This window comes from Diadema setosum, chromosome 11, assembly GCF_964275005.1.
Source record: "Diadema setosum chromosome 11, eeDiaSeto1, whole genome shotgun sequence".
NCBI classification, from domain to species: domain Eukaryota; kingdom Metazoa; phylum Echinodermata; class Echinoidea; order Diadematoida; family Diadematidae; genus Diadema; species Diadema setosum.
The window spans coordinates 3,978,489-4,111,162 of record NC_092695.1 but is presented as its reverse complement, the minus strand read 5'-3'; the positions used below and the strand labels follow the sequence as shown (position 1 = coordinate 4,111,162).

Genomic DNA, 132,674 nt, shown 5'->3' with positions numbered 1-132,674 from the left:
GAACCCTAAAGCTTCCAGGGTCCCTCTTTAAGGGCTTTGGATCCAGCCTTCGCGCTCGTGGACACCCCCCCCCCCCCCCTGATATTTTCAGCTTCTGTTTGAAACCCCATGAAAATTATTCATCAGACTTGGCAGGTAGCATTCCATATAGGGTTTGATAGATGTCACTTTGTTTAATTTGGCACCACGCCCCCCCCCCCCCCGAAAATTCCCCGATTCGTTTGAGAGAGAGAGAGAGGAAAAAAAAAAACACTTCTTCTCTTGAATCAGAAGCGATGGGGCTTAGTTCGCACTATGAGCTAGTTCATTTGTGACTGTGGTATAGGTTGAAGTTTGTTCTCCCGCCCTTCCCCCCCCCCCCCCCCCGACCCGGGAAACCTAGTTGGGGCCCAAGTTTCACATCTTCACATTCTTGAAAATTCATGGCAAGATTTTCATCACATTCACTTGACAGAAATTTCACCATGACGATAGAATATAGGCACCATGCCCCATTTGAGATTTAATACGCATGGATGTTGAGTGTATCAAAATAATGTTACAGCGAAAACGTTTGAAGTCGGGTGTAATGCCAGGGTGATGTCGGGGTAATGTCGGGGTATTTATCCTAGCTGGCTAGGCCAGAATTTGGCAAAAGATACCGCGACAACGTCCGAGCAAAATTTTGCGGGGACCGTTGTAACAAGCAGGGTGAAAAAGATTGCCATTGTTGAAAAAAGAAACCTTTTTGAAACGGGACCTAAGTGAACGCAATCCCCTGGTCTTTCTTTTTTTTATGCATTCTTGTCTAACCTGCGGATAAATGTACCTCGATGATCTGATATTTCGGAATCAGCAATGCAACGTAAACGTAAACTTAATCAATATTGATATCAATTTATATATGGTAGTGAATGGTGCATTGTAATTAGTGGTAATAATATAGTAGTGCCATTCTCATTGGAAATATCGCGAAACAAAACTTCGCGAAGTTACAAGTACATTGTATCCATTCACACTGCCACAAAACTTTGCGAAATTTCGCACCTGGGAAGAGTAAGCGAAGTTTCGCATCGCATTGCACATGCTCGAGGATAATCCCAGCGTGCAGTTCGGGTTTGCAAATCGAGCAGGGTGATCACACTTATGTTATGCTCTAACTGCAGATCCCCTGTTTTCCTCATTCAAACTTTGCACTAGCACTGTTAAAGGGATGGTACAGTTTCGGTTGAGATGGGGCTTCAGGTTTCCAACGTTTTTTGTAATGATTTTTTTTTTTTTTTTTTTTTTTTTTTTTTTTTTTAGATAGTGAGAAACCTCTTGTGAATTGATATGAAAGAGCATATTACTTTAAGAGGAATTCACAGTTTATTTGATGAAAATTGGTTTTGAATAGCTGAGATATTTTAAAACAAAACGATCCTAATAAATGGTGGGATCCACCTTTTATTTATTCGCTTCATTTTGTCTTTGGATATCTCAGCCATTTCAAAACCAATTTTTACTAAACAAACTTTGTGTTTCCTTTATATAGAGTTATATCCTAGTGGTTTCTATCTCACAAAAAGTGAAAACTAAATTTTCACCTCAGCCACGTGCAACACTAAACTGCATTGTCAATACATAAAAACCAACTGTAACGATGACTATATACTCTAGTATTCTATTTTGATGGAAAACAGGAACCAATAAAATATCAAATGGCAGACTTGAGCCAGCATAGAAGAAAACAATCTTTTTGCGGCTTCTCTATAAGGGGGCGCTGTGACATAGTGGATACAATTCCCGACTCCCAATCGGAGCACCCGAGTTCGATTCCCACCTGCCAGTGCTTCGTCCTTGGGCAAGATGTTTTTACCCACAATGCTCTTCTCGACCCAGGTGTGTTAAATGGGTACCTGGCAACGCTATAGGGTAATAATAATGACAGGGCCCTCTGGTATACAGAGCAGTGCCAACACTGTAGAGGCTACCCTGGATAAAGAAGACATTATTATTATTATTCTCCGCGCTGTACTGCTCCTGAGCCGGCAGCGCGGCGTTGGATCATTATGTGTAGCTAGCATACGTTATGCGTTTCCAATGTCTAGAATGTAGATATCAATTTTTTCCAATCTGCCGTGCTTTATTTTTTCAAATTAATTTATGCCCTAATCACATCTATTTTATCTCTTTTAGGCGCAGAGACGTCCAGACAAGGTTCCGAAATTATATAACGAGGATATACCGTGTATTCAGTTTCGAAGTTTTTTTTTTTTTTTTTTTATGGTAACAAAGAGAGTGCAGGGAATAAACAAAAGAAAATGATAATAAAGGTGTGTATTTGAATTTTATCATTTACATATAGAGAATGATGGAGAGGTCTATGGATCAATTTCTTATTTGATACAGCTATTTTTATCGTACTTATGTATCTTTTTTTTTATTAAAAAAAAAAATATATATATACTACATAATAGAAACAGAGAGATTGCAAGAGTAAAAGGTGGGATGTGACAAGGCATGACAAAATTATGCATATCCCGTGTTGGCTCGCTGACAAATTGTTATTCAGGAGAAGTATCAGTCTTTAACATTGAAAGTCTTGTTAACATGACGATACAATTTCCCTCTACATATACATCCTGTGGATTAGATACATGCTATCAGCATGATCGGTTTCTTTCGAACTGTTCCAGTGTATATCGGGCCGGCCATCTTTTCAAGCAATGCTTATAATGGCGGCCCTCTGCATAATCGTTTCTTAACTATAAATGCTATTCTTATCACTGCTGCATAGACATGCATATTGTATATTATATTTCTTTCATATCGTTGTTTATGCAAGTCAAAAGACTGTGTTAAATTTATTTTATATATTTCCTACATGTTCATGATTATGTACTTATATGTATCGCGGTTTATGCAAGTCAAACGACTCTGCGTTGAATTTGCTTTGTATACTTCCTGCATCTTCATGATCATGTAACTTATGTATATTGATTTGCAGAAAATAAAGTATCTATCAAACAACATATGGTCATTCGTGAGTCCTTAAATGACAAGTTCACCTTCATAGACATGTGGATTGAGTGAACGCAGAAATATTAATAGAACACATAAGCTACAGTTATTTGTTGTTTTTTTAGTTTCAGCTCAGTCACTGCTGGATGAAAAGACTACTACAGCTTGTGATGTCATATGTGTTCAACGATATAAAGAAAATATAAAAAAAAAATCAACATGTTTTCACTTTACTCGCATAATAAGAGAATGCTTGACTTCCGTCTTTCAGAAGGCAGGGGGAATGATATGACCCTTAACATACATCAGTGACAAGTCGAGGAAATGTGCACTTTTTCAAAAAGTAACATTTTGTGAAATTCTCTTTATATTTTATACTGTTGTACGCATGTGACATCATCAGCTGTAGTAGTCTTCTCATCCAGCAGTGACTGAGCAGGCACTTCAAAAATTCATAACTTTTCAACAGATTGTCCGATTTTCCTCAAACTCTCACTGATGTGTTCTACTAATATTGCTGCATTCACTCAATCCACATGTCTATGAAGGTGAACTTGTCCTATAAAATGAAGTCATTGCATACAATTCAATTTACCCACTCTTCGGTCGTGACATCAGGAAGCCCGTTAAAGGGGAAATCCAGTCCAAATACACAAGTTAGTCTGATAAAAAAAAAGAGTAAAATCTTACGAGTTTAACAGTAAAAAATTGACTGATATTGGATGAAAATGGAAGAAAATGGATGAAAAGGAAGTTGTGAAACTCTGAAGTTTTGCTGATTTCTGCAAAACAGTTTTTGTACTGTGGAATATGCAAATGACTGAGCTAACATGTCATAACCTCACAATTTTCCATTGATCGTGTACAAAAAATTACGAAAATTCAATGTTTCTGCCATTGAAGTCTGAAACGTGATGTTATTCCTGGTTGAATAAATTCAGAATGGTGATCATTTAGATATACGAGGTCCGGATTTGAACCTCTCTGGCATAATTGCGTTTGAATGAAAACAACAACAACAACAACAACGGACCGGGACATTTATGTACAAACTATATTGTAAGTATGTTGTGAGCAGGGAGGTGGGAAGAGATGCTCACTTTGCCATTTGCATATTCATATTGACCGTTCAAGAACTCCCCCCCCCCAAAAAAAAAAAAAAAAAATAGGGAAACTTCAAAATGTCATAACTTCTTTATTGTTCATCTGATTTCGATCAAAATTATACCGTTGGACTCGTAATATTTTACTATTTCTTAATAGGCTAACATATATTTGGACTGGATTTCCCCTTTAAGGAAATTCGATGGCTGTGAATTACTAGTAATTTACCTTAAAGAGAAGATCCATCGCCCTATCATGGGGACTTTGATGACAGGGCAAATTAAGGTCAAACAGAACGGTTAAATCTTTAGCTTTCTGAATGTCTATCAAAACTATGGGAAGATTCTGGGATCGTATTCTCACATGATTTGAGAAAGAAATATTTAGTTTATAATACAAATTAGATAAGGTAATCGTGTCATTCATCATGCATCCTAATAACGCTTACTATAATATGACCAGTATACTATTCATCCAACAAACAAGGAAGATATCGTCACCTAGCTTGACCTCCAACCTAAACCATTCTAAAATTGGCTTGATTCAACCCATTGATCTCACATACGGGAGACGTTAAGTTGCGAAGTATTATAATCATAAAATGCCGTAATTTAATCATGGTCATTTCAATAACTTGTCAACAAGTTTCTGTTGACCATAGCAGAGAACCACCAGAGTTTTTTTTTCTTTTTCTTGGATCGAGTTGCAATGATTAAAATGAGGATCCGATAACCAAAGGCTAAGTTTATCGTGCTCTTCTCCGTTTGTAGCAAGGTAAAGCGCTCGCAGAATGTAAATAACTTTGTCTCTTCCTTTACAGCGTCGCGTCGGTGGTATTGTACACCATGGTGTGTACGTGCGAACAATAATACTTTTTTGCAATTTTCTCCCCTTTACCAAGTTTCACTTATTCACATTCATTACACAAAAGCGCCATTCAACCGAACATAATACTCAGTCCGTGGTGACATTCCAATCACCTTCTTTTCTTTTATTCTATTATGTCGCCCTTTCTTTCTCTCTCCTTCTCTCTAGCTCTTTCTATTTCGATTTTCCTGTGATTTCCATTATACTGTAAAGCAATGTTCAAGAACTACTAGTATAGTGAGTTTCATGCCACTGGCATTATGACTGTGTTTCATAAAGTCACGAATAACTGACTGGTGATCAGTTCTGATCACTTCTCAGTGATGTGCTATATACTTATCAGAATTTCAGTGATTCAGCACAAGAACTAATCACCAGTCGTTCCTATGTCGTTCATAACTTCCGAGCTTTATGAAACACACCGTGGGTGATACTATATAGTGTGGTCCTGTGTGGTTATATTTTTACCAAGACGAATAACCTGTATAGGCGTGATTCACGCCTACAGGTTATTCGTCATAGTAATATACCGTGATGGTGTGATTTTTTTTTTTTTTTTTTGCTCCCAAGGAATAATAATTGATAAACCTCAGCTTTAGAGATTGATTAAAGCACATAGAGCAGATCTCCCCTGTATAGGTGTATACAAAAGGTGTTACTGTATTTCTCTTATATACGTCCCCACGGAGATTGGCTCTCCACCTCCCTGGTGTGTCCAATCTGTGTTGAAATTCTCTGCATAGATGACTTTATACTTTCCCAAGTTTCTTGATTAGGAAAACCAGAGTGAGGGAGAGAGATCATGGGGATGGATGGAAGGGGGGGGGGGGGGGGAGAGATGGGCAGGGTGAGTGAGCAGGGGGGGGGGGGGTGGGAAAGAGGCCCGGGAGAGAGTAATGCAGTAATGTAACGTGAAGATGCTTTCCTAGTCGATGGTGGTACTTAGGTTCGTGTAAATTAATCCGCGTTGAATCGAGGGCATCTGCATGTATCGATTGTCGATTGGAGCAGGACAGAGAGGGACCAATAAAAGGGTGTTAGCGCGCCAGATGTAGCACACGCACACATACACACACGTACACACAACACGGCTGCTCCAGGGTATACTAGTCAGGACTGTTCTACGCCTAATTAGAAAACAGCTTTATGTTTGGAAAAGAAGATGCAGATGCGGAAATACGAGTATATCAAGGTCTGACACCATTTTTGGTGTCCTCGCGTGATCTAAAATAAGAAAAACAATGCAAAGTGAAAATTGATTTTATCTCATGGATACAGTCAGCATACACTGTAAGGTTGAACTCGTCTAACGACCGATGCCATTCTGTGTGTTCCTGCATTACTCGAATCATTACCCATGTCACGTAATAACGTGAGAAAATTCCCATCAGGTACAGCGCAGTGTATAGTCTGGCACAGCAATGGATTTGATTATAATCAAATATGACTAATTTCTTTTGTTATTTCGATTAGCTGCGTTCCATTAGAATCGAGTTATTTTGGATGCTATACAACGACTTACACTCTAAAAACACAAATGTTGAATTAGCATTTAAAAGGGCCGAGGAGTGACAGCATTTTCAAATTGTTGGTTTTCCTGCTAGATTCAACATTTAAAATGCTATCTTAAAAGTTGGATTCAACACTTCAAAAATGCTGTCACTCCTCGGTCCTTTTAAATGTTGATTCAACATGTGCGTTTTTAGAGTGTAATATTCCAGTTGCATTGATAGCAAGCAATACTTCTAGAAGGATAACGATTTTTTAAAGAAAAGAAATATGAAAACGAGGAGAGAAAAATATCTTAATAGCAGACTCGGAATCATGACAGTCATGTCGCAGTTTTGTTTATTGGCCTCAAACATTGTCAAATCAGTAAATTGATTGGACCAGAGGGTACCCGGAGCCCCGTCACTTTGCGGTATATTATGCATGATACCAATCCGGGACAATTTTTGTCCACAAATAAGGGATTTATGATAAAGTACCAGGCTGGAAAAACTAACAAAATGCAGTTGATTATTGTGAATACATTGTACACCTTTTTTTTTTTTTTTGTCCCCGCCGAACGAGTTCGAGCAGGGGACTATGAAACGGGCTCCGTACATGTGTGTGTCCGTGTGTGTGTGTGTGTGTGTGTCCGTGTGTATGTGTGTGTGTGTATTTGTGTGCGTCCGTGTGTGATCAAAATGTTCAATTTGCTACTTCTCTGTCATTTATGAGCCAATTTTGATTCTGTTTGCTTTATATGATAGCACTACATGGGAGCTTTGAAACTTCTACACAGAATTTCACTTGTGACCTTTGACCTTGACCTTTGACCTATATTGTACATTTTGCTACAAAATGCTACTCCTTCGCCATTTCTAACCCGATTTCGATTCCGTTTGCTTTATGTGATGGCACTAGGTGAGGGCTTCAAAACTACTACACGGAATTTTGACCTTTGACTTCTTTTACCTTTGACCTTGATTTTTGACCTATTATTGTACATTTTGCTACAAAACACCACTCCTTCGCCATTTCTAACCCTATTTCGATTCCGTTTGCTTTAAGTGATGGCACTAGGTGAGGGCTTCAAAACTTCTACACAGAATTTTGACCTTTCACCTTAATTTTTGACCGGTATTGTACATTTTGCTACAAAACACTACTCCTTCGCCATTTCTAACCTGATTTCGATTCCGTTTGCTTTATGTGATGGCACTAGGTTAGGGCTTCAAAACTTCTACACAGAATTTTGACCTTTGACTTCTTTGACCTATGACCTTGATTTTTGACCTATATTGTACATTGGCTACAAAATGCTACTCCTTCGCCATTTCTAACCCGATTTCGATTCCGTTTGCTTTATGTGATGGCACTAGGTGAGGGCTTCAAAACTTCTACACAGAATTTTGACCTTTGACTTCTTTGACCTTTGACCTTGATTTTTTACCTATATTGTACATTGGCTACAAAATGCTACTCCGCCATTTCTAACCCGATTTCGATTCCGTTTGCTTTATGTGATGGCACTAGGTGAGGGCTTTTAAACTTCTACACAGAATTATGACCTTTGACTTCTTTGACCTTTGACCTTGATTTTTGACCTATATTGTACATTTTGCTACAAAATGCTACTTCCGGTGGGGACATATATTACGCACCGCGTAATTTCTACTTTTCCTTGTTTTTTTTTTTGTTTGTTTTTTTTTTTTGGGGGGGGGGTTCTGATATATTTTTCATAATTCCGACTAGGTGTACATGACATGTGATTAAGCGTAGATTCTGGGGGGAAAATGCAGTTTTTCCAAGAGAGAAGCCGTGGATAAGTTTGGCCTGCGAATCCCCATTACAAAATCCAGGGCTGAAATAAAACAAGATAGTTTTGATACGAAGCACGAATTACATCTAATTTTCCGTATATATAATTTTTTTTTATATACTTTTTTTTTAATTTATAGACTTTTTTATAGACTCTTTTTATTTATTAACTTTTTAAACGAATCCATAGGGAGAATCTTTTCAGATGATGTGATAACTTTATGAGCAGAACTTTCGAAGGCTTATGTTCAGTGTTAGCTGCTTTATGCATGACCCCTTAGTCACATATCCGGTGATCAATATTGACCAGGAGTCACAGGACATTGCGTGCCGTTCACGGCCTACCTAAACCTCGGGTTCACATTATGTTCCTCCCGTCAAGTTTCGTCTTCCGTACAACGTCGAGAACAAAGCGGCGTGACGCCATTCTGTAGTCTGCACTTCGCGTACTTCATTCTATTTTTATACTCCATATGCAATCAATTTTGCTTCGTGTATATGCATAATGCTTCCAGTCATATAATTACAATACAAGGAACAATACGAAAAAAAAGAATAATTCACAGATACATTCATTGAGTGGTCAAAGTATTGTATTACTCAGCTTTATTGAAAGCGATCTATTATAATTATTCACAAGACCCTTCACAAGATTTGAACTTGAGATCATCATTCTGTGTATGATCATCAGGCATTAAAATATTATAATCCGGGGTGCAAATCATCCACCAGACAGTAGGTTTCGGTACCATTAGAGAAAACAGAGAAAGGAGCAATACTAATTCCTTCGTTCTGCTCATTTATAAAGTTTTCCCACAAATTGTATTCGTGACGAGTAATATCTGTCATACCAATCAATCAAACAATGAGAAATATAGTAACGAAAATTTGCCCCCACTTTATATGCCCAAATACATAGGGCAAGTAGGGTATATCCACTTTGGCGCCTCCAAACTTTTTTTTTTTTACCCAGTAAGTGGCACCAGAAATATAACTGCCCCCCCCCCCTTTAAAAACGTGGCGCCACCCGTGATATAGAACAATGAAAGAACATTTTCAAGATATTGGCGTCAATGCAAACTGTATATGAGCCGCCAATTAATATGTTGTATATGAAATTACAACAGAAGGAGCTTTCTTCAGCTTTGAATCAAGATTCTAATCAATCTCGCTTATACAGCTATATGCAAGTTTGCTTGGGGCAGATCACTTCATGTGGCAGTCTTTACACTTCGATATCCCTTTTGAAATCCTTAGTGTTGATAATATGATATGGACTGGTCGTTAGGGGGATATACATGTTTTATTGCCTGAAGTAGAATCGTTTTGTCAAAGACAATCGCAAGTCGGGAGGGCAATAATGACATATCCCCCAACAGTGAGCAATAAACATCATTACTTTTAAGAAAATCAGATATCGGGCGAATATTAAAATATTTACAAGTAAAGTAATCACATCTTAAATTGCCCTTCAAAGGACAAAACAAAAAGACTACCATATTTCTGCTTGTACTTGAAGCAAGAGTTTATACTTTCTTGTAGCCACAGTTCGCGCACGTATATAAATATATAAAGAAATACTATAAAAATAATACCACGCACCCCGCTATCCTACACGTAAGATACCATTGACTTTCGTCCGCGGGCAATAACCAATTTTCGGCATGCAATTTTGTTTCCTTGTGGATGACTGGTAGTGATATGTGAAAAATGCATTGCTCAGATGTCTGATATAAAATCGAATATATAAAATCGAATTGCAATGTATATATCTTTTAATTGATTTATCGGAATAACCCGTGTTTTGCAGTTTTGTTTTATAATGAATTGAATACTTTAATAAATATAGGTCCAGTCAGGTGAAGCAGTGTACATGTACAAACAAATCCGATCCTACTAGACATTTTGTAACGAATTTATTACCGGTACTCTTTTTCAAACGTGAAAACGTTGGTACTGGCTTGGTGCCTTCAGAAAAATGCTTGAAACTCGACCAATCCTCACATCCAATGGAAATTAAAAGATGATTGCAGTAACAATATTCAAAACAATAAAAGCACGCACAACACATGCAGCAGAGTTGGTCAGATTATTATTTTGGTTACTTTTAGTCAGAAAGTCCTTGGGGCAAAGCTAATTGAAGTATTGTGTACGTACGTTTTATAACGTCTACAAAATTAATGGAGATACAACGTATAATGTATTATGGTTACATGCAGTGAAGTGCAACTGCAAATACTATATCTTTTCGTGTTCATCACCTTTTGTCCTTCCTTTCTGTTATCCAAGGTGGGAGATCATTGTGATGCATGATTGTGTGATGGAGCGTGACCTCTCAAATTTTTCAGATTTTCTTTCCCCAAAAAGTGCGATTCAGTATTTGCCTCTTTTTTTTTCATCTGTTCAAGAAGAAATTAATCGTGCGCATCAGTGTTTCATAATATACGTGCACGAAGGAATTCCTCTTTGCGAACAAACGAGCTGAAGTACCGAGTGTAGGACGTAAAGACTAACCGATTTGAGTTGATGTCGCTCCACCGACGAGCAGAACCTGTTGATTCGCCGCCAGGGATCGGCAGCATTCACATTATTGTGAGTGAACGTGGGCGTCAAGCTGTATAGGACCCTTTTCTGGCCCCGTGCAGAGCAGAAAGCAAAGTGTACAGAATTCGACTTCAATTTATTCAGCTCTGGTGCAGCCAAAGCGGAGAGCGGGAGCAAAGTGTTTCTCTACGTTGGCCAAGGCGAAATTTTTAATTTACATTCTTTAACTGATCGTACTCGTTATACAGTATATCTTCCAATCAGGCTGTCTGAAGACGGATGCATCATTCTTTTACTTTGATTTGTCGCATCTTGGCGGAGTCATTCAACACTCCCAAGTGACTCGGTGTTGATAGCAGATTCCGTACGTGCACGGTAACACATTGCACTTTCGTCTTCTTTACAACCTTTTCCACGATCGATGTTGCTTTTTATTGTAGTTACAGGCTTATGAAATTGGTACTTGTAACATGTAGACATTTTAATGTCAATTTAGGGAGCCTGCAGTGATGTTACACAGAGTACAGTATATGCACTGCTTCTCAATTTATTTCTCCGTAAATTTGTGTGTGTTTGTGTGTGTGTGTGTAATTTCCATTTCTATTTATATTATATTCTCTTTGTGCTGCCATATACGTATTGAAGTTAATCCGCAGTACATATTGAGCAAAATTGAAGCTTCTAATTATGATTGCGTCTGTAAAAACTGATTGGCTGAATGTACCTATATATTATATATATACCTATATATACCTAATAGTACCTATATACATGTCGAGAGGTAATTTCGCCTGGTTGAAACGCATTCGAATGGAATGATAACAAACAACGTAAAATTGTTTTGTATTCTTGATTTGATTTTGATATGACAAGTGATAGAAAATACTGTTCAGCCCGTTCTGAGGATGGTTCAAATGTCTGTGCAGTTTTGCCGTATAGGCCAAACAAATTGATTCTGTGTAGAAATTATTCCAAAATTCATATTCTGTTCTCCTTGCATTGATTCGAACCTCTTTTCAAGTCTGTCGCTTAAGAACATAAGTTTAGATCTCTCCAAATTTATTCAACTTGTTGATTGCGTCATACACATATTCCTTGAATCGAAGATAAACGAGTCTCTATATATTGGAAGATGTTGCTATATAGTTATCGGGAGTGATGAGAATAGGAATTATAATGATGCTAATGCTATTGTGATAGAAGTAATTATTAAGTGAAAATAAAAATGTGATAAATGATAGCGATAATGATTATAATGAAAATTATGCTTGTATTGATAATCTCTTGGGTGACACTTAGTATAACATCATATAGCAATTGTCTATGGTGGCTTCTCCACTGTATATTTCTTCAAGAAACCTGCGTTTTTATCATGATCCAAGCAACGACTTGAACCCATTTCTTCTTGTAAGAAACAAGAGTTACGATCGAATTCTGCCTGTCAATTAAGAGCTAAGATTGTGTGCTACTGTTATACATCAAGTACCCTAACTTAATTGGAATTACCTGGTCTTACAGGTGAGACTGAAGTATTTGTTCTTCATAACATTATGCAGAAAGTATTTTGACGTCCTAAAAATTATGAAAACATACCAAAATTGACAGAAAAGGCTACATAGTCGCCATCCATCTACAGATAGGTATTTGAAAGGGAGGTTTCTGCCCCGACTATAGAATCGTTTTAAAAGGAACCGGAGTAATGTGAAAAGTTCGAGTCAGCTGTGTAACGTCAATCTCCTTTGGAATCTATAGGCCTGCAACCGGCAACTGTTAAGTCTGACCTGCCGACCTCACAGCCGTGGCCATGTTCTTCTCTGCACTCATGTTTTTGTCACTATGGTCGACATCTCTTCTTATTTATCTTTCTTTTAGATGTAAGGCTGCCCCATTCAAAATTGTTTGTTTGTGTGTGTGTTTGTTTGTTTGTTTTTGTGATTTTTTTTAAAGGTCCAGTTTACTTTTGGGAGCAGTGATTTCAAAAATGTTCAAGATATCACATTTGATGCATATGTGTAGGTCTGTTGTATCACAAAACATCCTGCCATATAAAATTTTTGCAATAAAGCCTAAAATATGAGGAGATATCAGCATTTTTCTCAATAAACCGTAACTGTATACGGTTTAGTCTGAAAGCATTCTTATTATAACTATTGTTCACATTTTGTGTATTTAACAATACTTAACATCGATTATACGGATTCAGATTTTTACAGTGGTTGTTTCTATCCCTAACTCACATTTTAGAACTATTCTAAAGCACTAATGTTGGGTTTTTGTTTCATCTGCAAATGGTAAATTATGCCTTTAACTCTAATTGGTAAAGTTCGACAGCTGCTCGTCCGAATGAGCACGCTAAAAGATCGTTTGTGGTGACGACTAGACCCCTGTCCATGGAAATCCATTGAGTACCACTTGTTAGACAGGTTCGTCACCCTCCTGTCCGAACGAGTAAAAGATCAAGCCTCTTTCCATCCGCATCAAGAACATCGAACCTTTTTTTTTATCCCACAACTTCTATACTGTCACGTTAATTTGTTGCTTCTTGATGTATAATTTATCACAGGTTGTAGTAAACAATAGTACTAACGTAGAAACATGCACATGTCGGGAAGAAAAAAGAATGTATGAGGGGAGTAGAATGCTGTTGTGAATGCACCTCCATGAAGAAGGTTGTTGTACATGGGTATTTTTTAGGGAAACTTAACACGTCGAATTGATCGGTCATCAAACAGCTGACGACCGATATCTGCTTAGAACTTTTAGACCTCTTTGGTCGATAAACTTCAGCAGGTGTTCGGCAACCAATCGATGCATAAAACATGATTGGTTTCTGAACGGTGGCCAAAGATTCGCCGTAGCCAATATCTCAGTGTAACATTCTCAAAGGGAAAAATAATATATCGTCTGCTTGTCCAAATCCAGAAGGTGACCAGGGCAGCTTAAGCCAATATCATACCAATTTTATATAATAATGAAGGTTTATACAGCTATTAAACCATCCTTATTTAGAATCCTATTTTGTAACGATGGACTGCTAACCAGTTTAGCTCAGCAAAGATAAAGGTATTCAAAAGTCATGAAATGCCCGATGACATCAATATTTGTGGGCTGGTTGTAGCATGGAGACATACAACACATTTAATTTCACGCTTGTAGGGAGAAAGTATGGGTGACTTTAAAAATAACAACATGTAGTCTTGCTGTAGTGAAGAATATGCTAGTGTTAAATATGTAGATATGTTTTATGTTTCATTATTCTGACTTTATACTCGGTATTCCCCAGTTCCCGTCTGTAGCATATTTCTCTCCGACATCGTAAAACCTCTTCTGACGATTTGTCATGGCACTTTAGTTATATCTCAGAAGAGAGTCTCCAGTATATTCAGATGCCATACTAATGTGCGTTGCACTGTGCTGAGAATCGTTGTGACCCATGCAATCGTACTTGTTCTGTAACCATTTGATTCTATGGATATATTATCACCTGATTATGATGACTTGCAGACTCATTATAGTATGTCATGTAGGCCCTATGCACTCTAGGGGCCTGCTTCAAAGAGAGTTTTGATAAATCTGAACTCTCGATTTATTGAGTGTAACTCTGCGAATTGAGGGTAAATCAATCCTGATCGTAAGTCTGTGTCATAAAGATACTTACGCTTGATGTAAAGCACAGATTTGATAGGAGATAGAGCGTGACCTTTTGAATCGCATCAATCGTAAGATCAATCTTACAATCTATCTTTATGAAACAGGCCATCGGGCTTCTAAAGAAAGAGGAATAGATTCGGGATACTTATCACTCTGGTGATGATCTACTGGCATTCAGTCACTCTCGAGAGTATGTTGATTACTGTACGCATATCACAATCTATATGGGCCATTCTCCGATAAAGCGTGCAAAACTGCGATTTTCGTGTCGCCAGCATGTTTATACAGTTAAAATCGATATTTTGTCCCTCAGAAATCAATTTTTTTTTTGCTTAAATTCATCTGAGAGGTCGGACCTGTAAAATGAATACCAATAAAGCTATTGGGACGTCCGGGATAATATTAGAAATACGATCTGAATTTTGATGTAACTCTAAAAACCCCATGTCGCCAGGACAGGAAGTGTTCATATAACAAGTTGTTACTTGTTCATTCAGATCAAATCTTTTGTACCTCATTACATTGCCCCTCGAGTGCCTGAATGAAAAATGATATTACATAACAATATGATGTTTCGATATTTTTCTAAGAGATAATTTATATCATGTCGCCAAATCGCAGTCAGATACGTTACCCTTTTTTCAGACTCTTGAGAGAAGATCAAAGAAATGCCGCATGGCAGTGTAATTTCATGTGTTAAACAAAGTCAACCTAACGCATACATGGAACCATGATTTATTCATTGAATCTCTTGTTACAAAATAAATATACTGATCCGAAGCCGCGGAAGCCTCATGTTACGATAAGCTGACATCAGATACGTTACTTAAACTTTGATTCATTCAGAAAAAAAGTATGCTGTAAATAAAAACGAAGCTCAGATACTTTTGAATACTTAAGGCAATGATTAATCACACAACAATTTTTTTTTTTTTTAGAAAATGAATATTTTAGTAAATAATAGTATGAGAACCGTAACGGCACGTCAGATACGTTACCATCAAAAGTGTCAGATACGTTACCAACAAAATAAAAGGTTATCCGCGCCGCGCTTTTGCGCGCTGATTTAACCGGTTTACAACGGGCTCTCTTGTTATGACTTGCTAAAAGGATAGTTCTAAGAGGAATTAGGAGTTTATTTGAAGAAAATCGGTTTTGAAGTGGCCGATATGTCCAATATAAAGTAAAAGAATAAGTTTCAAACAAAATGCGGTGGCTCATCTCCTTTTGTTTGGACATCTTTCTTGTACTTTATTTGGATATCTCAGTCACTTCGGGGCCGTTTTCATGAAGTAAATACTTCATTCTTCAGAGTTATATGCTGTAAAGTATTTTGTGTAAGTGGATTTCGATTATCTTGCAAAAGGTTAAAAGCTATGCTCATCAAAACCAGAAATGTACTATCACTTATTGTGGCATTTACAAAAAGTGCCGTTAGACATGTTACAAATTCATTTTCTTTCTGCTTTGTTGTGTTTGTGTGTGTGCCTGTGTGCGTGTTATGTTCCACAATAACATAGAAAGACTTTAGAGGCTGAGTTTTGGTACCCACCTTTTTTTTTCAACTTCACAGCAAACGCAACTACATGAACGGTCTACCTTTCATTATTACCTTTCATTATAATGTTGCATCTTATTTACATAAAATGGGGTTAGTATTATGGTTAAAGTCAAGATTACTCCCTTCGTTGCAGGTTTATGTTCTGAAAATATCGATAGGATTTGATGTCTAACAATTTCTAACGTTTTGCATCAGGTTTTTGAATAATATGTTTGAGTGATTGGGGTTTGATGTAAATTGGTAGTTTATTATGTCAATAAACATAAATACTTTGTCAGATACGTTATCATCGCTTATTGGTTCTTCAGACCTAATTTATTACAGACAGGAACAAAGGAATTTGAATTTATATTTATCACTTGCTTATATATCTTTTCCAATTTCATTCTTACCGTCTGCCGTGTATCATAATAACAAAATTTCGGAACTATATCAGAAAAGAAGCATTGTGGAATTGTGCCTGCTTGACTCGTATTTTACGTATACATCTCAAAGTTTTATTGAAGAATGATCTAATATTCTATCGATGACGAGAACATTTTTTTTTTTACGTTTAGAAGTGCGGTGTTTTAACGAAAATAATCATATTGTGATGTTCTTACAAGTTAAAATGAATATATTGGCATGATTGGTGTTGGGTTTAAAATTGTATACTAACGGAACGTCTGATGCGTCAGATACGTTACCATACACCGTTCTTCTTTCGATCCGAAATGCATTTAATCTGACAGAGATGTTACCTGGCATTTGCTATTTATGAGAGGTATGATACTCGTTCATAAAGTTGCATACATAATCAATTAGATTATTGTTGTAATTCACATGCAGGTAAAAAGTTAGATTAGGGAAACATATTTCAAGCCAAAGTATGTACATATTCTTGATTTTTATTTAGCCTTCATTTTATAGATTACGATCATTCTTATTACAGATTAGATCAAAGCTGACTCCAAAATGTTTCCATGATGCTTGTAGATGTTTAAGCTTATAGTTTTACATTATCATTGCCATTTTAAAGCAAGAAATAAGCAGACAATCAACAGTTTTGTGATGCTACCTCTGGTAACGTATCTGATATTTGGTTTTAATAATAGTGATTATGCAAAAAATAAAGGACTTTACGTTTGGAAATGTTTATAGGAAAAGTATGGGCTCTCAAAAATCACCCATTGATTGTTTTGTATTCCTAAGGGATTGAAGTTTCTGAAATGATGAAAACTAAATGAAATCTCTTATGTTGATTTTTTGTCATTTCTACAACGGTAATTGCACGCTTTATCGGAGAATGGCCCATATAACTTGTAGCTAATACTCAATGTGTGAGTGTTAATCAATTATATGAAATCATTTTCAGGCAAAAATACACTCATTGTTCTGACTGTTCTGACCTCAAAGATTACCATGCTTGTCTCTTGGTTCTCTTCTTATATTCCCCCACAGCCATAGATAATCCACAGAACCTAAGGATGGACTCCAAAAGGACCTGTGAGGAAGTCCTTCAGGAGATAAAAGAGCAGGATATTCTGGCGGTGCGGTTTGAGCAGACCGACATGAACGGAATCGCCAGGTCGAAGACCATACCTAGCTGCCACTTCAGGGAGAAGGCGACAGGTGGACTTAACTTCTATCTGGGCCATGTCGCTCTTGGCGTGCAGGCAGAGCTGATAGAGGGCGCTGGGTACAACGAGGAGACAGGTTATGCAGATGCGGTAATGTTTCCCGATTACGACACTTTCCAGGTCTTGCCATGGGTAAAGAGGACCGGACGCATTCTTACCGAGCCAACGTACAAAGGCAAGTTCGTTGGGGCTCACCCTCGAGTGGTGGCGCGAAAACAGTTGGAACAATTAAAGACGCTTGGGCTGTCTCTTTTTTCTGCCCACGAGCACGAGTTTTATCTGCTGGATAAGGAAACTCTACAACCGTTCAATAATGACGTCAATGCACACAGCACTATCCGAGGCGCTCCCGTCAGCGACTTCCTCAACAGTCTGATTGAATATCTTCCTAAGGTTGGCGTCAACGTCGAATGTGTGGAGAACGAGTACGGCCCTGGCCAAGTGGAGATATCATACAAACCAGCCTTTGGTATTCGTGCCGCGGACAACGCCCACACATACAAAACATCCATCAAGGAGATTGCTCTGCTCAATGGCTACGTTGCCACCTTCATGAGCAAGCCCTACCTCGATAAAGATGGCAGTTCATGTCATTTTTGCCACTCTCTCTGGGATCTTGAAGGGAAGACCCCTCTCCTGTACGATTCCAGTGATCCTCAGGGACTGTCGCAAATTGCAAAGTGGTGGATTGCTGGCCTTCTTGCCCACTCGCCTGCCATTCACATACTCATGGAGCCAACCGTTAACTGTCTCAAGCGTACTCAACCCTTCAAATTCTGCCCGGTCAACGCTACGTGGGGAATGGACAATCGCTCTTGCGCTATAAGGGTGAAAGTGAACGGCGGGAAAGGAACCTACATCGAGAATCGCATGGGTGCCTCGGGCTGCAATCCCTACCTGGTACTGGCAGCAACGGTTGCGGCTGGAATGGACGGCATCACCAACAGGCTGCCACTCCCACCCGAATGCACCGGCAACGCCTATATGGAGGAAGACTTGCCTCCCAAAACTCCGGCACTCCCCAACAACACGGAAGACGCCCTTCAGGCGTTACTTAGCGACGAGGTGATCAGGGAGGCTCTGGGAGAAGACTTCATCAAGTGTTTCTCCGCTATCAGGATCAATGAAGCTAAAGTAGAGAAAGAAGCTCTGGAGAAGGGTGAAGAGGATTGGGATTTCAATTACTTCTATGAATACCTGTAAGATGTAAGCCAGCAAACGATAAAAACAAATATGAAAACGAGATTCTTTTGAGATGATAAGTCACATACTCAAAGAAAATGATTCAAAATATCTTTCCGATGGCAAAATATTGCTGTAAGATAGTCATTATTAACGATAGAGGTGCACTCATATCAGTGTTGCAGTGTCGACCGTCGACACTGTCAGGTATTGTGCAGTGACATGGTACACTTCGCATCGCTAAATTAACATGAACAGACGACTTCTATAAGAAGAGTGGCGTCCTATTTTTGTTTTTTAGTACTGTAAAGTGAGTCCGAAACATTTAAATGTTATATTCTGTAACATTATGCCATGGTGGAAGGTCGTGGTCTATTTGAAATACCGGGTAGGACAATATATGTGATGTTGCGCACAACTATCCTATCTACATGTAATACCTCGATAATTTTGCCATGCTTACATTAATTGTGATGCTTGACTGTATTCTGTTCTGCTTTTTGTCGAGCCCATCGGAGATGTGGGGAGACTAAGGGATCGCCTGCGGCGTCTGTCCGTCCGTCGTCCGTCGTCCGTCCGTAACGCTACAAAAACTTAAATAACTCTCTACTGAGGACTTCAATTTCAATCGAACTTGGAGGGAAGAGTGGCTATACAAAGTTACACATTTCATTAAACATGAAGGTCACCTCAAGATCAAAGGTCACAGGCAGAAGTCAATGAACGTTAGGGCCCAATGTTAAGTTTTTACAGCATGTTTCGATTATGACTACTAAATTTTGATGTATATGTCCGTTTGTGACCAAACTTGGATGGTAGAATGTCCCTTGGGGAGTTGAAAGTCACCACAAGGTCAAAGGTCACAGACGGGTCAACGAACTTTTAGGGCCCAATGTTAAGTTTTTACGGCGCGTTTACTCATAACTTTTTATGTATATGTCCGTTTGTGACCAAACTTAGATGGTAGATGTCCCTTGGGGAGTTGAAAGTCACCACCAGGTCAAAGGTCACAGACAGGGGTCAACGAACTTTTAGGGCCCAATGTTAAGCTTTTACGGCGCGTTTCGATTATGGCTCGTAACTTTTGATCCCTTTGTCCGTTTGTGACCAAACTTGGATGGTAAATGTCCCTTGGGGAGTTTAAGGTCATGACAAGGTCAAAGGTCATAGGCGGGTCAATGAACTTCCGGGAGTTAGAAAAACATTAATTTCTTCTATGCGAATGGGCGAGACACAATTTGGCACTTGCCTTGTATAAAATGAAAAGAGTTACCTGAATGGCATACCTGTATTAAGGGTTGACAGGTACCTACATATACACGTTTACAGGGTTGATAGGTATACCTACAGGGTATAGTTATGCTGCAAATCATGCGCTACTTTTCTGAAGGTCCAAATGCACAATTATGTTAACTGGTATGTTTAATGTAGTAATGACGATATAATATCTAACTTCTGGGTGCGTTTTGGGAAAGTGTAGAGACATTGTTTCCGAATTCATCAGTATACGTATAGATGCTGTACAATAATCGTCATGCTAAAGATGTGCGAAATCATGATTTACATTCTCAGTAAATGCATGCAGAGACTGTGTATACAAGGTAACTAGTGGACCAAATTCAGCATTCATAGTCTGCCCAGTCAAAACGATGAAAAATACTATATCACATGGATATCTAGACAAAGGCCAAACTGGTTCAAATCTCGAGAAAATAAATGGTCTGATTGAGCAACATCACGGTAGCACTCATGATGATGTGAGTTGGTTGTGGTGTAGCTGATAAGATACCAAACCCTCATTCTTTACTTCTTCCGCACACATCCCTATACATGATGCTGCCACCAAAGATTGGCAGAGTGCAGACATTCCTTTCATTCTGTATACAGTATATGTTGTCATGGAGCCGTTGAAAAAAAGGGAGGGGGGGGGGGCTTTTGATGGCCATAACGTTTTCTCGCTGTGAGTCCTTTCGTACAAACACGCTATCTGATCTACAAAGTGTTGGGTCGCGTGATCCAACATTATTTCGGTCTTTGGCGAAAATTCCTCTTCGATTCGTATAGACATATTGCTCTTCGAAACTCGTGTTTCAGTGTAACGATAGTTTGTCACGTGTTATAGTATAGTAGTCTCTTGTCTGGAGTATGTGACTGCGGGTATGCTAATGTGCTGTGCTATGTTTGTTTTCATCAACTCTAAGTAAACCATGATAAATTGTTGTTGTTTTTTAATGAAGGCATTGCCAAAATTGATGTGTATCAAATGCCATCATTTAACTTTTTGAAAGTCATCACGAATGAAGCACAACAATGATTGTATACATGTTCATATTGCATTGGAGAACTGGTATCATAATTGTTTTGTATAGTACTGTGTTGTTTCTATACCTAAGAATTGCTGCTTTGAAAGTACAGATACGAGCTTAATCTCTCTGATGTATTTCAAGTACTGAATACGACTCTCAGGCTGTCATTATATTATGGCCATAACGCAATTTCTGTACAGGTCTACTGTAAAACTTTGTGAATTTGTGTCGTGATCCTAATCCTGACTGCGATCCGCGATAAAGTCCGCGTTTTAAAAATAACGCGTTAATTTGAATGCAGTGACATCGGTACTTATAGTCTCAATTGTATTTTGTAGTGCATGATAAATAGAAAGATACAAAAACTACAGATGTAGAGAGAAATCAGGAAACAATGGGGAAAAATATCTATTCTGTGATGCACGCAGGTGTTTGTATTAGGCTATTGTAAATTGACGGAATTATTATGCGTGAGTGTTTATGTTTGTTTTTGTATGTGCGTGTGTGTGTGTCTGTTAGTCTGTCTGTCTGTTTGGGTGCATGTGCGTGTGTTCGATGATATAGGCTTTGATATTCCTTCATTTGTGCCACAGCACACATTGCAATTATTCGGGTCCGTGTCCTTGTTCGTGTCCGCGCAAAACGGTCGGCAGTATCTTACACGGGACCCAAGAGGAAAAGGTCTTGTTAAAATACGACGCTTTTTAATATTATTGAATTATTATTACATATCGCATTACATCAACATTAAAAAGGAATTACATGAAATCATTAACAAAAGTTAAATCCAAACAAAATGTTTGGTGGAACGTAGAATAAATTCTGTAATGAAATGTCTTTGTCTTATACCTTGCTTCAAAGTGCTTTTAAATGCCATTATGCTCTCTTGTTTCATGCCAGTTTTTTGTTTTTGTTAAACCTCTTATACATTCTGTTTGTTTCAATTTACGATATCCATTAAGGGTGATGTTCTTTTAGTCCGAAAGTTCGATATTCCGAGACTATTTCCTATAATTATATAGGTGGATGATGGTCGATTATCCGAAAATGACAAAGAACTCCTTAATACGAACATTATATGGCGTAATTCCGAAGGTTCGCTATTCCGAATGTTCGTTAATCCGAGAAAAGAAAAGAAAAGAAAAGAAGATTAAGGTGCGCGCTATGAGGACACCTTGGAAAACACGAACCTTATCAAATCGATTTTGGATAAACAAACATTCCGAATAACGAACCCTATTACATTTTCAGGTTAAGCTGACCTTCGGAATAATGGACCTTATTTCATTTGGGGATTAACGAAATTTTGGAATAACGAAGTAAAAATGGCTGACTAACCTTATCTCATTCTCGGGTAAACGAATTTTTGGAATAACGAACATAACTTTTAAAGCATCCTGATTAATGTGGAGTGGAACTGAACTTCAAGATGATCTTTTCGTTCGGACTTTTGTGTCAAGAGACAGGAAGGAAGGAAGAACGGAAAATGAAATTGAGCGGGATAGTCCACCAGAGGAAACAGAGAAGAAGTAAGAGCTGGGTAAAAATCCATCACGAGCACTCAGTCTGACCTCACTTGACGGGCTTAAACATTATGGCCCGAATTCACGAAGGTGGTAACCACGGTAAAAACCATGGAGCGCCAAGTGTCGCATGGAATATTTTGTTACGAAATCAGTAATTTCGTCGATGAAATTATTATTTTGTGACAAAATGACAACATTTTGTAACTAAATGAACATTTCGTCCACGAAATGATGATTTCGTTAACGAAACGGTCATTTTGTCGACAAAATGACCAATTTCGTAACGAAATATTCCGTGCGACACTTGGCGCTCCATGGTTTTTGTCCATGGTTTAAACCATGGTTTCATTTTTACCACCTTCGTGAATTCGGGCCTATGAATCCATTTCAAGGGGGATAAAAAAGTAGGTATTTTGTATTAACGTGTCCGTGAATTTATGTGTGCGTGTAAAATCTCGGTCTCAATTTCAAGAAATCCCATAATATACATGTACCATAATTCAGTCACGATATTGTCGGTCCATTACCCTGAATAGCTCCAAATCGACGTGCTTTTTTTTTTCTTCTTCTTCTTTTTTCTTCAATCTTCGAACTGTTCAAAGTGCACGTACATTTCAATATGTTCGAATGTAGAGAACGGTATATTCATAGGCCTTATTGTGTTCGAAAAAAAAAAACACCTGTATATCGTTTGTATTCAATACAGAGAATCCTGAATGAATTGAATTGAAATGAAAGAAAAAAAAATGAGCATCACAGACAGTCCTTCCCACGCACTTGGTATTGGTAAGGACTAATTGGTAAGAACTTAAACTTAATGACCCGTGCCATCTATAAATCTGTCCCGTAAGTGGTGCTTCAGGGCTTCAGAGATGGTATAGTTTCGGTTGAGATAGGGCTTCAGGTTTTCAACGCTTTTGATGATAATATTTTGAGATAATGAGAAACTTCTTATTAAGTATGTAAGAGCATTAAGGTGGGACCCACATTTTGCAGGATCGCTTTGTTTTACTTTGGTATTGGATATCTCAGCCATTCCAAAATCGATTTTCATCAAATGAATTTCGAATCACTTTTAGAATTGTGATATCTTTTTAACATTCCATGAAGTGATTTCTTGAAGTATCTTGCAAAATGTTAAGAATCCTCACTCCAACCAATACTATGTCATCCCTTTAAGCTGATGGCAAGCTAGAGGCAGTGTAGACTGCTGATGGATTTTTACTCACACCCTCAGAGATATTTGATTTTATGCAACTGCACATTCACACAAGCACGGCAAAGACAGCATGGATCACGCCTGTAAATGTTCATAATCATTCTCGAAGGACGCTGGACTACAAAAAGAAGAAGAAGAGGAAGAAGAAGAAGAAAAGTAGGACTACAACAGAGGAAGAAAGGGATCGGGAGAGATGAGATAAAGGATCCCTAATGTGTGAATGAGCGCGCAGTTCTGTGTGTACGTGTGTGTGTGTGTGTGTGTATGTATGCGTGTGTGTGTGTGTGTGTGTGGGAACAGGGAGGGTTTTTTTTTTTGGTACATGTCAATACTTTCTCGTGAAGAAATGGTCAGTAGGACTGATTTATAATCGAGTTGTTATGTTTGAAGAGAGATGATCGGCAGTATAAGTTGACAAATGGATTTGTATTTTTGAATGGCATTTGTACTGTTGTATGTTCATGTTACACCCAAAATGGGTTGATTTATGAATGATCTGAATGAAATCAATAAAATATCATTGAAAAAAAAAAGAGATCTCTCCCACCTCCCTGGTCGGAAGTAGCACAATAGGGGAGAGGGAGAAAAATGAAAGATGAGCAGACAGGTGGACAGAGAAAAGAGAGGGAGAGACGGATGGAGAAAGAATAGGAGGGAGGAGATACGAGAGAGAGGGGGAAAGAGATGGAGAGATTGAAAAAGAGGAACAAACAACGTACTGTTTGTTCACATGTGAGATTATTAATGTTATCACATCTTGCTGCGGGTTGGGTGACGATCTATATAGCTCTAACGCTATAGAATTCAATCAAATCAATTTAATGGTCAACATCAAAAATAGGCCACTGTACATTCAATACACGATGGATGCATGACTCCCAACAAGAACCTCAAACATAACTCTCAAATGAGAAAGTCATTCCTGACAGCCTCAGCGTTTTGTGCCTGTTTTTCTTTCCGATTGAATCAAGATGGTAGATTATCAAAGGAAAGATAGATCATAACAGATGATAAAACCGAAGAGAAAACAGAAGAAAGGCATTTCTATATTGTTTGATGTCTTTCTCTACAACCGCTGTGGTAAGCATTGCCCGTGTGTAATTGCTGTATTGTTCATCAGTCTGTAGGACGCGCCACTATAATATAGCCACCAGAAACCGTAGTAGGCCTACATGCACCCGTATCATGCCAGAAATTTGAAAATGGACACGGCCAAGGCGTTATGAATTTTCATATCCGCAAGACACAACACTGATAATTCATGTAATATGACATCGTGACATATAGGCCTATATAAAAAAAAAATGACTGGACAGCGTGTATGTCATGTAAGCTTCATTCTGTATACATGAGATTTTTATTTCTGTTCTTACATTAGATTTTGTTTGAAGTGTATAGATGTATCATGTCACCATAATTTTGAAATGATAAGGAATGAACGAACGAGTGAATGAATGACTGAATCAATCAATCAATCAATCAATCAATCAATCAATCAATCAATAAATCAATCAATCAATCATTCATTCAATCAATCAATCAATCAATCAAACTATTTATCAATTTTCTTCAATAAATTTATGATAAATAAAAATAACGTATAAGACAAGTGATGATGTGCCTAGAAAGTTCCGATACTATGCACATGATTATGATCAATTATTCACCATAAGCACCATGGAAAGATTGATCAATTCATTTATTTGTTTGTATTTCTGGATTTTAATGATCAGGGCATAATATTGTCCTTTTTCATAAGTCATAATATTATGACATATACATTTTGACATCACAAAAACAAACATTTTTCACAGCAAGCAATGACAGTAAATCAACCAGGCGTCTGATCTTCTTTTGGACTATACTCTCTAACACACGTTAACATCAATACACTCTATCTCATATACACAGAAAACGAGGGAAAGAAAGAAAAAAAAAAGATGAAAAATAGCGTTTATAGTGGAAACACTAAATATTACCCAAAACAAGAGAAAAAAAAAACCAAAGGCAGAAGAACACACACTACAATCTAAAAAAACACATACACACACAAAAAAAAAACCCAACCCCAAACCAAAGGTATTATTCACCTAGCGCATTATTATTTATGCACTCTCCGTAACTTTCTCTCTACAATAATGTATATACAACCCAGCCCCGGGGCCCGTTTCGTAAAACTTGTCATCAGTGACAAGTTGTCATAGATGTGACAAGCTACTGAAATCCTGTCCCGGGCCTCCCGATCGGGCCGGGGCGGGGGGGGGGGGGGGGGGGGTGGCTGGTATTCAACGCTCCAGTCCTTGGGATAGTTCATTTATTCATTCATCAGTACTCAGATGCCACTGGCAGAATACCAGAAATTGTTACATCAATTGTCTTTGTAAAATCTATCGGACAGGTTCTTGCGTATGAAAAGCTACCGTGGTCTCCTGACATAATATTATTTTGATGATACCAAAACAGACCGATCAAGAGTCACTGTATATGCCTACATAAGGAGTGCAGCGAAAAGAAATCCGAGGTACCATAAACATAATAGGGCCTACTCTGTATCAGGAATGCCTCGCGAAACAGTTGACTCTTCACCCCGTTCAGCAGATGATGACAGCTATTAATACTTTAAAACAACAAAATGCATACACATACACATTTTATGTGATATGCACCAAACATCTGTGTAGACATGACCTATTGTGTGTGTGGTGGTGGGGGGGGGGGGGGATTATGGAGAAAGAAGATGAAGATGCAAATGAAATCACAAAAGCAGCAAACCCACTTGGAAGTGAGAAAACACTTTTTTCAGAGGGGGCTGTAGAGCCAGTGTAAAATGACTTGCCAGAATAAGTCATGTTCTCCTTATAACCTCTCCATATTCTGTATAAGAACGGGGCTTCATTAGCTCAAGGTAAGAAATATATGCAGTCTCTTGTTTAAGAAATTCCATCGTAATTTTGCTTCTTTGTATACACACTGCATATCCTTCACTTCTCTCATCTTGTTCTTGATAAGTTATTTCGTCACTTATGAAGGGGATGCATGCAGCATGGATTTAAATAAAGAAATAAAGATTGCATTCATATTTTCAAGAGGTTTATAGTTTCTCGTAATTGATATACACTACAGGATAAAAAACAAACAAACTGCATTTCATCAACTAACTGGAAAATTATCTTAAAGAATACGATTATGGTATACAGGCTAACACAAGATCACTAGTACTTAATGTTTATGTGTGGTTATGATTACAATAACCAAGGACATTCAAGCTCCTTGCAATAACAGAACTTGCAATCAACACTCTGCTTTAATGTTACAGTTAGTGGACAAAAGATGGCGGACTCCACAAACTTGACACAGACTCTGACGTGACAGCGGCGTACCATAACCATGATAACGACAAAGTATTGCTTGAGTGTTCGTCATGAAACGGACGTGCTGAGATTGCGGAGGCGCGATACATCATGATACAAGGCCTTATTTTGGTTTATCGACCTCGACGCTTAGCACCACACTTGTCCTTGCCATGGCGGATGCTCAGGATAACGCAGCGGCCGAGAATGCCATCGGTGCATACTTTGGGGTACGTAAATGGATTCAAACTGCCGACAACTTTGTATCATTCCGTACAAGTAACATTCTAGGCAATTTGCCATGTGGATATAGGAGAGTAGAAACTGAACAAAACATGCGTGCACTTTGCTTGACTGCCGATGAGACTTAATGATTGGTAGAACCTATTATACTAACAGTTCAAAGTCCTTGAAGATTTCAAAAGCTCGTGGAAAATGGATTGATCAAATTACAGAATTATACTATGCTGACAAGTGGAATAACTCAATATTCATTTCGTTATGTTATGTACCTGTAGGATTACAAAGTAGGGAAATATTTTTGTGTGTATTTTTATTTTAATATCAAAATTTTGTTTGTCCTACATTACAGTAACTATAAAGCCTTGTAATATCGAGCACTACGTCGATCGGAGGGCTGCCCAGTTTATCCAGATTTCAGTTTAATATCATATATTTCATATTAGCGTTAAAAAGAAATCATGCGAACATACTGGAAAGAACGTGCTGTGTGCACACACAGGGGTGTATCCAGGATTTTTTCTGGGGGGGGGGGTCGTAATCACAATTTTTTGACCTTTACCTTTGCAAGGGAGCGAAGCGACCGAGCCGGGGGGGGGGGGGGAGGGTGTGGGAGGGGGGTGTCCCCCCTCCCACGGTAGGGAGTTTTTGAATTTTATGTCTTAAAATGGGGCCATTTGGTGCATACAAAGGTGCATGTCTTTTACAAAAAGTGGACCTTTTGAAAATTTGGGGGGGGGGGTCGTACGACCCTCCCGACCCCCCCTTGCATACACCCATGACACAAAAAGGAAAACATGCACTAATGATGTTTCTTCCTCCAAGGTACCATTTGTTTGTTTGTTTCTTTCTTTATGTCCCTCTTTTCTACCAGTAATAAGCAAGCCCGTAGAGGCTCTGGGTATATAATTGTCAACAGTGCCTACACCCTGTGTGCATAAAGTACGTATCACGTATAGGAATAATATTCCCTCCTTTTCATTATTATATATCCATCATCATCTCGCATTGTTCTTATTCTGTGAGGAAGAGTTGACAATTTAGAACCTACAGTGTTTAGAAATGTTATCGTTCTGATAGGATTTTAATATCTGTTACCTAACTTTATTTGTTTTCGCTACTCGTTTCTTTGTATGCTTCTTCTTCTCTCTCTCTTTATCTCCCTCTCTCTCTGTCCCTAATACATACATGTGTTATGATATAATGTATGATGATGAAATATATCGTAGAATTGGTTTATTGAACATAGTTGGGCAATTATGCAAGGGCGACGGTCTATCTTTGCAAAAGCAGACGACCCTGAATCTCTACGGGCGGACGGTAAACATTGTGAATTTGTGAAGTGAAGTTTCCGTCTTGCCCCAATTACTTCTGCTATTTAACAACATACAATATTTTATATAAATATATATATATATATATATATATATATATATATATATATATATATAATATCGCATTTTATTATGACGTGTTCTACATGCGACTGCTTTAAAAAAGCAAAAAAAGCAAGAGCAATCCAGGGACTGACAGCTTTATGTCGCCTCCGAAGGACTGGGTAAACTTTGAGGTTAAAGTTCACCTCTTTGAACTGCCTGCCGTATAATAATATTATACTCTATAGTCGGGTAACTTGAGGAACGAACCTAAAATTGGATCGAATGTCTTAGCTACTGAGCCTCAACAGCTACTCCTGCAAACTCTTTAATATCCAGGCCATCATGCTTTCCATTACAATCGCCCCGAAATTCGATCATCAGAAATTTTGCGGAGTTTCAGGGCTCGGTTGTTACTTGTGAAAATCACGGAGAGTACTCTCCGACAGTGAATTTCACAAGTAAGTCCAGTCAAACATATCTAATTACGCATTTTTGTTACTACTTAACTGGATGAATCAAAATCTACCTCGTGGTATAGGATTTAGTATTATTGTTTATCATGTTGGATTGATGCTGGACGCTGTTTCCTGATTTCTCACATGACCAGTATGAACAGTTAATTCAGTGTTCTTTATACTTCCGTGGTAATGCGTGTGCCAGGGTAACATGACTGCAAAATCCGCCCACGTTGGTGATGGGCTTATTTTTGCCTGATTATGGTTAGTCCTTTATGTGCTTTAAGTGTTAATTTGCTCATAAAACTTCGTGGGTTTGTATAGCCGTCCAAAGCGTCTGTCACTAATATGACTAAACATCTTTTTATTTTTTATGCCTCCGCCACGAAGTGGTGCCGGAGGCATTATGTTTTCGGGTTGTCCGTCAGTCCGTACGTACGTCCGTACGTCCGTACGTCCGTACGTCCGTACGTCCGTCCGCATTCGTTTACGCGATAACTTGAGAAATATTGACTGGAATTTTACCAAACTTGGTCCAAGTATAAAGTATGATGGGGCAATTACTTGATTAGATTTTGGGTGAAATCGGCCAAAGGTCAAAGGTCAAAGGTCAAGGTCAAATCAAGAAATTGTATCCGTTTACGCGATAACTCAAGACTGGATCGAGCAAATTTCACCAAACTTTGTCCGAGGATGATGTATGATGGGACAATTACATGATTAGTTTTTTTAGTGAAATCGGACAGAGGTCAAAGGTCAAAGATCAAGGTCAAATCCTAAAATTTATCTGTCTACGTGATAACTCAAAACTGGATTAAGTAGCTTTCACCAAACTTGGTCCAAGGATGATGTATGATGGGGCAATTAGTTGAGGAGATTTTAGTGACGTTGGCAAGAGGTCAAAGGTCAAAAGGTCAAGGTCAAATGCAAAAAATGTTGCTATTTCCCCCATATCTATGCAATGCCCGAAGGTATTTTATTGAAACTTAGTGTAGACATGTACTACTGCGTAAAGATTCTCCAGAGAGAGTTTCATGTCATAAGGTCAAAGGTCAAAAGGTCAAAGGTTAGGTGAAAATGTTGCAATTTCACTTTTCTGGCAAATGGTTTAATGTATCTTCATAGAACTTGGTCCATACGCATGTACTGACTGGCAGGCATTATCTAGGGAATTTAGGGGTCATGGGTCAGTAGTCAGGGGTCAAAGGTCAAGGTCAACTCCTCAAAATTTTACTGTTTCCCTCATATACTAGTGTATATTCAATGCTTGCATTATAAGTTTTAAAACTTAATATATACATGTTGTATTACCTAATGGAGATTCTCTGGAAATTTCCAGCCAGAAGGTCAAAGGTCAAAGGTTAAGGATCAAAGGTCAGGTTTAAATGAAAAAAAAAATCTATTTTGTACTGTAATTACACTCTTTCTTCATACCTTGAAAATTACTCAATGCATAAACTTATTACAGGGTCGGTCAGAAGTCAAGTAAAAATCCTCAATTCCTCAAATATGTGTACCTGCACTCTTAGACAATTATAGCAAACCCAGTTTGAGGAAAGTGAACATTCAATACATTTCTGACAAACCTATCATATCAGTATTTTGCTAGTTATGTGAAACTGTCATCACACATTGTGAAGACATTGTACTATACACCTATTGGGAGAATCATGCATTATGGCGGAGGCATCAGTCGCCATAGCGACATTTCTAGTTATTTATATTGTGTCAATAAATGCACATCTAAAAAATAAAATACAGTGTACGCACTGTAATATGTATATATTATTTTCCCTCGTAGCACAGACACGTCAGAATGACGTCAATTTCACGTGAGCGGTGTCGTCAGAAAAACTATTTTTTTTTTAATGGAAGACGTAAAAAAGGCGTCGTATGTAGTGTCTTTTTGACGGGAATAAACAAAGAAAACAGACGTCATTTAGACGTCTTAGACCATAGACAGACGGCAAAATGTCGTATTTTTGCTCAAATGGAAGACATCAAAAAGATGTTATATTTGTGACGTTAAGTATACTCTGTCTGACGTCTAAGTGGTCATACAAAGACGTCTTCATGACGTTTGAATTACTACCTTAAAGACAAAATGTCACATCGGAGTAACGTCATAAACATGTCGTTATTCAACATGTCAATTTACGACCTTTCACGTATATTGGTACAAAAAAGAAGACGTCTTTATAATAATGACGTCTTGTTGACGAAAAAAACAAAGAGAATGGACGTCATTTTGACGTCGTTTTAACGCTGAGTCAGTTTAATTAGTATAACATTACAAGACCGAATGAAGCTGCGATGAGCATCATCAGGTACTATCTAATACGAATCTATTCTAACCTGCTCCTAAAGTCCTAAATCCTAATACCTATGCCTACGCCTATACCACCTAATTTACTGGACTGTTGTATCGTGTTTATCATAACGGGCAAAACGTTGTATACTTCATGACATGGTTGCTAAACTAGAGCGCAATTTTGTGATAAGCCCGATCAAAATATGAAAATATGTCTTCATAACCAAAGTTGGGATTAGTTTGAATAAGATAAGAATAACATGTACAATTCCTGACACAGTTTAATTTCAAGCCCAGCATGAATACTGTACTTATTTATGTTTTCCTTATATTTCCACTAGTTTTTGCATAAATTAGATTCAATCTTATCAATATTCATGATCAATATATAGAAACCAAACATATTATGACTTCGTTATGACGTCTTTACGACCAGTCACAAGCACTAAGACTGGTGGAAAATCATATCATATTAATATATGAAAGGAACTAACTACTCTAACATGTTTAAGTTTAACTTTCAAATATTTTGACATCTTTTATCTATTTACACTATAGTTTCCAAATTATAGATTCTCTCTTGCGTTGTTTCAAAAATAAATCCATCATTCATGCTTGATTACAAATTGAGCATGTCGTTATCGTTTGCTAGCTGTGTGATATTTCAAACATCTTAAAAATAGTACAAAATAAATATTGCGATTATAATGTGTCTAATTCCTACCTAATATACACTACAAGAAATATAACACACGATAATTGTATTCATATATACTCGTCCCTTTTAATGACATTTCATTTTAGATATAGAAACCAACAGAAGCCAAGTTCCAACTGGTCTATACAGTCAGTTAGGTTCATGAGTTTAAATGTGTACAAACCATTTGTTGTTGATTGTCACCCAAGGAAGGAACTCATATGTGATTTTATTTTTTTTTAATAGTAAATAACCAAAAGAAAATTAATTTACCCGATATTAGTCAAATTTAAGATCGTTTCATTAAGTTGGAGCATCGACCATCACATCGGAGTCACAAACGCTACTGACGAGTTTTTATAATATGCATTCATAGGAAACTGACATATCGCTGCTCGTTTGAATGATGATATTATAGCCATATGGTGTTCTCGCTCCATACCAAGCCTGGACAAAGAAACGGAATCTATCATGAGCAATGTTGCAGCTTTTTTTTTATTATTATCATTTTCTTTGTACCGAAAACTCGACGGCGGGCGCCTGCCAGCGCAAGTGATAGCACCTTCCACGCCTTTTATGTGTGTGTGTGTGTGTGTGTGTGTGCGTGCGTGTGAGTGTGTGTGTAAGTGTGTGGGTGTTGTGTGTTTGTGTGTTTATGTGTTTATGCGTATAGGTGTGGTATAGGTGTGCAAAAGTCTTATACACGCTAGATAAAAAACCTAATCAAGATTTTTTTTTTCTTAAAGAAAATGAAAGCGAGGTCACAGCTGTTCGTTGTTCACGTCTGAAAATTTAACCTTTCTGGTCATAATCACAAACTTGTCGGAAATTGTACATTCTTGTTATGTTATTCAAACTTCCAGCTTGCGTTATGAACACATATTTTTGTATTTCAATTGAGCCCGCTGTGACCTAGTTTAGTATAACCGTGTCATAATGCATTACAACTTTTTGCCCGTATTAGGTATATAAAAACGTGATACAACAGTCTAGCAACTATAGGAATACGTGGTAGACGTATAAGATAAAGGATTTTGGACATTAGGGGTAGGGTAGGCTCAGTGGCGTAACTACGGGGGGGCATGGGGGGCACGTGCCCCCCCCCCCCCAATCCGCTGGTTAAAAAAAAAAGAAAAAAAAAGAAGAAAAAAGAAAAAAAAAACCCCTACCAAAATGGTAATTCAAGGGTTAGTAAACTACTTTTGAAATCGACATAAAAGGATGATCAAGAAAAAAGATATTTTTCTAAGATTTCTTTTAACCATATAATTAAAGAGGTATTATAGTGAAACATTGTTCAAAAAGCCCGGAGACGACAAAAGATTGTGATTCAGTGTGATTCCTGGTTGGCATTTTGAATACAAGCAGGATGTGCGCAGTGTGCTCAGAACATCGGAATGGCAAAAAGAGTCGCTGCAATGTTGCGCAATGTGATGTTTGATAGGTTGTACACATTTGCTATCAAAGCTTGATCATGGGTTTTGCAGTGTTGCTTTACATACTAGTCTATATTAAAATGCCTTGCATTGCCAATAATAAGACTTGACCTTGGCTATTTCCTAACTTTTCCATCTATATGAAACACACACGCTCACAAACACAAACATATTAGGGGATGCTCTATATAAAGTGCAGATTTTGGACATCCTTCTCCCGCTTGGTCACTTCGACGCCCCCTCGCTGGTCATACCTCCCCCAATCATGAACATAAACCGACACCTTGACTACCAGTGGCGGATCCAGGGGGTGCAAAAGCACCGGGCGCCCCCTCCCTCCAAAGCGAAAAAATATATATGTAGCTACAAACGACAGCTTTTGGACTGTAAAATGTCAAAATTTTCAAGCTCGCTCGCTTCGCTCGCTCGCATTTAATCGTTATGCAATTCTCCTGATGTTGCTGTCAGTGATTGCCAGCAGTTGTGCCCGGTGCGCCCAGGCCCTCTCCTTAATTTCCAAAGCGAAAAAATATAGCTCAAAACGGCAGTTTTGGAACTGTAAAATGTCCAAATTTTCAAGCTCGCTCGCTTCGCTCGCTCGCATTTAATCGCTATGCAATTCTCCTGATGTTGCTGTCAGTAATTGCCAGCAGTTGCGCCCGGTGCGCCCCCTCTCCTTAATTTCCAAAGCGAAAAAATATAGCTACAAACCGCAGTTTGGGGACTGTAATGTCAAAATTTTCAAGCTCGCTCGCTTCGCTCGCTCGCATTTAATCGCTATGCAGTTCTCCTGATGTTGCTGTCAGTAATTGCCAGCAGTTGTGGCGCCCGGTGCGCCCCCTCTCCTTAATTTCCAAATCGAAAAAATATAGCTACAAACGGCAGTTTTGGGACTGTAAAATATCAAAATTTTCAAGCTCGCTCGCTCCGCTCGCTCGCATTTAATCGCTATGCAGTTCTCCTAATGTTGCTGTCAGTAATTGAGAGCAGTTGCGCCCGATGCGCCCCATCCCCTTAATTTCCAAAGCGAAAAAATATACCTAAAAACGGCAGTTTTGGGAACATAAAATGTCAAAATTTTCAAGCTCGCTCGCTTCGCTCGCTCGCATTTAACCGTTATATGCCATTTTTCTTATATTACTGCCAGTAATTGCCAGCAGTTGCACCCGGTGCGCCCCCCCCCCCTGAATTTCCAAAGCGAAAAAATATAGCTACAAACGGCAGTTGGGGACTGTAAAATGTCAAAATTTTCAAGCTCGCTCGCTTCGCTCGCTCGCATTTAATCGTTATGCCATTCTGGTGATGTTACTGCCAGCAACTGCCAGCAGTTGCGCCCGGTGCAACCCCCTTAATTTCCAAAGCAAATATATATGTATATTTGTATATATATATATATATATATATATATATACATACATATATTATTATATATAGCTATAAACGGCAGTTTGGGGACTGTAAAATGTCAAAATTTTCAAGCTCGCTCGCTCCGCTCGCTCACATTTAATTGTTACGTTATGCAATTCTGATGTTGCTGCCATGAGGTGCCCCCCCCCCCCAATGTCTTGACCCACGGTACGCCACTGGGTAGGCTAGATTCGTATCATGCCCCTTGAGTTACTCACAGCTTTAGATCTTGTAATAAAATACTAGTACAATACTAATTAACCTAGCAGTCACGACTTAAAAATGATGTCAAAACCACGTCCATTTTCTCTTTTTTTTTTGTTTTCGTCAAAAAGGAGTCTTTCAGACGTCCGTCTTGTTTTCTTTACCAATATACGTTAAAAAGTCATGACGTGTAAACGACTTGCTTATGACTTTGTTCTGATGTGACATTTTATCTTTAAAATGGTAATTTTCACGTCTATGACCACCAAATATGACGTCTTTTGGACAAGTTCCATTCGAGCAAAAATAAGACATTCTAACGTCAATCTAAAACGTTTTATATGACGTCCATTTTCTTTGTTTATTTTCGTCAAGAAACGTTTTTTTTTTTTTTACGTCAGATCTTATCTTTGTCAGTATTTTACACGTCTTTATGAAATCTTCGTAAGACCACCAAGACGTCAGAAAGACGTCGCAAATATTATGACATATTTTAGATGTCTTCCACTTGAGCAGAGATACGACATTTTGACGTCAGTTTGAGACTTCGAAATGGCGTCTATTTTCTTTATACTTGCTAACACAAAAAAAGACGACATAACAATGACGTGAAATTGACGTCATTCTGACGTGTCTCGAGTGTCAGAGAATACGTTGCTAATGACGTGATAAACACCTCAAAAAGCAACATAAATTTCACGTCATTTATACATCGCTGTATTATGAAGTGATAAATATGTTGCAAAGCAACGTATACGTCATGACGTGAATACTATAGCCTATACGTCGCAAAACTGACGTAAATCTCAATACATCGCTCATACGACGTCATGAATACGTCGCAAAACAAAGTAAATTTTGCATCATTAACACATCACCAATATTAGCTAACACTAGAAAATATGTCAGAAAACTGACGCAAAGTTTCCGTCATTAGAAAATCCGTATGACGTGTATGGTAAATGCGTTTCAAAAAGACGTTAAAATCACATCCTTTTCTGGTCATTATAATAACGTGCGACCAGTTTGACCAGTTGCGACCAATCAATTAAGACTTTTTTGACGTCAGTCCGCTAGCTTGGATATTATGATAAATATGATACAGGTGAAATAAAAATGTAGAGTATTGTATACACATTTGACACAATACAGTTTACTTCATATTATATCATATATTTTCCTTCTTCAAATGAAGAATAAAGACTCAGTTATACAAGAATGGAAAACGAGTAAAATGTACAACATTAAAACATTTATATGTCACAAAACTATCAAAAAAGGGAAAACTGCACATCTCGAGAATTTAATTTTTGGGAAATCTTTTGTCCAACATAATTATTATCATTAATCGTCACCATTGAATATCGTTGTGCTCTCCAGTCAGTTGGACTGTCTCGTTGAGCCAATAATTTCACGCTCGTCTTCGCTATAAATAAATAACATTCAAATTGAAAGACATAGAAAGGCATAGAATATATGTCACGAAAACCACCTATTTTCCCTTTAAAGTCGCATGAAAGCAAAACACGCTCAAAGGTTGACTAATTTCTTTTACACACGCGCTGATCGTCAGCCAGGGGGACATCGTTCAAGGACATTCATGAATTCACCACAACAATTGGAATCCTGCGATGTGCTTCTCAAAAATCCGGAATTATACTACATCCGATCATAACTTTGTATAAGCAGGTGCCTGTGCGATTGTGGTCAATTTGTGAGCGTCATCCATCTGTTGCGAAGAATACTTGAAAAAGAGACAAACAGCCCCTTTATGTTTGTATGTAACAATATTCATATAGAACACTTTTCTTTTTTTTAATGATTTTTCGACACCTATTTTACAGGCCTACATACCGGCCAATATCCTTTCCAACGCAGTCATCTTTTCTGCACCATTACAACTCTCCTGAGTTAATGATGTTAAGTATGTAAGCCATTCCTTCAACTCTTTCGTCTTAAAAAAAAAAGACAAAGTCTTACATGATTATTTAGTGAAGATTTCAGTCAAAGGAACTATATGCAATGCAAAATGTTGACTTGTGATGACTGATGATATACCCTCAACATCACTTATGCGGTCAAATGAATATCACAGTAAACATAAATTATACATAATTTTTATGATAAAATTTTCATACTGTTTTTTATTTCGATAGATATGCCCATTAAAAAAATACACAAACCAAACCAAGATACTGCCAGTGACATCAATCTGTCAGTCATTATAATACTATATGATTGACAGATTTGATATTAACAAATATGTTACAGTCAAGACGTTAGTGGGTGACACATTCCTTTAGACAGACCATTGCATGTTTTCATATTAAACAAAAGATGTATTGCAGGGAAACATGCAAGTTATTCTCGGTCTATGAAAAACAGAAATTCTAATGTCTTTTGTTAGTAATAAATACTGTAGTACTAGTACTTTACCAACGATTAGGTGTTGATAGAATCACAATGTCACGTGTAGAGTGTTGGCTTGGAAAGTATATTTTGTGTATCCCAGTATAATCTGGAAAAAAATATAGTAGAAATATTATCATAAAATATATGACACACTATAATTCAGATATATTCTTTTGGCCATCATAAGTGATGATCAGGCTATAGTATGAATCAATAAAATTAAGTCATCATGCATTTTGCACTGCATAGTCCCTTTAAAGCTTACTGGAGAGTTTTGACAATCGAAACATCTTATATGATATTGGCGCGTATAATGATTGTAATACTATGGCTGATGTCAAAACACGAGAAATTGACGGAAATTTTTCTACGTTGAGAGGCATAACTTCGATGATTTCTGGTCCACCTTCCGCAAGCACCGAATTTCTTCCGGAGTAAGAAAATAGACCTTTCTGCACTCGAGAAAGAATTCGGCGCATCCATGGTGGACCGGATGTCACCAAAGTAATGAAAATTTTCAGCTTCCTGACATTTTTTTTTTTTACAATATCGATTTTGATGAAACCTTCACTCTTTAACTTATGATTTCGTTTACGTTCATTGCTCGAGTCAACTGGACCGTTGCATAAAATGTCTCTTTGATGCACTATCAATTCAATTCATTGTCTTTTCATCTCTCAACTTTTCTCTAAAATAGGTTTTCTTTATCCCATAAATGCGTTTCTGCATTTTATTTTGTTTGTGTTGTCCGCCTCGGCTTAATTAGTATTTTTCTAGTATTTTCAGTGATATTGAAAATAGTAGAAGTTCAAGTTGTTCATTATTGTGTGCATATGTTTTGTTCATTTCGTTACGAATAAGGAAGAATTCGTAATAAGATTCGTAGGCCTATCGAGCTGGGCTGTTGACCAAGTTAAGTAAACCATGCTTACCGATAATGGTCTCCTCCATCGCCATGCATGATGATAATGTAACGTACGCAAATTGTGTATGATAATAATAATGATGATTTATCAATGATGAGGATGATGATGATGATGATAATAATAATAATAATAATAATAATAATAATAATAATAATAATGATAATAATATAATAATAATAATAATAATAATAATGATAATAATAATAATAATAATAATAATAATAATAATAATAATAATAATAATGATAATAATAATAATAATAATAATAATAATGATATAACAATAGCACTAATAATATTAAATGATGATGATGATAATAATAATAATAATAATAATAATAATAATGATAATAAATAATGATAGAGAGGCTCTTATTATGTAATAAGTATTAGGGGCCTACTTAAATTTCTTTTGGGTAATATTCGTTTATATTTTGATGTGAATATCACTGATTTTGTCACAACGATTTCATTATTTCGTACAAGTGGAGAAACAAAGCAAACTTATTAAACTGATATTTCGCGCTTTCTCAGATAATGCTCGTAAATAGGCCTATAAAATGTTGATGGCTGATTGATACCATCTGTTCAAGGGGCGGTAACTTGTCCGCATTTATACTCGCGACCTGCCCTCACAATCGATAGAAATGGAAGAATTTAAGAAAATGTTTTTATTCTTTCTTCTTTTAACTGACAACAGTTGTACAATTTCCTTTTGCGTGCTTGTTTTTTTTTTAAATCCATACGAAGCGTAAGTGTATACAATGGGGTCTGTATACGGTGTTATTTGAAACCTATAATGTCTATAGAAACCACATCGTGTTTTTCCATTGATTATAGCCTATGGATTATGGGCCTAATAAGGTGCGGAGGCCTGTATAGTGTATCTAATGCCACTGAGCTGTCATTATCTCAAAAGTTATTTCTCTCCTTCCCCCTCTCTCCCTTTCTCTCTCTCTCTCTCTCTCTATCTCTTAGTCGCTGTTAAAGATTTTTAAAGTATGTCTTTCAATTGAATTACCTCCGCCTGATTGGATCAACTCTCCGTTTATATAATGATACCGGAATCCTTTATTCAGTCAATTCAATTCAATTCAATTCAATTCAATTCGATTCAATTCAATTCAATTCAATTCAATTCAATTCAATTCAATTCAATTCAATTCAGTTCAATTCAATTCAATCCAATTGAATTCATTTCATGTCATTTCAATCCAAATCAAATGATTTTTTTTTTTTAAATTTCCAATAACGCATTTTTTTTTTCTGTTACTGAAATAGATTCAAAGAAATCAACGTAGGCCCTATTATTACAACCATAAATGGACATGTATGCTTTATACTTAGGGAACTGTTCAAAACAATTGCGTCATTGGAAAAGAGGGACCCATGTATAAAAAGATTAAGCTTAGGGTGATAGAGGGAGATAATATTTTAAGGAGAGCTTTATTTAGGGAATGTGGCCACTACATCGAACTTACAACAGAATAAATGTTTATTGATAAGTGAATTCCAATTCTAGGCCTATGTGACATTTATCCTTGATCTTTTTTTTTTTTGTCGACATCCAAAATAGAAAAGTCCAAGACTTAAATAATAATTCAGTTATTCTGTGTATTATAACGTTGTATCATAATGCCATTTGTTTTTTCCCCTCCGATCTCCTCATTCACCAGTGCAGAAAGTCTCGTGCGATAAAGTGAAACACAGTGATTCGTGTTCAAGTCGTGACTAAAATAAAATAATATATGCTTATATAGAAATATATAGGCCTACAAACAGAGAGATGCATATCAGGCCTATGTTTGAAATGAAGACTGGGTCAGTATAGGCCTACAGGCCTAATTTTGGTGTCTTCACATCACAAATTTGAATTTTCAGTAGCCTTCATAATAACACTTTCATGTTAAAAACTCATCTTTTTTCCTTAAATTATGGGTCTATCCTATTCAGCTTTGCTATAATAACTGCAAATCGAATGGTAACCTAAATTTGCGACTGGTTTTAATCTTTCTAGCGAAATGCAATCAATTGCAACTTTGACAGATTTGCGATTGGGCAATTCAGTCGGAAAAGTTGCGATTGGAAAGGCCTATCAATCACAAAGTTTTTGGTTGTTGTTGGGTTTTTTTTAATACAAAAAATAACATGGATTTGAACGTACGTTTTAACTGATGCTAGTGATGAAGGATAGGCCTACGATCATTTCGAATCAATCGTAAACTCTTCTGGGACCACGTTCGCTGCACTCGTGACCAATGTAAACATTGAAACAACCACTGATGACGGTACCCTGCCGTTCTTGTCACGATCGTCGAATGGTGATTACCGGGCATTCGCTGCGCTAGCGCCGCGCTGGGGTATGGTGAGTGTGGACCGGAGGATCGGACACCTGCGCCTATTTGCTGGCGCCTACGCCTTTTGTGGTAGTATATAGTGCAGTGCGGTGCCAGTGGTGCAGTGCAGTGCGAATCGAATCAGTGGTCACTTCGACTTTGGATGCCGCGGGAATGACTAAGAAAAAGGATGAGTTTCCATGTCAGAAAGTGATGAAGAGATAATGACTTCCATGGGTAGATAAATCATCATTTTATCAAAGTTCAGAGGTAGGTACCAAATGCTGTCATCCTTGTCGGTTTGAAACATTTGTATTCAAGAGTCGAGTAGAACTTTACTAAATGTGTAGGGGTTGTCACGACTGTAGTCCCATACATATACACCGGTATTTGTGTTTCAGTATGATACCAACCCACCCACTACATATCTACATATGCAGATGTAGTAGAATTTATAGAAACTAGCTGGCTCGATGTTGTCATACTCATATTGCATATGATTATTCTCGTAACTAGTTTTGCTCCGCCAATGAAGCAAAGTCAGTTTTCTTTGGTGATATTTTAATCCCACTATCTCATCTTTCACTCTATAAATTGATTCATAAATTTACTCTAACGTTAGACATTAGATAGATGTCTAGTTAAAAAATCTAACGTTAGATTTCTAGTCTCTTGACTCTACACGACACTCTACTTACAAAGTTACAGTCTACTGTACTGATTGAATGTAATAAACTAATATTGTGCCTCATGCGGCGTACTGAAAATAATGGTACAGTCCGGGCCGACCTCTCCTATCTGGACATGCCGAGACCAGTGCTAATCCGGATAAGGGATTTGGTGGGATATGGGACTCTGGAGACTCGACGTTTAGATACATGCTCTACCAAAGAACGATTGCCTGTACCATGCATGCCTTGATTTAAAGAAAAGTTTTCTGTCCATGTTTCTGCAGTGATTTGGGAATAGTAAATGTCAAAATGCATGTTATTTGGATGAAAATTAGATGTGGAATGTATGCAAGTTCAATATGTTTTGAATGATATGTTGATCATGTGAGTTTGTGTAGGAATTCTGTTTGAATTTGAAATCCCCCTTTTCCCTGTAAAGTATCAGATTGAAAAAAAAATAATGTTGAAATCGCATCCCAATAATAATTAATATTGAGATCCACTGTAAGGGAGGCTGGAGGAGAGGTCGGACTGTACTATTAAAGGTGCATGGTCCCGGTGTTTTAGTCAAATGCGTACGCGGATGCACGGCGCAAGTTTCCTATAGAGACCTACGCTATCGATTCCTCTTTAGTGCTTACGCTTTGGCCCACTTCCCCGAGTCCGAAGAAGTCCGATTCACTGTAGTCAAGAAGTCCGATTCACTGTAGTCAGTGGTCGGATCACAGTTCGGCTCATGATTCGGCTGAGGGGGATGACAGCTTTAGCAAACTTCTTTTGTGATGTCATAATAACAAGCACATATGCACACACCCTGGCATTACTACAGATTGCGCGATGCGCAGAGAAGACAACAAAGGCAACGTTACTTAGCAACACCTACACACTTTACTCTTGATGACAGCTCAACTTCGGTAATCTTTGTATCAATGCTAACGGTGATCGGCAGTATCATCAACAGCGCCCTCTACACTACCGGGACTATGCACCTTTAATCCGTTCCTTCCGCAATTCTCAAGTGTCTTTAATGCCCCCAAACGAGATTCTTTTCGCCCGTCGACAGAGAAGCACACAGGTTGGTAATCCAGCTGTGTGAAGGCAGTCAAGCGGTTCATTGTGTCCCCCTTTCTACGGTCAACTACATGTGCCCGTGAACAATGGAAATATCGATCGGGTGCGAGGTATGAATAGAGCGTGAGCTGGTGAGCTCTCAGAATCTTTTGTTCTACATAAAACCAGGTACCTGAATGAGGTGACTAGGTTCAGCAAACCCACATTTCTAACTGATCTCAGCCTTGATCATTATGTACATGTTCGTACGAGTTTACAGCAGAACAAGCAAAAAACTTAATCAGGAAAAGGTACATAGTACTGTAAACTCCCTTTTTTTTAAACAGGAGAACAAATCCTGATAGAATAAACTCTGATCTTTTTATCAAACCCACTTTTCTAAACATTTTAACACAAAGAAACATGAATTTAGGCCACTGAAGCAGGCACCCATGTCTTCATTTTGGGAACCTGGTAAACCAGGTTCCCGTATATCAGTTGCTCCCACGGGAACCTGGTAAACCAGGTTCCCGTAAGGAACGGGTTAACTGATGCTTTTCATCCCCAGGCTGTGGGGATGGCCATGTTGTTCATGTTAAGTAGGCAGTCAGTCTTTCTCCTACTCTACATTCTGAATTCTATTTGGAGTACTAACATGAAATCATCATTATTGTACCAAGTAAAACTGTGTTTTGTGGTCATGTGGTCTAGTCTACCAATTACCATTTTCATTGACATGCGAGTGAGAATTGAGAAGTCGAACTTGACTGACTGGAGTAAATATCTTTTTCTGCTGTTTTGATTTTATGTCTTTTGAGTCTACATTTTAACAATTGCCATGGAACAAAGTAAATATATTAGCTACTGATGCACCAGCTTGTTGCAGTAGAGTGCACCACCGGTGGCACGTTTCCAAACGTGTATGTGTGTGTGTGTGGGGGGGGGGGGGCACTTCCGGCTTTCATGAGCTAAAACATAAAGCCTTACCGCCCTCACACTTCAAGGTTTCTATATTTCTTTCAGGTGCCACTTACGCATTTCCAGTGTTAAAAAAAAAAATTGGGGGGGGGGCCCCAAAGTGGTGACACCGTATGTATTCCTTTGTATGGTGCAAAAAAAAAAAAAGTGAAGATTTGAAGAAGATGGATTTTTATTGCTCAATGGATCATATGACTGTAGATGAAAAGAATATCATCAACCTGTAAAATAGCATCTTGACAACTTTTGTGTGCATGTTAATAATTTGTCTGGATTCATCATTGTTTATTTGTTTGTTGGAATATTACCAGTACTTTCTTTTTTTTTTCAGAGAGATTTGATCTCATTTCAAGCAATTTTGCTAGAAAATTATTTGTTTGAGAGATCATACTATTACATGTACATATCTTCTAATTGTTGATGTTATTTTTATTGCAGTATCATGACATTGAAAGACCACAAAGTACCAAATGAATAACTCATAAAAATGTCTGATGAACTTACCTACATTGTTTTTGCAAAAATATCTGTAGAGAAGTGTATGAATCATCAATACAGGATGCAATGTACAAGCTTTTCTTACAAGATCTCCCCCTTTCTTCATGATGCATAAAAAATCAAAAAGTCTGTGTCGGTACTAATGGTGCTACTTTTACATAAAGAGCAGTAACCCCAGACAGGGAGGTTGATACTTGCAAGGTATCACATGATACAAGTGAGAGATCAACATTAATTTTTTTATTTGTGACCCTGCATCACAAAACCAACAAAAAAGTCACCAGACATGGATTTTTAGTTAGGAGCAGATTCTGAAAGAGCATACCTTTAAAATGATGTATAAGTCCATTCAAATGGACTCTCCTAACCTATCTAAACTTTTGAAAAGTGTATACTGAGAAATGAATGGGACAAAAAATGGGGTGTACTCAGCAACAATGAAGGGATTATTGGATTAACCCTAAAAGGGGTGGAGAGGGGGGAATCTGCCCCCTTGACATTTCGCATAATAATTTGGCAACATGAGAAGGCCTCATGAGGCTTTGCCACTCTTTTTTCCAAGTCTCGCGCAACTTTTGAGATGCAATTTGCAATGTCTAAACACGAACCATTAAGAAGTCACGCTCCTTTTTGTAAACGCATGTCACCACAAAATGGGCGCAATTTTGCGTTTCTGTTTACATTTCCTACATGTACGTGGAAAATAGTGCCCTATCATGAAACTAATAAAACCTGAATATTTTTACTATCATTTTGACTGATTATCAAATTGTGAGCAGTATTTATGGTAGAAAAGCAGTCAGTGACAATTTCCAATTGAAGAACAAAGAGAAACAAAGAAATACATAACAAATCCCCAACACAAAATACATAAGAATTGAAATGACTTATGGAATTTTTTGTTATAAACTATGTACACTGATGAATACCAGATCCGTACTTGTCTAAAATTGGACTCTCAGTGCGTGTTCAATAGGCAATATTATCTTTGGCTTTATCTGCTTCTTAATCTTGATTTTTTACATTTAGACATTGACAAATTAAAAAAAGTTTTATGACGCAGTCTTGTTGATTACAATACGGATGTCGTGATGCCAAATTTCGTTTTGATCGTGCCACTAATGGCTGAGATCTGGGCAGGGGGCGGAATCTGCAAAAAAAAAGCTCGGCCTGATTTAGAAGGTAAACTGACCATATTCTTTTAACACATTCTATTCGTTGCTAACACTAACTTTCAAAGCAGGTTGTATCCTTTCAGAAGTTATTATTATTAGAGTTGAAAGTGAAAAATGTGAAAAGGATTTTTAAGAAATAAAAAGGGACCTCTAAGACACACCTAATCACACTATTCTCCAAAAAAAAAGTGTTCTAGAGAAACTGCTAAAAACTAAATTTCTAGTTTAATGATTTAAAACTTTACCATAATGTAGAAGAAGACTTGCTCTTTCAGAAAATATGAAAAACTTTAAACTGACTAGGTTGACATATTGTTTCACCCATTTTGAGTCCTCACACAAAATCAGTGTGTCAAGATTTTGTTTTTCTTACTCATGCAGACAGTTAACAGGCAATGCATGACTTATCTAGATGAATCTCAAAGAATATTTGTCTTATATGTAAACAAGTAATCTTACATTCAATCTGTATGAAGCATGAAGAATTGTGGTCGTAAATACAATCTCTGTAGAGCATTGGTACATTTTGTACATTGTACTTTCCTGAGCTACAATGTATGTGGCTTTTATTTCTCTTCCTTTTTTTTTCTTTCATTGTGTTTCACCTTTGTTGATGGTGCAGAAACAGAAACTATATTGTGTATATTTATAAATTTACTTGATGACACCATGAGCAAGTTATTGGTTACTCTTGAATATCATAGGCATCAGATTTTACTCTATATCCATTATCAAATTATTAGCGTTGGAAAGGGAAGACAAAAAGACTGCTAGTATGTTACTCAGTGTTGTGGAGAAGGGATAATGTACACACTAGCTAGGTCAGGTGATCATCAAAATCCTGCTCTTATTTGCGTTCTTGTGTCCTTGTGTTGTTCGTAGTCGAGATACTCGAGAGAATTTTGGGCACTATACTGTATACTGTATAGAGCGACTTTACTGCATACATGTACCAGGGCAGTAATGATGTCACAGCCCAGAGAGCTCATTTCTGTGCTTAAAATTACCTTTTTTTAAAATCAAATTTTATCCCTCTTTGCTCATGTTTCTGAAAGATTTAATTACGTCTCCTCCATTTGAGCCCTATGTTCATTGTTTTTAGTTGCAGAATTTAATTAAAGACCCTGCAAATGGCTACATAAATTTATAGCCAAGTCATAAATTTTCACCACACTTTAGATGATTAAGTCTGTGTCTATCTCATATTGGAATATCTACTTATTAAATTTCTTTTTATTTTGTGCCAGCAGCAAAATTAAGACTTGCCAAGTTTATAAGGACAAGATAACTATTCTGCAGTCAAATTATCCAGGACATAATGGCCCAAATTCACGAAGGTGGTTTAAATCTAAGCCATAGTTTATACAAATTTCTTCTGCATATTTACAAACAATTGGCAGACGTCCAGTAACATACTGCATACACTGTTATTTTCGCGTGTAACAGATATTTTTGCGAATGACGAGGTTATAGACATTTTCGCAAGATCTTTTCGCGAATTGACGCCAGCGCTTATGTTAATGCATGAATGCACTATTAACTGGGCGCATGGAGACATTTTTGCGTGTTGTTAAATTCGCGATCCAACTGTGATTCGCGAAATTTGCGAAAATTAAACCCTCGCAAAAATAACAGCTTATACAGTAGATGCGCATGTCAAAGGTATGCATTTCATGCTTATTTTAGATCGTGGTCTAAGTTTAAACTACATGTACCTTTGTGAATTCGGGCTACTGAGTGAAAACTAACTCAGAAACTGTAATGCTCAGTGACAAAGCCTGTAAGACAGAGAGTTCAAAGTAGGAATTTTTCCTCAGCTCATTGTGTAATGGTCGTATGTTACTTGTGCTCCCAAACAAAACAGAAAGTTGATGCGATAGTGTCAGGTCATATTGTAGGTTTTTGTTGTTGTTGTTTTTCTTTTTGTTTTTCAATTTTTCTTAGATTTGGGGCAGAAACCTAGAAAGTAGTTTTCCAGTGCACTGTTTAACCCCTTGAGGATGGGCTGATTTTGCTGTATAACATGCATTTCCTTTGACACCTGCCTAAATTCTGGACTACAAACTGTAGTCTTCAATGGGTTAATTTGGCCTGCTTCAGCATGTTGCTTCAATCATACAATTAGGTGGTAACACCTTCAAACCCTCATGGAACCCGTGCACATGCCATTACCAGTGGGATTTTAAGAAGACGATACTGTAAGGATTAAACAAACGTATCACAACCTTCAGCACCAGTCACAGTCACCCACGGTGGTCTGTGGAGTTCCTGTTTGGAAGAGTAATTGAAGTTGAGGTTTCAGAAACGATCGGTCAAACCTTCAAGTTCATGTGACTTGTGGTTTGTTTCAGTCAGTGGTGAAAAGAGTGCCATACATTGTACACACGTATAACACTTTAAGCCTGCAAGTGACTTGACTGATCAAGACTGATTCCTTCTGTTTTGAGAGGCAGCAGATACAAGTACATACATACAATAAACCTGCTTTAGTGACTACCTTTCTATAGCCACCCTCCTGCTTTTGGTGACTGTGTGAAAATCCCCTGTGCAGAGAAAAAATATGTAACTTTCGTCAGTATAGCGACCTCCTGCCCTTACATGACCTGCAGCCAGATTTATTTTTTGCTGGATGACCCAAAAGTGTGTGCAAACGCCGACTGTTGAGTGTCAGACTGCAGCACAGCAACCTGCGTACAATTAGACGGGAAGGTGAGGCGAGAGATGCTGTACAACTGTAGCTTCATTGGCTGTTACCACAGACATACTATGCCACTTGAACTTGTCTAGATGGCTCTTTTTGAAAGGCAACCTGGGTAATTCACCAACACAAATTACTTGACACAGTATATGTACACATACTATTATTTTGATTTACATTTTTAACCATGTGGGACATTGAAAATATTCAGCACACTTGCTATCGGCCACATTTATGTTTCCCTTCCACTGCAAACAGGTGTGACTTTAATTAAATGACTGAGCTTCAACCAACCTCGAAATTGTAGAGGGCAAGCTTTCGTCCTCTCCTGAGGACTTTCTCAAGCCTTATGCAGTGTTGTCTTGCTGCCGTTGCCTGTCTTTATTAATCACTGGACCATATATTGGTGAAAGGGTATAGCCCGAGTCTCTGTTGAGAGCTGGATTGACCCTTCTGATCCAAAGTGCTTCCTTTATTTTTCTTTTTAACCAGTTGCTTTCAAAGTCAATGATACGTGCCTCATCCCATTCAGTGAGGGACGTACATGAGGGACGTACATGAGGCATAGTAGCAGAGTAATAGTCAGCAAACGGTTTCAACCAGGCATGTTGTGTCATACGAATATGAATGCAAGTGATTGGTGCCTCCTTTGTCTTTTTTCCCCATTCCTGATTGATTGAGTTCTCAATCAGTAGATTTGTAATATGGATCAGTCAAAGGGATGGTATAGTATTGATTGAGATGAGAAATCAGCTTTTAACTTTTTGACAGATACTTACAAACCACTTATGAAATGTTAGAAAGCAATTCTAAGAGGAATTTAAAGTTTATTTGATGAAAATTGGATTTGAAATGGCTGAGATATCCAAAAACAAAGTAAAACAAAGCAATCCTAATAAAAGGTGGGTTCCATCTTTTAGTAGGATTTTTTTTTTTTTGGTTTCTGGATATAACTAAGTTGGTTTAAACCCATTTTTCATTGAAACAATACTTTGAATTCCTCCTCTTGAATTGTATGCTCTCTAACATTTCATAAAGTGGTTTCTAAGTACATCTCTCAAATAGTGAAAAAATCTGAATCCCTAACTAATCTCAACTAAAACTACTGTATACCATCCATTTAACCCGATGAGGATGGGCTGATTTTGCTACAACAAGCATTTCCCATAGACACATGCCCTAGTACACTCGGGACTCATCCTCTACGAGTTAACCGAACTGAATTGCTTGTTTCGTAGGAGAAGTCAGGCGACTGGCGGGAGGAAGGCAGCATGGACGACTTGAGTGAGGAGACCAAGCTGCTTTCGGGCGAGCATGAAAAGACTGACTACGGCAACGGCTGGACAGTCGAGAATGGCCATGCCCTAACACACAGCCAGAGGGGAATGGACTCAGGGCAAGGTGATATATGGTGGGTACCGTGTGGTATTTCATCCACTCTAATTTATCACTTCCCATTACGAACAAGAAAGACTAATTTATTGAGAATTAATACTGTACTTCAGGAACCATTTAATATCCAGCAGTTGGTATTAAAGTCAATCAAGTTTAATATGAGTTCACTACAAAAGGCCCTTTGCTTAACCCGTTGAGGATGGACTAATTTTGCTACAACACGCATTTCCCACAGACACTTGCCCGAGTATACTCTGGACTCGTCGTCAATGGGTTAAAATGTAACTGTTCTCATTTGCAGTCTTTTGAAGTCTTTGTACTCACTGGTTTGGCTATTAAAGTCAGTATTCTTCTTATTCCAGGAAAATCCTTGTGCCTGGATTTTCTTTTTAAAGCCCTTTTGTCACTTGTAGTCTTCCTCTTGTACTAAAGTCAATAATCTCACATGTGAATTCTTAACTATATCAGATGGAGGAGAATTAAAATCCACAAGACAAGCTGTTTGTGAACAGAAGAGATGATGCAGATTTTTTGTTTTTTTTTTTGTTTGTTTTTTTGTTTTTTGTTTTTTTTAGTTAAAGAACCAAGCATTTTGTCACCTTATTGGTTGGGTGGGAAAGAAAATGGGTACGGTGTCATATAAGAACATCTTCATCTCTCGCACTTCAAAACTGCTGTAAGGTTTTTTTTTGTTTTTGCTTTTGTTTGTTTTTTTCTATGCTCACTAGTCTTATTGTCAGATTCTTTCACTGCAATTATAATGATAACCCCACCAAATTTACAGTGCTGTGATAGTCCTGAATAGTATACTAATGAGTGTTAGGTAAAGCTAGTATTCAAGAAACAACAATGAATATTTCCAGTGTAACTCTTTCAAGTAGGTGGAACTGAAATGGCCTTAAATATCCCCAACAACAGGTAGAAGGATAGGTATACAGTTGTAATTGTGCAAGTGAGAAACCCTTTGGGGTTGAAGGTTTGTTCAGTTTTGTTGGAAGGAAATGACACAGTTCATCTAAAATCATAGCATGTGTGCATCTACTATACATGTGTATATGTTTGTGAAAAGGAAGTAAAATCTGTTGATAATTACCTCTGCTAAGGAAGGAGGTAATGTTTTCATCGGCATTGCTCTGTTTGTTTGTCTGTGTGCAAGGTAACTCAAAAAATTGTGAATGGATTTGAATGAAACTTGCAGGAAAAGTTGATAATGACACAGGAAACAGATCATTAAAATTTTGGTAGTGATCTGGGAATTTTTTATGGATTATTAAAAGTTTTCTAATCATTCCCATATAGGGTCAATGAACTTGGGAGTTCTAGCTGTGTGTATTTGAGGTTTGCATGTTACTCGTTCTATTGAAAAGATTGTGCTCTGCTTAGGCGATGTGTAGCGTAGCTGGAAGCTGATGACATTTATAAACAAAAGGCTTCTATATTGAGAAATTGGGTGATTTTCAACATGTTTATATTGGAGGTCTGTGCTCTCTGAGATTTCTTTCCTAGTTTATCAAGTTCAGTTCAAATTTTATGCCTTTGTATCATGATGCTTTGAAGGAATTGTTCTTTTATCCTTTATTTAAATTTTGTTTGCTGTCCTTTGATACATCTGTCAGTCACAGTCAAAAATTTTCAGTGGCAAATACTTTGGAAAGTCTTGCAGAGTATGTCCCGAGGAATGAAAAGAAATGTATGAAACAGATCAAATAAGACATGTAAATGGATTAGTATTAAAGGATTGCTCCATATCGTGTACAATATGTAATTGGAAAAAGAAACTTAGAGACAAAGAGTAAAGTTAAGGTACTGTTTACCATTGGAGTAGTGATTTAAAAATGCTTAAGATATCACATTCGATGCATATGTGTAGATCAGTTCTATCACAAAACATCCTACCGTAAAGTTGTTGTTTTGTTGTTGTTGTTGTTTTTTGCAATAAAGCCTAAACTGTAATGAGATATCACAACTTTTCTCAATAATCCATGACTGTAGATGGTTTAGTCTAGAAGCATTTTCATTATAACTGTTGTTCACATTTTGTACATGTAACAGTATCTAGCATTGATTATACTGATTTAAATTTGTAAATTTTATTGTTTCTATCCCAAACTCACATTTTTGAACTATTTTGAAGCACTAATGCTGGGTTTTTGTTTCATCTGCAAATGGTAAATGATGCTTTTAAGTCGAGAAAGGTAACCACATTCTGTGAATTTTAGGTATGAAAGTTCTTTGTGGTGTTTTTCTTTTTCTAAACAAATGTCATTAACAGTCCAGAATCTGTGTTGACGAAATCGTACACGTGGGAGAAGATGCTCCTGGATGACATTGACTTCGATGGGAATGAGTCCAGACCACCGGGCAGAATCAAGAGAGTTTTCTCATGGTGCAGCTGCAAGGTGTCAGGAAAAACCAAGTAAGAAAATACTTTATAGTATAAATATTGTGCAAGGTTTTTATTTGTGCAAATTTTACAAGTCAGGTGCTGTAGTAACAAAGTTAAAAACATGTACAAATATTAACTCTGATCCCAACATGAATGTGGCATGCACACAAATACTTCTCCGTTCATTACCGCACTCCCACAATGGCAAATTTAACCACTGGCAAAATGAGTTATCAAGATAATAAATCCCGATGGAATCCCATTTTTTCTTTGCTCAATTTTCCAAAGATAATAAATCAGCAGAAGTGCAAAGGTAAGGTGAGAAGCATTTCGCTGTTTCATAGAACATAATAGGGTGATGAAAGTCATATTATGTTACTGCCCAGTTTAAAACCCACGAATGCAAAAAGTAAGCTGAAATGAATGTCAAATTTTCTACATCAGTTTAGTTTGAAAGAGTAAGCTGTAAGCTTTAGAATGATACTTGTTAAAATTGGACCATCTTAACTCATTCAAAAAGTGATTGAAAGACAGTTAGGAAGTGCAGTTTCACAAAAGTGTGAAAAGGGGATTTTAAAGATAAGGGTCACCCGGGCATGCTGTGCAGTGGTATCACCTGTTGAAATTTATTCTCTTTTTCGAGTGAAAGCAGCACCTGTCGCACTATATACGGAGATGATTTGGCTATCAACATTCGTTTGTTTCTCGTTTTGTTATGTCTTGTCTGTTTGTTTGCTTCTTTGCTTTTGTTTGGTTTTGTTTTTGCTCGTACAAGACATGACGATTTCTTCGTATCGAATGTAAACTGTTACCGCAATCAAGCCATAAAGCGCAGCTGCGGCGCATTCGATTCATTGAACTTGAAGTAGCCTCAAACAAGGCAAGAGCACATGGCACGTGTTTCGCACATCGGCACATCGACACACAGCGAGACATTTAGCAATCATCGTTATGGCAGACAATCTGATTTCAATCATGGGAAAAGAAACTGGAATACTTGGAAAAATGAAGATGTTTAAAATCAAATCAAATAAAAAAAAGCCTATATATAAAAACGCATGGCTTATTCTGAGTTCTAAGATTCAACATAGGTTTATAGATTGTTGTAAAAGTTGATGCCTATTTAGGTGGTCAAAACTTACGTTTGGAATGAGAAAGTGGGAGCATTATTTTGTAGACATTAAAATGTAAACATCCGACATTTGTTTTAGCATTGTAAATAGCCGAAAGTTACCGTTATTCATTTCTGATTGTAAAAGCAATCATCCAACATTTACAAGTATTTTAGCACCTTACAGAGCCGAATGTTATACCGTTAATCATTTTCAAATGTAAAAGCAAACAACCGACATTCATTTTAGCATCTTACAGAGCAGAATGTTATCCTTATTCAGTTCCAAACGTGAAAGGAAACATCCGTTATTTATTTTAGCGTCTAACTGAGCCGATTGCTACCGTTAAACATTTCCAAATGTAAAAGCAACAATCTGTTATTTATCTTAGCATGTACGGAGCAGAATATTTCCGTTATATTCATTTCCAAATTTAAAAGCAAACATCCGACATTATCTTATTTCATCATCGTACGGAGCCGAATGTTACTGTTGCCCGCATCCGAAAGTGAAATGAATCATCTGACAATTATTTCAGCATCCTACAGAGCCAAATGTTACTGCTATTCACTTCCAAACGTAAAAGCAGTCATCTGACATTTATTTTGGCATCTTCCGGATCCGAATGTTATTGCTATTTACTTTCGAAAGTAAAAGCAAACATCCGACATTTATTTAATCATCATACGGAGTTAAATATTATTGCTGTTCATTTCCGAACGTCAAAGGGATCATTCGACATTTATTTTGGCATCTTCCGGATCCGAATGTTATTGCTATTTACTTTCGAAAGTAAAAGCAAACATCCGACATTTATTTAATCATCATACGGAGTTAAATATTATTGCTATTCATTTCCGAACGTCAAAGGGATCATTCGACATTTATTTTAGCATCTTCCGGAGCTGAATGTTATTGCTATTTACTTTCGAACGTAAAAGCAAACATCCGGCATTTATTTAATCATCTTCCGGAGCTGAATGTTATTGCTATCTACTTTCGAACATGAGAGCAAACATCATACATGTGTTTTATTATCGTACGGAGTTGAATATTATTGTTATTCATTTCTGAACGACAAAGAGGTCATCCGACATTGATTTTAGCATCTTACGGAGCCGATTGTTTGATAACGCTGTTCATTTCCAAAAGTAAATGCAAATAACGGAAATAACGGAAAAAAGGAGGTTGAAACGTATGACATTAAAAAAAATACGAATTTTAGAGCTGCTGAGTACAATACTAGTTTGTGCTTCCAAACATTGGCAGCTTTGCTTGCTGGATCACTCGCACATGGCTCGGTCTGCGAGCTGCTGCTCCGGGGATTGCGCGCGTACACGTGTAGTAACAGTGGCATGCAACTCACAGTGATCGGAGAGAAGCGCCCGTAAATCTGCACCGGAATCTCGGTGAACGTGGTGCGCTCAAGTGTGCACCTGCGTATGCTGGCAAGCAAAGTGGAATCGGTAATAGGTCGACCGCGTGCGATGCGGGTACATCGCATACGATCGACGATCTTGCCGCTAAAGTGAGCGCCGAGCAAGTAACTGTCGAGCATGCGTTCGAAGGAAACTGCAAAAGATTTATTTATTTTTTTTTAATGGGAAACATGAAAAAATGGGGAAGGAAGATAACAAAAACTCTGAAGATTACGCGTGGTAGTCCAAATTTACGCGTGGCGCAAAATTGGTCGCCACAATTCACGCGTGGCGCAAAATTGGCTGCCACAATTCACGCGTGGCGCGCCCGCCACGCGTAAAACGCCTGGCGAGGACGTTGCCTGTCCAAAAACAACAACAAACAAGCAAAACAGAAAGACAGATTCTAGTGTTTTGATTTTGGTTTTGTTTTAAGCTGCCAAATTTAAACATTAGGTAGAGAACAGATTACTTTCCAAGGCAAAAGAAACTTTTACAAAATGAGTCAGTCAACCTGAACTTGTTTTTGTCCATTATAGATATTATGGTTAAATCCTAATCTGCAACTTTTCTGTGGGTTTGAGCTGGTTGGGCACTATTGAAACTGAAATTCACTGAGATTGACTGTTTGATTCAAGAATGATACCTCGTTTTGTGAAACTCTGTATTTGACTGCAATTTACTATAATTGAATTATAGATTGGCATAATTCCATGAAACTCTGCATTTGAAAGAAAAAATATGACTGCAATTTCGGTGACAAGATATTAATTACAAATCTGAGCAAACTGCAAATGTAGGCAATTAGTCAAAGTAAAAAAATTCTGTCTCGGTCTCCTGGCTAGCATAACAGACATTGTATCGTATATCATCACAAAACCTGTGCTATAGTCAATCAAATGATAATACAATGTAACTCGGGCAAACAGAGCCAAAGGGTAGAGATTAGAGTACAATGTATATTTACTTTAATGTGAGTGTTTATCCTTGGTATTAGTAAAAGAAGTGATCAGATAGAATTTGTCAGAGGATCAATTAACTGATGTTTTTTGTTGTTATTGTTGTGGGGGGGGGGGAGAGGGGTAGGCATACCTTGAATCTTAATTTTGTGCATATTGTGTCTAAACATATTGGTGAACATTATGATGCCATATCATCTGGTATCTTATTCTTAGTCGTATTCTCCTCAGATATTCTTATGTCTTATCTTTATGCTTCATATCATTTCATTGTTTTTCTCATTCTTCTTCTTGTTTTTGCTCATGTTCTCATGTTATTAGTGTCATCATCATTTAAACTCTTTTCAAGGACAAGTTCACCTTCATAGACATGTGGATTGAGTGAATGCAGCAATATTAGTGGAACATATCAATGAGAGTTTGAGGAAAATCGGACAATCCGTTCAAAAGTTATGAATTTTTGAAGTTTCTGCTCAGTCACGTCTGGATGAGAAGACTTCTATAGCTTGTGATGTCACATGTGTACAACAATATAAAGAAAGTATAAAGAAAATTCAACATATTTTCACTTTTCTCGCATCATATAGAAGAGCACATGACCTGCCTCTTTCAGAAGGCAGGGGGAGTAATATTACCTTCAACATTTATCAGTTACAAGTTGAGGGAATGTGTACTTTTTTTCAAAATATGAAATTTTGTGAAATTCTCTTTATGTTTTCCTTATATCATTGTACGCATGTGACATCATCAACTGCAGTAGTCTTCTCACCCAGCAGTGACTGCACAGAAACTTTAAAAATTCACAACTTTTGAACGGATTGTCCAATTTTCCTCAAACTTTCACTGATGTGTTCCAGTTATATTGCTACATTATCTCAATCCAAATGTCTATGAAGGTGGACTTGTCCTTTCATTTCAATGTGTGTCAACAATATTTCAGTGGTAAAAGCATTTATCTATATTTAAGACCCCTTCAGACAAACCCTGGATCTGTGCCCAACCTCAGTGCAGTCATGTACAAGCTGTACTGCAATTCAAAAAACAAGACTCGAGGCATTTATAAAGAAATGGAATGCAATAACCTTTTGATTTTGCATGGAATTTTTCAAGAACTGAATGATGTTAAATAGAGTGCATTTTCTACAGAGGAAGGTCATGCATGGCACTCTGGCAGGAGAACACAATGAGTTATTGTATGAATTCAGATGCATACTATGAGTGCTGATTATTTTTCCCCTTCAACGTGGAGCCTAGTTTTGAATTGAAATACAGAAATATGTAGCTTAAACAAAGGCAGTTTCGTAGTCCCAGTGTGAAATCAGAACTTGATATGGTTCTATTGTCATGTGCTTGTGTACACATAGTGTGTGTGTGCAGCTCAGTATTCTGTTCATACAGTATCATGTCATTTGTCATTTGAATACCAAAGTAATTCGAGTGGAGCCTACAGATTTATTACCACAAATCTCGTCACGTAAGGCATGTTTTGCCTTCTTATGTGAGCCGGCACTATTGTATGAAAGCACTTGAAAGCAAATTCTGTTGATGAGCCAACCCCTTAAATAGTTTATAGTCTACGTTTACAATTTAATCATCATTGTACTTTAATATGTCTACTGTTAAAGTTTGTAATGCCACAATGTCACTTGTAAAAGCCCAGAGTGCCAGCCCTACGTTCGCAAACAGTTGAGGGCAGATTAAATCTGATAGCTGTGCACCCTTCAGTAACCTTTGTACCTGCATAGAATTTGCAGTCAGCTTGTAAATACATACCAGTGATGGCACAACATTCAATAGGGCAAATCAGTGTTGGTTATTAACACAGCTTTGATGCCTTCATTCATTTCATTTCATTTCACACATGCATGTTCACATGCATGTTTTTCTATTTTCATTTCCAATCAAACACAGGTAATACACTTTGACATGATTACATATATTGGAACATAATAATACACACAGAGACTCCAACTCTCCCGTTTTCGACGGGAGATCTCCCGCCGAAAACCCATTTTTGCAAAATCTCCCGTTCTCCTGTTTGAGATTTAATTTCTCCCGCCCTGGCTCTTTGTCTCCCATTGGAAAGGATTTCTTTCATATTTCTATCGTATGTTAAAAAAATAAGCCTTAGATAGCACCAGAGAGCATCTGGAACCCTGCGAATTTCGTGCTTCGCACACATCAACTTTGAGTCTCCCGTTTGCAAGGGGTTTCAGGCGGGAGAATCTCCAGATCAGAAGGTACTCTGGGTTGGAGTCTCTGTACACATTGGTTCTTAAAAGAACTTCATGGAAATGAAAATTGAGGGGCTGCTGAAAAGCGAACTTGTAGATTGCAGTCCCCTCACTTACGTTACATTACTACAATACCTTAATTATATATGACTTTATAACACAATACAACGATACATGTACCGTACAAGCTAATCATTGAAAGTGTATACAGTTTTCAATCAATCGAATCGGATGGTTACATGAAGTATACGCTTTCACATGTATATACATACACATACACATACACTTACGTGTACACATAGACATACACATAGACATAGACATAGACATGCTTGATTATCGTACTACACTGTATGACTAATGAATCTAGACTGTTGAATTAGAATATTTTGTATGTTTTGTCAAAATTAGGCGTCTTGTGTTGGCAGTTTTGAGAATGATTTTGACTTGGAAAAGTAAGGGGGAGGGGCAGTGAATAATTGGTGTTTTAAAGGAATCATAGGTGAATGTGCACAGCTCTGTGCAGAGATAGTACTTAGTCAAAAGCCCAAAGCAAACTGTGTAGGGTATTAAATGATACTTGGAAGGGGTGTAATATGCAACTTCATTTTTCTTCACTGTCTTGCATTCTGTGTTGTCCTGTATAGCTATCCTAGTGTGTGTCTGTGAATGTTCTCAGTCATCCAGGTAAAGTATCACATGAACAATCTCGGTAAATCTAGTCAACTGGACTTACTTGTAATTTGGAGTAGCAACGTTTCGCGTCCGCTCCGGGACGCTTCATCCTAGTGTGTATTTCTCTGTTTGTTTGTAATGTGTTTGTGTATGTTTTTGTGTGTATGTTTGTTTGTTTGTTTTAATGTGTGACGCTCCGGGACGCTTCATCCTAGTGTGTATTTCTCTGTTTGTTTGTAATGTGTTTGTGTATGTTTTTGTGTGTATGTTTGTTTGTTTGTTTTAATGTGTGACATGGTCTGTTTGCAGTGGAACTTAATTGGCTGTGTTCCAAAAAAAACTAAAGCCTTCTTGATTTTCACAACATAACAACATGCATTGACAGAGTGTACCTTGTAAGTAGGTTGCTATGGTATAACAGACAGTAAAAGAGATATGATGGCCCGAGTTGCTTCAGAGTTGTAAAGATGAAATACACACAGTGAATCATATAGTATCACTTTACCTCCCCCCCCCAAAAAAAAAAAAAAGAAGAAATCACCTTTTTTTTTACTGTTTTTCTCTTCTTTTAAAAGTACTTAAATTTAAACTTTAAACACCATTTTAATGACTAAAATGGAGAACATGAAAGTTCTTTTTTTTCTTAAATTCATGTCTTTCTAAATTGAATGCCTAGAAAGTGAAGCATTTTAATGGTTTAGGCAGGCTATAAAGTATCATTTATCTTTCTGCCCTTACATTAGGAGTAGATTTTTCACTGTGCTTGTCTGTTGATGCAGTTGGTATGTGACCAATTCTTTACTTCTTTTTTTTTTTCAGAGACAACCTTCGGATCTTCAAGATTGCTGTCATGTTCGCTATCATGTTTGTGTGCTCGGTAAGTCCCAAATTCCCATACCTCTCTGTACTAGATTATTCTACTTGATGGCTAAGGCTGCCACTAATGGGAATACTGAACACAGACAACAAAAGGAGTGCAATCACCACATTGGTTCATCAAAGAGAGACTATATGAATCAACGAGTTGTGATGATGCGCTGATGGTCTGCAAATTGGCTTCGATATCCGGTCTTGACAATGGTTACTTGAGGAAAGCACTTCCTTGAGAGTAAACACATCCTTGAGAGTTTGCATCATTGGTTTCTGTTCTTACATTGCACATTAAAGGCATAATTTACCATTTGCAGATGAAAGCATTAGTGCTTTAAAATAGTTCTAAAATGTGAGTTAGGGATAGAAACAACCACTGTCAAAATTTGAATCCGTATAATCGATGTTAAGTGTTGTTAAATACACGAAATGTGAACAATAGTTATAATAAAAATGTTTCCAGGCTAAACCGTATACAGTTACGGTTTATTGAGAAAAACCCTGATATTTCCTTATATTTTAGGTTTTATTGCAAATATTTCATGTGGTAGGATGTTTTATGATACAACAGACCTACACATATGCATCAAATGTGATATCTTGAACATTTTTGAAATCACTGCTCCCAAAGGTAAACTGGACCTTTAAAGGAGATCTCTGGATGATTTTCAGACTTTTGGCATTTGAACCTGTATATTTTAATTTGGTTATGTTGGATACATAATTTCAGAATTTATAGTGACTGGCTGAAGGAATGAGAATGTTTTTAAAATTCGTAACAAATCACAGTGAACAAGGATGATGACATAGCAACTTTACATGGTATTAGAACTCCTACATTGTAAGAGTGCACAATTGGGTGTTCAAGGAAGCAGAATAAGAGTAAAGGGTATGCATTCAATTCTACATGAGTAAAACCTTTTCAATTTTAATAAGCAAGTGTATTGCAATGGAATTACATTGCTACATTACTGGAATAATAATGTGAGCCTCCTACGCGATCATCCTTGTTCAGTGTATTGTGTTTGTGTTTTGAGTATTGGGTCATCTGCTCCAGGACCACAATATTCCACAAATCTGTACGTGGCACTATTGATTTACAAAAATGTACAACTGCGCTACATGATCTGAAAACTCATAAATCATCTGGACTGCCCCTTTAAGCCTTGTACAGGTTTTGCAAGTCTATGTTTGTTTAAAAATATCATTACTGCCGCATTATGGACAGTATCACAATTTAATGTAGAAGTACTCTTTGTGATAGATAATCTGGAAACAATCGAGGGACTACAGCACTGAGAAGCACTTTGGTTTCATTAAGCTATGAAATAATGGTTTGCAGTGAATTTGCGAGCACTAGAATTACTGTTGCTGGGGGGGGGGGGGGGGGTGGGGGTGGAGGTATCTGCCAGAAATGTTGTCCAAACTTTAATTTGATTTTACAGGAGAGATCTAATTCTAGATTCATTGAAAGCATGTGACCGAGCTCTCCTTATAATCTCAGAGGACATTATGTCAAAAAAATAAAAATAAAAATGGGTCTAGTGTAAAGGGAAAGTCCATTCTAATATCAATTGCATCGTGTGAAGACAGAAAAAATCAGAGAAGTGGATAGATCTGTAAAAATATGGGAAAAGATTTAATAGGTTAGAGAGTAACACAAATTGACATCCCTGTGTGATCTGGATACATGTTGGTGTTTGTTGTTGTTTTTATTTTTCTCTCGAGAAGAGTTTTCTTCAAATCTTCAAATGCTTTGGATGTAAAATGTAAAATGCTGCTTCTTGGTCGAGATGACTCTGATTAATAATAGGGTCTTTAAAATCAAATAAACTGCATGGTTTGGAGGTTATTAAAATCTAACATAAGAGATGGAAGCTGTGTCGCTAAAGTTCTGCATGTTAATTTTCACAAACCTGGGATGTTGTTGGTTGCAAACATGTATACATGTATTAATAAAATCAGATAAACTTTAAAGACCCAGAAGGGTGGGGATACCGTGGAATGGAAAGGCTGGCCCAGCTGAGATAAAATCCTATACTTGAGAATCCCAGGATTCTGTGTACAGCTTTATCAGTGATCTCTACATTGTATGTATAAAGTACTGTTTACACACAAAGCCAATCTCAAGTGGTGTCAACAATTACTGATGAGCATAGTGTAGAACGAGGTATGTTTGCATGCATTTTAATTTTGTGAATTCCGCGAGAGCCGAGTTTCTTGAAATTCAAATGCACGCTAAGGATCTTGTCTACAGTAAAAGTGCACTCCCGTTATAGCGAACACGGTTATAACAAAATTCCACTTGCGATGAAGTAAAATTTAGGACCACAACATTATCAACTCAATGTATTTGATTGTTTATTCATTCGGTTATAACAAAATTTTGATATAACGAAAGAAAATTGCCGGTCCTGAGGACTTCGTTATAACAGGAGTCCACTGTATATGCATTGAATATTAGAGGCAACTTGAGAAAATTTTATGCTGTGAATAAGGCCGTGGGCTCTCATTCGCAAAAATTTCATGCTGTGGAAATGTTGTGTTTTACAGTGTGCTCCGATGCACATACTTTGTTGATGAGAGCTCGTTTTCGAATGTACCCCAGTGGGCAGTAAATGAAGATCAATTCAGTCAGACCACCCATAATTCCCCATGCTACTGCTTCTTTAAAGTGATGACTTCATTACACTACATTGCTCTCACTAAAAACTGAGTAAAAATAGAAGAGAACTTGATACAAAAGCCATTCCAGTAGCGTTTTAGCTCTTTGTGCCACGGTGTAAACCCCGTATGCCACGTTATTCTGAGACACCAACATTGTCAAATCTACATGTATGTATCTTCTATCTTAGGTTTCTGTCAAGCTGGACATGTAGTGAGCAAAGTTGTAGAGAAAATGCCAAGCTTTGCTTTGATAAAAATTGTAAGACAAATCGATAAAAGATTGTTTTTCTTTGAAATGACCAGTAGCTACATTCATTGTATTAAAGGCATGACTTTTGCACACAAAACAGTGACAGAAACTTAGAATTTACATGCAGATCTATTTATAGGGAACACCACTTGATAGTCAATCACCACATAAAATGCAAGCTACTATGAGAGACGAACAGAAGCGCGAGAAAAGCTTTCATTGTAATGCGGCATTTGGCGATTTATCGATCAGTCTGGGCGGGTTTGTGGGTTTGAGCAGAATATGCAAAGTCGACTGAGTCAGACATGTGAACGTGGCACATAAAGAGTTAGATAATGTCAGCAACCACAGTTATTCCCACGTGAAGCTCATTATTTACAGATGAAGTGATTTGTACAAAGGCTTCGACAGTTGTATGCCATGTTAAAGTCAATTCATCCTGACATAGTTGTTTTTTTTTTTGTTTTTTTTTAAGAGTATGACAGTGTAAGTTAGTGACAGTGAGTGTGCAGGTCGCTAGGACTCATGGTCTGTGACATCATCACTTTCTGTAGTTTGTTTCTAGTTTAGTTTGTATAAATAGATATGTGCTGCTTACATCACAGGAGTTTCACTTTCACTATGCCACTGCGTCTTTGTTCAAATTGAGAAAGTCTTGTGTCAAGTTGTTTCCTTTACAACTAATTGACATATTGTCCTGTATAGATCTGAATACAGTGTATGTGCCAAATAAATCAGTGTTTTAGTAGTAGCCATAATAAAAGAGGATATCATTGGGTTCAAATTGTGCCTAAGTGTGTATGCCCGTGATTTTTTTTTTTTTTTTAAATCATGGCTACTACTACTAAACACTGATTAATTTGGTGCATGTTTATGTTGATGTAGGGCAGTTTGCCAATCCGTTGCTACAAAACTGTGTCTTGTCTGCCTGCCACCCATGTCTAGGTGTTCTTCACTCTCAAAGATGAGGTTGAGAAGGTGCCAGAGATTTTCCCACTTTCATCGGACTTGCCCTACTGTATCCTTGAAATCAAATCAAATCAAATCAAATCATATTTCTTCCAATATCCCAATTGTTGGTTGTTGTTTTTATCAGATTCAATAATTACTACAGTTCTATGAAATGCAATGGTATTTACATTTTATATATGAAACTTTTTGTTCCAAATCATTGTTATATTGGAAAAGAGAGGCCTGCATAAATTGAATCAGCCACAAAATAAATCATGACTCTGCATCACAGACCTTCAAAAAGTCAGCAAATAATTATCTTTTGTTAATATAGCATATTCTGATAGAGGATATTTATGGCTTTAAAATCATTCATGCATCACGAGTTATGGAAATGTGAATGTGTGGGCATGCTATTGGTATGAAAAAGTAGTTTGAAAGTTGAATATCTCTTTTAACCCTTTGAGGACGGGCTGATTTGTTACAACATCTATTTCCCATAACACCAGCCTGAGTATACTCGGGGCTCGACTTCAAGGGGTTAATTCACTGAGTTATCCTTCATGATGTTGGGTAAAAGGAGAAAAAAAAAGGGTTTTCAAAAACCATGGCAACTACTGAGAATGGATTGTCGACACAGATAAGTACGTGGTACAATAATTGCCAACATTCTTTTTCATGATTATGTCAAAGCATTACATTTACAGTGTACAAAATTTGCAGGGTTTCCATACACAATTTCTCAATTTCTAAAGGAGAATGACATAGACTAAACCAACTTGAGACATAGCAATTGTTCTATAAACACAGTTATTGGAAATTGCATGTTTTAAAACTTCAAATCTAGATAAAAAGCAGGTTCCAAAGAACCAGATCCAAACTGCTATTTTCATGCAAATTACAAAATCAGTCCAGCATTTTTATTCATTTGTTGATTTTTTTTTTTTTTTTTTTTTTTTTGTGGATTTTGGGATCTCAATACCGGGTGACTGGGTCATATTTGATGAGTGGGATGCCGGGGATGATACCAGCAGAACTGAGTGATTTATTCTTGAGTAGCTGCATTGATGAATGGCTGCTTTCATGATCTGACATTGTGGAAAATTATTGTATTGTTAGCGACTTGCCTAAGTGAGCACATGGACACATAGAATGCTTTAAAATGTTTGTAACTACAGTAGTTGTGGGTGGAGGTAAATATAAAAAAAATTCAGCTTGTATGGTTGTATGGTTAAGTATGGATTTTATGATGAAATGTGTAATTGATTTGCTGGGTTCCGGGTGAATGGAAATGGTGTCGTTAATTATGAGCCAAGTATATTTTTTAAACAGTAAATTCTGCATTTTATTAGTCAATGATGACATGACTTTAGGACAACGCACTGACTCAAAGTGATAGGCAACTTTGGCATGCACAGAAGAATAACATGCCTAAAAAGACTATGAATGTAAATGGGAATTTCTAGATTTTCATTAACTTTGTCATTTATTCAGCATACAAATGCTGTAAACACCATAGGCTTATGTGGAGTTGACTGTATAGTAAACTCAGCATTTGTGAAAGTCGCATTTGCCAAAAACTGGCTTACTCAAAGCCCCATGAATTCATGTATAATATATATGCACACTTGTACTGTGACATCTCCTTATACAAAAGAAAAAAAAAATTGCTGACATTTAATTTTCTTTAGTCTAAACTGTATCTTGAAATACATATAATACCCCCTTGATTTGTAAACTTCCCATTTATTAAAATACATGGCTCACCCAATTTCTGTTGGCGATGGTTTCAATGGTTTCCCTTGACTCCAATTTGTGTATTCAGTCACAAATGTCTCAGAGCTTGGGAAAAATACTTTTATCAATGTGCGATTCACCGGTCCTCTTCTTGATGTTGCCGACGTCAACACGACGGAGAACGTATCCATGTCGCTGTTAGTCAGAAATCCATCGGCATGCGACCGCCTCACCTCGCTGATGGGCTCCGTGATATACACCCTCAATAGGGAACACCCCTTCTCGGAATCCAATTACTGGTTTCCGGTTGAGGGGAGATTTGATGTGGAGAGGTAAGAAGATTTCTGCTGCTTCTGTCACAAATAGTCATATCTTTGTAAGATTTTTCCCTTCATACTTTCTATGACTTTGCATATTCTCTATCAAGATCGTTTGTGCATGTCTATTTGATGTTGCTTTGTTTGATGTTTTTTGTTCATTTGTTCAGTATATGATATTTTTATATCAACCTCTTCCAGATGATGTGCATGACACTTCGTAGTTTTCACGTGACATTTTGCTCCTTTATAATTGTACATTGTATGTCGTTAATATTAATTCTCTTGTATGACTTTGAATTGTATGATAGTGATGATAGTTTGCAGGCATTTTCTTTCACATGTAATAAGCACAATATACATGCAGGTAGATTTTAGTGCCCTTTCATGGAAAGTAAAGAACTTTACAAAGGTTCAAATCAAAGAAAGCCAGATTCATGTGAGAGATCTTAAGAATTTCCAAAAACAAACAGAAAAACTTTCTGTTGATATTTCAGAGAATCAGAAAATTATGCTTCCCTTTTTCACAAACATATAAGGAAGTTATTTTTATGGTTTGAATGCTGCTTATATCATACGCATTGTAGATTAAACTCCTTTCTGCCCCAAAAACAAACCCAAAGAGAAGACAGGAAATCCTTGACTTGTGATGAAATGGAGATCATTGTTTTAGCCAATGTTGTCAAAAGTAATCACAATGTGTTGAAAACGTAAAGTCTTTTAGACATTCCACTTGGATAAGAAATCCGGTTGAACTTGAAAATTAAACAAATAAATACTTTTGTTGATAAAACTGTTACACTTGTATAGCCCTTTTTACACTTGTGTTTCTTAACCCCGGACTTTCTCTGACCCAGGACTATCGTTAGTCCCGTACCAATATTTTCAGCTTTTTACACTGGCCAATTAGTCCCGTACTATCTCTTGTCCAGGGCTAAGGAGAAAACTGACCTGTTTACACTCGTATTTCTTAGCCCCGGACTTTCCAAACCACATGAATATTCATGATTACACTGTGCACTGTACGCGTACATGCATGCATCGGCAGCGCTTGATTACCTCGTTTCTGATTGGTCAGTGGGGGTCGAACTTCGTCTCCGTCGCTTAGCCCCGGATCATTTTTTCGTTCTGTTTACACTCACTTGCTTGGCACCGCAATTGCGGTGCTAACCCTGCTATTTTGCAGGGCCAGATAGTACGGGATTATCGGTGGGGCTAGCCCACTTTGGCAAAAACGAGTGTAAACAGAAAGTGGGCTAAGGATAGTCCCGTACCAACAGTGGGGCTAAGCCCCCCCCCCCCCCCCCCCTTAGCCCCACCGTTGGTACGGGACTAAGCAAAAATTTACAAGTGTAAAAAGCCCGTAAGTCAGTTATTGTAGTGAAACATGGGATCTCTTTCAATATTTTCAGTGACTGACTGAAACAATCAATTCCCGAATACACTTGGGACTAGTCTTCAGTGGGTTATGATAACAGCATGATTAGATATGAGCCAAGTAATATAAAAACTAATGCGGCATATTAGAATAGAATTTCATCTGTCTGGTGATTTGTATGATTTGAAGTCAAACATTTGATCTCAATACTAAATATTCACTTGAGTGTAGAAATATCAACTGTTGATAGTCTCTAATCTGCTAATGGACTGCTATGAGATCAAAGTCCAGGCGGATCAGTCCTCTGATGAAAGCTACAGAGTCAACAGTTTAAAATGTCAGACAGGAATATTTTGTATTGAGATGAAAAGTCTAACTTCAAATCACATACTAATGTGGCTGTGTAATCCTTTCCTTTCCATAGCTGCCGCAACAATGCAGAATTTATGCTTCAGTGTGAGACCAACATGGTAGATGTAGTGACCCTGACTTCCACGTACACCCTCACACCTATTTGAAGTCGAACTTCAAATCACACACTAATATGGCTGTTTAATCCTTTCCTTTCTATAGCTGCAGCGACGATGCGGAGTTCTTGCTGCAGTACGAGACCAATGTGGATGATATAATAACCCTGACTTCCACATACACCCTTACCCCTCCATCATCTAATGAGGAGGTCGTCTGGGCTGCCATTGTCTTAGTTGGTGTCTATGTTTTGATTGGTTTTGAGGTGAGTGGCAGTGGAAACGACTGCTGAAAAAGTCGGTGCCCATGGTTCTAATACTGTAAATCCTGGGATTGTGGTGGTGCATTAACTTTCAAATTTTTCGGCCACTTTTGGCTAGCGCGAATTCTAAAACCCATCAAAGATATCTTCGCAGTTTTCTCTGCGTATTCTGAATGGGTTAACCATTGCACAGTGAGAATTCAAAAACCCGCCTGCATGTTTTTTGAGTCACTCAGTGTGAAAAATTAATTGCGTGAAAATATCGACGTTTACAATATCATAGGCTCTTTCTCTCACAATTTTAATGTCGAGTTGCGCCTTTCGACAAATTCAACATCAATAACTTATGTAATAATAGTTAATTTGTCCTGCTTGGTCTGGAAGTGGGGAGTAAAAGTTTGGGTCAAAAGCTCATCCTCTAGCTTATGTCGAATGCATTGCCATTGCATTCTCTATGATAATACTGTTACTTCTGCTGATGTGATAATTATAATGATAGTATTAGTATTACAGGGTATTTGTAATCCCTCTTTCCTCACTAACTTTGTCCGAGTGCTCAAAGGGCATGAGGAATTCCTCACATGGCATAAACAGAAAAGGGATAAAGGATAGAAAGAAAGAGATGCGATGTGATATCTTGTGCTGTGATGAATAGGATGATGATGATGATGATGATGATGATGATGACAACGATGATGATGATGATGATGATGATGATGATGATGATGATGATGAATGTTGCTGCTGTTAATGAAGATAGAATGGATGATGACAATGATTATAGTGATGATGATGCCGATGATGATATAGATGATTAGATGATGGTATGATGATGATGATGATTAGATGGTGGTATGATGCTGCTGCTAACGAAGATGAAGCCAATGCTGACGATGATAACGGAGTTGTGATGATGTTTATGATGTAGATGGATACTGGTGTGATGGTAACTTGATGATGATGACAATGACAATAGTGTGGATATTGTTGCTGATGATGTCATCAATGATAATGTCTATGAGCTTAATTATGATTTCATTCTACAGCTGGTGCACAGAACGACAGCCGCCATGCTGGGTTCTTTTGCTGTCCTCGCCATCTTGACCAGTTACAACCAGAGGCCCACCCTGGAGGTGGTCATGGAGTGGCTAGACTATGACACTCTGGCCCTCCTCTGGGGCATGGTAAGAAAATGACCGGGATGGAGTGGTCAAGAAAACTCAGGCAATTCTTTCCTTTCCATCCTTTTCACACTCATGTACTCAGGCATGAGGTGACACCTAACTGTAAAACCAGGAATTTTTGCGTGTAAGAAAATTTAGCTTATTTCACAAGGAGCCAAGATTCACGAAAGTAAAATGCGTATGAAAGTGTTTGTCTGCACAATGCATTGAATGCCAGTGACGATTTTGAATCAACAAAAATTTTGTCAACATTCGCTTTCCCTCCCATGCTACAGCAAGTTTGGTGGAAGCCACGCATTCAATTTTGTTTCCCCTTGCAGCAATAACAACACTTGACTGCTTTGTGTGTTTGTACTGTGTTTGATGGCTTAAAACAAACAGAACCAGAAATCCGAGGCACCAAAGTTCCTGTTAGAACTTTTGCCAAACTCTCATTTATGGACAACATTATCCTGCGTAGTTGACAAAATGTCATATTGTACAAGACATTAGTGTTCTCATCCCTTTAGACATATATCAGGATAAAATGGTGGATATCTATGCAGTAATCCATAATTTTTATCCGTTATTTCTATATATTTTCTAAAGTTTGTTTGATTATGAAGCAGTCATTCAAGCCTTCAAACTACCCTAGATTAGCCATTCTTGTGCTTTGAGTGCCAGTTGGCACAGACAACCCGTAGCATTGTACACACTGTCCAAAGTCCCAGGTACACAAACGCCTAAACGTCCTTCAATGGCCATCCGTATAGGCAGCATGAGACCGGGGAGGTGCTAGAGAAGGAGAGACAACTACTGCTCTCCTTTGAAGTCATGCGCGGCACCGCTGAGAAGTTATGCGTTCAACTACAGGTGTTACCCATGTGCTTTGACAAAAGAGAGCATCAATCAGGACCAGCCCTCTCACATCTAGAAATACTTGCCCCTACTGCAATTCGCTCTCTCTTTCAATGTGATGGCAACAATGAATTTGTGTACCTTGAATTGGAGCAGCGAATCAAAATGCAGTGTAAAACTGACAATTTTAACAGCAAATAGTATAAAAGCACGCTGGAACACGCTTTAGCAGAGTACTTTATTTGAAAAATCAAAATATACCCGATTAAAAGATAGAAAACTAATGTGCCGAAATGTGCGCATTATAGAAAAAGAAGGCCTAATTTTCATTTCATTTCGATTTGCGCATAACAAAGAAACTAGAAATGCATGTTTATGATATTGAATTCTTTCCTAAACTATTCTAAATCAATTCGAGTATTTCATTTAAAATTTTACGGTGAAATAAAGCTTGTAATTCAACGAAAGATGAAAAGATGAAATGCGCTCTTCGTCTTGCAACTAGAGCGGTGCCGAGCATGACTTAAAAGCGTAGTGGAATGCTAGACATCCCATTGTAACACCTTGAACCTAAACATGTGTTTGCATGAATTACGAAGAGTTGCCACTCCATCTCTGTAACACCTCCCTGATGTGACATTTGTATTTGTGCTTAGATGTCATGACTGTCCAAACGATCACACTGAGCTTCTGTCTGCTACATGTATGTACAGAATGTCTCTGTGTCATGTCAACAAATTGCAAATTGTTAAGGCGAACCAGTGGCCACCATATGTCCTATACTTGTAAGTGCAGAATACTCTCTGGTGTGGAAATTTTTGCACATGAGCACCCCAATTATCTCGCAGAAATCCATTGGCAGCCGAGCCTCATTTGCATAAAGTAAACAACATGTACTCGCGTAGTTGAGAAAAAGTAAACAACTTCTCAAGCTAATAACAATTTAAGAAAACCTATTTTCGGATTAAAATTGAGTTAGTTTGAATTTGAAAACATGTCCGAATATGCACATATAACATATTAAAGGATTTGACAATGATGAAATTTTAGCGAAAACCTAGCGAGCAAAATTACCAAAAATATGCCTCGAAAATCATCCTAAAATTCACGAAGTGCGATTGCGGAACCAAAGCGCCATTCGAACAAAGTACACCGAAATTTATTTGTCTGCTTGCATTTTGAATTTCATACCGTAATATTCCCGGCCATGGTTGTGTCGGAAAAAAACAGAAGGTGTTCTGTGAAAAATGACACGAACGCAAAGCGTACAGGTCGGTCCCATGTATATATAATCGCGTCACTGTAGCGTTGCATGTCACAGCACACACAACGCATTGCTGCATGCAGCGTGCGCGGCAGCAGCTCAGCAGTCACCGCCGTGCGACACTCAGCAAAATTGACTGCGTCACATGCAAACCAACAATGAGCACGAAATCCCGAATATCACGTACCACGCATGCCCAATATTACGGGAAAAGAAATGACGTCATTTTCAATTGTTTCGCTGACTACAATTTTCTATTCCAAACCCTGTAGAAACAAGTTGATTTCTCAAAAAGTACAGGTGGAACCAAGCGAAAACGTTCACCATATATGGATTGAGGCCTGATGAACTTATGTTGCCAATTTCGGACACATTGGAGCCCGGCCATAGTCCAGTTGGAAAAAAACAGCATGTTTTGCGAGAGGTTATTTTCAAAACGCTTTGATATCTCAAGTTCTAGTGAAGCAAATTTCATAATTTTTTCATCAAAAGGAAGGTTTTTAAAAACTTAGATAGTGTGGGAAGTTTGAGTTTACTAGCGGCACGCATAGCTGCACAAAGAGAAGGTAAAGATTTGACTTTTTCATGCACACAGTTTCGGGCAGCCGTGGATGCCCGTTGGAAATTCAAATAGAACGGGGCGATGATGAGATGCAAATTGGGGTGCTCCACCGCGCCTGATGATGCATGTGCTAAAACAAAAACATGCAAATGCATCAATGACTAAACTTTGTCCAGGTGAATTTACAGTTAGTAGCATGTTGACATTTAAGAAGTTCTTAACATGTGAGTTCATCTTACAGTGTAATCACTGGAAAAAAAAAAGGGGGGGGGGTCAGTGATGCAAAAAATTTTGGCCTGCAGAACTCATTAAGTTGCCTCAGTATGCCACCAATGAAACCTAACCTTATTGGTTCCCTGTGTGTTTGCCTTGCTATTGAAAGATGACCATAGTGGCCATATTTTCGGAGACAGGCTTCTTCGACTACTGCGCCCTGGTCTCGTACAAGCTGGCCAAGGGGAGGATCTGGACGCTGGTCACTATCCTCTGCTTCTTTTCCGGCATCGTGTCAGCCTTCCTGGACAATGTCACCACCATCCTCCTCCTGACACCAGTCACCATCAGGTCAGCTTGACCCCTCTGATTTAGACCAGTACTTCTCCTCTCGCAGAACCCTCAATGGCCCAAATTCATAAAGGTGGTGCAATTTTAAACCATGGTTTATGTATATTTCTTCTGCGTAAATATGATTGAAAGATTGCGTATATTGATATGCGCGTGTCTAAGGTACGCTTATTTTAGACCATGGTCTATGTTTAAACCAAGTTTAAACCACCTTTGGGAATTCAGGCCTGTGTGTGTGGATTCAACACATCTCAGGGAAACTTACTTGAATTCTATATTTTCTCAAATGTTTGCATACCCCTTGACTCCCATGTTTCCTTTTTATTTGTTGCTCATCTGTGTGCCACACCATTTGCATGACACTCTGCATGAAACTGTCAAATGGTGTCAGCATTTCTTAAGCTTTGTCGCACAGCCAAGGGTAGTACTGACATAATAGTCAAGATGATGATAATGATGATGGTGATAATGCTAATGATGCTAATAATACTAATAATACTAATTGCTATTTTAAGGGCTCTTGTAGTACAATGTTGAAATTTATCACTGAACCTTTCAGGACATTATTCAGAGGAAAGAAATATTCCAAAGTATAGATGTATGTGACTTCATAGAACTGTAACTTATGGTGGCCATAACTGGGGGACTTCCAAAGTGGAACAAAAACACTTTCAATGGGTTATGCAATGAGCTAGGTGCGTTGTTATGTCAGTGCATAAATTATCTTTCATTGAGCATACTTGAAGCCCCCTCACCCCAGTTTAGAAATTACCATAAAAAAACAGTACCAAAACAGAATTGGTCTATATGTACCACCCCACCCATTCAATGACAAGGGCTTTGAACTCTAACAAGCAAGTTCATTTATTTATGATCTATTCATCATAGAGTGGTCATAGGAGTGAAAGTGTTTTGAGGTAGCATTAACTCATTTTCCCCACCAATCTTCTCCTTCCCCAGCTTGTGCGAAGTGCTGGAGATTGACCCCCGCTATGTCCTGATTGCCGAAGTCGTCTTCTCCAACATCGGCGGGACGGCAACCGCCATCGGCGACCCGCCCAATGTCATCATCGTTTCCAACTCGGAGATACAGGATGCGGTAAGTTTGACATTGACATCTAGGGTTCATGCAGCGAGTCATGAAAAACCTCAACACGATTCTATCATCATGAACATAATTCATGCCTCACTTATAAAAAAATTCAGTAGTACATTGTATTATATTGTATTGTAAAAGTGGAAATTTTCGCGCATTTCGGGCAGCCATGAGCTGGCGCAAAAATGAATGCATGCAAATATTTTTTGCATGTCTTATGTTATGGTAATTAAAATCCTGATTCCACTGAATTCAAAACAAACAAAATGCATCTTTCCCAGCTGAGCACGAAAAATCAATAATGCAAAAATATCCACTTTTACAGTACTTGTTTGATTTCAGCATGATGTTGTAAATCAAGAGATTGAAATATTTATTCATTTGTTATTTCTTCAGCTTATGAAACCCCATTCTCGACATTTTTATAAGCATGAGCTATTTGGTAATGAAAACCTACTGTGCTTCGAATGCATGCACAAAAACCCATAGGGAGCATTTAATACTCCAACTTTATTGCATGCATACATTGCCCATGTCACCAAAGTAACCAACATGTTGAAGGTATGCGTGCCACATTGTAAAAGACAATGGAATGTCAGTAAATGGAACAATGTGAAGTTCAATTGAGCCATTTTTGTATTGTAGGAATGATTTCTGTAATAGTGTATGTTATTGGGCAACACTAATACCACATTTTGATTTTCACATCAGACTTTGTCATTTTCATATCTGAAAGCAAGAATGTGTTTCCATGTTTCTTCATTTATAGTGAGGCTGGAGACTGCATGTGTGGTGTAATAGTATATGATTGAATAGAATTTTGTCTTTCACGTACATTGTACAAAGCTATATCTGTCAAGTGATGTCATGGAAGCGGACAATTACAAGTCTTGACCGTTATAGCTGTTAATCATGATCGTCACATTTCATACTTGTACTCTCCTATCCTCCACCAACCTACTAGATCAGAAAGAAAACTAAAACAATCTGAATGACTTCATAAAAGCATGCATTATTCATGAAATGATGTCACGCATACGTTTGAATATATTTACATTCCTCATTCGGCCGTGGAATTTGTCATGATATACCATGTATCAGCATGGTGAGATACAAATATATTTCATCCCATTGCAAAGACAGTTGGCATCAGTGTCGTGGAACCGGTATAAGACTCTTCAAATGGGGGTCGTCATCTTAAAGCTGTTCTAACTTTGTAATATCACAGACTGCAGACTCTGCAAGTGTGCTTTGCATTTTTGGTTCATTTTTATGTTTTAACGCTCTTGAAATCACTGAATTGATTCAAATCGGCAGCACCTCAGATATCCAAGTTTGGCGGTAAGTACCCCTCCTTCTCTCAGGCATGGGTATGATGAGCTTCCTCTCATTTTAATACTTCATCTCAGTCTGCTTTTAACAGTTGGTGTTTGCTGTCCATATCAAACTAATTCTTTTTCCTCCTCAGATGCAAATCTTTTGATGGACTTTACCTGCATAACCTTCCTTCTTCCTCAGATATGATTAGTTTTCATACCTCTCATGCATGTACACTGTATGGTGCACGTTTTTTCTTTTTAATTATTGTATTGAAGTTATGAGAATTGACATCCTATTTTTAGTACTTACAGCACTGCCATAGATTATTGTGACCGACATTTTCTTCTTATCAGTTCTCAATAACATCATTCCTCCATGGAAATTGGCAAAGGACCTGCCATGTGGTTTTTATCAGATGCAGTACATGATGGGATGCTGTTTAAATAAGATTGAATACCACATGGAATCAGACAAAAAACAAAAATAAACACAAAAACGACACAAGCCAAACAAAAAGTAACCAGTAAAGATGATGATAAAGATGATAAGAAGTGTGTTGAGTTGTGACATTTAAGTGATACCACTTGAAGCAGACTAAAGTGTTGTTGTTGTTGTTTTTTTTCCAAATCCGGTTCAGTGCAATCAAATCTTTCTTTGAATAAAATTTGGAAGACAGCATCTTGCGTGCATGGTGACATTTTATGAGAAAAATATGACTGATACAAAGGTGATGATAATAAAGGTGATAAAAAGACTTGATTTTTTTTTTTTTTAATGAAGCAATTCATCCTATGAAAATGACTGTGCCATCCTCACACCTTCTATGAATTACAGTCAGCTAAAATGTTGTGATTATCAAAATCTTTCACAAGGAAATACTTGCTTTTGACAGCGATATTTTGTTTATTCATGAAACTGCAAAGAAAAATGATAATGCAAGGTTTACATTCGCATATTATTTTTACTCTGACAAGTTTAATAATGACATACTTTTGGAATCCATGTTGGTTTGCCTGGAAGAATAACCCAGTAAAGCTTGCTTTCTGTGATAGTACCATCTGTAAATCTAGAAAATACACATGATAGTTTTGTCTTAACTGCCATAGATAAGATACGTGTTTTTCCTAAAATGTTCATGGCAGAAATATCCTTCTTCACAGTAGATATTTTTTGATCGATTTCACTCGTGTGTTGCATTCCGAATTTCGATTTAAATAAGATTATCGTGGTCATTTCAGAATTGAGAAACTGAGTGGAAAAAAGTAAGAATGCATAAAAACAAAGTATGGTTAGGTGGAGATGCTTGTGTAGAACTCTTATGAAAACTTGTAGAGTGATATATCTAGTGCCAAGATAGGTACAAATGTATATTAGAACTTTTAGGTGACAGCATGTGTATGTTTAGTAATTTTTTAAAGCCTGTTGCTCAGTATTTTGTACATGACTTTATTGCTTGGTGTAATTTTGTCTCCATTTGGTCCCCCTTATAATAATTTGTAACTGACTAATGTGGTAATTATTATTCTGGTACCTATTGAACCCTAGATTTTATTCACCTTAGACCAAAGTAGGGAAAATGGATTAACAGTGATTAAAATATTTTTAAAAATGAATGAATCGGAAATTTTGTTTAATATTGGGAGTGCATGTTGGTTGTGAATTGAGAAGAAAAATGCTCCTATTTTTCAAATTCATTAAATTCTTCCGTCGAGATGTTTTCAGTGCAACTGATTGACAAATTGCCCTATGTACATTGACGTAAATAAGCACTGAATTGATCAATGTTTTAGTAGTAGCCATGATATTTTGTTTTGACATTTTTGTTGACAAAAACATTTGTTAGAAATAATCCAAACCTATTTAGATTAAAATCATGCCTGTTTATTTGTATTAATGTTTGGTTATTTTTGTGAAATTCAAAAAGGAAATGAACAAGAAATTGAATTGGATTTTAACCTGTTTGTATGTTTGTATGAAATAATAACTAACAGACTGTTATCACATATAACATATTCAGTATTCCTATTTGCTGTGAATGGTAGACAATAAGTAAAATTTATCTGGAGTTCAATTTGATAATTTGTGATTATTGTACATGTCTTGTGCATATATTTCTAACCCTATATTTCTTCCTATCTGTGGACTCTCTAATTGGTATTGTGTATGCTGTGTTCTGTAAAATTTACAGAGGTACACTGTATCCTAAAAATCCATTTATTTTTACTGCACTTTGTTACTATTTGACATTTCTATTTGGTGATCAAAGCAGGTGCTGTGGAACTAACTTCTATTTGTGGAGATTGGATATTACTCTTCACCCCAAATATGTCCAGGCACTTTACAAGTGTGACTGTAACTTGCAAAGCTTTTTTGTCATCATTAAATTCTATTAAACTACATGACTGTAATTGTAAGTTAGCAAGCTCACTCTGGTATAGCAGTATGCCTCAGCGCAACTCCAGTTTACGGGCCATTATGACGAAATAAGGATTGTTTTTTTCTTATCTCTGCCTTCATTGGCAATTTATATAGTTTCCAGCTATCTGCAGCATCTTGCGATTAAAGCAGAGTAAGGGTTTATCATATGATGGTGGCTTTTTTAAGGGAGTGTTACTTTCTGTCGCCTTGACTGGGTGTTTCTAACTTACATTTCTTCAAGCTTTTTTTTTTTACCCCCTTCAGAATGCAGAAAACACAAGTAATGGTTTGGTTTATTAGATAAAATCTTCTTGCAGCCAAAAGGCTGAATTGCAACATTTGCTCACAAAGACATACTACTGAAATACAAATTTGATTAAAAAAAAACCAAAGTATTTACGAATTCAAATTATTCATCACTATTTAAAAAAAATAACAGTTAATATCATTTACAACATTCATTATAGAATCTATTACATTCACTACATTCAACACACTGTATGTGACAAATAAACACAAACTGAATAAAAGACACCCAGTTACTTCTTTCCTCACATTCTATCCACATCATCCCCTTCCCTCCCTCACAAACATACACACTTACATGCGCATGCAAACACAGGTACTACATGTAGTACACTCACAAACACATACAGACACGTACAAATTCTCATTCTCTCACCACATGGTATTACTGGAGATTATAACTGTACATTGGTCATACCTAAACTGCATTTGATCATATATAATGTTTAGAAACAGTCAAATGCACAATGTAGTGAATGTTTCCAAATATTGATTGGAGTACAACAAAAAATATAAATACTGTATCATCAAATAATCTGATGTGGTGTGATACTATGGAATATGCCTCATGAACATATTATACTCTCCCGGGAATTTAAAACGGCATCAAATAAGCAAATTTAAGTTATCAACAGTTACCAATGAAAAAAGAAAAAAAAAAAAAAACATTGGGTGCACAAACCTTTTACAGGTTGTGTGTTTTCCAAATAAACTGATGTTCATAGACTACTATTACTAAAATTATGTAAAAAAAAAAAAAATGATAAAAAAGTAGGTCAGGAATGAAGAAAGTACAAGTAATGTAGGTTAGCAAGTTGGGTTGAAGTGCTTTGGTCAATAAAGGATCAAAATTATCCCAATAAAGTAGAATTCCCCTTATTTACCCATCTGGCTTTGGTGACTATATAGGAAAATTTGTCATACATCACAGCAAGTGACTGAATGTTGCCATTTCATAAAGTCAGATCACACTCAGAGTTTACAGTGTGTATTCACTTGTCATGTACTGTAGCAAAAAAATGTGTATGAAATACAAGTCTACAAAGTTGCCTTGAAACTATTAGTTGCTTTTGAGATGTTATCCAATAAAGTAGAAATTAGTTCTCAAGAGTGATGAGATGTAAATGAGGTTACTCCTAAATGCATGTGCTGTTTTTAGAGAACTGTGTATTGGACAGGTCTAATTCACAATAATTGGAGGTAGATAGTAACATCTCCGTACCCCCTCCCCCCCCCCCCCCCACCATACTGACAGAAAATATGAAAAAGGGAAAGCCAAAGACAAGTATTAAAACAAAATGAAAAAAAAAAATTACCTCTTGAGCCACTCAGGGTCCAGCTGTCCCCCCCCCCCCCAACACTTAAACATTCTACGGCCCCTGATACATATACATTTTAGATTGCAGTAACATTGCCATTTTATGTCAAAGCATACTCAACAGATTTCCTGCATGGGGTATGTGCTCAATGCCGGCGTCAAATGTAATTTGTGTATTTAATACTAGTCTGTGTGTCTTAACTAGTGCGTGTGTATCTACACGTATCTTGACAGGGCATAGGTTTTGCAGACTTCACCCTGCACCTTAGTCTAGGAATCATCTTCTGCATGGTGATTGGCTACTTTGTGCTGAGGCTTCTCTATCGTGGTATCAACCTACACTCACAGGACACAGAAGTGCGAGGTTAGCATACTCGTTAAATTCTGTTTGTTATCTTATACTGCAATGGCAAGAATACTTAAATTTCAAAAGAGTACACTTTGTATTTGCTATTAAACTGAAGTTATTTTATTTCAATCTCGTCTGCATACTTTGTTCGTATGCGTTCTGTTGAAAAACAACATAAATTTAGAATTCAATTCAAGTTGAATTGAGTTGAAATTAGATTGAATTTAAGTTTTGTAATGAGACTAATATGTCATACAAACCAATTGTGACCTCACAAATGGAGAAGATGTGTATGAATGTGTGTATATGTGGGTATTGGCATCTACCTGCAGTCACAAAGCTGCTCAAGGATATAACTCTGGAACATTTTCGAATGTACAAAATTGTAGCATATTTTACAAAGAGGCAATAAATAATTTACTCTTAACTGCTATGATGAAATTTGCCTTATGTCATTTTGTGCTGTTTTCCATGGTGTATTTACCATTTTGTGTTTCATTTGTGGATTCTTTTTCTTCCAAGCAAGAGCAAGCATGCATGAATGTCAAGTATGGTTAGATTTTTAAACCACATCCGTGAAAAAAATGTATGTTGACTCGTGAGAATTCAGGCATGTGAGCCTCCAGACTTGTGGTGGAATATATTTTTTGTTCATAAGAATGATTCTGCAGTGTTGTTGTTGTTGTCCTATAACTCTGTTGTTTGTATCTTTGTATCTTTGGTGTTGTTGTAGTTTTGCTTTTTTCCATGGAGAACAAGAAGAAAAAAAATGAGAGTGAAAGAATGAAAAAGCAATAAACAAATACAGCCCCTGAAAATTTCCTGAATATCAAATCTTAAAGTTTCTACACACCCTGCAGGGGGTAAAATAATGGTGGTCCTTGTAGCTACAGATTAAACAGACCTTTCAAGCAACATTCATAATTGTCCACAATTGACAGTCTCCTCTACTGCATGAGTTCAGAGTACTTTTTGTCAAGTGGTGAGCGGCATGAAAAGAAAGTGAAACGTGGAGGTGTAACAAATTTCATGTGACTTTTCTCACCCCCAGAGCTGAAACATGAGATAGAGGTGTGGCGTCAGGCAGCCACCAGGATCATGGTCGCTTCCAAGGAGGAGAGTACGGTGAAGGCGCTCCTCTTGCAGAAAGTCTACCAGCTCGAGACGCAGCTCCGCAACCGGATCTACCAGTCAAGGTGGGCCCGGAGAGGGGGGCTTGATGTGGGAAGGGGGCACTAGAGCAATCAGTTCAAAACTTTCTGATGTGATACATACAATGTATGTATGTGTAACATGTGCACTTGTTCCTCTGCGTACCAGCTTCTTTAGTTTATCAAATAAGATACTCTTTTTATTTTCCTTCCAAGTTTTTGGAGACCAGCATAACATTTAATGTCCAGGGCCCCGTTTTATCAAAAGATATCATCGATTTTAAATTCCCTTACCACACAGGCTGTCATAGACTTATGATTGAAATCAAGTATGTAATCATTTTTAACCCTTCATAAAACAGGGCCCAGATGTGCATGGACTCCATTCTACATGTATATTAATGCATGGTTTCTATACAGATATAGAAGGGGCAGACAGTAGATAGGAATGAGCTTTAGCAGATAGGCTTTACATTTAAGTTGTGCTGAGATATGCATTGCTTTCATTTCACAAAATGGATATTTAAAAACATACTGTAAAAGTGGATATTTTCGCGCAACTAATTTCTCGCGCTTGGCCAGGTAAGAAGAGTTTCGCATATATTTTTAATTCTGCAGAATCAAGACATCACGCATGGGAGCATATGGCAAGCAAAAATATTTGCATGCTTTTATTTTCGCACTAGTTTGTGGTTGCGCGAAATGCGCGAATATTTCAACACCGAGAAAATTTCGACTTCGCGAAAATTTCCACTTTTACAGTATCGAAAATGTGTGATGTGTTGTCAACTTGTAATATGGATTTGCTTTGAATGAGCAGTCATTTGTATAACTTCCTAAATGTGTTTGGATATGTAAGTGTCTGCTTCCTCTGTAGGCCCTACAGAGATTGTTATACAAAATGCCTTTTGTCATTATAGTGCAATACCACACAAGACTATAAACTGTCACATACCAATATTGTTTGCCGAACATATTTCAGTTTACCTTTTTCTATGCTATACTCTACTATAATGTTTTTTTGCTATACCATACTTTTTTGTGTGAGGTATTTTGATAATATTTTTATGCCTCCGCCAACGAAGTGGCCGGAGGCATTATGTTTTTGGGTCGTCCGTCCGTCCGTCCCGTTTTGTTTTTGTCGATATCTCAAGAACCGTGTGGTGGTTTTGCATCAAACTTGGTATGAGGGTATATCCTTGGGGGATGATACTTTGTGTGGATTTTAGGGTCACAGGGTCAAAGGTCAAAGGTCACAGGTTATTTTGTGAAAAAAAAAATTGAAATTTCATGTTTTTCTCCATATCTCGCAAATGGTTCAAGGTATCTTCATGGAACTTAGTATATATGCTTGTACCGATGGGCAGTGATTATCTAGGGAAGTTGGGGGTCATGGGTCAAAGGTCAGGGGGGTCAAAGGTCAAGGTCAACTCCTCAAAATATCACTACTTTCCTTATATTTATGCAATGCCTGAAAGATTTTTTATTTTTTTTTTAATTGATGTATGCATGTATAACCCAATATATATTCTGTGGGAAGTTTCTTGCCAAAAGGTCAAAGGTCAAAAGGTCAAAGGTCAAGTGAAAGTGCTAAATTGCACTTTTTCCTCCATATCTCAAAAATAACTCAAGGTATTGTCATGAAACTTACATATTTATGCATGTTCTACCTAACAGTGATTCTCTTTGGAACTGTGGGGTCAAAGGCCAGGTTTAGATAATACTATTTTACCATTTAATACTGAAATTATACTTTTTCTCAATACCTTGAAAATTACTCAATGCATAAACTTGTAAAAGGGTCAAAAGTCAAGTGAAAATCATCAGTTCCCCCAAATGCCTGCACTCTGACGTTTTAATCATTCATCCAATTGAACCTATAGTAGTTCTAGGAAGGTGAACATTCAGCACATTTGTGGCAAACCTGTCATTTTAATATTTTGCCAATTGTGTGAAACTGTCATCACACATTTTCAAGACATTGTACTATAGACCTATTAGGAGAACCATGTATTATGGCGGAGGCATACACCAGTCGCCGTAGCGACATTTCTAGTTCTAAATGTCATATTTATGTGAATATATTGGCACAAGGATGTAAACCAACCATATACAGTCACACTCTATGCTGTGCTTTCTTTTGATTTAAATTCATATTCGGGCAATATGATCCTCACAAATTCAAAGAGAATATACGAGTAGAAATTGTGCAGAATGATGGCAAAAATTTTAGTGCTTGCCCACTTGACAAATTATAATTGTAAAGCTCTTTGTCCATCAAAACTACTCCTGTCCTTAAGAAAAAAAAAAAAAAGAAGAAATGTACAATGTAGAAATGACAATGTACTTTAAGACCATTATTCGGGAATAGACAAGTCAACTGAGTTTTGTTCATAAGAATCCAAATGCATATTTTTTTTTATTGTTTTACATTTATGTTCCCATAATCTTCCACGTTGTCCAGGCAATCTGCAGGCAGGACTCGAAACTGGCAGGAAAAGTTAGCAGAGCTTGAAGTACGGGTAAGTATCTGTAACTACAATTTTTAACAATATACAGTTTAGCTATTTTATATTTAGGAGGGGGCAACCATTGTCCCCCTTTCCCCTCCCCCACCCCCGACATGTTTGGCAATGTTTTGTAAAATCTACAGATTATTCCCTTCATATACTGAAAAAGATGATATATTCGCAACGTGAAATTTTCCCAAGTTGCCTTTAACATTCAGTGCGTATAGTGCAGACAAAAACTTTCATGTACATTTTGATTTCGCAAATCTTGGCTCTCGTGAAATTCGTGAAATTAAAATGCACGCGACATTCCTCACTTTACAGTAGCAATTGTTGAGATTTGTCCATGTTTTGATTACAAATGTCATTCATTCACTCTGACTCCTCCCCCTAACCCATCCACCCCATTTTAAGCAAGATTACAATCTATAAATATGATAACATTTCCCAAGTAAAGACAGGTTTTACATTTGTTGTTTTAGCTTAGCATAGTGTAACTGGCAGTGTTTTGTCTTGTAATATATTCAGACTTCCATGGGTACACATGAAAACATTTGAAACAGTATAATCAAGTCTAAGACCCCGTTTACAGTGCGAACGCAAACTGGGCCAAATGCGCGGCCAATTGCGCGGCCAATTTTAGTCTGGCTGCCCAGCCCCGCTTCAGTGTAAACGCGCAAAAGGCCAAATGCGAGGCCAAAATTGGCCTCGCATTTGGCCTCGCTCTGGAGGTGGTCTCGGCCGCGGCCGAGCCCGGCCTTTTCTTGGTGTAAACGCAAACTGGGCCAAATGCGCGGCCAATTGCGCGGCCAATTTTAGTCTGGCTGCCAAACCCTCTGCCTGTATCTTTCGCTATTCAGGATATTAACCCCCTCAACGTCGAAAACTAGTATAGTTTAAAGTGGTTTTGTCCTGCAAAGGATTCTTTCCTCTGGCAAAGGCCTTTGCCGAAGGGCGACTTTGTCGCCACGGAATTCATTTGGCAAAGGGTCTGAAAACCAGACAATACCAAATTGCATTTGTTTACAAGCAGAGCACCACCTATACGACAAAATATTGAAAGGTTTGAATCAAAAGCGCGGCCGAGCCCGGCAGTGTAAACGGACAAAATTGCGGGGCCCGGCCTCGCAATTGAGGCTGGGCTCGGCCGCGGCTCGGCCCAGCCCCGCACTGTAAACGGGGTCATAGTCCAACACTCTTATTGAGATGTCTGTCATCATCCAGTGTGAGATACTAAAGGAGACCTGCGGATGATTTTTAGACTTTTATGTTTGAACAACTATAAATTAGTTATACTTAGTACAGAATTTCAGGATTTATAGTGATTGGGGCGACGAATAAGAATGTTTTCAAAATTTACAACAAACTGCAATGAACAAGGATGATGACATGGCAGCCTCACCATAAGAATGCATGAGTTAGGGCTCAAGGACACAGAACAAAAGAAGATGGCATGCATACATTCTACACAGATGAACTTGTTCAGCAAGTGGTATTGTAATGGAATTACCTTGCTACATTTCTGAAATATGTGAGGCTCCTATTATACACTGAACAATGTTGATGACAAAGGAGCCTCACATATTTCAGAAATGTAGCAAGGTAATTCCATTACAATACCACTTGCTGAACAAGTTCATCTGTGTAGAATGTATGCATGCCATCTTCTTTTGTTCTGTTTCCTTGATCCCCAACTCCTGCATTCTTATGGTGAGGCTGCCATGTCATCATCCTTGTTCATTGCAGTTTGTTGTAAATTTTCAGAGTATTGTTTCTCTGCTCAAGGACCACGATAAATTCCACATATTTATACATGGAGCTAACAATTTATGTACTACATGATGTGAAATTATGAAAATTGTCTGGAATGCCCCTTTAACAATGGAACATTTTTTGGTCACATGATATTGTCTTTTTCTCACCAGTACTGCATCACAGACAAAGTGCTGCTGGCAAAATGCAGCTTTGTTCTCATCGCTGTGATCATCCTCTTCTTCTCTCACTCACTGGTAGTAGGGATCTACCTCAATTTGGGTAAGCCAGCCGTTGCGGACACCAGAACATCATTTTGCTTAATTTATATTGCCAATGGGGTGACAAAGGCCTGTTTCTCACATTTTGATGAAAATCACGCTTTGAGATTAATCGTCAGATAATCAATCAAGTGATTGTGATGTCTATCCAAAGCATACACTGTAGCTGCCTTTATACCACAAAAATGAAGCCACCATGGTATGTCAAGGGAATGACAATTCCATTTGTTATAGTGCCTTGGCAGCCATGTTTTGTGTTTTGTTTTGATTTGTTTTCTGATCTCCTGAACATTTGACATATTTGTGATACAAGGTTTTGTCCTTCCAACAGCAATGTAAAGTCGTCCTTGCCCAAGTCCATGTACAATGTACAAGTAAAAAAATTGGCTAATTCAAAGAAAATTTCTAGCTCAGGTACATGGAGATATAATCACATATTAATTCTCTTGTGTAAGTCAAAATTCCTGTAAGTCAGAGGACATTTGTATTTGACTTCACCAAGCTGTAGCTTCAAATGCTTGCTGTGGATTCATATGATTTGATGACAGCTCCTGCGTATGACAGTGTGGCCTGTCTGCATGTTGCAGATTACTTCAGACATGCATGTATTTGATGTGAACATCTCATATGATTTAATGAGATGCTTTAAACATGCACTGCCTAGATGTTTGCAGTGTGTCCTATCAGTAAAAAAAAAAAAAAAAAAAAAAAATTGCTGCTGAGCATGGTTATTGAATGACCTTCCACCTCTGACCTTAGTTCATTTGCATGCCTTTTTTTTTTTTGACCATTGATGTGTTGCATGTGTTTGCAATGTATCACAGGCTGGATTGCAGTAATTGGTGCCGTGGCTTTGCTGCTATTGGCCGATGTGCATGACATCGAGAATGTGATGCATCGTGTGGAGTGGGCCACCCTCCTCTTCTTTGCTGCCCTCTTTGTTCTAATGGAGGTAAGTTGCACACCACTTATCTCTGTAGGAGGTATCTGGATATCTCATGGGCCCATTCATGCTGTACAAACAGGTGAAGCCACTGCGCCGCCATGTTATGAGGCACACATTTTCCAGCAGAGACTGTCACCAAGATCACGTGATGTCGTGAGCTCTGTACACAAACGTATGGGCGATGTGCATGGTAAGATGGCGTCATGGTGTCTTAAAAGCGATTGGCCCATGAGATATCCAGAAACCTCCTATACAGATCAGTGGGTCACACTCCCATACACAGCAGAAACCTGTTGATTTGCACATTCACATATACAATACACACCACATCTTTAGCGAGTCTAAATTTTCGCAAATCAGGATGTCCTGACGATTTCGCAAGTGGCTGAATTCATAATTGTGAAGTACAGTACTGTATGGAGAAATGTATTATGTGCATGTCACATTCATATCGGGATCGAGTCAATATTTGAGCGTCTCTTTAAACTTGCCAATAGCACCAGACTCAAGAAATTTGAGAAAATAAAAGCCTTGCAAAATATTGGGTGTACACAGTAGATTAAGCATGTACTGTAGCTCTGAAGTGAAAATGTTACCACACAGTAGATTAAGCATGTACTGTAGCTCTGAAGTGAAAATGTTACCACACAGTAGATTAAGCATGTACTGTAGCTCTGAAGTGAAAATGTTACCACACAGTAGATTAAGCATGTACTGTAGCTCTGAAGTGAAATGTTACGACACAGTAGATTAAGCATGTACTGTAGCTCTGAAGTGAAAATGTTACGAGACAGTAGATTAAGCATGTACTGTAGCTGTGAAGTGAAAATGTTACCACACAGTAGATTAAGCATGTTCTGTAGCTGTGAAGTGAAAATGTTACAGATTATTGCAGCTGTGCTAAAATTTCCATACAGTGAAGGTTTCACTTACATGAAGAACTTGAAGAGCTTTTGTCTTGATCCCATAAAGTCATACTGCTGTGGAAGAGTGTAGTAGTTTTGTCATCGTGTTTGTATGATCTAATTTGTTGTGATGTCATGTGATATCATATGATTTCAACATGGTTTGGTCTGCAGGGACTTACAGAACTTGGATTAATCAAGTACATTGGAGATCTGGTAGCAGACCTTATTGAGGTGAGAAAATAGTGTTGTTATTCAAAAATATTTATTTCTATCTGTATGGAGTCATTAATGTGGTGCCATAGGTTCCAAAATTGCTGCAAAATATGATATAATAAAACTAATAATAATACAGATTACTTATTGTTGCTGGGGTGACAAGATCTTGTATCTACAATTTTGGTGAAAATGACTTTTTTTTTATATTAATGATCAAATAATGGGTTTAATAAGTGATCTCCTGTCCAAATTCCAACTGTCTTGCTCCAAAAATGAAGCCACCACGGTATGTCAAAGGAAAGGCTTTCCCATTCGCCACGGTGCTTTGGCTGCCATGTTTTTTGGCTCTCTTGAACAATTGACATTTTGTAGATACGAGGTCTTGTCGCCCCAGCGACGTCATAATACACCAATTATTCCACATGACTAATGTGCAATATCACAACCCTTTTTGTAGATATCTACTGGAAAAAAAACAAAAACACAATTGAAGTAGATTGGAAACAGAATTGATAGGAATAAGTTCTGTTTAAACTTGTTATACCCCCGCCAAACAAAGTTTGAAGGGGGTATATAGGAATCAGCGGACAGTCGGTCGGGCGGTCGGTCGGGCGGTCGGTCGGTCGGGCGGTCGGTCCGTTGCAAATCTTGCGTCGCGAACTACTTCCTCAGTTTTCAACCGATTCCCATAAAACTTGGCACAGATGTGTGCCTTGGGTTGTAGATGTGCAAGACGTATTTTTTGACAGTACCCAAAAGTACGTTGCCATGGTAACGGCATATTATGGGCAAAAATGGGTACAAATCTTGCGTCGCGAACTACTTCCTCAGTTTTCAACCGATTCCCATAAAACTTGGCACAGATGTGTGCCTTGGGTTGTAGATGTGCAAGACGTATTTTTTGACAGTACCCAAAAGTACATTGCCATGGTAACAGCATATTATGGGCAAAAATGGGTACAAATCTTGCGTCGCGAACTCCTCCCACAGTTTTTGATTAATTTTTATGAAATTAGGTACAGATGTTCATCTGAATATGTTAATGTGCAAGACACATATTTCCGCAGTGGCAAAAAGTGCGTTGCCATGGTAACGGCATGTTATTGGTAAAATATAGGGCAAAATGCTTCATGGCAAAACTGCTTCATCAGTGTTCTTCCAATTCTCATGGAATTCATATTGAATGTTTGTCTTAGGATATAGGTCAGCATGACACATTTCTTGACAGTTACAAAAAGTATATTGCCATGGTAACACGCTCACATATTATGAGCCAAAATGATGGAAAATTTTGTGTTGCAAACTACTTCCTCAGTTTTTGCCCAATTTACATGAAACTTGGTACAGATGTGTGCCTTTGGTTGTAGATGTGCAAGACGCATTTTTCGACAGTACCCGAAAGTACGTTGCCATGGTAACGGCATATTAATGGCAGAAGATCAAGGAAAGATCTTGCGGATTTAACTACTTCCTCAGTTTTTTGACCAAAGCTTATGAAATGTTGTTTTGACCAAAGCTTATGAAATGTTGTTTGGCGGGGGTATAACCAAGCGACATTTCTAGTTAAATATTGTTAACGCATTGAAGACGAGTCCTAAAAATTCAGTGAATCACATATGTATGACAGCTGTCATGTTTTAGTACACTTTACCAAGAATGTCATCACAACATAGCACATTTTCCTCCATGAGCATTTTGTTTCAACATATTCAACAACATAGTAATGGTAAATTTGGTCCAGTGACTTGTATGTGGACCAATCGTTGAACGGAATTTCATTAATGAAGGATAATAGCAATGATACAATTTAATCTTCTGCCTGCAAGAACCTGGTGGCTCCCTTGCAAAGGCCATGGAAATTTAAAAACCTTGTAGAATCTTGGGTTTACTCTGAACATTGTGACTGATGGTGGTTAACTGTTTATATGCAGATGGATTTAGATTAGAGCCTCGAGAATACTCGGTCAGGTGTCTATGGGAAATGTGTGTTAAAGCAAAATTAGTCCGTCCTCATGGGTTAATACACATGTGACCATTTGACCTGGTTGTTGCTTGTCACTTTAATCCATGCAGGACATACTGGAGGATGGTCATTGAATGACCTTTCACCTTTGACCTTTGATCACATTTACATGCATGTTTTGTTTTTGTTTTTTGACTCCTGATGTGTCAGTTAAAATGCGTGAGGGATAATCTGACCTGGCTGTTGATGTCATGTTAATCCATGCAGGACGTACCAGAGGAGTCCAGACTGACCGTGGCCCTAATCCTCATCTTGTGGGTGTCGGCCCTCGCCTCATCCTTCATCGACAACATCCCGTTCACCACGGCGATGGTATGTACCACCCCTGGGAGAGTCACACCCAGATCACCAAACTTGTGTCCATGTTTGCTCCTTTAAAGATGACCATGTCTGTAATGTCTATGAAAGCTTAATTGTCATATTGAGGGAACTCCCAAGTAAAGCTGGTTTTTCCCATAGAGTGGTAATCGTAGCTCAGTGGATAAAACATGGTCTGCCAATTTTGAGGTCCCCAGTTTCAAGTCTGCAAGCAGCAGAGACCTAGTGCTCTGCTCTTTAGTGCTTAGTCCTGTGGAGGAAACTTTCATCTCATCTGTCTCTCCTGTAGTTTCCTATTTATAATCATTTTTGTTTCTTTTCAAATTCGTTTTTTTTTTTCAAGCCAACATTGCTCACAGACTGTTAGTCATGGTTATAGAACTGCATGGCTTTTTGACAGTAGTCTTTGCATTCAAAATGTAGAGTATTTGTAGAGTATAAACTTATGCTACTATTTGTTTTAGAAACTGAAGTATAGCTAATTCAAAGTAGAATAATCTTCTTTGTATCTCTCATAGATAGCAAGATAATACTGTAGTGAGGTTGTCAAACAGGAATTTAAATATGTCCAAGATATCAAAGCAGTACCAGCATTTTGTGACTGCCATTAGATATCAATGAGGCATGGTACAATGTATGTGCCATATTGTAAAAGGAAAAAGGATTTGATGAAGATCACCATACTCCATTCTCATCGATTTCTGGACCAGATTCCTATCGTCCTGGACCTTGGTGAGAGGGAAGAACTGGGGCTTCCCCTAAAGCCCATGGTGTGGGCATTGGCCTTTGGGGCGTGTCTTGGGGGCAATGGAACACTCATTGGGGCGTCGGCCAATGTGGTGTGTGCGGGGATCGCAGACCAACACGGTTACGGATTCTCCTTTGTTGACTTCCTGAAGTAAGTGATGATGGATGCTTGTTTTATTGATACCGTACCTATCCACCATCTAGTGGTAAGCAAATAACGAACGTTGGTGAAGGTGATGGGACAAACTGTCACTTCCGAGGCGATCTGGATATAGCTATCTTTCCGAAGCGCAGCTGAGGTAAGATAGCGTACACATTCAGCTCACCGAGGAAGTGATAGTTTGTCTCATTGCCTGACATTAAAAGTTGATTATTTGCTTTATATTCCACATCTAGGGTCCTAGAAATTCCCATTTTATTTCACATCTGAAACCGTTTTAGCTATCTTTGGGTATCCTTAGGGCTTAGGCTACATAGTTTACTTTAGACGTGTGCGCGTACTTATGACAAAACAATGAATTTGCTGCGCGCACCGCATGGCACCGAAGTGAAAGTGCGTTGCACTGTGGACTATCAAGTGACCTAGTTAAATGATAGTCCACAGTGCAACGCACTTTTATTTCGCGCGTACTCATCTCGCGTTAGGACTGTATGGACAGAAGAGATCAGCGAAACAAAAGGGACTATCAACATAGAGTGTAACGAACTTTTCTTCTCATGTGATGTGATGGGCAAAACTATGCTTTATCACATGATCAGCTCTTGACCAATCCTATAGCAAGATTCTCAGTATGTGGAATATGATACTGAACATCCTTTCAAGCATATTATTTCTCCAGTCACTTACGCTTGCACCTACAGTACCCCCACTCCAATACCTTTGGGGCATTCTGGCCAGAATGGCACATGCCAGATTCTCCTACACCAATATTCAGCTCCCTCCTGTGTACTCAAGAGTAGAGAGGAGCAAGGTGTATGTTAATACAGGTGAACGTTGTTATTACAAGATATTCAGAGACTGCAAGAATTTTCTCATTATAACAACTATGAATTGTTAAAAATGGACATACACAAAAAAAAATAAAAAAGAATTAGGAAACTTGAGTACAGTTTCATGGGACAGATCCTCTTGCTGTAACCAAATTTGGCTATCTCTGTGATCATTATAATGAGGCAGCCTGAAGTTGTGTGATGTGCTCAAGGACACAAGTGCTGTGGGAGGCTTTGAACCCTTGGCCTCCTGAATAAAAGTCCACTGGACCACAACTCATTCCAGTCATATTTCCAATCTGTCGTGTACATATCTATGAATTTCAAAGTATGCAAACTGTTTATTCAAATTCATCTTGATGTTTTCTCTTGTGAAGGTGTGTCAGTTATTCCAGCGTTTGTCAAAAAGACAAAAACCCATCATATCAGGACTCTTTAATATCCAAGATCATGTTATGCATGAGTAAATGTGAAATACCTTGTGCATACGTATGTACAGTTCACTTTAATAATACCATGCCTTGGACAGGACAAGGTGCATTGCTTCTACAATTGTATGAATCAACTTAGTTTCTACATACACTTGCAATATTTGACCCTTAAGAGGAATATTTTTCAATTTCATTATTTACAACAGCAGGTGAAACGTTCTTTGGAGACACTTTCAGATTCAGTGAATTGCCAGCTATTTTTGAATGCAGTTTGCATTTTCCTGATAATTCTTGGAAATTGATCATCCATTCTCTGAAATAGAAATATGAAATCGCATCTCATCTGGGTAATTTCCTCTTAATAATCTTCCTTGTATCTCCGCAGGGTCGGTTTTCCCATGATGCTCAGCACAACGTTTGTGGCCATGATCTACCTGCTGGTTTGCCACAGCTGGCTTGGATGGAATGACTAAGGGTGCAGTGGAATGATTAATGGTGCTGTGGGGGAATCTAAGGATTCCAGTGGAGCAACTAATGGTATTTGGGAAATTTAAGAATTCGAGTGGTGCAACCAATGGTGTTTTGGGGAATTTAAGGATCCCAGTAAAGCAGCCAGTGGTGTTTTAGGATGTTTAAGCATTCCAGTGGAGCAACCGACGGTGTTTAGGGGAATTCAAAGTTCCCAGTGGAGGAACTGTTGGTGCCTGAGGAAATCCCAGGGTGAGAATGTAGCATCAAGTGGTTTCATGGGGATTCCAATAGATTTCATCGGAAAGACTAGCGGTGCCTTTGGGAATCACAGAATCCCATTGGAACATCTAGCTGTGCCATGGAGAATCTCAGCATTCCATCGGTGTCAAGAGTGGTGCCTGAGGAAATCCAAGGGTTCCACTTGATCCACTAGTGGTACCTGAGGAAATACCAGGGTTCCACTTGATCCACTAGTGGTACCTGAGGAAATACCAGGGTTCCACTGGATCTGCTAGCTGTGCCTTGGAAATCCCAAGATTCCAGTGGAATATTTCAATAAACAGTGGTGCCATGGGTAATCCCAGGATTCAATTTGTTCAGCTACCAATGCCTTGAGGAATCTCTTCAAACTCGTCCCAGAGTGTGTGCAGCAATTCCTTCAAGCGATACTCTCTTCAACTATAGTACTACAGTGTGTATAGAAAGTTTATGCCTCATCATTAGAGACAAGAAGATGAATCCATGATGAATAGTTATATATTGCAGTGCATTGTAACCACCATATTTATTCTTCAATGGTGATTTGTTCAAATTCACAGAGATACTGAAATGATGATTTGTGTTGTTTCTCTCAGTTCAACTGCATGAACTTTAATACACCTACTATTAATCATTTGCATGAAATTTTTTTTTAGATATTTTCGTATACTCTATCATGATGTTCCAAGAACATAATTATTCATTGTAGGTTGTAGGTGTTTTTAGGCATTTTTATTCTGTTACTTCTTGGTCAAATCATGGAGCTAACTGTTAGTAGCTCCATGGTCAAATATACCTTTCCCAAAGTCTGCAAAATTCTTATTGTGTTGAAGCATTCTCTCTTTGAAAAGGTATGATGCTGATATAATGCATCTTCCTTTTCTGCATTTTTCATGCCGAGTTTGTGTTTGTTGCTTCACTCAAAATTCATGCCAAATATATACAGCATATTCAAGCCAAATATATACAGCATATTCATGCCAAATATATGCAGCATATGATCCTACTCTGTATATATCCACTCTTATTCAGGCCAAATTTGTGCTGCAATAATGAAGACTTTGGGGAGGGGGGGGGGGGCGATGTTAAACTTAAAAAGTACACGAGACATGAGCTCTGGCATTAAAGTGTCTTTTCATGTCATACTGATTCCTAGTAAAGAATGAAAGATTTCAGTACTGTCAAAGATCTTGCACAAATTTCCTTAGCAGTTGAATACATTTTTGGGTCAGGATATCTTCATTTAGGGGTTTCTCAGTATGTTGATGTGTTTTTACCATATGGCTGCAAATATCCAGATTGATCTGCTTGGCTCTAATATCGTAGCTGTGAAACTTCAATTGCTAGTGAAAATACATTATGCAAACACTAATGTTACAAAAGGTCATGTTTGTACACTTTAGAAACAAAGGCTTCATCGTGTTCTGAATGGATATGATAAAAATGCTTGAATGCTCTAATTTTGAAATCATCTTACAGCAGACCTTTTTGCCCGTTTACACCCTATCTGAATCATACTCTGTTATTGTTTTTACCATGACAAAAGTAGGATCTCATCATATACATGTAGTCAGAAACAATGCATTTGTATATTCACTACACAGTACGATATACAATTGTGATATAGACAGTGGGATGTGTGTTTGCTGTATGAAATTGGCTTGTAATCTCACTCAGGTTTGCCATTAATTTCCAAGATTTATCAACTCTCTCACAGAAATTCTTATATGAATGTACTCTGAAAGCTGTACTTTTTAGCTGTCTGTAGAAATGTATAACCGTGTGTGGCAATATTCTATAGTAACTCTGGACATTGTAGCAGCTGTCCTGTTTGCAATGCATGCACAGATTGAGTCTCATGTTGAGAATGACGCGAGATTTTAATGTCTCGAGTCAATTATCATTAAATTGTACCCTTCGGGTAATAGGTAAGCACCACAATGAACCCGATCCCCAAAACTGAAATACTTGCTTCGTATGAAAGTACACTTCTGTGCTCTCCTCTTGGCATCTCTCAAGATTCAATAAAACCCTTTGTGTGCTTTTAGAGCCGTTTGCCAAGAGAGAGAGAGAGAGAGAGAGAGAGAGAGAGAGAGAGAGATTGAGTGAGCAAGAGAGAGAGAGAGAGAGAAAAAAAACAACAAAACTAAACATAGCATTTACACACAGTCCTATGTCAGTGGCACAAAATGGGTTAATGAAGAAAAGGTGCATATGATTCAAAACTAATACTGTATACGCCAAATATTTCGCGAGGTTCTTATTTTTGCGAATTTCGCGAGGCAGGTGCTGTTCGCAAAATTAAAGACACGCGAAAATATTGACTCTGATCCCGATGTGAATGTAACGTACAAGTGTTCAGTTCTCCGTTCCAGTGCAGGACTCCACGATCGCGAATTTAACGACTCGCGAAATTGTCGGGAGTTCCCGATTCGCGAAATTTTAGACTCGCGAAATATATGGCGTACTTCAGATGTTTCTGAGTGCCCTGCATGTTAGCAAAGTTTTCTACTTTGTCTTTGTTTTTCAATGTGTGTGCTTGCCTTCTAAATCATTAGCAATGGTCATTAGCTGCATTGCATGATACAAATACATGTGGAGTGCAGTTGTATGTGTTTGAAAATAGTGTGTATTCATTCTTGCAAAGTGTGTTAAGATTACCTCTATCTGCATGTTCCCATGATCCCTTGTTCCACCCTCTGTATAGTCATATACAATGTGTAGCCTCTCATGCCTAAACAGGAAATTTCAATTTGATGCATACAGTATCTTTGCTGTCAGGATTGACACTGAACAGATGCACTATATCATTTGAAACAAATAAGAGGAATGTATGAAGGTACTATCAGAAAGAGTAGATAAAAAGTTAACTACAATGTATGTATTCTCCTATCAGCGCAGGAAAAACAAAATCCGTAGATCTCAATTGCAGGGTATTTAAAAATATTTGAGCATTTTGTACGAGGGGAAAAATGTACTCTGTAATATCGTGCAGTGAAGAGGGAATATTTTGTGTTGTGGAAAGTTTAAGTTTTGCATGTTTTATAGTTTGAGATTCCAGCATGAAAACAGAAATATGCCAATGATTTGTGTACCTTGTATTTTCCATGTTGATTAACAGTATAAAGTAACTATATAAGCTGTTATTTTCGCGAGGGTTTAATTTTCACGAATTTTGCGAATCACAGTTGGACCGCGAATTTAACAACATGCAAAAATGTTACCATGCGCTGAGGTATTATTACGCTTATGAAGGCCTCTGTGTCGATTTGCGCAAACTACATTGCGTGAAAATGTCTGTGAACTCCGCATTCGCGAAAATATCTGTACGCGAAAATAACAACATATAGAGTAAATGTTACCTACCACTCATGTCAAATACAGAAGTGTTGCTGAATGGGTGAAAAATAGATGCAATAATGTAATTTCAAGCAACAAATAACCATTTTAATCTCATATGACACGTGGACTAGTGAAATTTGTATCTACACAGAACTTTTATTTGTCTTTATATATCTTTTTTAGGAACTTAGCAATTTTTATTGTCTGCATACAATGTAGTATACAGATGTAGTAGTATGCAATGGGATTTGTTTGCATTTTAATTAGTGGTTCCGTTTCTGTCGGGATAATGATGAAGAAAATTTTGTGCAAATATCACTGTTCACATATTTAACCAACTCTGCACAAAATTGTGCATGTTTCTTCAAAGTGATATGTTGAAGTAGATTATGTCTGTGTAAAAATGCAAAATTGATCATTGGATTTTGACAAATTTGGCCATGTATCAAACTTTTGGCACTGTGTGTTCAATAGAATCACAACTCTTATAATTCCATTTGCACATAAGTTCTTCTTCCTTATTGTTCATGTTCTTCCTTATTGTTCATGGACACCTTTTATCAGTCATTCCAAATGACCAAGAATCATCACAAAGTTCTGTTAATGCACCCAAATATGACATCAAAGTAAACATAAAGATCAGCAAAATATATAAAAAGTGCAATTTCATTTATTGCTGGAGATTGACATTAATGTTGCGGAGTACACTGGAACCTTATTATAACAAGGAATTTTTAAAAAAGAAGCATGTCAATTATCATATTACATCAGATTTTTCGCTATAAAAAAAAATAAGGAAATATCAAGAGTTGGAGACCTGCAGATATCACCTTGATGTAAAAGGATTTTGATATATCTGACTTCTTTATATGATGAAGTTTAATTGTAAAATAATATGTACAGAATGGTACATGTAAAGTGTACAACTGTGATCAAAATGAGGATGGACTAAGAGTATGATGAGATAGCAAGATTTAATATTTGAAGAGTTTGTTCGCAAAAACCGATAAGTCCATTTTTTGAAGATTTTGAAGTACGGTCTCTGTCATAAAGTACAAATTAATACCTTTTAAATGATATATTGGTCACTACATATAAAGGTACATTTTTGAAGTTATGGTCAAAAGAAACAAATTTTTCCTTATTTTTCTCTGTATTTTTCTCGACCTTTAATCGCAAATATCTCCATTTGGCAAATATGGACTTACCAGTTTTTGCAAACAAACTCTTCATTTCAATCTTTTAATCTGTTCATTAAAGGGAACCCAAACCCAAAGAGCAATGTGGATTGAGTGAAAGCACCTACATTAGTAGAACACATCAGTGAAAGTTTGAGGAAAATCGGGACAATCAATACAAAAGTTATGAATTTTAGAAATTTTTGTGTTGGAACTGCTGTATGAGGAGACTACTAGAGGTTATGACATATGAGTGGACAACAATATAAAGAAAATATAAAAGGAATTCTATAAAAATTAATTGTTCATGAAAATTACACATTCCATTAACATGACTCTGACATATGTTAAGGGTAGCGATTATTCCCCCTGCTTTCCGAAAGCGGAGAGTCAAGTGCTCTTTCATTATGCTAGAAAAAAGGATGTGCATCGATTGTCTTATTTTCCTCAATTTTGTTGGGCTTTGGGTCATATAATGTCGTGCAGTGGGGCCAGTATTGCATGTTACAGTAATCACAGTTTCCATGACAACGGATCTGATGTTTGCAGCTGATTGACTGCTGCATAACTGCTTCCATGGCAACTGTAAGAATATGCTAGTCACAGTTGTTGTAAACTGTGGTACAGTATAAAAAAAAAGCCCCATCTTCTGTGTGTCTGTCATGCAGTCTGTTAATATGGGAACAAAATTCTCAATAATACTGCGTACTATATAGTACAGTGTATATTCCACAGGTTTATGGCAGTAATTGCTATGGTGATAATTACTGAATTGGACATGTATGTGTTGTGGGTTTTTTAAAGCAAATCAAATGTTATCCAATCTATTTTTATATGGCAATAGATTATAACTATTCACTAATTTATTTGTACATGATATATATTTACTATGTATGTTGATTCATATTGTTTGTTTTTTTTACTGAGTATGTAAGTATTGCCATCTTAAGCAAAGTGACTCCTGCACAAGCTTGTAATATTTTTTACATAATTCACCCAATGTTGAATTTTTGATGATGTATCACTTCAGAATCTATTAAAGCACGCAATATTGACATCAAATGCTACATGTCCCTTTTTGACCTCTTATTTTGCTGCATCTGCTAAGGTTTGAAATATGATGAATTTGGCATGAAAAAAAAACCATTATTTCTCAAAGTCTATTCCATCACATTTATAGAAATCATCTTAGATTCAACTTTGCAATAAGAGAAACTCCACTCATTGTTAATAGAATGGGTCAAATTTCATCAAAATCTGAACAACTCTGAAGAAAGAGGAATATGGTGGACTCCTGGTGTAACAAAGTCCTCGGAACCAGCAGTTTTCTTTCATTATACCAAAATTTTGTTACAACCCAACAATAAAGTAATGTAAATTTATATAGATGATAATTTTGAGACCTGAAGTTTTACTTCGTTGTAACTGGAATTGCGTTGTAACCCAGTTTGCTATAATGGGAGAACATTGTATGTAAAATAGCAACAGTGACTTGCGAGCAGGAGCAAATTGACTGATTTGTTTTCATTTTCCTCCTTCGAGGGACTTTATTTCATTTCATAATACATGTATCTAAAAAAATTCACAAAAAAAGTACAGAGCGAAACATGTAAGAACATAAAAAATAAGGGTATTAACAATTATTTGTCAAAATAATATGACATGAATTTTGACTCCTCTGTTAGTGAAAGTATACTTCAAATATTTTCAAATACTTCATGAGTGTGACATCACCACTTTATAACACCTCAACATATTAATTTCTGCATCCACAGTTAATCAAATATAGTTCTTATGATTCAACTTCTGCTCTAATTCATAAAGTTGTCTTTTTGTAAAATCAAATAACCTTTTTTTAAACTAAAAATTTCAAATTTATAATGAGCTCTTGTCTAAAATCTATCAATAATGCGTATACATTCATTGCTTTTGTTGTATAATAAATTGCTAAGTATATACAAACGAAAAATCGTATATTGGGCAAAAACTAACATCAAATTCACCAGCACCAAAGATTTATCTCTTACATTAAATCCTTTTAACATCATTAGCTCATCCACAAAAAGGAGCAAATTGACTTATAACCCCCACCCACCCACCCCCACCCAAAAAAGATAGAAATTGATAAAAGGAGAGGGGTATTCAATGTTTACAAACCAGTCGAGCTGTGAAGCCATTTCGCGGTGACCTATTTTTCCATTTTTTGTGCGTGTGTGTTGTTTTTCAAAAAGAGATTAACAGTGCAATTTCTCATGAAAAAAAAAAAAATGCACCTGTAGTTCACACTGACAGCGTGGCAATTTTATGACATCTTGGCTCGATTATTATCTCGATACGATGAGGGTTTCAGCTCAAACGTTGGCATCAAAATATAAACCTGTATTTTTAATTTCGAAAAAAATTTATGACCTACAATTAAGATGTGTTATTAGCATTCATTTCCAAAATAGGAAACTAGGTCAGTATTGTATTATTGCGACCTAATATTAATAGTACTCTTTTGCAAAACCATGCAGAACTATAAATAGGATTTCATTACTCTTTGGTAGTTCATTTGAATGGGACTTTTAGCATATTTCTTGAGTTGTAATTTTCAGGTGTATATTACATGAAAATGTCATCGCCTTGCAAGATTCCAAATGATGTACAGCTAGACATGAATTTTCCCCATAAAAATCATTTCCTGAAATGGCATGAAAAAAAAAGAATTTCAAAAAGTCCTTTGCATGAAGGTGACCATTGCAGAGTTGTAATGTGTAATGTAACGGCTTAAAATGAGTTGTACTTTTTCCAGTATGGACAAGACGTGTTTGTTTTTTATGCACTCCTAAGTCAGGGACAGTGGAAAGTATTGCTTTGTTGTTGTTGTTGTCGTTGTTATTATTATTATTTGTTTGTTGTTGTTTTGTTTTGTTTTGTGTTGCCTGTTTGTTTGTTTTTTTTTGGGGGGGGGGTTGGGGGTTTTGGGGTTTTTTGTTTGTTTGTTTGTTGTTGTTGTCGTTTGTTTGTTTGTTTGTTTGTTTGTTTGTTTGTTTGTTTGTTTGTGTTTTTTGTTTTTTTTTTGGGGGGGGGGGGGGGGGCTTAATTCATTGGCGTGGCCGGCGTCTTACTGCTCCTGCCAATGCCCACCCCCACACCCGTAGTCATTGTATTTTGTTATCAATGTATATTTTTAACAAAATACCGCTGGTAACAAGCGCGCCGGAACACTTCTGGTTTTGGGGGGGCAAAATGTCAACGGGGGCACATTTATGTGCGATGTGAGATCCTCGGCGCGGGAGCGGAGCGAGCAAGCGGGGGGGGGGGGGTGTGGAAAGGGGGATTTCCCCCCCCCCCCCCCCCCCCACTGTAGGGAGCTTTTGTAAAACAGGGTACAAAAGTCGCGTTTATAGACCATTAAAAAGCAAATTTCTAAGGAATTAAACATAGTGAAAAATAATCAATGCGAAGGACTATGATTCATACGGGAGTACATAATAATGTGATGGTGTGAGATCCTCGGCGAGGGAGCGAAGCGACCGAGCGGGGGGAGGGTGTGGGAGGGGGGATACCCCCTCCCACGGTAGGGACTTTTTGTAAAAACAGAGTATAAAAGTCGCGTTTATAGAGAATTTAAAGTAAATTTCTAGGGAATTGACATATTGAAAAAATCAGTTGGAAGGACTATGATCATAACATACGGGAGTACATTAATAATGTGATGGTGCGAGATCCTCGGCGAGAGAGCGAAGCGACCGAGCGGGGGGAGGGTGTGGGAGGGGGGATACCCCCTCCCACGGTAGGGACTTTTTGTGAAAACAGAGTACACTTGTATAAAAGTCGCGTTTGTAGAACATTTAAAAGCAAATTTCTAGGGAATTAACATATTGAAAAAAAATCAGTTGGAAGGACTATGATCTTAACATACGGGGGTATATTATGTGATGGTGTGAGATCCTCGTCGAGGGAGCGAAGCGACCGAGCGGGGGAGGGTGTGGGAGGAGGATACCCCCTCCCACGGTAGGGACTTTTTGTAAAAACAGAGTATAAAAGTCGCTTTTATAGAGCATTTTAAATCAAATTTCTGAGGAATTAAACATAGTAAAAGAAATCACTGCGAAGGACTATGATAATAACTTATGAAAACTTTTCATTTTACTATAAGTACGGGCAGAACGAGCGAGCCACTTTCACTTTGCAATTTATCTGAAATGTACTCATTAAAAGCTTAAACGTGATCGCATCGTTCGAACAATGAAAAATATTCTTATACTGCTAGAAAACAAAGAAGAAAATGAAAAATGTAAGGTTTACTAAAGGTATGTTTCAGCGGGCACACTCGAGGACACGAGGCTACCATCTATGCACTAAATTTACTCATATGTTCCTATTAGTGTATATAGATACAATACTGTATGTTGTTAGTGTATTATAATTTTCGCCCCGTTAGGGGCGAAAATTTTTGCATTTTCAGTTATGAAATTACTACATTTAGACAAGAAATATGCCTTTATTGTTCATTTTGGTCTTTAAATCAGTGATTAATTATTTGTTACAGGGGGCACTTTGGGGGGGCAAAAACTCGTTTTGCCCCCCCAACATTTTGTTTGGGGGGGCAAGTGCCACCCCTGCCCCCCCGCTTCCGGCGCCCTTGGCTGGTAATCTATGTTTGACCAACAACAACTGAACAAGAACAGAAAAAATCAATCAATCACAGCAATCCATTCATCCTGGCAGCCAATGAACATTATAATCATTCATCCTCATGCCGTATAGGGTGCTTTCCATCGTCTTACAAACTCGCATAATACATCTTTTTTATTTATTTCTTAAATTTGTTATTCTCCACTTACATGAAGAATTGCCCTTTCAGCCATAGCTTTGCAGATGAAGGACGCAGAAATTCGATCAATTTTTATATTCTTATGTAGTTCTGCAACTAGGTCGCTCTCTATACCCCAGAGAAACCTCATTCAGTGTAAACATGCCGAGTTCTTGACAAAATAAGTAGATGAGAAAATAAAAGCAGGGAATGGTCTGGCAAGAGAGAAAGAATAATACACCATGAAATATAAAGAAAGAAAGAGGAACATTAGAGTAATACTATAAGAGTGCAATAGAGAAAAAAAGGAAATAAAGGAGGAGGGGGAGATGGGCGGAGGGGGTAATGAAGGATTATAGATCAAAGATAGACCGACGCTATCATGACTATTGGGCATACATGATACGAATCAATGCGTATACAATTTTATATATGTTACGAAGACAGATAAGTCGGATCTCGCGTTGAGATGACGTGAATGTCTTGCATTATTCACGAAAATTTGGCTCCAGTTGCATTATCGCTTCCGAGCAAATTTGCAGAATGCGCGGATGCACGTACCAGGAACTTATTACTAGTAGCTTGACCAGTGCGAACAACACACAAAAGATTCATGGTAATCTGCCCTTCGCTATGCATTGGTTCACTAGGGATCGTGGATAATTCATAACTATACTGCATTAATGATGAATCGCCACTGTGACTTCACCTTTCTGTGATTAACACAGAATTATGATTCTCAATTCTTTAGAGGGTAATGAATCAGGAACAGCGCGAGACCAAATCGGTAACTCACCCTTCTTTACAAAACAAAAAAAGAAAGAACTGAAAGTATAACCCCCTCCACACACACACACACACACACACCCACACACACACACACACACACACGCACACACACACACACACACACACACGCACACACGCACACACGCACACACACGCACGCATCATAACGCACTCTGCACACAATTAGCCATGATATGATACTACAGTCTGGGTAGTGCGTTTCTGTATTCCTGGATGTAAGAATCTTACCCCCCCCCCCCCAAAAAAAAATAAATAAAAAAAATAAAAAAATAAAAAAAAATAAACAAATAAAAAAAAATAATAAATAAATAAATAAAATAAGATAAAATGAAAAATATAATAAAACAAACAAATAAATAAGTAAATAAATAAATAAATAAATAAATAAATAAAATAGATAAATGAAAAATAGAAATAGAAATAAAGATAAAAATGAAAATAAAATAAGGGCCCTTTTTTTGCTGGTTTTTTAAATCAATCACATGAAGTTCATTGACAGTTCTGAATATAAAATCCGTCTCCATGTACGCTTTGGAGATAGGGATATACAAGCGAATCTATGATATGCCTTGTTTTGAACTTCATGTTCTCAGAACATCAGAACAAACAAAAACTGCGTAAAAGGAAAGTGAGTCTTGATTTTAGGTGACGTGTCAGTGTAAGAATAGGCAAAAGACAACATAATACGGAAATTGTAAGATACTATCACTTCCTTTATTGTTTCCGTTTAACATACACAAGGTACACGCACATGCACGCGCATAAGCACACACGCTGTAATGGGTTGTATTCTCTGTCCGAATTTCGTCAAAATAGTATAGAAAATGTAATAATGTTCGAAATGAAAAAAAAAATGGCACACACACATACACACACGCACGCGGACACAGTGGCGGATCCAGTTGGGCGCAACCCCTTTATTCTTTTTTAATAAAAGAAATAAAAAGGGGAAACGTGTAATACATAAAATCAAATTAATGAGATAAATGAAAAAGTATAGACTGTAAGAAAGATAATAAATACATATGTAGACGGGATGCACAGATAGTCGACCAGCGGGCTACTGGTGTTTTTCAGACCATCCTGTCAGGTTTTGGCACGGAGGGCTTCCTCTCACAATTCACGACTCCGGTGAGGCGAGGTGGTGATGTGTGTTTATTAAACACGGACACGGAGCATCGCAAGTTCACAGTTTTAGTATTTGCGCATGAGCAGATAGGGTCTTGAACGCCACAGGTACTGCTAGTAGTCATCAATGTCCAAAATACCGTTCCTTGCGTATAATTCTTTGCGCTGTTATTATAGAAGGTACGAAGATCGTTTTACTTTTCCGCCTCCAAGCACGTCTGCTACTTATAGTAATAATATAAAATTCAAAGTGATGATTGTGAGAGCAACATCAGTTTTGCTGATAATTGTAAAGTAATGCTATAAGCCTATACTGATGATAACTTCACCAACACAATAGTGATGAAAATGACTTAAATCATAGTAAGAGTTATGATAATTGATATCTTTTCTCCCGTTATTGTTATAATATGATTATCATCTCTATTTTCGATAAGTCGTATTTATATTGTTGATAAGCCTCTAGCTTGTGGTATCAATTACCCTTTTAAGCCTTTTCGATACTAGAACTGCTGTTCCAGAAAACCCTGTCATACCTATTCTTGGTATTGTACCTGGTAGGCCTGCCATTTCTTTTCCACCACAGTTTTCAGAGGCTTGTAGTAAAAAAAAAACAAAACAAAACAAAACAAAACTAAACTAAACTAAACTAAACTAAAAACGTAACAAAACAAAACAAAACTAAACTAAAAACGTAACAAAACAAAGCAAAACAAGAAAAAAGAAAAACGGAAACGTATTCTGTTCAAGTTTGTTTGAATTTCACATTTTGTTCTGAACGAAATTCGTGATTACTCATTTCCAGATTGATCAAATAGAATTATAAGTAAAGTAGTCAAAACTTATCGGATCTCACTGTTTTGGGAGTTTAGATTTTGAGAGCTAAGTTATTCATTTTTTATTAAGTGCTGCCACTCGTCGTCCGTGTTATCTGACAATATTCATAGCGCCCCGGCTCGGTCCGCTGTGGGCCTAATCTGTAGTATGCTGCATCGCGGCTTTTAAGGCTTTATTTGAGAGCTAAGTGGAAGGTTGTCCATTCATTTTGTTCAGTACATGCCACTCGTTGTCCGTATTATCTGAATTATTTATAGCTCCGCCTCCACTGTGGGCCTAATCTTAAAGTGATTGTATAGCATTTTGTTATCAGAAGTCTGTCCCATCGTATATATATCTATCGATATACTGTAAACATTTTTTTTTTTCATTTACTCTCATTCACGCCGTCATCCATGTCAAAAATGATAGATCGCGACCCTGCGTTCAGCTTCGAAATCAGTCCCGACGGGGGATATTTGACCTGAGTTTTAACAGCAAGTGAAATAAGCAAGACGTCTAGGCAGAGAAAGAGTATCACTAGCTACGGTTTATACATTTGTAGAGCTTGCCAGTGATGATAATCTTTGAAGAGCGCCCGGCTGGAGCCACTATCATCATTTCTGGAGTGTCCCGTTGGTGTTCTTTTCAACGATCTTGATCTTGCCTAATTTAAAAGCTAGCCAACAAAGATCATTTATATTGTATCGAATCTTGACAAATCACGGTTGAGAGAGCTTTCGCGTAAACGATGGGAATTAATATTTTAGTCTATAAAATAAAAAAAATCAAGCTAGGTGTTGTACTGCGGTAACTTCTACAGACCTATGAATGCTTGATGATATCTTACTGTGTCAGGATTCGTTCGAATTGTCGCTGGTCTTTTCAATTTAAGATAGCAAAATTTGTAAACTAGCAGTTAGATCCCGCATACGTGTCTTTTTGGACTGCATAAAACATAAATGACAAGGTAAAAAATAAATGATAACAATTAATAACCAGTAAAACATCAATCTATAAGCTATCTGAGAGGATCACGATTGAAAAAATTGCATGCCAGCGGATAATGCGTGAAGTAGATCAATACAATGCAATTTGACTATTCTTTGTCGTAATAACTAGGGTGTTTACAATTGTCACGACTCAACCCAATCACCACATCATGACAATCAAATGTTCCGCTCCATTCCTGGCAGATCGCACCCAAACCATCACAACAACGTTGCAAAAGACCACGATTGGGAAGCCATGTCTTGATCTGAGAGCGATAACTTGCTGCGGACCTCTTTATTGGTATTAGCCTTGTTCAAGGCGCATCACATCTCCCCCCTTAAGATGGGAAGTTATGGAAGAACTTTCCAGTCAAACTGCAAACAGTCGTTACAAACATGTTCCGAAACACGATACATAAAAAATGCACAGTTGTGTGTTCATACACTAAAGTGGATTCTTCACATAAACAAGCTCAGACTTAATGAGCCTTATCAAAACCTTTCTTGAGCGTAGGCTAAGTCTAAATATAGATCCACTACCTGCTCGGAACAAGCATGTGCGTATACGCGCAAAACTTTACAACCACAACATTCCTTCTTTTCTTTTCTTTTTTTTTTTCCTCTGCTTGGTCATAAATCATGAAACATGTATTCTCTTTAGCTTTCCTGAAATGCTTATGAGTATCAAATGGCCAAACATTTCAACACCTAGTCGAAATCTAAGAAATGCTGCTGGTTCAGAACAAAATAGTGTACACTGTAATTGTATCATGAAACAATATACCATAAGTATGGACATATCAAACTTCTCTCTTAGCTTGATGTGCATATGCTTGAGAAAAACCGCTACACATATCACTGATTAACCTGCATACACTGACAATCATGCAGGTTGAATACTGAACTTTATACGGTTTTGTTGTTGTATTATGTCACCAATAACAGAAGTAATCTTCCATTCACTATACTTAGTAACCATTTTTACATGGTGAGCTTGTAGCAATCTGACCTTTGATGAAAACTGACATAACAACGCGTTCAGCTCAACTGTTTGGTCTGACAAACATCTCTACATTTCTAATTTCTTGACACTTCTGTTCAAATACTGTAAAGCTTTGTTCCTCAAGACAATAAATGCATGTACAGTGACTAGCGTATAGCAAAACAATGCAATTATGAACACCTGTTATACTCTCTCTGTTTCTGAAACAAGATATCACATGAATATAACCTGGTTATGTCTGTACACCTGTATGGTCTCATGAACCTTACACATTCACAATATCATGAATATCATAATGTCATAATTTCACTCAATCGATATCTATGCTATGGAAAATGTGTATAGTTGGTAAATTCTGTGATGCCACAAATATTTCAACTCTTACAAATTAAGCATTTAAAGAGAAGCAACAACAGCTTTTGTGTGTTTGTGTGTGCTTTCTACAAACAGCAATGCAACTTAATTTGCAATTCCAATTAATACAATGTCTACATTATACACTGTATCAAAATATGCTGTATTACTGAAAACCCCTTTCTTCACCATATAAAGCATAAAACATAGCAAAACTCATGCTATATCACTTGAAATGATTTTGCCCTGTTTTGGTGCAAAAATCATGACAATTTGGAAAACATGCTGTCTTTTTCCCTGCAGACAAGAACAAAAAGAATAAATTAAAGCAGTGTACACAATGTTTGTGTCATCATTTCAAAGCAATCAATAACACTCTTTCTTCAACATGAGAAATATAATTTTCTTACAAATGCATGGAAACACATTTCTTTTGTCTCGTATTGTTCATGTTTCCAAGTCATTACCAGTCTTATTATCTATGGATAATAAGCACATCTGTGTCCTTTTGTCCTATCCGTGGAAATATGCGTACTTCTATCTTATCCACGGGACAAAGCGTCTGCAATGACATTGTCTTTTCCACGTACGTGCTGTATCACGAGGTTGTACTCCTGTAGCACTAGCGCCCATCTGGTTAGGCGTCCATTTTTGTTCCTCATTCGCGACAGGAACACAAGCGGATTGTGGTCTGTGTACACCAGCACTGGATACCTTGTAGTGTTCAGGTACACGTCAAAATGACGAAGAGCCATGACGAGCGCTAACGTCTCCTTCTCGACAGTGGAGTACCGTCGCTGATGTTTGTTGAATTTTCTGGACATGTACGCGACGGGATGGTCAACTCCGTTGTCGTCCTTCTGCATCAGGGCTCCTCCTCCTCCTGTGTCACTCGCGTCCACCATAAGAATGAACTGCTTGTCGAAGTTCGGCGCTGCAAGAACCGGAGAACTCGCTAGCATTGCCTTCAGCCGGTTGAAAGCAACTTGACAGTCATCTGACCACTCGAACTGCGAATCTTTCCGCAACATGTTGGTGAGCGGTGTTGCAGCATCAGCGAAATTATGGCAGAACTTCCGATAATAGCCAGTCATGCCCAGAAATCGTCTCAGCTCTCGCTTACTCTGTGGGCGGGGAAAGTTCAGGATCGTCTCCACCTTTGCTTCAACAGGCTTGACAGAACCATGTCCCACAATGTGACCCAGGAACACGACTTTTGCTCGGGCGAACTCACATTTCCTCAAGTTCACCGTAAGGTTGGCACTGGTCAAGCGGTCAAACAGTGCTCTGACTCTCAGAAGGTGGTCCTCCCATGTATGGCTGTACACTATGATGTCGTCGAGATACGCCTCGCATCCCACCAAGCCAGACGTGACGGTGTTGATGAGTCTCTGGAATGTAGCGGGCGCGTTCTTCATCCCGAACGGCATCACTTTGTATTGGAAGAATCCGTCAGGAGTCACGAATGCAGACAGTTCTTTCGCTCTTTCACTGAGGGGAACCTGCCAGTACCCCTTCAAAAGGTCAAACTTACTGACGTATTTGGCATTCCCTACACGATCAATACAATCATCGATGCGGGGCAAAGGGTACGAGTCTGACTTTGTTTTCGAATTGAGCAACCTGTAATCCGTACAGAAACGCAAAGAACCATCCTGCTTTGGAACCAACACACAGGGAGAACTCCATCCACTCTTACTGGGCTCAATAAGGTCATGTTCAAGCATATATTGAACTTCCTTCCTCAGAACATCCATTTTCAATGGATTCACACGATATGGGTGTTGCTTGACAGGGGAGGAGTCCCCCACATCAACATCATGCACCACCACACTAGTACGACCTGGTACATCACTGAAAAGGTGTTCATACTCATGGACTACATCCATCACCTGAGCTCTCTCTACTCCTGGAAGATGAGATAATGTGTCAGATAGATTTGCTAACACCTCAGAATTCTTCAACATCAACTGCGGAATTTCCACATCATCACTCTCACTGTCTTCACCATCCACTTCACAACCGATTCCAACCGTAGCAACAGGCTTTTCATTAGCCTCTTCTACATTTTCAACATACTCCTTTAGCATGTTGACATGACAGAGTCTTCTCCTCTTCCTCCTATCAGGTACAAGTGACTGTGCAAGACGCACTATTTCAGGGTCTTTGCCCTGCAATTCAACCAGACTCTGACGAGAAATCTCTGACATTTGACCATGGTCCATATGTGCATCATCACTGCTGTTAGACTCTTCAAGTCTAGAGAAGAAAGTATCAGCCAAGATATCCTCTTGCTCCTCTTTCTCCAGTTCACGAGCCATTGACCTGGTAACAGCACATGAGGGAAACACATCAGGCATATCCTGAACCAATTTCTCTGTGGCTTCGTCAACCACGGGTGTCTTACTTGGGAGAAAGTGAGGCAAAACCTTCTCTCCAGCGATATCATTGCCGAGCAATAAGGTGACACCTTCGACTGGCAATGTAGGCAAAATACCTACTACAACTGAGCCACTGACAAGATCGCTCTTCAATTCGATATTATGAAGAGGCACTCGGACACTCCCACCTTCAACTCCCCTCACAAACACTTCTGAATCCACAGAAGATTCAACCGAAAATGGCAATGTATTTGCACACAGGAGACTCTGTGATGCTCCTGTATCCCTCAAAATGTGAACCTGAACCTGCTCACTATCAGGCGTCAAACTAACATACCCTGAAGATATGAAAGGTTTGTAATTCTCTGCCACCCGTTCAAACGATGGCAGATGCTCTGTGCGAGTGATAGCAAAAGCATCTGGCAATGCTTTGGGGTTGCTAATCCCCTCTTTTTCTCGCTTCTTCTTCAACTTCCAGCAAGCTGACATCACATGTCCATCCTTCTTGCAATAGAAGCAAGCCTTGTTCGGCTTTTGATCAAGATCGGGCTTGGGAATGCTTGGAGCAACAGCTCCTTTTCTTGGCACACCCTGGCCTCCTTTCTTGCTTGAAGAAAGTTTGAAAGTACCCTTGTGGGTAAGCACATACTCATCAAGGAGGACAGCAGCTCTCCTGGCACCATTCACTTCCCTTTCCTCCAGGTACTGCCACTGATCTGGCTGAACACACCTCTTCACCTCCTCTAACAACACCAACTCTTTCAGTTTGTGGAAATCATCAACACCAGACGACCTTAACCAGTGTTCAAAATGGGTCTGCTTGTGTTGCACAAAATCAACGAATGTCTGATCATCCCTTCTCCTATAATTCCGAAACAGTTGCCTGTGGGCTTCCGGCACCAACTCGTACGCCCTTAACACGGAACTCTTCAAATTCTCATAGTCAGAACACTCTTGGATAGTGAGAGACGCATAGACCTCTTGGGCCTTCCCTACCAGCGAGCTCTGTATCAATGTCGGCCACACTTCCTTGGGCCATTCCAAACTCACAGCCACTTTTTCAAAGTGCTGGAAAAACTCTTCTACCCGGTCTTCACGAAATTTCGGCACCAATTGAGATTGCCTTAATGCATCAAATTTTGATGACTTTGCTGAACTGCCGGAAGAAGGTTCATTCGATTTTGCATCGATTGACTTGATTTCGAGTTCTATTTTCTTTGCCTCGACTTCCAGCTGCTTCATCCGAAGCTGGATCTCAATTTTCTTCAATTCACTTTCTGCAGGGGTTACCAAAGGTGTGATAATTTCACCATCATCTGTCCCTGCTTCATCCTCTGACAAAGAGGCAGGCCAAATACCAGTATTGGTAAAAAACTCCGAAATTGTGTCCTTGATCTCTGCTTTTCGATCCGATGTTTTGATCGGGATTTCTAAAATTCGAGCAACTTCCACCAGTTCTGCCTTCCTCAGGTTATTAAAACCTTCCTGAGTGGGTTCATCAACAAAGCTCTGCACGACATCAGCCATTGTGGGAATATCAAAATCAAAACTTGCAAGAAGTCACAAATCCTCACAAAACTACAAAGCCTTAACAAAAGAAATGCACTGCATATGAGTACACATGTATGCATGAACCCAGTCACACGCGCAGAACAGGCAAAAATTTTCTACGATAAGCAGAAAACATCAAAATCCCTAAGCCTTCGAATCAGGCATACAATCAGAACACCACGGCATCACATTAGCATGTGATCTAAGGACATAGAATGAGTATACACACTCACTACAAACGACCACATAGCACGATTGTGCAAACTAAGGAAAATATATCAAAGCCTTTAACCGAGGCTAATCTTCCAGAAAATTCGGCGTGACCCGTAGCCAATGTGTACGCAAGCCCCCACACATACACATCCAGCATACGCACACTCACAAACTGCACTAGCCCTACACACGACGCGCTAGACCGACCGTCTGCGACTACAAAACACGTGCGAGCCCAATGCGCAATACCCACGCTATGCACTATATACGCACACAACTGAACGTGAGAATCCTCACCCAAATCGGTCTACAGAAGACCTTCATGCAAAAACGACAAACGTCCAAAACGTGAGAATCCTCACCAAAATCTGCACTAGGCCTTCACACAAAATGTAGTCTGAAAACTACAAACACAGTCAATGACTGCCAAAGCCTACGCAGCATAAATGTTATACACAACGTGCACAACCAAACGTGAGAGTCTTCACCAAAACGCATGTGGCCTGTCAAAACCAACATGCAAACAATGCAGGCCCAATACATAAGCCTGTCATCGACGCTATACACTACGTACTTACAGCACACGTGTACAACCAGACGTGAGAGTCCTCACCACAATCCGCATGGAACATGCGAAAGAAAACGGCTTGTCTGTTCATTTTCCCGGACAAGGTCCCAATTTGTCACGACTCAACCCAATCACCACATCATGACAATCAAATGTTCCGCTCCATTCCTGGCAGATCGCACCCAAACCATCACAACAACGTTGCAAAAGACCACGATTGGGAAGCCATGTCTTGATCTGAGAGCGATAACTTGCTGCGGACCTCTTTATTGGTATTAGCCTTGTTCAAGGCGCATCACACAATCAAGGTAAACAAACAAAAGAAAATCATATTTCCTATACCTTATATGCTATGATAATTTATGTTACTTGAAAAACGCTAGTGCGGCATGGATGCAATTTCTTCTTTTGCTGCGCCATGCATTTACGATTTGCGCATGTCGGCTTTTATCTACATATATTATTCTTCACCTTTCACAGAGCCGGATTTTTTTTTTTTTTTTTTTTTTTTTTGGGGGGGGGGCACCGGTTGTTCCTAACATATGAAATGAGTATAACACCATGACCAAAGAGATTATGAAATGTCAAAGCATATTATAGAAAGGCACTCTGTTCTGGCAATCCTCTGAATAATGTATATGTTGTCCGATTACAAGGGAGTATATTCCTTTTGTATACAGTGACAATACAAGCTGGTTGAAGAGAGGTCATAGATGCACTTCGCAAATTACTACGTCAGCATACGTGTAAGAGAGAGTTATATACTGAATATCACTCGCCATCAATCTTCATTTCCCCCTCTCCATATACTCTCTCTCTCTCTCTCTCTCTCTCTCTCTCTCTCTCTCTCTCTCTCTATATATATATATATATATATATATATATATATATATATATATATATATACATATACATATATACATATATATGACATGACTCATAAGTAGGCATACTAGTATGCAATTAGGAGTTATAAAGATGTACAATGAAAATAAGTGCATTTCTGCTTCACTATCTATTTTTCTTTTTCGAAGATCACATTCATTGAACAACTCCAGCCATTTTTACGTTGCATTTACAATCCATGCAACGGGCGGTGCAAGTTAATGAATCATATTATACTCCGCATAAAGACTCTGGCCAAAGTTTTCTGGTCTCTTCTCATCTCGTAAAAATAGTGGAATTTAAATAGCGATGAATGGTGTCGGTATCGCTATCAATGTCGAGTATTAGAAAGTCCTGCGTCGTGCACATCGCTATGAATAATAAGGAAGCTCCGGATGTATCAATGGTTCAATGCACTTTCATGGCAGTCTGAAGCATAGAAAATCAAGAAAGGCATTTCTTTTGTTTGTTTCCATTACCGGTCCCCTTACATTACATGGTTTATTTGAACCAAACTATAGCAATTATTGTTGAATAGGTTGTACAGGAAACAAATCCTCTGGCTTGTCTTCAGAATAACTGATTTCAGATCTTTCTTACATCGTTATTAACCCAAAGAACACTATTATCGACATCGTAGTAAGTGAAAACAATAGTCTTTTTTTTAGACCATTCAATCTAATGATTGATTTAATGATGTAATCACCGCTTCATACAACATAACACTACTGTAAGAAGATGCAGAGAAAAGAGTTGTCAAAATCTTAGAGTTATGCTTACAGTGTATTTTGGATTTCTCGTATAACCGTTATATCCTTTTGTAAAATGTCAAATGTTTAATGAATTGGTTAAATAAACTTGAAACTTGAAACTTGATCATGGTCACTATAAAGTTGCATTTATCGTTGTAACCAAATTTGGTTCACAGTGTGAGCAAACAGAGTAAGCCAGGCAACATTTTGTGTGTCTGTGTGCTCGTATTACTTTCAGATATTGGAAACATCATTAAATGATCAATTTTGAACTGAAACCGAAGGACATGTAATCGATTTTGTGCCAGTGAAAGTGTGAATTGATTCGTTTTGATGATGCTACTAAACTGCCATTTTACTATTAGCACAAACACGAGTTATTTTGTACATTTCATATTCGAGTGATCGTTTCAGTGTAACAAAAACAGCTTTTACTATAATGACAACTTCAGCTGAGAAGATTACTATTACAATAATTGAAAAGCTATTTTTGTTGTCTGTACTTCTCCAGCCCTAATTTAAGTTGCTACTGATAAAAATATCACAAATGCATTTGCTTCGTGGGAAATCATATCGGATTTTCTGTCATTTATCTGGTAACATGCCGTAGGCCTATTAGTTTGGTGACAAGAGTCAATGTATAGCGTTTCACCACTACCGTCACGACAAGTGTATTCTCTGTAAATGTACCAACTTTGATCACAAAAAATAAGATAAAAATAAGATAAAATAAGAGAATTATCGTCATCTTTCCTTTGATATTTTTACCCAAGTTCAGAGAAGGTCACCCAAATCAGTAGGTGGCGACCCATTATAGAGTTGATTATTGTCGAGGGACTAAAAGTCGTGGGTCCCGTGGTTGCTTGCTTACAAACATGAATTCATTTCTGCTTTAGCAGCCACGTTTCACACATCAAAGTCAGATTACGTCAATTATCAAGTTCAATGATCTGGCTAAACTATGTCAGTCAACTTTTGTCAACTATAGAAGGACTTTGAGCGTCTTCCAAGTTATGACGAAGACAGCAGCTCATTGATGTTTGAAATGATATTTTGCACGAGTACATAATAACATTATTTCACGCTAGCGAGGGTTATCAATATTACTCTTTGTTTTATTGTAATTATAGAGGACACTCTGGGTACTTTAGCAAACTTAAAAGGGAATTCAGGATCAGTTGAGAGTTAGTATGAAAAGAAGGAATAAAATTGTCTATACACAGCAATGAAAATTTGATCATATTCGGATGAAAACTTGATCAAATCAAACGAAAATTAGGGGAGTTACGGGATTATGAAGTTACGCTAATTTTTCACTGAACTGCTATTGAACAGTTGATATGAATATGCAAATAGTGAAGTGATGATGTCATCCCCTCACAAATTGCCAATACTTTGTAAGAAGAAGAAGAAGAAGAAGAAGAAAATAACATTTCCAGTTTTTCGTTCAAACGCAATCACGTCCGAGTCTCAAATCCTGATATATCTCACTGGTCATTATTTTAAAGTTATTCAATAAAGGTCAACATTACGTTTTACACTTTAATGACAGATAAACAAAAAATTAATTTTTGTCACTGTGGGTTTTTTTTGTGTGTGTGTGTACAGGATCAATTGAAAATTGTGAGATGACGATACCATCAGCTTATTCATCTTTATATTCATGTCACCTCTTACGAACTGTTTTTTTTTAAATATCGATTCTTTGAAATTTCATAACTTCCTTACTTTTAATATATTGTTGCCCAAATTTTCACTTTTATGATTGTCATATTTTACTCTTTCTTCTCTAACAACGTTAAAACTGGCCTTGAATTATCATTAAAGAAAATACATGGAATATGCATACGATCTTTTTTGGCAGAAAATGCTAAGTTGCGTCAATCTTTATTGATTTATTTGTCTATTATTTATTTGCGTTGTTATCGACACTGTTTGAGGTGTTCATTAATACGGGGACCTGACAAAAGAGGACAAGTTGTAACATAAGTTTGCAGCCCTGGAGGTTTATCAAGGAGATTGGAATATGTATAAACCACCTAACACGTTTTGTCTAAAGGTTAAGAAAAGTGACACGTGACAAGTATTAAGTAGGCGTCATACAAATTCAATTTCTTCACAAACCATCAGATATTCGTAATGCAAGCACATACTCTGCGATAGTTTGTTACGTTTATATCACTCTGAATCAAATTATTGTGCATTAGTAAACGTAAACTAGTAATATGCATCACTGCGAGAAAATAAATTTAAGAAACCGGACTAGTGATGAGAGGATAGTAATGTAGGGGTGATATAGACGAAAACAATTTTCATTTCCAGTCTTTAATAAAACAAGATACGTTTCTATGATACTATAAATATGTTACATGAAATAAGCACATACTATTGTTTTGACGTATGCTAATATTAATGTAGGCCTATATTGTTCGTATATGAAAATGAAAAACTAATTAATCCTCATAACGGTCTTATTCCGCGAGGGTTACCACTACGTTGTGACGGACGCTCAAGCCCGTGGAAGTGGTAGTATTTGTGGTCGTGGAGGACCGTAATCTGGTCTTTGGGCCCGCAGCCGAGCTCGGGATGCAGCGCGGTGAGAAAATGGCGTGCTTGAAAGCGCCACGGTAGCGCTTGCTCATACTGATGTATATGACCGGGTTGACTACACTGTTGATGTACGACATGACTTGAGAGGAATAGCGAATCTTCACCACGGTATATTGAGAAACTGTAGAAAGGCCCACGGTGCTAAGTATGAGAAATATCTCGAAGGGAATTAGACACACAAAGAAGACTAGCCCATTCACAATGAGCATGCGCGCCACTTTGTTTCGTTGGGCGAGATTGATATCGACGCGCCCCGCAAAGCGCGTCTCCTCTACGGAGCGCGTCATGCTCGCGATGATGCGATAATATAGCCAGACGTTCACGGCCAGCAGTACGAAATAGGCGAAGGATTTTAAGATGTTGGTGTAAAATGGGTAGTTTTCAAGATGAGGTGGCGCAGTACAAGTTCCCCGATAAGTTGGGAGGCGCTTGAACGGTTCAACATCAGGCCACACACGACAGCCAACATACATATAACTTGATGCAGGGGAGAAGGATGCGGCCAAAAAGATGCTCAAAATCCAAGATCCGACCACCAGAGCGATGAACATGGACTTGCGGGTGTTAGTGCGCGCCCGCTGGGTGAGACACACTGCATAATATCGCTCCAGAGAAACTAAAGTTACCATACACAGGCCAGCAATGTACGACAAGTCTATAACCCCAAATATGATGATGCAACCAATTCGTCCCAACGACAGACGGTCGTTCACGAAGGGGGACTGGTGGTAAATCCATATCTTTTCGCCGATTCCAGACGAGAGAAAAATCAAGTCCGCAATGGCAAGACTTGCGAGGCAAGAGTTTGTAGCCGTGCGCATCGACTTCATGCGGAACACTACGTACAGGAACAAGGCATTTCCGACCACACCCACGCTTAATAGAAATGGTAAGAAGTATTCGAGATAAAGTTTATCCACTTCGGTGTAGAGCGGGGACGCTGTTTCAAACAAGTGACGTGCCGCATCGACGTCATACGTCGGACAATCTTGGTAGACAATCGAGACGGAATAAGCACTCCATGAGCTCAGCGACTCCGACGACTCATTAGCCGACGTGACATTGAGATCCACCTCATAGTCGTACCAGTATGTGAAATTCATGGAGAATCGTTCACCGTGCGCGACCACTTTAACGGAGAAAACAAACGAAATGAGTCTGATCTATCCGCCGCGTGTTTTCGGTATTCTTGTCTCATACCTACCACAAAATGCACGTCCGCGTGTTTGTTAAACAAGCGATCTTACCATTGGCATTCAGAGATGTCTCGACCCGCAATTACTCCTAATTTCCAATCATTAGTCCGCGATGAGCTCCACTCATACTTGAATCCCTCAGATCATACGAAAACGACACAACGAATAATCAAGTCATATTTATCACCCTTGTCTGCAGATAAAGTCTGAACGCTGCTGTAATAGATATGGCAATAATTGTCTGCGGAAAAGCAAGAAGATGAAAAGAAAATGCGTATTACCAACTCCACGAGCTGAAAAAAAAAAGCATCAGGGCAAATTTGGCTAAACCATGCTCACTCATTTCCTTCATAACAGCACGACTCTTTCGACGCGAGTGACATCGGTATTGCGGACAGGTGTGGATGACATAAAGATATCGGTAATCGATAGCAATGTCACCTCGGTGTTCACTGAATCGTGACACAAAAGAGAACGAGCTGATTAAACCGCCTCGTTTCCTATGTCCAGACCAAATTTCACTCCACCTTAATAATGCATTCATCCGCTGAAATTGTACTCTGCTATGCGTGCTGCTTCACTAGTCACGATGCATTTGAGAACACACATTTAAAATACAGTATCACCCATACTGTTCTCTTCTTCACAGTGTTGACGTTAGTTGTTCCACATCTTTCATGTTTACTGGTGACAATGGTTTCATCTGGCAAATATCACAGAGCTAAGGAAATTGACCGAATCTGCTCCAAAGAATATAGTATGACAATACGCAATGTTCAAATTAACATCGAGAGATGTAAAGTGATTATATTTTTCCAAATCCAGATAGCGTTTCTTCACTCAGTTGAAAAAACAAACAAACCATAATTAAAGTCTTGATAATCTGACTCGTCCTCGCTGGATCAAAGATGATAGTTCAAATATCCAGGTAAACGAAAGTGAATGTCCTCCTCCTGATGTGTTTCCAGAAACAGCGTAGCTCCTCAGGTGCGATTCCACTGTCTGGCAGCTGGAAGAGGAAGAGTGAACGCTATTGGCGTTCTAGCCGCTCTTTTATACCTTCTTCCTGGTGGTAGCTCGCTCGGACACTGCAGCTCGATAGTTAACGCCTTGATGTTGTGGCGCCTTTTTTTATCAGCACCGAGAGAGAGAGAGAGAGAGAGGGAGCGCGCTCGTAAACGAGATGAAGACTGTTGCGGAGGAAATAAGAATTGGCAGGGAAACAACTGAAGATTGGAGGAGAGGTCCTTACCCCCTCTCTCCCTCCCTCCTCCTTCATTTTACTTTTATTCACCCTTCCTCTCTGTCCTTCCCTATCTCTCTAAATTCATACACACTCACACACGCAAACATGCCAGGTGCACACACACACTCACACACTCACACAGTACTTGTCTTACGTTCTCTATTCTCGCGCCTTCTCTAATTTCTTGTCCATCTCTATATATTTCTCCCTTTCTCTTAAAGTTATTTTATGTTCTCTGTGTGTACTTGTGTATATGTGTGTGCGCGTGTGTATGTGTGTGTTGCGTGGGTGTACTATGTGTGTGTGTGTGTGTGTGTGTGTGTGTGTGTGTGTGTCTGTCTGTCTGTCTCTCCCTCCCTCTCTCTCTCTCTCTCTGTAAATTTTGACAGTGGTAATACAATGCCAGTCAGGTGTCTAGCGTTGATGTTAAGAAGTTCCATAATACTGTATAGTGACAGTACAAAATACAGTCTCGCAAATTAACCCCTATACCCTAATTGGCAATCGGTGTATGACAGGAGCAAAAAGACGAAGAAAAGAAGGGAAAAAAAAAGGAGGAATCAACCAGAAACCAATCATCTTGTCAAAAACAATGTTAGTTTTACAATCATGTTATCTGTTACTTTCATCTTTAATCAAGTCAGTTTTGGTATGCTATTCAGTTCTTTGAACTTACACAATATAGATTCTCGCCTTGATTTTGATCTGAAGTTTTGTTTTTATCGCCTTGATTTTGATCTGAAGTTTTGTTTTGTTTTGTTTTGTTTATTAAATCAGCGCTCATTGGGCTAACAGTCGCACAAGCGTGCTCTATTGTAGGTCCTGTCATTCCCTGATATTTGTAAGCCCGAACCGCAATTTCGATATTGACCAATATTACTAGTACCCATTATGAGCATACAAATCGTGGGTAGATATATATAGTGTATATCCTTTTGTTTGTATATTCACAATTGACAATAAAAGAATGCACTATTTTATTTTGTTTTCATATAACTTATAATAGCGAGTTTTAGATCTGTGACGAGAACACTAAAACAACGTACGAAGCCTCCCAGTTTCGACAATGGCAACAGCTGTTTCGTGCAGTCTTTTTTTTTTAACCTAATATCAGCGTTGTCTTAACGTTCACGTCGCAGGTCTAAAGCTCGCTAATATAACCCGTTATGAAAGTAAAAATGAAGTTAAATTAAATTGGCACTGCACACACTCCTGTTGCTATTGTGATGGCAGAGATAATCTGTAAGTTGTTGGTTTTTTTTACTTTGTCGTAATCATGATAATGAATGATCGTTTAATTAATGCGAAGCATTTTACCTCTTAAACATGTTAAAGGAATGTTTTCTCTGTTCAAGTCTCGAAAAATAGGTGTTGTACAATAAAACCACACACACACACACACGCACCCTCACGTACGCACACACGCACACACACACACACACACATACACACACACACACACTCACACACACACACACACACATTGCGTTTTAATCTACCTCATTTGTTTTTCGATGAACATCGCTTCCACTTCGTCATATCATAACCGGTAAAATATTTGCATCATCATATACCGTTCAATGTCCTGGCTGATGCAGGCTCGTGTTGGCAATTTTCAAGCCGGTGCTCTTCCGACCCACTTTCTTCCAAACCTAGCTTGTCACTGACCGACCTTTGTATATAGAGCAATTAAAGAGATTCATGTGATGTGATGAAATATGAGATGAACAATTCATTTCGTGCTATTAGCTGACCCTCCTCGATCTAATTGGAAATTAATGATTGAACATGTCCGGTCGTCGCAAGTGTGACCAGCAAGAAAAAAAAAAAGACTTCATTTATAAACAAGAGGAATGATGAAGTCTGAAAAGCTCTTCTTACCACAGGCATGACAGATGGCAATAAAATTATTATTTTTTTTTTTTAAAGAGAAAGAGGGTGAAATTTTAACATGATAATCACTGTTGTTCAGGATGTCAAGAATTATCCGAGGGAATGTTAAACAAAGCAATGTTTCATTGCAACTGATTGACAAATTGCCCTACAACGACGTAAATAAGCACTGAATTGATCAGTGTTTTAGTAGTAGCCATGATGAAAAAAAAAAAAAATCATGGGCGTACATACTTAAGCAAGATTCGAACCTACGACCTCCTGATTACCGGGCAGGCGTCATCTCCACTAGACCACCGAACTTTCGACCAACAGCAAGTGTTGGTTCTAATCCTTCTAGCATGCAGCGGGTACTGCGTAATTATTCAAATTCATGAAATTCTTCCGTCGAGATGTTTTCATAGCAACTGATTGACAAATTGCCCTACATCGACGTAAATAAGCACTGAATTGATCAGTGTTTTAGTAGTAGCCATGATTAAAAAAATCATTATGACTACTATACTAAAACACTGATCAATTCGGTGCTTTTAATACGTCAATGTAGGGCAATTTGTCAATCAGTTGCAATGAAAACATCTCGACGGAAGAATTTCATGAATGTGAAAGCAATGTTTGCTGTCTTTACATACTAATCATTCTGCTGCAAATGTGAGAACATAATTATGTCGACAGGGTAATAAGGTTAATCAGTATAACACGGTTTTAGTATAATTATTACCCCCGAAATCCTGCCGATCCTGCCGTTATAGCATTGGTGGGGATGTTAAAATACTGAAAAACCACTTATGAAACTAATGTTACAGAGCATACTATTCTAAGAGGAATACAGAGCTTTCTTTGATGATTATCGGTTTTGAAATGATTGAGATATCCAAAAACAAATCAAAACAAAGAGATCCTAATAAACCGTGGGTCCCACCATTTATTAGTAGGCCAATCGCTTGTTTTGGATATCTCGGCCATTTCAATACCAATTTTCATCAAATAAACGTTGAATTCCTCTTGGAATTACATGCTCTTTCATATTTCATAACATGTTTCTCATTATCTCACCAAAAGAGACAGAAATCTCAACCAAAAATATACCATCCCTTTAACACGTGTACCTGATGCCATACAGAGAATAAATAAATCAAATCAAACCTATAATAATGGCAGGATCAGCACGCAGGATTCGTGACATAAGGATGTTAGTATCAAGATCTCCATGGCGCAATACCTTGATTGATTAGCGATTCATTTATAAATAGATTTATGTTCGATATCGTTTAAAGCTGACATTTTGAGTATAGATCGGGGTTAACAAAAGAACATCCTACGGATGATGATAGATATATCGTCAGGTTGGTCGATAGGAGGCAGGGCATAATCATACACGAGGAGGAATATATGTAGCAGACTCGCAGCTTTCCCCAACGCGCTAAAGAAATAGGTGAAGATGACACGAGTGGATTGCATGGTTGAATAAAACAAGCCTGACTTGCATACTCGCTTCATATCAGACTCTGTAGTAGAAAATTGTCGCATTGGTTATCTAATTGTTCTTGTTGATGACTTCAACGTCATACCGTTCCAATACAAATTCACCAGTAACCTCAGTACACTGGTCATTATTATTAAAGGGATATTCCAGGCGATTTTCATAATTTCCCATCATGTAGTACATAAATCGACAACTTCATGTATAGATTTGCGGAATTTATTGTGGTTCTTGGGCAGAGAAACAATACTTTGAAAAGATCTTAAACAAATTACACTGAACAAGGATGATGACATAGGAGGTTCACATATTTCAGAAATGTAGCAGTGTAATGCCATTACAATACAGATTGCTTGCGAGTTCACCTGTGTATAATCTATGCATGCCTTTTTCTTTTGTTCTGCTTCCTTGAGCCCCAACTCATGCATTCTTATGGCGACTCTGCCATGTCATCATCCTTGTTCACTGCAATTTGTTCTAAATTTTGAAAATATTCTTATTCTTCATCCCAATTATCACAAATTCTGAAACTCTGTCCTCAGTATAACTGATTTATAGTTGTTCAAATGTAAAAATCTGAAAATCATCCGGAGGTCTCCTTTAAGTAAGCGATACGGATAGCTAAGAGCTCATTATTTTGCAGGGTTGCCCATCCTGGAATTATGTTAAAGGGGATTGCTAGTATCTAATCAGTGGGAATGCTGGGGATGATTGCTCCAATCCTTGTGGGATTCATTTAAGAGTACATTATATATCTATTGTTGTGTGAAAATTATTTGCTTCAGAATGGTCTCATATTCAAGTAATGTGCAGTTTATGCAGTTTAATGTTTCCAGGTTAGCATGCCTGTACAGTGACGGGGCGATCGTTAACGGCCCATTAACGCATTTTCGAACTCGGCATGTGATCACGTGTTGAAGTCATGACTTCGTCCAAGGAATGCTCGTGCGTTCACAGTGGAGTAAGTTTCTTCGAATTGATAATTCTTGCGTCGGGTTGTTGTTTTCATTGCGACTGATTGACAAATTGCCCTTTATCGACGAACATAAACACCGATTGTTCAGTCATGATTAAAATGTGTATATCCATGATGAAAATACATAAATACTCGGATAAGATTCGCACCCGTCATCTCCTGATTGCTAGACAGGCGTCATATCCACTAAACTAAATTGTTTCACCCTGATATATCTTGTGATGGTTCTTATATTTCTTCTAGAAGCGGGAACTGCATATCTATTCAAATCAATTATGACCTTTGCGTCGAGTCGTTTTTATTGCAAGTAATCGACTTAATGACCCCGCATGGATTTATTTATGGATTCAGAGCAATACCGTAGAATAAAAAATGCCACACAGCCCAGTTCGCAAATTTTATTCTAAAATGCCGTTAACGGTATTCACGCTCTTCGAAAACCCCATTATACTGAATGGGTGTGGAGGGCAGTTGAAGCATGGGAGCCGATGACATAATTACCTCATAATATGCATTAGTGCCAATATCTTGTAACTGCGCATTGAAAAAAAAAAATGATTCCACATGTTTGATCTAGTTCTTTCTTTTAGAGTTGTATTGAATTTAGACTGGGGTTCTTTTCCATATGTGCGGCAAGGATCAAATCTGCCTTTTAAAGGGAGGATATCCAGAATTAAATGGATGGCTACCTGGCTTATCTATCACAAGACCTCACTGGAATTTGAACAAAAAATGGCAGCTCCGGGTTGGGTATTACAAAAGCCAATTTTAACATGTCTTCAATAATCATAATAGGCCTGACTGTGAACTTTCTTTCTCTGAAACACCCCGTTATCACTGATAACGATACGTAATGCAATATTAAAGGCATAATTTACCATTTGCAGATGAAACAAAAACCCAGCATTAGTGCTTTAAAATCGTTCTAAAATGTGAGTTAGGGATAGAAACAGCCACTGTAAAAATTTGAATCAGTAAAATCGATGTTTAGTGTTGTTAAATACACAAAATGTGAACGATACTTGAAATAAAAATGTTTCCACACTAAACCGTCTACAGTTACGGTTTATTGAGAAAAATACAGATATGTCCTTATATTTTAGGCTTTATCGCGAAATTTTTATATGATAGGATGTTTTGTGGTACAACAGACCTACACATTAAATGTCATATCTTGAAAATCTTTAAAATCACTGTTCCCAAAGGTAAACAATGCTTTTAAAAAGGACTGCAGTAGTAATGGTATTAGGTACACCCTGCAGGTATCTCTTTTTCATTACAGTTCATTACGATGAGTGGTTATGCGATGAATCACCTGCCTCGTTAAAGCCTCTGTCACACTTTACCGGATAGGCCTACCGTAAGAGAAACGGGCGAGATTTTGCTCATCCGTTATTCAAATCGTCAATCCGGTGGACAAAGTGTAAATTTTCCGTTTTAGAGGAGCGTATACATACACGGTCTAGCGGCCGGACAGTACACACCTTTGGCGACTGTGTGTACAGGACAGTGGAACGCGCTCAAACGCATGAGAAACCAATAAGAACCGCATGCCCACAGGACAGAACGCACGAGGAACAAATGAGTGACACATGAGACGTATATCGAACGTCAGAGAACCGTGTGTACGTGTTTTATGTGCTGTACATCCGTTCAGTTTCTTGCAGCAATGGATTCTACAGGAGGCCGAACGGATGGAAACGCGTGGAAAACGACAAAGTACAGTATAGATACAGGAGCAAACTTACAACTATCGGACAAGGATCAGATCGCGCTATTCATTTTTGGCAAGAAAAAACACTTTGAGCACGCAGAAAGTTTTCTGGTCGCTCTGACGGAAATCACCGGAAGATAAATGTCCATTAGAAGGATAAAAAGGACATGAAACGCATTTTAACGGATATCAGCGGATGGCAAAGTTCGATATTCGTTTTTAATGCGTTTGTCATATCCGGCAAAGTGTGACAGGGGCATAAGCGAGAAGCCTTACTTGTCAAGAGGTGACGCAACATATAAATTTGACAAAAATGCAACATAGCATATCATGAATACGGCCGAGTGTGCAATCACACGAGCTTTGGGAGAATCCACTTTAAAAGGGTGTCCATATCGGGAGACAATTATTAATCAACAGTTCTGCTAAGAGTAGCGACCCGCAGTAAAATGGATATAAATCCTCCCCAATCCTCGTTGGAACTGCCTCGTAAATATTGCCAAGCTAACAGGCTGACAGGGCAGAAATAGAAAATCCGCCCCCAGCGTCCAGTCCAGACGAACTCCTCTGGGAGTGATCAATTAACCCAAGTACGTCACACTTTGTAATTTTGAAATATTGAGAAAGAAGACGTTTGCCGCTCTTTTCGTTGTTGTTCTTGTTTTGTTTTTGTTTTTTGTTAGTAGACCCCATCCTTTTCCTTTCCCTGAGGTTTCAGCTCATTGGGCAACATTTCCGGAATTTTGTTGCGTGCAATAATTCTAACGGATAGGTCCAAAGCTTTATCATGATGATAACGGTGCCAGAGAGCCGATGTGGATAGTATATAATCATGTGTGTGTATGTGTGTGTTGTTGTTGTTTACTGTGTGTTTATCGAAAAAAAAGGTGTGTGTGTGTGTGTGTGTGTTTGTGTGTATACATGAAGAGTTTGTTTGCAAAAACCGATAAGTCCATATTTGCCAAATGGAGATATTTGCGATTAAAGGTCAAGAAAAATAAATAGAATAATAATCTACATTTTTGCTTCTTTTGACCATAACTTCAAAAATGTACCTTAATATGAAGTGACCAATGTATCATTTAAAAGGTATTATTTTGTACTTTATGACAGACATCGTACTTCAAAATCTTCAAAAATGGACTTATCGGTTTTTGCAAACAAACTCTTCATATATATATACATAATATGCTGTGCTTGTACAGCAGCTATAGAAAGGGAGTGGTCTAATGGATGTAAAATGTCAAACAAATATGTACAGGAAAGAATGACCTATTTGTTGATAACAAGTTGAAAATTAACAAGATTATATATTTTACAGGGGTTATTAAAAACATCTTTTGACAGTCTCATTTTAGTCGCTTGGCTGAATAGCTATAATCACTTTCTGTATTCATACTGAAATCTAAACTTCTATAATTTTCTTATCATTTCTCAAATGTTATGAAATTCTATTCAAACAAATATATCAGTAATCTCTCCGGGAGTACCGTGATTGCTTAAATGATTTGGTATGATATGAGAATTGATAGTGTTTCTTTAAAAAGTGTTTCTTTAAAAATTAACTTTTTTAAAGAATGTGTTTCATAATACACAGGCACTGCTTTTTAGTGGGTGAGTCTCAGTTCCCTTTCCCCCTCCAGACATAACTTAGTATTTTGCCGATATTATGTATGTATATCTCTATTTGTTAATTTTCGTTTCGCACATTCTAATGTATAGTATGCTTATGATATTATTCCTGATTATTCTGTGTTTTGTTTTGTTGGAAGAAAAATGAGAATGAAAATAAACGAATTGAATCAAATTGAATTGAAAAGTGAAACCAGACAATACCTAGCGAGTGACTTATACAGTTGTATGAGGTAAGAATCATAATAGTTGTTTAACAGTGTTTTTTGAGACAACATTGATCGCTAAGAGGTCAGTGAAATTGACGTAAAACAAAGTCTGCCGCTTGGTCTATGAAGCTTATCACAACTCTCACGTTTCAAGTGCCCTTCTAGAAACGATGGACAGACAATTATAATCCAATCTGATTGAGCGATCGCCGGGTGGGTTCCAGAACATCCCCGAAAGTTTTGGTTCATATCCTGCCTGTCCGTCCGTAAACCTCAGCGGGGAAATTAAAGTAAATCGTTTTTGCATTAACTAGTTATATTATGGTATAAGTAGGGAACCACTGACCATCAGTGATATCTTAGTGCAATAAGACGTTGAATGGTTCGTCCTCTCCTCTTCACGCCTCCTGAGGGAGTTATCTTCCATCACATAATTAGAGTTGATGGATAATCAATCGTGGGATATGACTGCAAGACGCATTAAAACGTACTTCACGGTCCGTCACCTCTCGCAACGACAAGACCATCAACTTCAGAAGCGGTTAAGGTGCCACCAACTCTAAGGCCATTTAGGATTCAAGTACATCAGGAGCTACGTTGTTAAAGGAAACAGAAAAACAGAAAACGAAGCGATAGGAACGCACACACAACCCACACAGATAGCTAGGCCTGCATCCTCTCAAATTAATGCAAATATTTTTTCACACACACACACACACACACACACACACACACACACACACACCTACACATACACACATAAAAAGAAATTGTATCATGTGCTATGAATGACGTCATTTATCATGTGCTCAATATATTGTTATTTCCTGGAAGAAAAAGCTTAGTGATTGTTTCCCGTGGGCGTCAAACAGAAGTTACAAGGCTAAAACTCAATCACGGTAACGATTACTATAGTACCTTGATGTAATCCTTTTCTGTGCCAGTGAGTCAATGTGTACAAATCCGACACACAAACCCATGGACAGGAAATAAACGTGGCACTCCATGAGTTAATCACCATACCTGGATGTCTCGCCATAATCGACTGATTCGACGTCAACTTTTGACCCGTTCGTTAGAAAGCCGTTATGAAGACAAGATTGCTTGAAAAAAATGCGAAGCAAAATTCGAGAAGATACTTCAGGCTGGAATGATGTTAATAAGTGTTAAAAAGCAAAAACAAACAAACAAACACCCAAACATGCAAGTGCCTACACATTATTCGCTTGACAATGAATTCTGTTCAAGTAAACTTATTTTCATCAAATAAAAAATTACATAATCAAAAGTATGGTACATTGAATAAAAATAAATACACTCTACTAACAGAGTGATTAATGTATATGGTTAAAAAAAAGTCATGAAGTGTAATAGAAAAGACAATGTATGTTCGAAAAGTGGGGGCGCTGTGGTATAGTGGATAAGACTCCTGACTCCCGATCGGAGGACCCGAGTTCGAATCCCGCCCAGTGCTTATATACGTCCTTGGACAAGATGTTTTTACCCACTGTGTCCCACTCGACCAAGGTCGTATAAATGGGTACCTGGCAACGCTAGGTTAATACTATCAGCAGGGCCCTCTGGTAGAGCAGTGGCAACATTGCAGAGGCCACCTTTGGTAAATAAGACCTTACCATTATTATTATAGTAATAAATGTATAAACGAATGATTGAATGAATGTAAAAATATGGTACAAAGTAGACATGTACGAATGAAATGAAGAGGTTCCTTTTGTAACAACTAATAGAAGATTTTGTTTTGCGTGTAAAAAAAAAAAAATACAATCCATATCCATTCACAGCCCCCGCTCTACTTTCCCCCGTCTTCGACCCCCATGTCATACGTGAATCGTCCATCTGTTTCACTCCCCGACGTGACCTCCGCCGAATCTGTCTTTAATTTACAAATGGGCGTGGATAACTTGGCAATTTAGATAATGACAACTGGTTCTGGTCGAGAAGACCCATTCGCACCTAGAATAGGTATACAAAGTCATCAGACAAGCAGCATCATCATTTGCGCGCGAAAACTTTCTCGAGAAGTTAAATTCAGAAAGGCATACTAATTGGACATGACACTCGCGCATTGTATCGCCACCTCTGTGGTTGATTAGCTATAGGGTGAAAAGCCTCATTCAAGGCTTGTGTGATTCCCAATTTTCCACCATGTCAGATAAGCCACTTAGTAATTATTGTTGAAAGACTATTTGAATGATAAACAAGCACAATATTGATTGTGCTTGACGTTTTTAGTGCAAGACGTTTTTAGTAAGATGCTGATGATGACGGTGATAATGATAATAGTGTCGGCTTTACTGATATTATCGACGTTATTATGTTGAACGATAGAAATGCAAGTGCTCTAAAAAGTATGATGTCAATAACAAGAACAAACATGCATCGTGATAATTTTGTTAATCATGTATATAATGATTGTGTGTGTATGTGTGTGCATGATTATATGTATTTAAGTATACATAATGCTCATACAGTGTATGAACAACATTAGACAGCATTTTCTCTTAATCAATATTGATCTGTGCTGCGAGTACCCTTCCTTTAGTTAGTTTTTATGCCAAAAAAAAAATCTCAGCGAACTTCTCAAAAGCAAGTGACAAATCTTATGAACAGATCAAGAATACATTCACACTACATACTTCTTCTATGCAAGTGACCATATGTCGCTTCACGTCCATGTGACATCCACCGACGAATTTAAATGATAACGAGCTTTAAGAAAGCTACTCATTAAAAGAACTCTCAGTGTCCTATCTCCATTAATGTTTAACGAACAGATTTCATATTTGGCACTCAAATAATAATCTGTTTGCTTAATGCCATGAATATTTCTAAAATGTCAGCCTCGTCAGTGCATGGCGATATATTGATAGGTTGGTAGCGCCAAGTGGCAGAATGTTTGAGGGTGCTACCAAAAGGTTGATATTGATTGATATAGACCTATTGATTGGTTATAGACCTACAGTGCGTATAAAAAGAAAAGTAATCAAAATTTAGAGGGCTACTATTTCATAATTTTCAACTACAGCGAGCACAATGTTGAGCATGAAGAAAGGAGAACTCTTCGTCTTTACATCGGTCCGTCGTTGTGTTTACAAATATCAAGCATGACTGGTATGAGCACATTACCTTTAAAGAAACAATGACAAATTGCATTTTTCCACGTTTGGGAAGGAACATGTCTCATGAAGTGGATGAGATCTGTCAATGAATTGGTTAAATTGAACAGGTCAGCTTGGAAGACAGTAGGTTTGTGTTTAAGGTTTTCCTCCAACCTTTGATATTAAGTCATAATAATCATAACCTTCAACATGGCCTTGTGCCCCATAACTTGGTCACTCCCACGAAGGCATTGCAACCCACACAATCCATTCTTTCTTCATATTCAAGACACGGTCTGTCGCTGCGAGCTATGTGTTGAACATAAAAAGAGGGGAAATGGATTGTGTGGCTGGTCTTTGTGGAAATAACCAAGTTATTGAACAGGTGGCCATATCAACGGTTATGGACCATCAAAGGTTAGAAGAAACTCTAAGCACAAATCTGTTTTTTTTTTTTTTCTTATTTGTGTGTTATACTTCAAGTATTTAATTATTTGGATTGTGTTGTTTTTCACATTTTTAAATCAATATTGTAAGAGTGTCTTGAACTCAACACAGACAGCAATTATCATGATTATGCTAATAAACGTGTTGCCTAGCAGAAATTCTAAACAATATAATCTAAGATTATCCTTTTAAACCCATCTGCATATTTTGATAGATTAATCAACCACATACATACTCATTTAAGATATCTATTCATACCATAAATGCATCTTATCTATTGTTATTTTTACTGTTGGTTGCAAATAATCTAGATAGTTTATCAACCGCATTTCGTTCAAGTTTTTTCGCCAATTACAACAAATGTATATCATCTGTTCTTGTGCTTTACGGTTGATTTGTAAAGAATGTAAATAGTAGTTGTAAATTGTATTTTTTCTTCGTTTTTGTGTTATTACACTGTACCACTTGCTGTACCATGATTCGATTTTTCCCAATACTCTATTTGGGTCACATGGAAAAAAAAAACCATTGTCATTGTCAGTTGTGCAGGCTGGCCTGATTCATTCATTTTCATTTCATTTTATTTCATTTTCGCCCAAAGCATATAATATGACAATTGCATGTAAACAAATTAAGTACAATGTAACTTGTGCATATCCAAATGAAATTTAAATACACGTCATTTGTTTACATGAAACAATAAACATACTTTAGTTAAAGAGATACATGGACAAAATGTGACTGAATCATAACAAAGAAAAGGTCGGAAATGGTTACTTGGGTACACGTCACGAGACCGACACTCACGAGTCATACAGCCCATGAGTTATGCAGCCCACGAGTTATACAGCTCACGAGTCATACAGCCCATGAGTTCGACACTAAGCAAAAAAAAAAAAAAAAAAAGGCCCACGAGACCCGTCCGACACATAAGCCCCGTGCTGTATCTGTCGAACTCGTGGGCTGTTTTCGCCTAGTGTCGAACTCATGGGCTGTATGACTCGTGAGCTGTATGACTCATGGACCTGTTTTCAATGTCGAACTCGTGGGCTGTATGACTCGTGGGTGTCGGTCTCGTGGGATGACTCCAATTATTCTGTCACTGCCATTCATTGACAGATCTCATCCATAGCAGTAAGACATTCAATGCTCCTTCGTGATAATAGTCGAACTGGGAAAACGTGCAACATGTCATTGTTGTCTTTAAAGTTCATGTGCTCAGTTCAGTCATGGATGGCATTTTGTCAACACGATTAAGTACCGATGGAAAGATGAAGAGTTCTCCTTTCTTCGCTCACAACCAACATCGCGCTCTCAGTAGGTGACAATTATGAAACGTTAGCCTTCTACAGTTCGAATACCTTTAAAAAATAGGCATTGTACAGTTGTATATTGAATAGTTTCTCATTGATGTATCTAGGCCTATATGCAATCACTAAAATAGAATCCTTCCAGATTGAGAAGTATCCTACGGGGATATATTTTCACATGATATTGATAATTCAAAGCAAAGGAAATCAGGGCGAATAATAGGACATGATAATAATGATAATAGTTATAATAATAGTAATAATAATAATAATAATAATAATAATAATAATAATAATAATAATAATAATAATAATATGATAATGATAATAATGATAATAATAACAATAATAATAACAGTGGTCGTATTTACTCAGGGTAGCCTGTTCAGCGTTACCACAATTTTTCAAGATGCCCCGTCATTATAATTACCCTACAGCCATGCTGGCATTGCCAAGTACCCTTTTATACACCAGGTATAGTGACGGGAATCGTGAGCATTCATAGAAACGTCTTGTCCACAGGAGAAGGACGTTAGCACTAAGGCATGGACTCGAACTTGGGACCTCCGCATCAAATATTAATACCAGACTTTTCGACAACAGTGCTCCAATCCACTGTCCACATGACAATAATGCTTGTACAATATGACTAAAATGATAAAAACAGATTAAAGTCCGACTTGTTTCACATAGGTTTTCAAACAGGTGGATTTACAACGTTACAAAACTATAGGCCTATGCACTTATCAGGGGCGGATCCAAGAAAGAAGAGGGAGCGCCTCAAATTAAAGGGGGGGGGGGGTTCTTTTCTTTTTATTTCCTTTGTTTTAACAAAAAATAAAGGGGCGCCCGGTGCACCCCTGCCTGGATCCGCCATTGCTTGTTAAAACTACAAATTGATTTATATTGAAGTAAAATAGGAAAAAATAGACACAGAATACTTTCATGTTCGTGGGGGACGATCGAAAAAATCAAGTTTGAATTAGGATTCATTTAAATCATCAGGTCACTATGTAAGACGAAGCAATTATAAAGGTTAGGAAGCACTAACCGCCAGACAGATGGCTTTATATCTGAGGCCATTTTTTCCCCGTTGATATAATTCTAGAAGAGCGATGACGTTGATTACAGATTGTGACTTGAGTGGCAAATATGGAGTATGTTCGTTAGATATTAACGTCTTGGCTTTCTTAATGTTGATAAGATAGTTCAAGTCTGTCGTAAGTGTTTGTCACTGGTACTTTCTAAATCTTTTGAAAATGTTTATATTCATCAGAATTATTTTTTCTGATACACGTCATGAGCTTGATGACCATGATTCAAGTGACTGGTTTGCAGAGCTTGCATATAACCTTTCATAGTTTCGTTTACTTAGGCCCTAGATATTTAATGTGACTTAGTGCTGATGATGAAGGAAAAATTGAGAAACGAGAAAGGAATTGATGGGCATATCGAAACTGTAGGAAGCTGGTATAAATTAGTCATGATAATCATGATTACTCATTTCATTTCATTTTGTATTTTCCCAACAAAATGCAATTACAGCATAACAATAGGCCAATGGAATTAGTAATACAAAATCAGTACAACATTAGATAATAAAAGACAATATTATGAACAGTTATATGTGATTTTTATAACTGTATCAAAACGACGTTGCGTAAAATGTTGGATTACTATTACTACAAACGTGAGATCTCATTCTGACTTACATTTGAAGAAGAAAAGACAGTAAGGGTCTATTTAGGCAAAAGAGCTCATCAAAATTCAGTTTTCATGGTCTTGTACGCATTCATTCAATTCCGATTCAGTGTCCATTCATAATAAAATGATTAACTTCATAACCACAAGCATTATCATAATGATAAAATCATATCATCTGTTTCGTAAGAGCATGATCGTTGACTTGCGGGGCACTGTCCATCATGCTAGTCTGACATACATATTTTGCGACATATGCCTTGCCCAACTGAACGAAGGCATAAATCGTTGGGTTGAGAAACAAAAGGTCATTGACTTCGAATGTGTTATTAGGCCTACACGGAATAAAGCCCTCCATGATTGTGCTTACCAGATGAAAAATGCCCCATCACAGTTTCAGCCAGATTTTCCATCAAAATTCGTTTCCGCTTGTCGACAGTCATATATCTAGGAGGCCTTCTGGGAATAGGCAATATCCGCAGTTTCTTCGGACAATCCGTTGATTTATAACTTGTAAATGAAAAAGCCCGAAATCGGTTTATTTTCTTTGGAAGAAAAAAAAAAAAGAAGACCAAAAGTAATGAGTTCCAGCTTACCGTCGACCTAGTCAGAGAAATCCTGAGTAAAAAAAAAATGATAATAAATAGATTAAAAAAAAATCCTTGCACTGACGATCATTATTAAACACTTGGACATTTCTCACACAGGGAAAATTGTATATCACTAAAATAATGTAAGTAAATGTAGGCCTATAATGAATATTATAATATCATTGGTAATATGACTATAACCTATAACAAAATAATGTGCCCATGCGATATATTGATACCTATATTCAAATATGTATGTTATGCAAAGATGCATAGTATGTTTAGAATGAGGGGGGGGGGGTCATTAAAAAAATCCCATACATCTACAAAAATCCCTCAATATGCAGTGCAGTCTTCAAAACTGTATTCTGACTACAGACTCTTC

At 37.9% G+C, this 132,674-nt stretch overlaps 3 protein-coding genes across 3 annotated transcripts; 2 read left to right on the top strand and 1 right to left on the bottom strand.

The window, feature by feature from the left end:
* Positions 1–16,771: 16,771 nt before the first annotated feature.
* LOC140234955 (lengsin-like) lies at positions 16,772–18,837 on the top strand. The gene is made up of 2 exons (XM_072314993.1): positions 16,772–16,778; positions 17,456–18,837. The coding sequence occupies exons 1-2, from the start codon at positions 16,772–16,774 to the stop codon at positions 18,835–18,837; spliced, it is 1,389 nt and encodes a 462-aa protein (XP_072171094.1).
* Positions 18,838–56,999: 38,162 nt separating this feature from the next.
* LOC140234954 (P protein-like) lies at positions 57,000–91,326 on the top strand. Its single transcript, XM_072314992.1, has 17 exons — positions 57,000–57,034; positions 59,089–59,146; positions 63,002–63,074; positions 64,833–65,076; positions 67,013–67,172; positions 68,216–68,353; positions 71,399–71,580; positions 72,541–72,679; positions 78,273–78,402; positions 79,439–79,583; positions 82,003–82,060; positions 83,974–84,082; positions 84,906–85,033; positions 86,107–86,166; positions 88,382–88,486; positions 89,203–89,390; positions 91,046–91,326. The coding sequence occupies exons 1-17, from the start codon at positions 57,000–57,002 to the stop codon at positions 91,131–91,133; spliced, it is 2,040 nt and encodes a 679-aa protein (XP_072171093.1). The 3' UTR covers positions 91,134–91,326.
* A 23,308-nt stretch (positions 91,327–114,634) lies between these two features.
* LOC140234953 (neuromedin-U receptor 2-like) lies at positions 114,635–115,876 on the bottom strand. Its single transcript, XM_072314991.1, has one exon. The coding sequence runs from the start codon at positions 115,874–115,876 to the stop codon at positions 114,635–114,637; it is 1,242 nt and encodes a 413-aa protein (XP_072171092.1).
* Between the last annotated feature and the right edge of the window lie 16,798 nt (positions 115,877–132,674).

Excerpts from the sequence above, each read along its gene's own strand:
- LOC140234954 (XM_072314992.1), top strand. The coding sequence starts at position 57,000 with ATGTCACTTGTAAAAGCCCAGAGTGCCAGCCCTAC. Across the intron at positions 57,035-59,088 it reads GCCCAGAGTGCCAGCCCTAC|AGACAACCTTCGGATCTTCA; the intron begins GTTCGCAAACAG and ends TTTTTTTTTCAG. Across the intron at positions 65,077-67,012 it reads GGGAGATTTGATGTGGAGAG|CTGCAGCGACGATGCGGAGT; the intron begins GTAAGAAGATTT and ends TCCTTTCTATAG.
- LOC140234953 (XM_072314991.1), bottom strand. The coding sequence starts at position 115,876 with ATGAATTTCACATACTGGTACGACTATGAGGTGGATCTCAATGTCACG.